The sequence below is a fragment of the Hylobates moloch genome, unplaced genomic scaffold, assembly GCF_009828535.3.
Source record: "Hylobates moloch isolate HMO894 unplaced genomic scaffold, HMol_V3 SCAFFOLD_1, whole genome shotgun sequence".
Lineage (NCBI taxonomy): Eukaryota > Metazoa > Chordata > Mammalia > Primates > Hylobatidae > Hylobates > Hylobates moloch.
This window is the reverse complement of record NW_026652276.1, coordinates 3412614-3555233: the sequence shown is the minus strand read 5'-3', so window position 1 is coordinate 3555233 and position 142620 is coordinate 3412614. Positions and strand designations below refer to the sequence as shown.

The 142620-nt window shown below is 46.7% G+C and overlaps 2 protein-coding genes and 1 non-coding gene across 14 annotated transcripts in view; 2 read left to right on the top strand and 1 right to left on the bottom strand.

The window, feature by feature from the left end:
- PER2 (period circadian regulator 2) overlaps nucleotides 1–15724 on the bottom strand; it is a 45957-nt gene extending 30233 nt beyond the window's left edge. Inside the window, exons 1-4 of one of the 5 annotated variants that reach the window (XM_058436838.1) lie at nucleotides 15617–15724; nucleotides 3498–3746; nucleotides 2920–2982; nucleotides 1717–1871 (exon numbers count right to left, since the gene is read on the bottom strand). In XM_058436838.1, the coding sequence (XP_058292821.1) occupies nucleotides 1717–1871; nucleotides 2920–2982; nucleotides 3498–3727 (448 nt within the window). In that variant the 5' untranslated portion in view covers nucleotides 3728–3746; nucleotides 15617–15724. Of the gene's footprint in view, nucleotides 1–1716; nucleotides 1872–2919; nucleotides 2983–3497; nucleotides 4258–13311; nucleotides 13704–14057; nucleotides 14317–14350; nucleotides 14490–15616 lie in introns of those variants that run through there. The other 4 variants (XM_032753252.2, XM_032753239.2, XM_058436842.1 and 1 more) reach the window with 4 other exon arrangements.
- A 25307-nt stretch (nucleotides 15725–41031) lies between these two features.
- Nucleotides 41032–120637, top strand: TRAF3IP1 (TRAF3 interacting protein 1). Of its 8 annotated transcripts, none has more exons than XM_058436808.1 (18): nucleotides 41045–41293; nucleotides 45807–45875; nucleotides 46310–46471; nucleotides 49166–49309; nucleotides 49402–49818; nucleotides 53287–53358; nucleotides 54419–54494; nucleotides 57219–57320; nucleotides 58803–58898; nucleotides 65269–65331; nucleotides 68192–68212; nucleotides 69843–69927; nucleotides 70400–70483; nucleotides 73763–73886; nucleotides 74100–74136; nucleotides 76922–76998; nucleotides 117383–117603; nucleotides 118479–120633. In XM_058436808.1, exons 1-18 carry the CDS (start codon nucleotides 41171–41173, stop codon nucleotides 118642–118644), a joined length of 2139 nt encoding a protein of 712 aa, XP_058292791.1. In that variant the 5' UTR covers nucleotides 41045–41170; the 3' UTR covers nucleotides 118645–120633. The 8 variants fall into 8 exon arrangements, with proteins under 8 accessions (XP_032609103.1, XP_058292805.1, XP_058292791.1 ...); XM_058436807.1 differs by having other exon boundaries at nucleotides 65230–65331; nucleotides 70403–70483; XM_058436805.1 differs by having other exon boundaries at nucleotides 65230–65331.
- Nucleotides 120638–133153: 12516 nt separating this feature from the next.
- On the top strand, nucleotides 133154–133256 carry LOC116809819 (U6 spliceosomal RNA). Its single transcript, XR_004370002.1, has one exon. It is a non-coding gene; the product is annotated as a U6 spliceosomal RNA (small nuclear RNA).
- The last annotated feature ends 9364 nt before the right edge of the window (nucleotides 133257–142620 follow it).

Genomic DNA, 142620 nt, shown 5'->3' with positions numbered 1-142620 from the left:
CTGACTCCCTGGGTAATGCCATCAGACACCCCCATCCAGGCAGAATTGACTGCTTAAAAAAATAATAGGCACAAGAAACATCTGAAAGAAAGTTTTCAAAATAGAATCTGAAGGGCCACTCCATCTGAGTTCCCACGTCATCCTGGGCGTATCCAGCGGGCTCTGGGGTGACAAGCCTGTCTCTGGGTGTCGGTGCTCATGGCCACAGTGGCCCTCACTCCGGGCAGGAGCAAAGGGGCCAGCTCGAGGCTGCCACTTGCCCTCAGGGCTCAACAGGCCCCGGACACATGAAACCTGAGGCTGCGTTAGGAGTCTGACCCAGGATTCTGCCACGCATGTGCTTCCCGCAAGGTGGTGAGAAGACCTTTGGACCCACAGCTGGGTCTCAACTGCTTTCAGTTTTGCCACCTTCAGTAATTTCAGAAACAGGCACATTTCTGAGTATGCTCTGAAATCAAGATATAAACTGCTGGGAAGTGTGGAAAATGTCCATGTGGCAGAGCTTCTGAGCTCTGAAGTTACTGCAGAGGCCAACAGGGAAACACCCTAAATGGACATAATCACTTGAGAACAGAGCAGCCCAACTGATCAGAATGAACTTTCCCTTCCAGCTCCTCCTTCCGGAAAAGGGGGCCTCCAAAGGCACGCAGGCCCAGAGCGGTGCCCTCCATGGTGGGGTGCTCATCCCAGGGGCACCAGATTTCCATGCAGTATCTTTAGACCTGACCAGCACTGACGAGTAGCCTAGGCACCTTGTTGTGTGTATATCAACCCTCACAAAATGGACAATGGGATTAGGGAGGAGAAACTCAGAGGACTGCAGAGAAACTCAGAGGACACCCAAAGACAACACCCAAAACTGCAAGGGTCCAAGCTAGCATGTGGCGGAGCAACCCTTCCACACCTGGCTCAAGGGACCCCAGAGACTAGTGCTGATGACCTGCTCACTGCTGATGAAAAATTACCCAAACATTAAAAAATATGAAGACTGCTTGAAATACGAGTTTATACCCACGATTACTAGTGAAGAATTTTGCTCTAACTGTATGCTGTGCTTTGAAACGACTGATAATAGAATACAGCTACTGCTTCACCTTTAAGCCTTTCAGATTTTTCTATTTTTATGCATGTTTTTAATGTACAAGATCTACCAGCCCCTTAGTGCATGTGCACAACGCATGAAAAGGCACAGCTCCACAGAGTCGGGAGGTGCTCACACACCAGCTGGCAGGAGGTATGAAGATGCTCTGCAGGCCACCTTCCTTCCCCACCCTGACTGACACTGATGGTCTCTGCCTGCTCATCACAACAGACCAACACAGCTAAGGAATTCTTCAAAGTTCTGGAGCTGGTAGTTTCCACTCCAAAGAAAAAAGGCCAGGCCAGGCACGGTGGCTCACACCTGTAATCCCAGAACTTTGGGAGGCTGAAGTGGGAGGACTGCTTGGGTCCAGGAGTTTGAGACCAGCCTGGGCAACACAGTGAGACCCCATCTCTACAAAAAATACAAAAATTAGCTGGGCGTGGTGGTACACATCTGTGGTTCCAGCTACTCAGGAGGCTGTGGCAGGAGAATTGCTTAAGCCTGGAAGTCAAGGCTGCAGTGAGCTGCAATGAGCCTCGAGTTTTAGAAAGTCAGCACAATCTAAGCTATAATTTGGGGGGATTTAAAACATATTTCTATAGGTTTGGAGCAGATGGGCGAGGCAGACGTACCTTTCACCTGCTTCACGCTCCTGAGGGCGTACTTCAGGGTGGCCAGCGTACTGGCCTTACCCTTGGCCTTCTTGTCTGCAGGGAGGTGGACCTTCAGCTCCTTTAGTGTTTTTATCAGCTCTTTGTGTGTGTCCACTTTCGAAGACTGGTCGCTACTGCAGGATTCAAGAAAGAGGAAGCCAAATGTTAGCTTCCTAGGTGTCCTTTCCTGAAGAAACGTGCCTCTTGTCCATTTTCTCAGCCTCGGCTCTACAGACGTTTTGGTCTGGGTGGTCCTGTGTGGGGCTCTGCAGGACATTTAGCAGCATCCCTGGCCTCACCCACAATAGACCAGGAAGACCCTAGCCAGGTATGACAATCAGAGCTGTCAACAGACATTGCCAGATGATTCTTGCTGGGAGACAAATTGTTCCTGGTCAAGAGTCACCGCTCTAACCCAAGTGAATGCTGGAGAAGTCCCTCCAACTGTGTTCTTTTCCCTCAAGGGTTAGAGCTAGGCTTTGCTCAGGAAAGGATACTGGTCGACCCACAGTCTGGTGCAGTGCACTGTGCACTGAGCTGGGCCCTTCTTCCCTGCCCCAGGTAAAGAAGGACTGAGTGATGGGATTATAGAGGACAGCAAAGTGACTTCCTGGGACATAAAAGTGAGCCATGAACACAGAGAAAAGGGGATTGTGGAAAAGGGTCTTCAAACATTAATTGAGGATACAGAGATGTTAGAGCGACAGGACAGCGGGGCACTGGCTGATAAAGATGGGCCTGTTTGGAACAGAGGGTACAGAAGGAATGATGGAAATCAAGGTTTCTCAGGCAATGCAAAGTGCCCACATGCCCTGGATAAGGAGCCGGGTTCTGCTCCCGAGGTGACATGAAAATTGACATAGGGTAGGTAAGTTTGCTACAAACACCTACAAAGGGTGAAGAATGTTCCAGATGAAAATGCCCAAGACGCAGGCAAAGTTGGCTTCGAGTAAAGCTGGGAGGAGCTACAGGTACTGGAGCGACATCCTGGGGGCTCTGGATGGTGAGGGGACACAGTCAGTGTCTGAAAGGCCAGAGTGAGGCTGGGTTCATACCCACACAGCCACACAGATGGGCTTTAGCAGAGCTTAAAAAAAGCCACGTCACTCCCAAAAAACTAACCTCCAATAAGTCTTTCAATTTCTCTAAAAACTCTATGTATGAAGTTCTAATTGGCCTTACCTGCAGCCACTTGTAGATGGGTTGTGTTCAGATTTTGCCATCATCAGGCTAAAGGCATCTGGACTATGATAACAAGAAATAAAAGCAAAATTTAGACAACTGTATGCTCCAGACACATCTTCCCCTGCCATCCTACCAGTGATAACAGGCTAGATAATAATACCATGGTAAGACAATTTTTTAAAAATGCAAGGTTAAGATAAAACTGGAACATAAAACCTTCAGACATCAGAAAAACTAAGTACCAGGACATAGAAACACATGACAACAGGAGCCAGTTCCTTTTCTATAAACCGCCCAGTGTTGTATAAGCAGCCGCTGGCTGGGTTACCCACCACTGCTACCTCGCAAGATCTCCTTACACTACCCAGTACCTGTCTGTTGGCAACTGGATCTGCGAAATCGACAGGGCCTCATTATGGGAAGGACAGACACTGGCACATTTTAGTCATTTTCAAAAATCTTGAAAAACTTGGTCATCATGATTTAAAGATTGCAAAAGCAATCAAATCACAGCAGAAATGAGCCACTGAGAAAACAACCTGCCCAGCCTCCATCTGGCCAGAGGCTGAACTCACCTCTGGTGGGCGTCCGGTGGCTCCACTAGCATCCCCAGCTCCTTCCCACTGTCATCACAGTCACTGCCCTGCGAGTCCCGCCCTGTGGAGCAGTTTTCATTGGTCTCGTGTCCGCTGGAGCCACTGCTCATGTCCACATCTTCCTGCAGTGGGACCTGGCTGGGCTGGGGCTCCATGGGCTCCTTGGTGGGGTTACTGGGGCTGGGTGGAAATTCCGCGTATCCATTCATGTTGGGCTCTGGAATGAAGCTGGCAAACAGAGGGATGCTATCACTCATTAACAAGCACATGCACAAGTGGCGCTGCAGCCATCAGGTAGAGCATCCGTTTGACTCTTTCTGTTACTAATGAAACTGCAGTCTCTTTCTTTCTTTTCTCTCTCTCTCTCTTTCTTTTTTGGGGACAGAGTCTGGCTCTGTTGCCCAGGGAATGCAGTGCCTGAGCTCAAGCGATCCTCCCACCTCAGCCTCCAGGGTAGCTGGAACCACAGGCACTCACCACCATGCCTGGCTAATTTTTTGTATTTTTGGTAGAGACAGGGTTTTGCCATGTTGCCCAGACTGGTCTCGAACTCCTGAAGTCAAGCAATCTGCCCGCCTCAGCCTCCCAAAATGTTGAGATTACAGGCCAACCGCACCTAGCCAAAGCTGCCCTTTCATCGGGATCAATCACACGCATATTAGTTCATCACATCACTTATTTGTTCTTATTGACAGAGTTCCTATCTGCCATGGATTAGGAAGATGGTTGAATGAGGCAGCCTCAGCCCGTGACACAGAGCTGCTGAAGGCCTCATCAGAAGGCAGACAAGAGCATTGATAATCACTACCCAGCCTGTGGAGTGCTGGGAAAAACACACAGTCCCTCTGAATAGGTGATCTGCCTTTTATAAATTTCCCCAGATGATGGTGGGGTGGGGGAGCCGGGTTCAGAAATCTTGGCCATTACTGCACGGCACAGTTACAGGAGGAGGAGCCAAGGCTAGCAGGAGACATGGGGACAGACAGGGCTTGCCGGGTAAAGAGGGCAGAGGGGCCTGGCAGGTGTGGAACCCTCCCAGCAGCTCGGGGATCCCAGGCCCCACAGGCATGTACAAGTAGGATGGGGAGGGGCCAGGACAATGTGGCTTCACATTTACTGGGAATGGCTGGGAGCTGCTGACGCACTCTGAGTGCCAGGCCCACGGAACTCAGCTTGCACTTGGACAGGCTTGCACTGCTGCGCTGGACAGAAACTTTACCTCTGCACTTTGGGGTAGGTGGGTGGAGTGGCTCAAATTAGAGACAGTCCAGCGATCATCCTGGACACAAACTGAGGGGGTGAGCAAAGACAGGGAGTAGGGAGGGGTGGGACTGATTAGCAGGTGGGAGGCCAAAATGCCATCCTGGGTCCTCCCTTCTTCACCCAATGATGTCTCCCCATCCCCAGGACAGCGTTTTCAGCAGGGTCCCAGCAGGATGCAGGCACCCACTCAAGCAGGGCACTGGAGAGAGCCAGATGAAGGCCCTGCTTGACACAAGTGGTCATGCTTAATGAACACAGCTGTGAGGCTCTGGGGTGATGCTGCTGACTACAGACGACGCTAAGCACCCAACACACAGCCTTCCCAGCAACTCCGTATCACTGTCTACATGATACACAGGAGATCGTTCTACGGAGGAGCCAACAGGGGTGGGTAGCTCACCCCAGGCCACACAGTAGCAGATGACAGCCCTGGATTCCAGGCCTGCCGGCATCTGAAGACGGAACCCCCACCCTACACCCAGGTTCAGCTGTGTGGGGACCTCCTGCTTCCTGCCACTGCACTGTGCTCGGCCCCAACTCTGGCCCAGTGTGGCACTGCCACTTCTGCATGGCATCCGTTTGGCCCTTCCCAGGGCAGGTGGAACAAAGGGAGAGAAGGGTTTCTGGATTCCAGACCCCAAATCTTGTGAAACATCTTATGCTCCAGTTCCCATCTAGCTCTGGGAGAGCCTCGCCTTCCACCTCCTTCCCACCAGTACCCACGTGAAATGAGCAAGGATCATACAATTGGTCAGGGGGAGGGATCATTTTCAGCAGCCCTAGAAGTCCCGAAGGGTCCCAATCATTTGCCACAAAGTGAAGGTGCGTCCTGCTGCTTGTCGCTCAGATGGAAGGAGCATGAAGAGTGCACTGGAGTCCAAATCCCCCTGAGGAAGTGGCTAGTGCTGAGATCCCTGCTACCCCCGGCCATGGAAGGAGACGGCCCGAGCCACGGCCAAGGCTGGAGAGTCAAGAGCTCTACCACCAGGAAGATGCTTCGTGAGGAAGCTGTGGGAGAAGAACGGACACAGGAACAGAAAGCCTGGGGGAAGGAGAGGTTCTCCTGGAGACGCTTCACCCACTGAACACCCCCAGGTGCCCTCCCCCACAGGGCAACTCTAAGAAAGGGCTCGAAACTAGCCAGCAATACTGAGGGCTACACACACAGGGAGCCGGATTCCAACAGCTGGCCCCAGGAACTGAATGGCTAAGCTCCAACAAGAGCCTTCAGCATCCCCTTCCCCAGGTCGAGTCCATTCGCGGGTGAGCCACTCCAGGACAGCCTGGTGAGAGGCAGGGCTCACGGAGAGTCCACCCACATCAGTGTCTGGAGAACAGCAGGGCCGACTAGACCTTGCCTTGTTCACAAACTAATCAACAGAAGAAAGCCAGCACGGGGCTGTGGAAAACACACACAGCAAAGACAACTGAACACAACCCTTATGCCACAGAAGCAGCAGCAAATTAAGACAGCATCTACTTTTCATCCTAAGAATTCAAGAAATGATGGATTCAATGAAACAAGTAATGAGAGATGAGATAGGGCCACAGACTGAGATGAAAATGCCACATTAGAATGGAAAACTAGAAAGGACAAAGTTCAGAGTCAATAAAAAGAAAACGGCTTCAGTGATAGGGAGGAGATGCATGACACTTTTAAAATGCAAAGGGAGAAGAGAAGAGAGATGGAGGAGAGCCGGGTTTGATCTATGGATTACAGCTCTTCCTGAAAGAGACGGGAACAATCAACAGAAACCATAATGAGCGAGACACATAAAGAGAACCATCCCGAACCACAGACAGATCTGAATCTGCCAATCAAAGGACAAGAGTGCAACGCCTAACTGCATCCAGATGACAAACGGCATCTTCAAGGATAAAGAAAGTCCTACCAACATCCACAGAGAACAAACAAGTTACCCATAAAGGATGAAAAAAATCACACTAGTCTTGGATATCTCTTCAGCAATATTACATTTCCAGAAGACAATGTCTACACTTTTTTTTTTTTGAGAGGGAGTCTCGCTCAGTCACCAGGCTGGAGTGCAGTGGCGCAATCTCGGCTCATGGCAACCTCCGCCTCCTGGGTTCAAGCAATTCTCCTGCCTCAGCCTCCCGAGTAGCTGAGATTACAGGCACTCGCCACCATGCCTAGCTAATTTTTGTATTTTTAGTAGAGACGGGGTTTCACCATGCTGGCCAGGATGGTCTCGATCTCTTGACCTCATGATCCACCCGCCTCGGCCTCCCAAAGTGCTGGGATTACAGGCGTGAGCCATCACGCCCGGCCACCTACATATATTAATAGCTTTGAGAGGAAAAGCTTATGGTCAAAAGGAGGAAATCTCAATTACAAGATACTTGATTGTGGGTTACACAGCTGGTTTTATCAACATCCTGAGTTATATAAAACCCAAAATGCCAGCATCATTCCACTGAAAGTCAGCAACAAAATAAGTAAATCTGTTATTCTAGTCTTTTTTTTTTTTTTTTTTTTTTTTACATTTTATGGCAGTTCTAGCAAATTCAATGAAAGATGAATGGTAATACCTTTTGGGAACAGAGAGACTAAGCACGAAGACTGCCTAGGCCATTCCCACAAAGAGAAACACCAAAGATTTGTGAACCTGTAGAAAGAGGCTCAACCTCATTAACATCAGGAAAATGCAAAGGATGAGGTTATCTTGCCCATTAGGTTGCCAAAAATTAACAGGACTGATCACACACAGCATTGGTCAGGTGGAGAAGGGTGGCTCTTGTGTGTGGTGGTGTAGTAATAGGGTATTTCTGGAGAGAAATTTGAGTTCCCAGCAACATTTATAATCTGCATACTCTTCCCACTTCCAGGAATCCATTGCAGAGAAGTGCTTATTTATGTGCACAGAGATGTGTGAGCATTGAATATAAAAACCTGGAAAGAACCATCAACAGGGAGGCTACGCAGCCTGTCCACGATCATCCTGGCCAACAGCCAGCCTCCAATTCCAAACTGGTCCCCTGCCTCCACCTAGCCTTGCTATGGTTAACCAGCATCTGGAGCGATCCCGGTGAAGGGGCTCAGCTTACGTCCGGCCTGTGCTCAGACCCTTGTTCAGAGCACAACTCTAGTGGGCACGAGGGCCAAAGGCTCTGCAAGTCTAGCTCCTGCAATCTCCTGGGCATGTCCTGTTAACTGCCCACCCCTCAGCCCCAGCCCTGTGTGCTCTGACCACAGGGACTCTGCACTCGCTGCTCCCTCGTACCCACAGCCCTCTTCCTGCAGATGCCCTGGGCAGCCTGCACGAACAGCACCGCCTCCCCACCAGCTCCTTCTCCGTGCCTCCACCCCTGCTCTGTGGGCTTTCCTCGCCAGCACTGAGGGGCTGGGCTGTTTACTGCCTGCCTCCCCTCTGGGACCTAAGCTCCATGGGGACAGGGGTTTGAGGTGGTCACTGCTGGATCCCCAGGGCCTGGCACGTACTGTTGAAGACACAAACCTGCGACATCCATGCTATAAATACTATACACTCACTAAAAGTGTAGAGTCCAGAAAGACTGATGTGGGGAGAGTCTCACACACAGATGAACAAGTCCAAGAACAATAAATAACAACAACTACAAAAAGGGCAGATGGCACTCAGGCAGGGCCCGCCCGGTGCCAGCAGTTTCTCACTGACTGACTTGCCCTGACTCGCTTAGCACTGAGGGCTGGCACTGGGGCAGACAACAGATCGGACATCTTTCTTGCCCTCAGGGAGCTTACATTGGGGGAAACAGACAATAAACAAGAAACTAGAATATACAGTACAACTGGCAACTAGCAAGTGGGAATAGAGGGGCTGGGAGTGACATCTCAGTGAGGGTGGCCCCAGGTGTAGGTGGCATTTGACGAGGACCTTGCGCATGAGCCCTCGTGTGTGAACTGACTCAGAGTCCCTGGGCTTCGCTCTCTCAGGCTTGCAGCCACATGCTCCAGCAGGTCCTTCTGGCTTCACACCTGAGGCTGGCACTGGGCGTCTCTGGCTCTGTCTGCCCTGTGTGGACTCGGACGACGTGCTACACCACTGTGGGGGCCCTTGCTGCCCCTCACTGTCCCAGCTGCTGCCAAAGGGTCTGATGAGGCAGCTGGACAGGAGGGAGAGCTCGCTCGCTGGGCAGGAGGCAAGGAGGAGCTGGCAGAAAATGCCCCCTCCCTCTCTCCCTCAAATGGACCGTTTTGAAGCTGTCTTTCTTTCCTTCCTTCCTTTTTTGGGACAGCCTTTCTGAAGAGGTGCCAAGGGGGTGAGCACCCAGCTGGGTGTCTCTGTAAGGCAGAGCCTCATCTCAGCAGGGTGTCGTCTTGTGTGTGCTTTCCAGACTTTTCTTCCTTACCTCCCTTTTCCTTTTCTACTGCTACCCTGGGACCTGCAATTCCCAGTAAAGTGCTCACCTCAGACTCCATTCTCAAGAGAGCCTGAAGGCAGACCTGAAGAGAGTGGAGAGTGAGCTACCAGAGGAAGAACACTCTAGGCAGGGGGACAGCACACACAAAGGCCCTGCGGCAGGCGAGCACCTGACCTGTCTGAGGAAGGTGCATGAGGCTGGAGCAGAGCGGGCAGGGGTAGGAGGGCGGCAGCAAGGCCGGATCACAGAGTGCCTTGCGGGGGCAGTCAGAACTCCGAAAGGGAACCGTGGAGAGTTCTGTGCAACAAGATCTGACTTACATTTCAATGGAGTTGCAGGGGTGAGGCAAGGTGGAAGCAAGGAGACCTCTCAGGCGGCTCTTGCCATGGTTCAGTGGAGCTGCCAAGGGGCCGTACAGGGTACCAAGGGCATTCTCTCACTCCTGACTCCCCAACACCCTGGACACCACCAGTCTCATCCCCACCGCCCTCCCCCAGATAAGCAGCTGGTTCTTTCTGCTCTGAGTGAGTCATTAAGGTGATCAGAGGCAGCAGCAGAGTGGTTAAGGGCACAGGTCCTGGATGGCCTGGGTTTCAGCTGGGTTCCACCACTTCCTAACTGTGTGATCTCGGACAAGTTCCTTAACCTCCCTGAGCCTTGTGTCCTCATTCGTGAGATGGGGATAACAGTAGTTCCTGCCTCCTACTGGTTGTCAGAAGGATTAAATGACACAACCCATGCAAGGTATCTGGAATGTAATATTAGCTTGTATTATCACTGCTAATCACTACAGAAAAACAGATGGGGGCTCACACCTGTAATCCCAGCACCTTGGGAGGCTGAGGCGGTGGATCACCCGAGGTAAGGAGTTCGCGACAACCCAGACCAATATGGTGAAACCCTGTCTCTACTAAAAATACAAAAATTAGCCAGGCGTTGTGGTGAGAGCATAAAAAAAGAGAGAGAGAGAAAACAAAGAGAAAAAGAAAAACAGACGGGTAACAAAAGTAATTTTGGAAGAGAGAGAGTGAATTGTCATGGTAGCTGTCTCTGGCTTGTATTCTTATATTTAAAGGACTAAGAACTCAGTGCCACCCCCAGCCCAGGCAGTCCTTGGAGGAGCATCAGGTATCTGAAGCCACCGTGCTGTCTGGGCACTGGGCGCTTTGCACGTAGCTCTCCTGGTTTTCACTGTTTTTGCACTTAGCTCCTGGTTTTCACCCCTGAGTCCATCCCCTGTGAGCCTGTCTAAATACGATTCACTGGTGCCCCGACATTACCTTAGGTGGAAGATAAGTATTTTTGCAAAGAGGGCAGAGTAAGCTTGGCAGAAATGTGAAAGCCAAATCATCAGAAACTTCGTCATTCCAGAATATGCGTCTCTCAGCCCCAGCGGCTCTAATAGACCAACCTCATTTTGAAAAGCTGGCAAAACCAACGTCCCTGTCAAAGTGGACTTTGCCTCCTGCCCTCCACAGATGTGTGCCCAGAGCCGGCTGGACCAGCTGTTCCTGGGGAGCTCCTAGGAAACCTGTTTCTACCTCAAGGCGGGTAGGGGGAGGAAGGGTGGGCACGCACTTATGTGCTCAGGGTGCCAAAGCCCAGGAGGGAAAATGACAGCCCGGTTGAAAAGGGGCTGCCAAAAGCCAACATGAGCCTCTGGGCATGAACCTGCCCTTGAGGCCAGCTTTGCATGTCCACCCACTGGCTCTGCCCCTAAGAACAGTCAGACTCAAAGAAAGAGGTTAAGCTCGGACCCCTGACCAGGTCACTTGGCCACATTTTTGGTAGCTGGGTTGCCTCAACTTGACAGAGCACCATTCAGAAAGTGCAGTCTGCCACAAGAACAGAGAGCCTAGGATCAGGAAGAAAAGCAGCTGGTGGGGGTGGGGAAGGAGAGGGGCCAGGAGCAGAAACTACTGGCTGGCGGGGTCGCAGGGGTTTGTTACCCTATCTTCCCCACTTTCAGAGATACTCATACTTTCCATAATAGTGTTTAAAAATTAGGAACAAAAGCAAGCCTGGTACCCAGTTCCAGCCTCCACTGCCACTGCCAAGGACTGGTAAAGTCTTACTGTACTCAATACCTGCACACCTAAGAAAAGCATTTTTTGTGGAAATCAGAAATCAGTGTTCAATCACCAGAGGAGTCCCACCTCATGAGGTCACAGCTTGATGTATATCCACAAATAACATGCCATGTCACGTGTCACCAGAGGCAGGACAGTGCCAGCCCCCCAGAGGCTCCTGGTGGCCCTCCCAGCCACCATCTACCCCGCAGGGACCCACTAGCTTGGCTTCTCACAGCCTAGTGAATTCTGCCTGTTTTTGAACTTTACATAATAGGGATCATACAGCATGTACTGTCTCTGCAAGCCCTGCAGGATTTTACAACCCCGAATATTATAACATGTTTTCTACTTCCTGGTAGGAGCCAACTCCCTGAGGCCAGCCTGCTGTAATCCTGAGAAAATGTTTGTCCTGCTAAATAAACAGCCGTGATCTCCATGGCAACGGTTGGGTAACTGAGGAAAATGTGACCGCAGCCATCCAAATATGGAGGGAAGGAGGTGCACTGGGGAGGCATTGTCTTGGCCTCACTAGGACACCTTCAATGCTCTCAATTCAGACTTTTAAATCCCTACATTTTTAGAACTACAAGACTTTAAAGCAGTAAGAAAGGCAAAAGTGTCAGCCTCCTAGCTCCCCAGTGGTCAGGGACTGAGCTACTCTGAATTGCGGGAAGCTCAGGCATCTGCTCCTCCTGTACCTGGTTTCTTAAAGAGTGGATTCTGATTCCTCTATGTCACCCCAGGAAGAGCACCAGGAACCCTTCGAGGCTGGTGAGGGTTCAGCACAGCAGCTCACTCTGTCTTGGGAACTACCAGTGTCTGAAAACCAAGTGGCCTTGACTCCTGTCATCGGTCACTGCTGTTCATTTACTGCTTCTAATTTGCTCTAGACTTGGAAATATGGTAACAAACTTGTTACAGATGTGTACACGATGAGCATAATGAGTTGAAAGGAGGGCCTGGTTCCTAGGGGGGAGTGCATGGGCTTGGGGAGGGGTCCATCAGAGGCCCCCTCTAGACTGTCTAATTCTACCTTGGTTCCCAAGGTGGGCCAGCTTTCCAGAAGTGTGGGGACAGTCTCTGCCAAGCTTATGGAATTGTATGTTTCTGGCTCACTCTGCCAAACAGAGTAGTTTTCAAAAGGTAAAAGCATACCCAGAGCCTGTATTTCTTCTGACTAAATGCCGAGTGGCCCTGCCAGCTGTTCAATGACCTGACAAGAGCCGTGGTTTGCCGAGTCCTGGTGAAGTTACATCACCGCTTAAAAACAGCAGTGTGACTACCAGTATTTCTCTGAGAAAGTTCAGTGGGTATGAGAAGTAGTGCACAGGAGAGGAATCTTTCCTTGTTCCTTGTAAGCACTGCAGACGTGGCTCACAGGAGAACATTACGTGGCCCAAAGGCAAGAGCACATCAGAAGCCTCTGTCTCCTGCGAGAAACCTGGGAAAAATCATCCGTAGGGTAACAGAAAACCAAAAACCTGGGAATTAAAGTAGACCTCTGAGACTGCCCAATCTGAGCCCCTCCAAACAAACGAGAAAACTGAGGCCCAGACTGGGAGCCAAGGCTCCCAGCAGCAGCCAGCTGGCTGACACAGGGCTCCCCCTTCACACCTGGCACTCCAGTCTCCACAGAAAGCCAGGGCTGCGTTAGTTCTGTACCAATGAATCATACCAAGGCGACAGTGACAGATAACTGCAAACACCCACGGTACCATCCCCGTGCTGGCACACCACACAGCTTCCACTTAAAAAAAACGGAGTCCCTTTCTTCATTATAGTCATATAGCACACAAAAATCAATTCACTTTGTATTTTAAAACTCAATTTCCAAATAAAGCCTTCAGGTAGAGTCCTGTTTTCTTCTCAGGCACACCCAGCCTGGGACCAGAAGCCCCAGGTGGGGGGAGAGGGTGGGCATCTCCCCTCTGAAGCCACGTCTAGCGGTCCTGCTGTGCCATATACAGGTGACAGGTGTCCATGTGGGGCTTTGGCCATGGTGTGGGGTTCTTAACACATTTCCCGGACTTAAGGCCCTTCCTCCCAAATTCCAGCCCACCCAGGATTCAGCACGCAAGTTGAGGGCATCACTGAACCTCTGAAACTCATTCTGCCCCAGTACGATGGGAAGATCCTGCAGAAAGCCTGGGCCTGGGCCTCAGTTTGCTCATCTGTCAGGCTGAGGGGTTACTCTGGGTGATTTTCAGGGTGCCTTCTGGCTCTGTTGTTCTGTATGAATCAGCTTTCCAAACGGGTTCCTTCTGTGTAGGTTACAGAAACCCTGGCAACCAACTCGTCATCCCTTACCCTGGCCTTCCTGAAGGGGGAAGCAGGCCACCTCCCACCCCCTGGTCTATGTCTGGGACTTGGCAGCCAAAGTACATCCCAGAAGGTAGGTGTGACTGCTGCACCAAAGAGTGGACACCCCCATTCCCTTCTATCCAGTCCGGGGAAAGGGAATTAATACAGGGTGGTCCAGGGGAGGCAAAGGGGCGAACATTAGGCAGTCTCCCTGCCCTCAGGTTCCCAGGCCTGGCTTGGCACAGGGACTTCCTTGTCCCTCTGATCACCCATTCCAGGAGACCCGTGGGTGTCCAGAAAAGCTCCTAGATCAGCGCCCCTCCATGGCCCTTCCCCAGCCCAGGACTTGGCCCTGTGGCCTCGGAGGAGGCAGTCAGCTCCCCGAGGGTCCTCCAGATCCCAGGGCCGGCTGCGCTGACCCTTGGTTTCCTTGGCCTTCCCCATGCGAGGGGAGGGAGGGTTCCCAAAAGAGAATCGCCCACGGAACGGCAGCCTGCGCGCAGTCACTCGGTAGCTGGGTGCCCTACACACGCTGCCTCACCTTTCGGACCTTAGGCTCCTGAGCTGCGAAGCGGAGGTTCGAGTCCCCAACCCGCGGTGTCAGCGTAGTTCAAACGAGCGCACCCTGCGCGCGGGTCGACCACCCTCCACCTGGGACAGGGCCAAGGGCACACGCCCCCACGCCGGCGCCGTTTCAAGCCGAGGAGTCCAGCAGCCCAGGGAACTCCCGGCGGCGCCTCCGCGGCCCGAGCCGGCGCTCGGACCCCGACCTGCCCGAGGCCCGCGCCGGCGGCGGTTACATAAGCCGCAGCGGGGCCGCGCCGCGCCACTTACCGCCCGGCTGCGCCCGCGTCAGCCCGTCCGCCGGTTCCTCCGCCGACTCGCAGCTCTGTCCGCCCGGCCCCGCGCCCGCTGCCGCCGCCGCCCACAGCTGCACGTAGCCCCCAGGCGCCGCCGCCTCCGCCGCGGCCGAGTCGCCGCTGTCACATAGTGGAAAACGTGACCGCGCTCGCCGCGCCCGCCCCCGGCGTCCGCCATTGGCCGCGACTCCGTCTCATCTGTATACATGAGGGGCGGGGCCTGCGAGCGCCGCGCGCCCATTGGTGGCGGCGCCCGTCGCTCTTTTTACATAAGACGCACATGGAACTCCATGTTCACCTCGTCGGTTCCTCAATGGAGACCCGGCGCGTTCGTGCTCCCCGTCGTCCTCCCTAGTGGTCTCATCCACTTCCGGCGTCGGCCTCTTCCATTCACGACGTCCTCAAGTCCGCTAGCTCTGGGAGCGCGGAGTGGCGCGTACCATTGCGGGCAGGGGAGCTGGGCGCCGGGCTCTTGCGCACCTCCGGCCGGCCTGACAGACCCGGCGCGCCTAAGCCGGACTAGGGAGATCTCCACCTCCGGCCAGAGGCGCGCCCTCAGCGGCCTGGGCCGCGGGAAAGTCCGCGCGGCATGCTTCATTCACGCATTCACATTCATTCATTTATTCATTCACTCACTCATTCATCGCCGGGCCCCGGAGAAGCCCAAGAGAAGGTGGCAGCACCGCCCTGCAGCAGATCCCGGGGCACGCCCACCCGGGCCTCCGAGGTGCCTGTGGTCGACACTTGTCCCGGCAGCTACCAAGTGACCTTTCTTATTTTTGAGACCACGTGTTGCAATTTTTGGTTCAGGAAATGGAGTCATTGTTACTCTAGGGAGGTACAAAAGAAAGAAATGATGTTGTCCCTGCCCCCAAGCGCATCACTAGGGAGAAAGGACTGTCTCATAAAAAGGAAACTTAATCAAATGCTAAATTGGGCGATGTGGGCTATAAATTAACCAGAGCTATCCCCACAGGCTCCGTGAGAAAGGCAGCACTTCCAGGGCGGGTAGGATGGGCCCTGAGAAAGGGAAGCCTTACAACGGTGCAAGCCGTAGAGACGCAGGAGCCAGGGGTGGGAGGTTGTCCCGGGAGACAGCGCGGGACCCTGCATCACCTTGTCTGAGTGTTTGCTGTTTCCGTAAGCATTGTTTGGGCACGTGGAGCCTCTAAACTTCCATTTAAAGTGTCAGGAGAGAGAGTACAATTTCCCCTGGTCTGGGTAGAAGCCTGAGACTTACAGGACAGGAAGGAGCTTTCAGGCTCCCACGCAGCAGGCTCTGAAAGTGTAGGCTCTCATGGGGAAGGCGAGATTGTCCAGGAAGCTGGAGGCCGCCGTATCTCTCTTTACTCTTCTTGTTCTTCTTTACCTGGACTCACCTGGGGACCAGGGATGGGACAGAAGGAAAAGCTATGAACCCACATCAGGAATTCCTGAGTGTGATAACTCCTTCCCTTCTACTTGACAAGGTGTGTGTGCAACTTCTCAGATGCAAACCAAGGCAAATACCAAGTTCATCGGGGCAGCCCTTCCCACAGAAGCCCTGGGAGGCCTGCAGGCTGTTCACACAGTCAGGTGGCCCCTCCTCCTGTTCCTCTGACACTGACACCTCGACACGCTCCCCGCCCCCTCTAACACATACACACACAAATGCCAAGCAAACCCAGGCCCGGCTGCTGTGCCCTGCACACACCCAAACGCTCTTTTGTTTCTTCCCTCCCACTGACGTCAATGGGGAGCTCCATTGTTCTGGAAACAAGAGTAAACAGACAGCTCATCTATACCTTACCGAGATTCTTCTTCACGCTTTTGCTGGGTCTTGCTCCATATTCAGCCTGCTACCTGATGTCACATTTCCTCCCTAAATGTAGCCTTTTTTATTTCCACCAATAAATCTGGTAGGAAGATATTGAAATCAATTCTTTTAGAAATTATCAAGTGCTTTGGGCTCTAGGACTCTTCAGAATCTCATCTATTTTCAGTGATTCACAGCCAGTTTCTTCTTTCCTATTATTGGAAATTTTTGTACACTCCACAAATACTTGTTGACACCTGAGTATTGAGGGGCATGCAAAAATACATCTCACTGCATCCCTGCTTGTAAGGAGTTGGTGATGTAGAAGGGGGGGAGGAGGCAGACTCAGAGGCAATTTTGTCTAAGATGCGGTGTGTAGGTCCTGAGGGAATAGGACAGCCATGGACAGAAGCCTCCATCCCAGCTCCAACAGAGGAGAGCGCTCAGGGGATGAGCTCCTACAATCAGGCCAAGTGCATGGATGCCATTCTTGCTGAACCAAGATGGTGACAGAGAGAGAGAGAGAAAGAGAGAGTGCAAATTGGGGCAGTCAGATTGGAGAAGGAAGGGGGATGAACCCTTTCCTAGCCAGCCCACACTGGCCAGCTGTCACCTCCAGCACGGAGCTCAGAGCTCTTGGATAGGGGAATTGCCGTTGACACTGTGGGAGGCAGGCTGGCTAGGAGAAAGCTAGTCCTTTAGTTGGGGATGGAGGTGGGGTGGTAAGCCAGGGTCCCCACCTACCTTGGGAATGCTGCCAGTGGGAGGAGCTGGCCTCCCAGCTAAAGGCTGCTTGGCTCCTGCCCCAGCCACTCCCACCAGCCTGTGTCCACCAGTAAGCCTGGCCCAAGTCGGCCTACCCATCTACGTCTGGGCCTGCCTGTAGGGCCTCTCTGCACCCGGGTCTCCATGCCCTTGCCAGTCCACTCACTTGCCCTCTCATTCGCTCATGCACCCAGCCAATTGTTTACTGAGCAACTACTATGTACCAGGCAACTGTGCTGATCACTGCTTCCTCTCATTGTAGGTGGCATGGTTTGTGGGTTGGCTAGCTGGAGGGCCAAAGGACAGGTGGCTAGGAAGAGAATTCCCTCTGCAAATGGAGGAGGTGGTGGCCAGCAAAGTCCTCTCTAAAGAGATGGAGGGGACACTGTCAAGCTTTCTGGCACTCTAGTGCTGGAGCCCCTTTCTTGGGTCTAGGGACATTGGAGACGGTAATGCCCAACCCTTACTCTCCAGCCTCCCTTGAACCCAGCGCTGACCTATGGCTGACCCCAGCTTGGCATGGTGGCAGCTCCTGGCAGTGAGACCCTCAGCCAGCTCACAGAGGTGACCTCAAGGGCGCAGGCACCTGCGTCCAGGGTCTCAGGGTGAGATAAGGACTACTTGCCTCTAGTGACCCGAGGGCAGGTGCCTATCCCTGGACATGAGGTGGTTTGTGGACCAGTATAAAGAAAGTATCTTCCAGCTCTTTGGGAGGCCGAGGTGGGAGGATTTCTTGAACCCAGGAGTTTGAGAACAGCCTGGGCAACATAATGAGACCCTGTCTCTACAAAAAATAAGAAAGCCAGGCATGATGGCATGCTTCTGTGGTCCCAGCCACTTGGGAGGCTGAGGCAGGAGGATCCCTTGAGGCCAGGAGTTCGAGGTTGCAGTGAACTGTGATTGCATCACTGCACTCCAGGCTGGGCAACAGAGCAAGACTGAGACCCTATCTTTTTAAAAAAAGAAGGCATCTTTATCATGCTAGCTACCTACTGAGAAGGCTTTTTGATTTTTAAACTAAATATGGATCCGGGGAGGCTGTTCTTTGTTTGGGGGAGACATGTGGGTGTGATATGCGCACACATGTTCTCATATGTCTTCCCCAAGGAAGTCAGAAGATTGAGCCATCCACGCTGGGTGTGCAGTCCCCATCTTTCTTCGCCTCACCCCGGAGAAGAGCCTGGGGAAAGGAGCTTGCTTGGAGCCTGGAATGTAAGCATCCATGTCCCAATGGCTCCTTTGCAAAGGATGCCCTAGAGATCACAGAGCTGGTGGCACAAGCTAGGACCCGCATTTGATGTGGTATAGAATGGTGAGAGTGGGCATCCTTGCCCCATTCCACCCTGGAGGAGAAAGTGTTCAGTATTTCACCACCAGGTATGATGAGCCTTAGATGTTTGTTTTTTTATAGATGTCCATTGCCATATATTCTAATTCGCTAAGATTTTTGTTTGTTTTTCTTTTTTTTTTCTTTTTTAAGACGGAGTCTCGTTCTTTCGCCCAGACTGGAGTGCAGTGGCATGATCTCGGCTCACTGCAACCTCCGCTTCCTGGGTTCAAGCGATTCTCCTGCCTCAGCCTTCTGAGTAGCTTGGATTACAGGCGCACGTCACCACACCCAACTAATTTTTGTATTTTTAGCAGAGACAGGGTTTCATCATGTTGGTCAGGCTGGTCTCGAACTCCTGACCTCGTGATCCACCTGCCTCGGCCTCCCAAAGTGCTGGGATTACAGGCGTGAGACACCGCTCCCAGCCTTGTTTTGCTTTTTCTTTTTTTCATCATACATAGGTGCAGTGGGCTTTTAATCCATGGCAATAGTTATTACTTCAAGAATACCTCTCCAAAATACATCTAATCTTTTCTTTTTTGCAGATCTGCAAATAATTTGAATTGCCATAGCTTTGTCTCTGCTATACAATACTCTGTATAGACTTGTTTACTTCATTATTGTGTCCTAAGACAAAAAATATAAATGAATAAAATAATTAGTACCTGAAGAGTCTGTCTTTTTAATGTTATACATGTCCTCTTTATTGCTACAGGAATTCAGTGATGAAATGTGTACCCAAGTGACTTCTCTTATTATCAGTTTTGCAAATAAAAGGCATGCTTTTAACCAAAGCCAAGAAACAATTTGCTATCATGTCACTTGAAAAAGGAATAAAACTTCAAACTTTCTGGTCATTAAGGCCATTAAGAAAAACCAAAGATTTGGGAGGCTGAGGCAGGCAGATCACCTGAGGTCAGGAGTTCGAGACCAGCCTGGCCAACATGGTGAAACTCCTTTTCTACTAAAAATACAAAAATTAGCTGGGCGTGGTGGCGCATGTCTATAATCCCAGCTACTCAGGAGGCTGAGGCAGGAGAATTGCTGGAACCCAGGAGGCAGAGGCTGCAGTGAGCCGAGATCATGCCACTGCACTTCAGCCTGGGTGACACAGCAAGACTCTGTCTCAAAAAAAAAAAAAAAAAAAAAAAAAAAGAAAAGAAAAAGAAAAAAGAAAAAAGAAAAACCAAGGATTTAACTGAGATGAAAGCTGTGCCCTTTGGTGGGGAGGGGGTAGCAGTGGGTAGGTGATGCTGTATGGCGCTCCTGGTTTGAGTTGCAGGTCAAGTCTCTGCCTCTGGAACTTGTGGACTAATTTGTAGATCAGGCTTTCTGGTCTCAGGCAGCTTGAGTTTCTTTCCAGTACCCTTCACTGTCCTGAAGGAGCCCAAGGAGAGGCAACTTGCCAAAAATGCCTGCCCTGTCTGAGCTGATCCCCCCCACACCCAAGGTGATGCCCCCTGTCTGAGATGATACCCGTGTTCAAGGTGATCCTCCACGTCCGAGGCGTCTCTTCCTTCCCAGGTGGAGGGCCTCTCATCGGTCAGGGTGTCATCCTGCTGGCCTTCTGGGCCATGGACCTTGCCCCGGCAGGCCCCCGCAGCAGCCTCCCTGGCTCTGTTCCTCTCTGTCTAGTGTGCGTCCTGCAGGGCTGTTGCCTCAGTGTGGTTCTGCCAGCATTCCTGGGGGTGTCACTGAGGGGTAGCTGACACCTCCAACCATGGACATCTTGGAGTCAGGAACGAGGGGGCCTTGCATGCTCTGGGGACCAACAAGGCCTGCTGTCATTAGGGTCCCTGATCCTGGGTGACACTAAGAAGAATGCAGGAGCCTGAGTTTGGGGCTTCGCATTCATACATGAGTATGGCCCTCGGGCCCCCCCCATGGCCTGTAAACCAGCTGTGATGGAGCACGTGCTTGTTGTGTTTAGCCATCACGCTTGGCGCTTGGCACACATTCTCTTCTTTCATCCTCACCACTCTGTAAGACATGTACCTGGGTTCCACTGCCGCTTTGCAAAAGACGTTCTCGACACCACGACGCCAAAGGAATCCTGTGTGTCTGTGTTTTATGTCATCAAGGAGAAACCACCTTTGTCTGCAGAAAGATCTCATGGCCACCCTCACCACCCTGCCCCTGTGAAGCCTGAGAACCAGCTGGCTCAGCAGGCAAGGCTGCAAAGTCAGGAGCGACCAAAGTCCAAGCTCCAACGTGCCTCTCGTTCTCCAAACATTCTCCCCACCCAAAAGCTCCTCTGTGACTTGGCGAATGCAGATGCTCCCTGCATTCTATTGATATAACTCCCCTCTGAGTTCATAAGTGCTCACAGGTGGGGATGGCTGGGATGCAGGTCCGTCTTGGGGATCACCAGCCCACCAGCGATGCCAGCTCACAGTGTCCTCTTTGGGAGGGTGAAGGCTCAGGCCTGTGCACCTGCCTTGCCCTCTGCCTGCAGCAAGCACTGCTTCTGTGGCTCACAGAGTGTTTCCTTTGGTGTTTGGGTGTTTGTTCTCTCCTGCTGGCTTCTCCCTGGTGCCCAACATGGGAAAAACATCGCTTGTCCCTAAACGGAGTCTTGTTGGTTGGAAGCAACAAAGTTGTTGTTGTTTCTCTTCTCCTTCTCCTTCTCCTTCTCCTCCTTCTTCTTCTCCTTCTTCTTCTTTTAGAGAAGAGGTCTTGCTGGAGTGCATTGGTGCGATCATAGCTCAGTGAAGCCTCAAATCCCTGGCCTCAAATGGTCCCCCTGCCTCATCCAAAGCTCTGGGATTACAGGTATGAGACAGGCAAAGGGGTCTGATTGGGTTACCTCAGGGTGGAGGCATCCCCTCGAGCGGTGGGTGATGGCTTTCCTGGCTGAGGGCAGAGGCAGGAGCCCAAGTGACTTAGACCTGTGACAGCAGTGATCGTGGGACCTGATCTGTGGTGGTTCCATTGTGAAAAGCAGCTGGGAGCGAAGACTTCCCGTGTACTCATCTTCTCACTCCTCCTCAACAGATGGAGGGAAATTGGGAGGCACCCTACCACTCCCCAGGCCGCCACTGAAGCTGGGGAGCTTTGTTACAGGGAGGAAGCCATGTGTAGGTGGACTGTTGGGGTGCACAGAGGAAAAAAGGGCTCCCTCTGGCCACCCACACCCGGGGAACTCCTTGAAACTCTTTGAAAGCACGGATGGTTTGTTTGCATGATGAGGGGTGACACGTGCTGCTGAATGAAGCAAATGGTGGGTCGGGGGATCCACACGGAACCCCTGCTGCAGAGTCCGTCGTGTGCCCTGTGACCATGGACACCGGCAGACATTCCCGGGCACTTCTCGCAGTGGGTCCTTGATGACCACGGCGTGGCGGCCCCGGGGGGGTTCCCTGAGACCTTGAGCATAAACCCAGGCATCCCCACCGAGGCTGCAGCCCCTCTGGAAGAGCTTGCTGGGCTCATGTGGTTGATGAGAATGCAGAGAGACTCCCTGCCAGCACCACACTCTGGACTCAGAAAGTGCTGAATGGTTCATGGCAGGCAGGGCCCTCCTCGTGGGGGACATCTTCAGCTTGATTCCTCTGGGCACTGCCGGGCGGGAGCAGTTTTTCCAGGCTGGTGTGTGACTGGCCCCAAAGGAAGAGTCAGAAATAACCCCCAAAAGTGGTTCAGATCTCTACTTGAGACAGGAACGAGGAGCAAAGAACAGGGAGGACCTGAGGCTGCACTGCCAATGCAGACCTCCCACCACATCCACCCCACACATCCACCCCCACGCTCTGCGGCCAGCCAAACCCTAAACCAAGGAAGGCGAGAGGACCAGGAGAAATGACAAAGGAAAGGGGCTCTCGGTAGGAAAGGCACTGCATGGAGAAGGTGCTGGAAGAATAGTGTGAAAACTGGAGAAGCTATCAAGAGGAGGAGCACAGGCAGGAGCCTAGGGCCAGGAATCCCCCAGGCAGGGAGCTTTGACACCAGAGCCTTGCATTGTCACCGCCTGGTCCACCCCGCAGGGCCTCTGAATCCTCTGAGAAGGGACTCGGGGTGAGTGAAGACACGATTGAAATGGGATTCCTAAAGAGCACTCTTGTAACGCTAGGGTCCACCCTGTGAGGTTCGCCTTGATCTGGGCTTCCCTACACCCTGTTTGAGTCTTCCAAACCACAGGAAGATGAGGAATGGGACCCTGTTCCCCGAGCTCCCTGCAGGGTGGTGGCAGACTGTGTGCCCCAGACCACAGATGCTGGAAACAGAAGGGGGCCCAGATAGTCCTGGGCTTGCTAGACACGGTAGCCTGGGTGGCTGTCACTGCTGGCCCAAGAAAGGCCACTGCCATAGGTGCTGCCAGGGCTCTGCCAAAAACCTTTCAGTGGGAGGCAGGAGAGAGCCAGGGGATAATACCTTACCCTTTGCCCTCTGTTGGGCCAAAATCCAAGGCATGGTTTTCCACTGGGCCAGGGCATTGGCGTTCACAAGCTGCATGAGGACATGCTGAGTGTCTGGCTTGCCTCGTGTGGCTCATCAGGAAGCAGCAGCCAGCATGGGGATGCCTCACCTTGCCTTTTCTTCCTTTTTTCTCCACTCTCCCTGCCCTGGGATTGTACCTCCCAATAAAGCTTTTGTTCTTTTGTTTTTTTTTTTGATGCGGAGTCTGGCTCTGTCGCCCAGGCTGGAGTGCAGTGGCATGATCTCGGCTCACTGCAAGCTCCGCCTCCTGGGTTCACCCCATTCTCCTGCCTCAGCCTCCCGAGTAGCTGGGACTACAGGTGCCCACCACCACACCTGGCTAATTTTTTGTATTTTTAGTAGAAACGGGGTTTCACCATGTTAGCCAGGACGGTCTCGATCTCCTGACCTCGTGATCCGCCTGCCTTGTCCCCCTAGAGTGCTGGGATTACAGGCGTGAGCCATTGTGCCCAGCCAGAGCTTTTGTTCTTAAGCCTGTTCCCTGGCTCTGTTTTCTAGGGAACCTAAACTAAGACACTGGATACTGAAAATGGTTTGACAAAGCAGACCCTCACTCAAGGCTTCATGTTGGAATCTATCTTCCCACCTGTTTCAGAGTCACAGGGTCTCCATACCTCTGGTAAGTGGGATTGTAATGACCAGGAGTCAGCAAACTATGGCCTGTTCTTCCATGGCTTGTGGGCTAAAGCGAAAGGGAGGGGGAAAAGTCAGACAATATGCTGCAGATATCACACAAGGCCCACAAGGCCTGAATTACTTACTATCTGTCCTTTTACAGAAAAAGTTTGCTGACCGCTGGTGACCGTTCATCACACAGTGGCATTATGATTACTGGAGTTTTCACCTGTAGTCAGTTATGATGGGTGCAGCCAGAGAGCAAGGCATTGGGTGGTGCTTCCTGAGTGGGAGACAATGATAACGATCATGATTATGCAGAAGGGTGGTGCCTTCTTATGTTGGAGCTGAACGCTCAGAAGAAAGGAAACGGTGGGCTCGGGAGAGTTCATTGCCAACCTAAGACAAACTTTGAACGCCCAAGGGCCTCATTGGCAGCTCAGGAGATTTACATCTGGGTAGGAGAAATCACTGTTGCAAATCGGCCAGGCACAGTGGCTCACGCCTGTAATCCCAGCATTTTGGGAGGCCGATGGGGGCAGATCACTTGAGGTCAGGAGTCAGAGAACAGCCTGACTAACATGAGCAAAATCCCTCTCTCTACTAAAAATACAAAAGCTAGCCAGGCGTGGTAGTGCGTGCTTGTAATCCCAGCTACTCGGGACGCTGAGGCAGGAGAATCGCTTGAACCCAGGAAGGAGGCAGACGTTGCAGTGAGTCGAGATCACGCCACTGCACTCCAGCCTGGGCAACAAAGTGAGACTCCATCTCCAAAAAAAAAAGAAAAGAAGACCTCAAATTTGCTAAGGGTTGAAAGCTACAAAGGAGACTAAAGTCATAGCTTTGACAGGTCTGCTACATCAGTCAGGAGCCAGATAGTGAATGGTCCTGGGACCACGACTTTGGACTACTGAGTAGATAAGCTGAGAATCTCAAACCCCCAAATTCTCAGAAGCCTCCAAGCCACCAGAAGCAATTACTTCCTCCCTGCCAGAGAACAGGTCGTTCTTACGGAATACCTTACCTGTGGTAGGTGTCCTGCGAGGTGTTTGTTCTCAAGACCTGCCCTCACCACTGCTCCTTGATGCCAACATCCAGGGGCAGGCTTCACCATAGCTAGAGCAGAGAGGCATATGCTCAGGTCTGGTCAGAACTGTCCTATTCTCCAAAGGAATTGCAAAGCTAATGTGTGCCAGCAGGAGCTGAAGGAACACAGGTGACGCTGGTTCTTCCCAGTGTGGTGGCGGAGGAGCGTAACGCCAGATGGGTGGCTGGAGAAGAATCCATTGGCACAGGGGCAGTCATCTGTGATTTAAAACATGATACTTTGGCAAGGACACCAGGAACTGATTCCAATCATTTGTTGGGCTGACTCCAGTGGTGTGCTAGTTAATGTTTAACAATTGGCTCTCTGGAAAAATTAAAAAAAGAAAGAAAAAATACGTAGCATTTATCTATTTCTGTGACACAGATATGCCCATATGGCCAATTTCAAGCTACCACCATGACCCCCTGTGAAAGTGATGATGCATCTAAGGCCACGTGCATGGAAAGAAGAAGCCCACCCTGCTTGCCCTGGGTTCAGGCCAACACGGCCAACCTAAGTGATTCCTTAGAAAATAGATTTTTGATCTGCCCAGTTACAAGGAGAAATGGAGCTCCCAAAGTTCGACATCTAGAAGACTATTCTTCTAAACTCTTTGTTAGAAGATTTTAAAAGGGGCTGTTCTTACCAAATCTCAATAAAGTGTCCATTGTAAGATATTTCTCAAGGTTATTAAGACCTATGGCTTCTTATAAACTCCTTTTGCTGTAAGTCAGTTCATGTTGGAAGCCAGCCACAAAAATGATAATTTTGGATGTGTAATCATTGCTATTGAGACATTGTTTGTGATAGGGACTGGCCTTTCTGTGTTAAGCCACTCCTCCTCTTCGTGGCCTTAAAATCTACCATCAATACAAAGGAGGCTGTTGTCTGCTGAGTGAGGGCCTGGGTGGGGCAGCGTAACTCTCCCACATATTGATGTAAATCATTAAGGTTCCAGTGGAAGATGCAGGTTCTGTCTGAGTGAGGAGAGCCAGAAGTCCAGGCTGACCTCAGCATTTTAGTCCCCAACTTATTCCAACTCTTGGGGTCAAAGGCCAAGAGGAGGTCCCAGGAAATCTGGGAATGGTTTGCACTGTTCCCGATTGTTTCCTGGATGCAGGAAGGGTGAGCGTTGTCAGCCATGGACTTGCTGGGCGTTGAGACCCTGCTGATCTTTGTGCCGCATGTTGGCCTGAGAAACCAAGATTTGCAATTTGGTTTGAAAAATATGAACTTACGGACCGGGCACAGTGGCTCACGCCTGTAATCCCAGCACTTTGAGAAGCTGAGGTGGGCAGATCACCTGGGGTCAGGAGTTCGAGACCAGCCTGGCTAACATGATGAAACCCCATGTCTACTAAAAATACAAAAAAATTAGCTGGGTGTGGTGGTGCGCACCTGTAATCCCAGCTACTTGGGAGGCTGAGGCAGGAGAATTACTTGACCTTGGGAGGCAGAGGTTGCAGTGAGCCAAGGTCGTGCCATTGCACTGCAGCTTGGGCAATAACAGCGAAACTCAGTCTCAAAAAAAAAAATGAACTTACCTTATACAGGAGGTGCATGAGTTAACAGATAGGTTTTTAGGGGTGTGCCTTCATGTCAGTGTATACCTGGAAGAAAAACGTGAAGGAATGCCCACACTTTCATAGTGCTTTCCTCTGGGTGGTAGAATATGGGTGACATTAGTTTTCCTCTTTATATATTTCAGTATGTTTCATATATTCTATAATAAGCATTTACAATAATTTACATAAATTATAAATTATATGTAATAGACTTTTATATATGATAAACATTTTATAATTAGAAAGCATAAATATGGAAATGCTATAGACTGTTAAATATAAAATAAGAAATTTATTTTGAGCAGGGTATTCGGCTTAAAATGGCTTTGCTTTGTTAATAGAGATGGAGAATCTGTACCGTAAACAGCAAAAGCATTAAATTGTTTGTATTGTGAGTTATTTTTATTTGAGTCTATTCATTTCCAGTCTTTGTCTTCAGTAATTAGATATGAGTTTCATGCTATTTTGAACGACTGTTGCTGGAGGTTTACCAGGCTTATGTTTATCATCCGAACCTCTGTAGAGATTGTAAACAAATAAAGTAGTCTATAGAGCAAAATTCAGATGGTGAAGACAAATAAACCACAGAAAGCAATTCAACAGATACAGACCAGGCATGACTGTGAGGGCAACAAATAGCTAACATAGGAGCCGTGAGCACTTAGATGGGATTGAAGATATTCAATATTTGAGGGCTTTTCAGTCAAATCCGCACAAAAATGCTACAGAAAGGTAAAACATAAAATAACGGGCATGGGTATATCTGTGAAGCAAAAGAAGGCAGAGGTGGCAATATTGCTAAAAGACAAAGCAAAACATGTGCTTTCTCGGCCAATACCCTATTCTGACAGCCATAGAAAAGAAGGTGCCAATGGAAAGCCCCGGAAGGGGAAATGTGAAGTGTCTATTTCCGCTGGGGTGGAAGGAGGAATGTGTCTTCCTGGCTTGTTTTCTCAGCTCTCCACATGGTCTTCCTGCTGTGCTCAGGTGGACTCCCGTGCTCTTTCTTACTTGGATTAAAAACAATAACAACAACTTTTTTTTTTTTTTTTTGAGACGGAGTCTCGCTCTGCTGCCAGGTTGGAGTGCAGTGGCATGATCTCGGTTTACTGCAACCTCTGCCTCCCAGGTTCAAGTGATTCTCCTGCCTCAGCCTCTCGAATAGCTGGGACTACAGGTGCGTGCCACCACATCCAGCTAATTTTTGTAGTTTTAGTAGAGATGGGGTTTCACTATGTTGGCCAGGATGGTCTCAATCTCTTGACCTTGTTATCCGCCCGCCTCGGCCTCTCTTGACCTCGTTATCCGCCCGCCTCGGCCTTCCGTAGTGCTGGGGTTACAGGCGTGAGCCACTGCACCCAGTCACAACAACTCCCTAGGAGTGTCTGCTTAAAGGCCGTGTATCTCTGAGACGTGGCAGTGAGGCTCTTCCCAGAACCGCTGGGGCAGTGTGGAGGGGGCCCTGCTCCTGCTCAGGACTCTGGATGTCGCCCCCAGCCAGGTCATTGTGCCCTCTGGGGCAAGTGCTTGTTCAGGTGGTTTAGGCCCTTCCTCCTTTGATGCCCAGAGGCACCCAGGTTTGAATGTGGGGCTGCCCCACCAGAGCTCATGGTTTCCTATTGATGAAGATGAGGCTGGGCCCTGTGTGTCACCCAGTGCAGACACTAAGTCCTGCCACCAGGACATCCATCTGTGCTGGACTTATTAGCATCCTGGCCCTCATGGGATGAGAAACGACTTCCCCTGTCCCCAGCATTCACTTCCTGAGTCCCCAGCATTCACTTCCTGCGTCCCCAGTGTTCACTTCCTGCGTCCCCAGTGTTCACTTCCTGCTAGTGCCTGAGATCAGCGACTTGGGTCTCATGGTGCCTCCCACTCCGGTTTTCCAACTCCCATTCTTCTTTGTCATCTCCATGCGCCTGCTCAGGACTCCTGAGTTCTCAAAAACTCAAAACTCATCACACAACTGTCCCTCCCAGGCAACTTTTGATGGCATCCCATGACAGGGATAGTGGAGGCTTTTTTATTTCTAGGAATTAAGTTCTTGTCATCTTGGGCTACAGGTTTAGGGCTTCTCCCCATGGCAGTTCAGAACTCACTCGAAGTAAGAATCATTTCCCCCTTCTCCCAAGGATGCACTTCACCTGATCCTGTCCAAGGCTTGTTACGGTTGTTTTTACTCTTTTCTCCCCATTTCTCCTCCCTCTCCCCAATATTCAGGATATAAAGGTTTCAGGCCATATTTATCTAACTCCAGAGATGACTTTCCTTAGGACATCTTATGTCGGCCAACAGAGTGCTGTGGCATTTGCTGCCTCACCTTGGGAGGGCTCCCTGCAGACCTGTGGGTGGAGCTTCTCCTACTGGGAATTGCCCCTCCAGGGCACTGGACAGGGTGCCAAGGCCTGTGACACCCAGAAAAGCTGTTTCTAGCCCTGGCAGCTCTGTACCAACAGCTGCATGGCCCAGTGTGGAGTGTGTGTGTGTGTGTGTGCTATCAGCAGGGACCAGCATCTTTCACTGGCATCAAAAGACTGACCCATTTTCAGCAACAATATTTTTGCAGCCGACGGAGCCTTTGTTGGGTTTGTATAGGCGACCAGTTGAGCCGGGTTTGTGTTTTAGTGAAGTGGCGAAGTCTTAGCAGGTGGGAAAGAAGCTTGGCCATGGCTCTCCAGTGAACTCCCCCGTCCTTTCTTCCTGGAAAATTTCCAGGACCCCATCTGAAGCGTCCCCTCCCAGGACTGATTCTGGTTTGTCTCTTTGCTGGGTTAGGTAAGGTTAGGTGAGGAAGGCTAGTGGGATGACCATAGCTGATTTTTGTCATCTACCGCTCGGTCTGGATTCCCCACTTCCTCTGCTAGCACCGCTACTGCACTTGGCCACCCACCTGGCAGGAGGACACAGACCCTCATCCCAGCCACTACACCCTCTTCAGGCTGCAACTTCTGTGCTTGTCCATTTCCCACCAAAATTGGGCAGGAGCGTGCCAAGTGATGCCCCAGAAGCCAACTGTGTGCCAGGGTGATTCTCCTCCACCCCAGTTCCAGCAGCCCCTCCTGCTCTTGAACATCAGAGCCAGTCACCCCTGCTGGGACACCGACTCCTTTCCTTGCTTGCTGGTCTTTTGGCACAGAGCCTGAAGTGACCAGTGACAGCCATAGCTTATTGTCCACTGGGTCCCCTGGTGGCAGTGTTCCCCCTCTGGGGAACAGGCCTCTAGAGCTGCAAAGCACAACATGGAGGGGACGAGAAGTTCAATTTCGCCAACTGGATCCCTGGAGGTCATGGTTAGGGGGCTGTTACTACTTCTGCTCCTGGATTCCCAGACCCATGCATTGTATCAGCTGGGGATAGCAATTTATGATGGTCACTGATTTAGGGTATATTTTGTGTCTTAAAGGATGGAATCCCATCCTCAAAGGGTATTTTCTCCTCAGCAGGCTAACAAGAGGACCACTCCATCACTCACCCAGATTGGCAGTATCTGAATGGCATGGTAAGGAATGGGCCCAGTGGAGCCCACGGTCATGTACCCAACACCATAGCTCCTTTGCTGTAAAGTGAGTCTTTTTGGTCTAAAGCAATGTTATGTGGTATTTCTACATCCATCGATCAAACATTCTCTAAACCTCCAGATAGTGTTCGTAAGGGCAGGAAAGACAAATCCACACTTGGGATATGTCTCAGGTCAGTCAAAATGAATCACTGCCTCACCTTTAGGGCAATATAATTGAGTTTAAGTCCAATGTAATCAACCTTCCACCTAGTGGCCAGTCGAGTTCGTCCCGGTGGCACTCTGCTGGGAGCTCAGCTTTGGTGTCTTGCTGTTAAGCTGGATGTTCGGCAGTTGCTGGAACTAACTCAGCCTTGGTGAGTTGGAGGCCATACTGTCGGGCCCACACCATCCTACCTCCCTGCCACCACTGCTACTCACTGAATGGCCAATGACAGAGGCAGGCTGACTCCAAATGGTCAAAGCATCTTCCTACATGGCTGCTGGGTGCCTTTTCCGTGGTAGTGCTCTCTGGTGGCTGTTAGCAGGGATACAGAGACCTTCACACGCATGTCCACTCCCATGGTCCTAGCTGCATGCATGACCCTTCCACTAAACTCCTGGTCCCCAACCTTTGAATTTTCCAGGCCCAGAGCAGCAACAGCCGAGTCTTTTGCCGCTGTCCATGGGTCTAAACATATTCCTATGCCAAGCCACTTCTCTTTCTACACAAAATGGAGAGCTACGTGTACTGCCTAAGCATGGTGGGCAGAACGGTGGGCCCCCAAACATGCCCATGTCTGGAACCTGTACGTCTGTTTTGGTACAGGGTAAAAGGGACTTTGCAGATGTCATTACATTGAGGATCTTGAGATGGGAACATTATCCTGGATTATCTGGGTGGCCCAATGTCATCATAAATGTCCTTATAAGTGAAAGAGGGAGGCCGGGTGTGGTGGCTCACGCCTGTAATCCCAGCACTTTCAGAGGCTGAGGCGGGTGGATCACCTGAGGTCAGGAGTTCGAGACCAGCCTGAACAACATAGTGAAACCCTGTCTCTACTAAAAATACAAAAAAAATTTGCTGGGCGTGTTGGTGGGCACCTGTAATCCCAGCTGCTTGGGAGGTTGAGGCAGGAGAATCACTTGAACCCGGGAGGTGGAGGTTGCAGTGAGCCAAGATCGCACCATTGCACTCCAGCCTGGGCAACAGAGTGGGGTTCCATCTCAAAAAAAAAAAAAAAAAAAATGTGAAAGAGGGATCCAGGAGGGCCAAAGTCCGAGAAGGAGGTGTGGCCATAGAAACAGACGTTAAAATGATGCCGTTTCTGGAAAGGGTGCGTGAGCCAGAGAATGCAGGTAGCTTCCAGAAGCTGAAAAAGGAAAGGAAATGGATTCTGCCCCAGAGCCTCCGGAAGGAATACAGCCCTGACAACACCTTGACTTCAGCCCAGTAAGATCCAGTTTCAGCTCTGACCTCCAGAATTGTAAGAGATTAGATTTGTGTTGTTTTAAACTCACAAGTTTTTGGAAATTGGTTACAGCAGCAACAGTGAACTAACACACCAAGTTTCTGTCCATGGGGAGATTGGGAGAGGCAGTCTCTCAGCACTGCCTTTCAGGGAGGCTCCTGAGTGAGGCTGCAGTGCAGCAGCTATCTATTTTTAGGCATTTTTTGCATCCCACACTGAGCCAACCCATGCATGGACCAAGCTCGGCCTATTTCTTCCTCCATTAGGTGGTCATAAGTGACACCACCACCCAACACAGCAGTGATGAAGGTGAGGGACCTCCAGTGGTGCAACAGAGGCAGATGATAGGAGGGTCTTGTGCAGTTTATCTGTGGCTCTGGCTCTGCATAAGCCCAGTGCTGGATGTGCCCTTTCATCTTATCACAGATTTCTGTCGAGCACGCCTGACCCATGCCCTGGAGGCCCTGGCAGACCCCGGCTCAAGGCAGGCGGCTCTAGTGGTGTGATCACCGCTTGGTGTCTCCCGCTCTGCTAGGGTGCAGAGGCATACCAGCATCTGTCTTCCTTTGCTGCAGATAGCGTGGCCTTGCTCCAGAACCCCCAGGATCCAGGTTGTGATTCTCCCACTGGGGCTTTGCCATGAAGTTATCACAAACTCAGAGGTTTAAAGCGACAAGGCATCTTTTCCACCATAGGTATCTCTAGAACCATAGAATCTCCCAGATCATTTGGCCTAATTTGCTGGGCTGCTAGCACCATAGCCTGTGCCCGCTGCAGAGTTCTTCCCCACGCTGGCAGCCTTTCACACCACCTGGTAAATGTGACCACGCAGTATTCCCAAGTGTGGCACGTGCTGCCTCCAGAACCCACAGAGGCAACCAGTCATCGTGGTCCTTCTTAGTGGTGGGAAGTACACAGTGTAGTCCTTCCTTCACTGTGGAGATGCCCGTTATGCTCCAACCACTGGGCCCCTAAAAACTTCACCGATGCAGCAGACCCCTGGATCTTCACAGGGTTTCTCTCCCACCCTCTGCAGCACACGCACCTTACTAGGGCCTCTGAGGTTTCCCCTCGTCAATCTGGTCTTCCAGTTTAATTAATATGATATCAGTACACTGAACCAATGCAGCAGTGTACAGAGTGTCTGGTCCATCCAGACTATATTAGGAAAGAGGGAAAAGAGTTAATATGGCCCTGGGATGAGACAATCAGTGTGTATTCTTCTTTTGTTTTGTTTTTTTTTTAAGACGGAGTCTCAATCTGTTGCACAGGCTGGAGTGCAGTGGTGCTATCTCAGCTCACTGCAACCTCTGCCTCCCAGGTTCAAGCGATTCTCCTGCCTTGGCCTCCTGAGTAGCTGGGATTACGAGCGCCCACCACGCCCGGCTAATTTTTTGTATTTTTAGTAGAGACGGGGTTTCACCATGTTGGCTGGGCTGGTCTCAAACTCATGACCTCAGGTGATCTGATGATCTGCCCACCTCAGATCCAAAGTGCTGGGATTATAGGTGTGAGCCACCGCACCTGGCCAGTGTGTATTCTCATCCATCCTAAATGAATGCAAGCGGCTTCTGGTTCTCCTCTTAAGTAGGGATGGAAATGAATGTATTGGCTTCCTACCATGGACTTGAGACTGTGTTGACCTGCTCTAGCAAAGATACCATAATTGGGGCTCCTATTTGTTTGGGTTTGCAGTATTCCACTGTCAATCCCCAGGATCCATCTGGTTTTTGCAGGTGTTTGACTAATTAAATGACTCTATAATGGGGAGAAAGTATACCTGCATCCTTCAGGTTTTAAGGGTGGAATATATTCGTCCCTTATAATTACTGTAACTCTCTTCAGCGTGCAATATTGGTTTTTATTTACTGTCTTGATTGGGGGAGGGGCAGTGTCAGGGATTCCCACTCAGCTTCCCACATCTATAGCTCTTATTCCACAATCCCAAGTATCTGGCCAACATGGGGGTTACCCCATATGCCGAGTGTGTCCACTTCAATCATTGCACTTGAGGGCTTGGGAAATGACCACCAGGTGGCTCCATGGACCCTGTGGACCTACCAAAATCCAAAGCTGGGCCAGGGCTCTATCACCTGACCCCATATGCCCTCCCTTTAGCAGGAGTCAAGACGATGCGCCATGTCCCCAGGATTCTGTGTGCAATAGTCCTTGAAATGTTTCTGTATTCCCCCTCCGTGTATATAGTTACTTGAATGAGTGGCCTTACGTTTCTTTGGGGAAGGACCGTGGGGGCAGATTTTGGCTCCCTGCACCGGCAGTGATGTTGGGAACCTGGCCTTTCAATGAATTCTAGGTCCGAAACCAGGCAAGGGGTTGTAGCAGGGGACTCGGGCAGCCACTCTCAGCCTCCTGCTCATCCATGTTTGTTTATTTTAGTTTCGAAAGCTCGGCCACACCCTTGCTGACTGCCCATCCCCCTGGTCCCTAGGAAAGAAAGAGACAAATATTGCATGATCTCAACTCATATGTGGAATCCAAAGTTGAACTCATAGAAGCAGAGAGTAGAATGGTGGTTGTCAGGGACTGGGGAGTGTGTGTGTGTGTGAAATGCGGATATGGTGGTTAAAGGGTACAATGTTTCAGTTGGACAGGCTGAGTAAATCCTGGGGGTTAATGTATAGCCTGGTAACTGTAGTTAGTGAGAACGTATTCATTATCTGCTTGACAATTCCCGAGGGAGATCTTACATGGCCTCACTGCACAAAGAGATGACAGGAAATGGATATATTAACTTGCTTATTTTAATCATTTCACAATAGATACCTAAATCAAAACATCATTTTGTACACTGTAAATATATACAATTTTTATTTGCCAATTATACCTTTGTACACCTGCAGGGAAGGGGAAGGAAAAATAAATAACATGGCAAAAATATAAAACTAAATTACAAAAATAATAAAATGTGCTCTGTGTAACTTAATCAGAGTGGAGAGTATCTGCCAGGAGTATAAGTAGGGGCTCCCTTGAGACACCTGAAATCTTCTTACCCATGGTGGTCTCTCTTCTTAGGTGTGGTTGGGGCCTGTGGCATGCAGGATTCCCCAGCTCCACCCTCCTGATGTCATCTTCGCATTGACTGGGCCAAAGGAAGGATGTCCTGGGCTGCCTGGGGAGGCAGAATCTTACACCCCTCACCCAGGAGTGGCTACTTACCAGCAGAGCTTAAGATTGTTGGGAAATTGGCATGGGTGGCTCAGAGGCCTTTGGTGCATGATGGGACCCAGGCCCCCGCCCCTTCAAAGTCATGGGACCCTCCTGGAGGGGCCTGAGGGCCTGTGAGAGGGAGGGTAGTGAATCTTTCCCTCGGAATGCCCATGGGGGAGAGATCCAAGTATTATGGTCTGCTCGCTATGTATTGCACCCCCATACTCTTTGTGGGACCCAGAGGGCCGTCCAGCTTGCACAAGGCAGACATAAAGATTCAGTGATGGGGGGTGAGAATATCTGAGCTGGATTTCAGAAAGGTGGGGGACCTTCTTTTGTACCCCAAGCTGGGGAAGCAGATGCGGCAGTCACAGCAGACTTCCTGCTTGTGATGGAAATCCGTTTCTGCTGGGCCTCTTGGGCCTAGTTCCCCTCTCTCTGGCCAGTGGACATGCATTTGCTCCGTAGTGACCCCCCACCCCACTCCCTTGTGGATCCAGGGCTGGTGAGCCCATCCGCAGCTCTGCACTTCTCTGACCTGGTATCTGCTCCCCAGCCCTTCCCAAAGCCTGACCCACATCTTGGGCCCTTGGTAGAAATGGAGTTCAGGGTGGGGCCAAGTCAGCCTCCCCAGGCCTTTGTCTCTGGGAATGTCTGCCTCCTGGTGAGGGGAGGCAGGGCCTGGAAGACACATTGGAAGCTTTGTGGCTTCTCTCTCCTGGAGCGAGTCAGGGCCGTGGTTATCATTCATTCAGAAACTGTTTATTTCAAAAGCATCTCCTGCCAGCCTTTTATGTTTCCAACACTTTCTTTGCTGTGATTTTCTATAGTTGTTTAATCAATTATCTTTTTTTTTTTTTTTTATGAATGACTCTTTTTTATGTTCTCTGCCTTTCCCTCTGATGCTTTTAGGACTCTGAGAAGCTTAGGGGTAATTTAGGGTACATCGTCCCTCCTACCTGGTACCTGGCCTGGAGCCTTCAGAACTGGAGGCTTCAGGCTGCCCTCTGCACCCTCCTGCCCTGGGAGGCCCTGGTTGCAGGTCTCTTTCTTGGAGTCAGGAATCCTTAGCTGCCTCTTCTTAGGCCTGCTTTCCAAGCACCCCATGCCCATCCACCCTCCCCCTCTGTGCCGAGGGTGAGGACTCACCTCGAGGCAGTGTTGGGGCCTCGGGAGACACAGTGGGTGGCATGGAAGACAGTCCATGCTCCTCCAGCACTGCACTGTCCAGGGACGCATGTCCACTCCCTGGCCACCTCCCCCCGCTCCGTAAGGATCTCGGTGGGACTGGGTGACTCTGCTCCCTTGTCCCAGATCTTCTCAGAGCTCCTGATACCCAGGTGGGCAGGAGGATCTCCGATGGCTCACAGTTCCAAACAGCCAGGCCCTGTGTCTTCAAGGCCTCCACAAGGCCTTGGCCCACATGGCTCCTGCTCTCCGTAGGCTGGGGGAGAGATAGGAACCAGCTTCCCCTTTGGGCAGCACTGGCTCAGGGTCCTTGGCAGAACCTCAGGGGCCCAAGGGTTCTCCAGGCCACGCCTACCTCTCCCACCACTCAGGCTGGCCACTGTCAGACAAGCAGGTTTCTGGCCATCAGGCCCAGAGAAGGATACTGCCCCGATGGGACTTTCTGGGGTGGGGCTGGGGAGCTCTGCTCTTGGGAACATCGCTCAGAAGGCAGGGCGCTTGTGGTCTGAGTGCTCCTTCCACCACTGCTCAGGCTGACGCCAGCCAGCTCAAAGCTCAGAGAGGGATGGGCCCTTGCAGGAGCCTCTTGGCTCCCAGCTTGGCCATGGTGGGCAGATCAGGGAAGGCAGCCCAGCCGGGCTTCCTCCAGTTTGGGAAGACACTCCCGCTTTCAGCCACCACAGCATCACCTGCATCTGGTAAAGCACCCCTGAGGGCCTCCCTGTCGTCCTGTGAAGATGACCGCCCTCTCTCTAACACCTGGGAGCAGGAGGCTGCTGCAGCCTTGTCTAAGGGCTTCATCATTTCAGAGCTTTAGGCCAGCCTCTGCGAAATGAGGGCCCAGCCACGAAAAAGTACACATTCTCACCATGCTCCTCCCCTATTAAAACTTTCAGGGAGGCCTGAGAAGGGGTTGGGTGGTGGGCAGGAAAGGTGGAATGAAGGAATGAAGGGAGCTAACAGCATTCTCCATGTTCATGGGAAGTGTTAGTTTCACTGGGTGGGGGATGTTGGCAAATGACAGGGCAGTATGGAAACTGTTTTGTTTTTCTTTATGGGGCTTGATGAACTGTTTAATTAATGCTTGTTCTTGGGAAGGAGGTATGTGTGTGATAAGGACACATGTGGATAATCAGGAGAAGAACGGGAATTTGGGAGCCCTAGAAGGAGTGTGATTCCATGATTCAGTGTCCACCGTCATCCTGGACTGTTCCAAGGGACTGCAGTGCCAAATGTCACAGTGGACTGTCCTGCTGAGGTCCTTCGGATGGTGTGAGTCTGGACCGGACACCATATACTCTGGGAAGTGTAGTGCTGAGAGAAACGAGATGGATGGAAGATCACAAAAGCTTCTGTGGGTTGGGAGTGGAGTTTCCAGAGTCAGGAAGATTTCATGAGGCAGGAGTCAGAGGCTGGTGGTGCTCTGGCCAAGGAGCAGGGTTATAAATGGAGAGCAGCCAAGATGGAATCCCTCTGAGGGTGCGACTCTTTGGGGGATTGTTTTCCCCACGGAGCATGGGATGATTCTATATGGTGAGTGTCGTTAAATTCCCTCTATCATGGGCTGTCTCTCTCTTAGGTGTCTCTCAGCCTCTGGCTGAGTCTCACACAGCCAGCCCACCTACAAGGTGCAGTATGGGAGGAAGCAAGGCCGACAGTTAGAAGGAGATGAGCCCTGGCCCCTTTCATCTGGTCTCTGTCTAGGTGACCAAAGCTCACTTGGTCCTGGATATAGTTAGCAGCATGAGGAGTGATGTTCCTAGGACCAGTGGACAGCATGGATGGTGCCTTCTAGAAGGTCTTAACTCCCCATTAAATTCCCAGCACTCAGACAGTAATCCATACATAGCAGTGATTCAGTAAATGCTTGAATGATACTTGATGTGGTATCTTCACTAGAGATATATGAATATTTAGCAAGGGCAGGGAAATACGCTCAAAATCACTAATCACTACAGAAATGTAAATAGGAACCATAACAAGACACAATTCCACACCCATAGAAAGATGAATGTTAAAAAAGACTGACAGGGGCCAGGCGCGGTGGCTCACGCCTGTAATCCCAGCACTTTGGGAGGCTGAGGTGGGCAGATCACGAGGTCAGGAGATTGAGACCATCCTGGCCAACACGGTGAAACTCTGTCTCTACTAAAAAATACAAAAAATTATCTGGGTGTGGTGGCAGGCACCTGTAGTCCCAGCTACTCAGGAGGCTGAGGCAGGAGAATGGCATGAACATGGGAGGCGGAGCTTGCAGTGAGCCCGGATGGTGCCACTGCACTCCAGCCTGGGCGACAGAGCAAGACTCTGTCTGCGGGGTGGGGCAGGGGTGCAGGTGGGAAGACTGACAGGCTGGGTGCAATGGCTCACACCTGTAATCCCAGCACTTTGGGAGGCCAAGGCAGGCAGATCACCTAAGGTCAGGAGTTTGAGACCAGCCTGGCCAACATGGTGAAACCCCGTCTCTACTGACAATACAAAAATTAGCTGGGTGTGGTGGTGGGTGCTTGTAATCCCAGTTACTCAGGAGGTTGAAGCAAGAGAATCACTTGAACCCAGGAAATGGAGGTTGCAGTAAGCTGAGATCATGCCACTGCACTCCAGCCTGGGCAACAGAGCAACACTCCATCTCAAAAAAAAAAAAAAGAAGAAAAACAAAAACAAAAAGACTAACAACACCAGATGTTGGCAGGGATATGGAGTAACTTGGGATTCAATATATTGCTGGTGGGAATGAATGATGATGCAGCCACTTTAAAAACAGCATGGTAGTATTTGCAGAGTTAAACATATTCTTACCATACAACCCAACAATTCCAGTACAAGAGAAATGAAAACTTTCACAAAGATTTGTAAGTGAATGGTCATAGCAGCTTTTTTTTTTTTTTTTTTTGAGACAGAGTCTCACTCTGTCACACAAGCTGGAGTTCAGTAACACAATCTCAGCTCACTGCAACCTCCGCCTCCCAGATTCAAACATGTCTTGTGACTCAGCCTCCTGAGTAGCTGGAATTACAGATGCACACCACCACGACTGGCTAATTTTTGTATTTTTAGTAGAGACGGGGTTTCACCATGTTGGCCAGGCTGGTCCTGAATCCCTGACCTCAAGTGATCTGCCCACCTTGGCCTCCTGAAGTGCTGGGATTATAGGAGTGAGCCACCATGCCTGGCCAGCAGCATTATTCATAAAAAATAAAAAACTGAAAGCAACCCAAATGTCCATCAACTGATGAATAAACAAATTGTACTATGGAATACCATTCAGCCACAAAAAGGAATGGCATATTAATATACGTGTAACAATATGAATGAATCTCAAAAATATTATAAGAGAAATAATGAAATACAAAAGACTATGTACTGTATGATTCCATTTATATGAAACTCTAGAAGAGGCAAAATTATAATGACAGAAACCAGATTAGTAGCTGCCTGGGGCTGGGGTGGGGAAGGAGATGGGCTGCAAATAAGCAGCAAGAAATGTTTTAGGGTGCAGGGACTGTTCTATATTTTGATCGTGGTGGTGGTAACATAATTGTATATAATTACCAAAATGTATCTACCTGCACACTTAAAATGTGTGAATTTTATTGTATATAAATTATAAAATATAAATTTTAAGTAAAAGAGACCCCCACATCTAGATACACCATGTGCAAACTTCTGGCAAACCAATAATAAAAATAAAATCTTGAAGGCAGCCAGAAACAATAGACAGAAGAACAAAGAATTACAGAAGGCTTTTATTCAGAAACTATGCAAGCCAGAAGTCAATGGAGTAACATCCTTAAAGTACTGAAAAACAAAAACAAAAAGTCAGTCTAGAATGCTACACTTTTCTTTTTGTTTGTTTGTTTTTGTTTTTCAAAGACAGAGTCTTGCTCTGTTGCCCAGGCAGGAGTGCAGTGGTGCCATCTTGGCTCACTGCAACCTCCGACCCCTGGGTTCAAGTGATTCTTGTGCCTCAGCCTTCCAAGTAGCTGGGGTTACAGGCACACACCACTACACCCAGCTAATTTTTATATTTTTAGTAGAGACAGGGTTTCACCATGTTGGCCAGGCTGGTCTCGAACTCCTGACCTTAAGTGATCTGCCTGCCTCAGCCTCCTAAAGTGCTGGGATTACAGGCATGAGCCACTGTACCCCTAGAATTCTTTTTTTTTTTTTTTTTGAGATGGAGTCTCACTCTGTTGCCCAGGCTGGATTGCAGTGGCACGATCTCAGCTCACTGCAAGTTTTGTCTCCAGGGTTCAAGTGATTCTCCTGCCTCAGCCTCCCTAGTAGCTGGGATTACAGGCGCCCGCCTCCACACCTGGCTAATATTTTGTATTTTAAGTAGAGACGGGGTTTCACCATGTTGGTTAGGCTGGTGTCGAACTCCTGACCTCCCAACCCTAGAATTCTATACTTCTATGCTTAATAAATATTTGTGGCTGAATTTATTGGAGGTGGTTATAGGGGAACATGGAAGGAAAACTATAAAAATGCAATTTAGTATTTGTTGATAAACCATACAGCCTGGCTAGCATTGAAATTGGTTGTCTATATAACTTTTCCATTACCAACTGAACTGTGCTAGAAGAAATATTAAAGGAAGTTCTTCAGACAGGAGGGGTATGACACCAGATGGCCATTTAGATCTCCACAAAAAATGAGGAGCCCTGAAAATGGTAACAATGAAGGTCAATTTAGAAGTTATAATGGGGGCGGGCGCGCACGCCTGTAATACCAGCACTTTGGGAGGCCGATGCAGACGGATTGCCTGAGGTCAGGAGTTCCAGACCAGCCTGGCCAACATGGTGAAACCCCATCTCTACTAATAATACAAAAGCGAGGCTGGTGTGGTATCGGGGGCCTGAAGTCCCAGCTACTCATGAGGCTGAGGCAGGAGAATCACTTGAATCTGGGAGGTGGAGGTTGCAGTGAGCTAAGATCGTGCCACTGCACTCCAGCCTGGGCGACACAGTCAGACTTCGTCTCAAAAAAAAAGTTATAACGGCGTGTTCATTAGAACTACAGACCCCAGACCCCAGAGCTCTCAGATCGCTGGAAGGATTTCTGCGGTGGGCCTGCTGTGTGCATGATAGACAGAGGACAGGTGGGAAAGAATCACAGACACCTAGTAGGACAACGGGGCATGGCTTTGTCTCGGTTTCAGAGCACCGACACAGCATTTAGTCACCATTTACCTTCCTGGGAGGTGGGTTAGGCAGCGGGCACACTAGCCCTGCTTTGTGGGAACAGAAGCGGAGTCTCAGAGAAGACAAGTGACTTGCCCAAGAAGCCTTATTAAGTACCAGCCAGGGCAGCGTATTTTCTATTCCGCGTGTTGTGGGATAACTTAGTGCCGTCCCCTCCGATGAACCAGTGCCTGCGAAAGCCCTTGAGATTTGGGAAGCGGGCGGCACAGATCTTGGAGGTTACCTTGTTCTTAATCAGTCCTCAGGCAGTAGCCTCTATCGCGAGCGAACACCCGCTTCCCGAGGCCGTCGGTCGGCAGAGGAGGGGCCAGGCGCCCGATCCCAGATCCCCTTCCCCCGCCCCGCCGGGCCCCGCCTGCGCGGGCACAGCCGTCCTCCCGCAAATCCCTCCCGCGGAACCCCGAGTCCTGCCTGCGCGGAGGCGGTACCGCGGGCAGGGGCGGGGCGCCGCGGCGCGTCCGTTGCTAAGGCCGCGCAGCCTTAGTGACCGAACGCCCTGCGGCGGCCGCGCAGGCGCTGTGGTGGGCTCCGGTGCACTGTGGGATGGAAACCGGAGCGGCGCGTCCTGGCGGGACCGGGCGGCGGCGGGGCCGGCGGCGGCCAGGGACCCGGGCTTAGGCTCGGCCGAGCCGGCTGAGGGGCGCGGGCGGCCAGCGGGCAGCGAACGCCGTCATGAACGCGGCGGTGGTGAGGCGGACGCAGGAGGCGCTGGGGAAGGTGATTCGGAGGCCGCCGCTGACAGAGAAGCTGCTGAGCAAGCCCCCGTTCCGCTACCTGCACGACATCATCACGGAGGTGGGCGCCGGGGGCCGGGCCCGGCCAGGTGCGGGTTGGGATTCCGGTGGGCGCCGAGGTCAGGGCCCGGGCCGGGTGGCGCCGGGTGCGAGCCGGGCTCGGGCTTAGCTGCGGGTCGGGGGCCGGGGCTGGGCCGGAGTCAGGGCCAGGGCCGGGTGTGAACCGGGTGTGGGCCGGGCTCGGGGTGCAGGTCGGGGACCGGTTCAGGGCCGGGTGTGGGCCGGGCGCAGGGTGCGGGTCGGAGGCCGGGGTCAGTTCCGGGGTCGGGGCGAGAGCTCTGTGCCGCCCCTGCCCGGGAGCCCGGCCTGTAGGCCAATTCCGCGGCGCTCTCCTTGAGGAGGTCCTGCCCCTCCCCCGGCTCCGGGCCTCAGCTTACAGGAAGGCTGCGGGCCCTCGGGGATCATTCTTACTTCTTCTCTGCCTGCCCGTGTATCTCCTTAGAGTGCATCTTCCATTATTCCTGGCAGAGCTGCTTCTGTGACTCCTGCCTCGTCTAACCCTGCAGAACCCCTCTCGCTTGCCCTGAAGCACGTAGCACGTGGAAGGCACTCCCTAAATCCTGGGAGAATGGAAATAATATTTTTTATACAACCCTTCTGCCCCAAAGTTTCCCTCCATACCACATTTTGGGTGCTTAATAAATGCCTGTGGGTGAATTTAGTGGAGGTGGTTGTAGGGAGACTTGGCAGGAAAAACTGTAACAGAGCTGCACACCCTGCCCTAAATTGAGATTGGTGGTCTCTGTAGCTTTTCCCCACTTGCGAATGGTGTGCTCCTCAGTGACGGAGACCTGGCTTGCTTATTAGCATGGCTCTGGTGATCTGCACTGGGTAAGGTACGTAGAAATTGCACAACAAACATCCCCTATTGAGTGGGACCTGTCAAGCTCGTGGTAACTCCCTGGTAACTCTCAGTAGCGTCACTGAAGCGGGCGCAGCACCCATTTCCATGATGGACCCAAGGGCACGTGGGAACTCAGAGGTGTGTTTTGGGATTTAGGATTCAGGTTGGACTTGCAGACTTCCAGGGCCTCATGACCTCACCTGGTGATGGTTCTCAAGCTCTGTTTCTCACTCTTTTCAACAGGTTGGGTGCCTTATTCTTGCACAGACTTTGCTTTACTGGTTCTGCCCTCCTACCTTAGCTTATAACGTGTGGTCTCCTGGAGCGTGTGCCTCTGTGTTAAAACAGTGCCTAAAAATGCTGTCGAATCCACCCACATCCCAAGGCACCGCCAGCCCTGGTCATGTCCTCCCAGCTGGTGCAGCACTTACAGCCTGTCCTGGACAGTGTGTGGGGAGGGGACCTGATGTGTGGATAGCCCGGTGGGAGCGGGACAGTGTGCCGCATCACCACCGTCCCGTGAAGTAAGCAGATGCCCGTCCTCTGACCCAGAGGGAACAAGAGCCAGTGTAAGCACAGCCCAGCTGTGGCTGCCAAAGCCTTTATTCTCCCAGTCATGTCTGCCCCACTGAAATGCAGAGCCCTAGGGGGTAGGCGCAGGGAGTGTGCCTTATCCTTGTGGGGCAGTGGTGGCGCTCAGCTCACGGTGGCTGTCCAGTCACTACCGCATAGTTGGTCAGAGGCATCCTAATGGGAGAGGAGAAGGAACATGGGCTGGGTGCTGTGGCCCACGGCTGTAATCCCAGCACTCTGGGAGGCCAAGGCGGGCAGATCACTTGAGCCCAGGTGTTCAAGACCAGCCTGGCCAACATGGTAAAACTCCATCTCTACTGAAAATACAAAAATTAGCTGAGTGTGGTGGTGCACCTGTAATCCCAGCTACTCAGGAGGCCGAGTAGGGAAGATTGCTTGAGCTGGGAAGGTTGAGGATGCAGTGAGCCGTGATTGTACCACTGCACTCCAGCCTGGGTGACAGAGTAAGACCCTGTCTCAAAAAAAAAAAAAAAAAAAAAGGATTGCCTTCCTGGCCAGGTAGATAGGGCGTGTGGAACGAGTTGCGTGTTCCCAATTAGGAACGACTGGTCTGCTCTTCTCCCATAGACTTCCTCATCTGATGCCAAAGTTGATTTCTCTCCCTGTGTAAAGATAAATAAATGATCACCTACTTGATAAAGATGTTAGAATGACTGACATATTGGAAAGGATTTTCAGATAATAGGTGGAGCACCTCTTATGAAAATGCTTTACTGTCCTGAATATTATACATACATCACTATATTAGTATTTTAGCTGTAGCTAAACTAAACACCCCGTTTCATTAAGCTAAGTGTGGATCCTGTGACGTTAGTGTCTCTTGTCACTTACAGTTATTGCTCACAATTTTTTTTTTTTTTTTAGAGGGAGTCTTGCTCTGTCACCCAGGCTGGAGTGCAGTGGCACAATCTCCACTCACTGCAACTTACGCCTCCCGGGTTCAAGCAATTCTCCTGTTTCAGCCTCCTGAGTAGCTGGGACTACAGGCACATGCCACCATGCCCAGCTAATTTTTGTATTTTTAGTAGAGATGGGGTTTCGCCATGTTGGCCGGGCTAATCTCGAACTCCTGACCTCAGGTGATCTGCCTGCCTCGGCCTCCCAAAGTGCCGGGATTACAGGTGTGAGCTACTGCACCCAGCCTGTTGCTCACGATTTTAACTGCCAGCATCCTGGGAAAACCTCAACAGGGACAAAATGAAAATGTTCCAGGAATGTTAAATGCAGGATGCTCTTAATATTCTACCTGTCATCTCAAGAAAAACAGTAGCACACCTCTTACATAGTGTGGTGTGGAATGAAAACTCCTAGATTCATTAATACCTAACTTGATGCAAATTAAGGAGTTGTGGCTTGATTTCAGAGGAGGCTGGCATTAGGGTGGGACTGTCTTGTTTTTAAAACACGTCTCCCCATAATAAATATGCTTTATTAGCTGACCTAGAACATGTGGCTATGGGCATACCTGTCCTTACCACATACCATGCAGCTTGCTGGTAAGGGTCCCGGCTGTTCAAAATGCTTGTTGCTACAAATTGTATTGATTTTACAGTAACCTACCACTGAGACAACCCAGGACCCTGGCTGGGTGTGGGGGTTGAGAGGAACAGAACAAATAATTGCCCTAAAAGCTGGTTTTAGGGCTACTTAGGAGATACAGGTTACCTGAGGGAAGGGATGATTGGGGAGTGAACCAAAGCAATGAGGTGTGGAGCCTGCCACCATCTTAAGAAGTGAGTAATGACACGTGGTGAGGAGAAAGACCCTTGTAGAACTTCTAGTCTTAGAAAACTAGGCTGAGAAATTCCTTTTTTCTTCTCTTTCTTTCTTTTTTTTTTTTTTTTTTTGAGACAGAGTCTCACTCTGTTGCCCAGGCTGGAGTCCTGTGGTGCGATTCCAACTCACTCCAACCTCCGCCTCCCGGATTCAAGCAATTCTGTTGCCTCAGCCTCCTGAGTAGCTGGGATTACAGGTGCCCACCACCACACTTGGCTAATTTTTGTATTTTTAGTAGAGACAGGATTTCACCATGTTGGCCAGGCTGGTCTTGAACGCCTGACCTCAAGTGATCCACCTGCCTCGGCCTCCCAAAGTGCTGGGATTACAGGTGTAAGCCACTGTGCCCAACCAAAGTTCCTTTTCTTTTTGGAATCTATTCCCTCCGTTGCACCTGAAGGACTCTTGTAAAATGCTGTTCCAGGTCCTCCTCGTGGTCCTTCGGCTCGGTTCATGTCCCTGAGTGGCTTCACAGGGCCTCTGCACCAGGCCCCGAGTGTCTCTCTGGCCTCAGGCTCCTGCCGTCCTACATTTCTTTTGATCTCTTGCACAGGACTCTGTGGGTCCTGGACCTTGTGTGGACTTTTTTTTTTTTTTCTTTTTTTTGAGATGGAGTCTGGCTCTGTTGCCAGGCTGGAGTGCAGTGGTACGAACTCAGCTCCCTGCAGTCTCTTCTTCCCGCTTCAAGTGATTCTCCTGCCTCAGCCTCCCGAGTAGTTGGGACTATAGGCGTGCGCCACCACACCCAGCTAATTTTTGTATTTTTAGTGGAGACGGGGTTTCACCATGTTGGCCAGGATGGTCTCGATCTCCTGACCTCACGATCTGTCCACCTCAGCCTCCCAAAGTGCTGGGATTACAGGTGTGAGCCACCACGCCCAGCCGTGTTGGACTTTTTTATGTCTGGCATGTGCATCCGAAATGTCCCCTTGCCCAACTCTTCTGTAAGCCTGGTCCCCATCTAGGTATGATTCCTCCAGGAGGGGTTCCCTGCCACTCCTGCCCCCTCCTGGATTGTGGATTAGGTAGAAGCCTGAGTGCTTCCTTAGTACCTGCATGGTGTCATCTTTACCCGTCTGTCCACACAGCCAGACGAAGTTCTGAGAGGACTGGCTGGCTTCTGCCCTGCACAGCACATGTAGTAGACATCAAATATTTCTTGAGTAAGTGGATGATTCAAATCTGGGCTGCTAGTCAATTCTGACATCTCCCAAGTGTGGAGTTGAGTGGATGAGGCTGATGAGGCTGTCTGTGAGGCTGTCTGTGAGGTGACATGGTGGCCTTTCTTTCTCTCTTGAAGGTGATTAGAATGACTGGTTTCATGAAGGGCCTCTACACAGACGCCGAGATGAAGTCTGATAATGTGAAGGTGGGTTTGAGTTGGGCTTCTCCTGTTGACTCCTCGCCTTAACGGATGGAATTTTTTGTAGGCCTGGTAGTGTGGCGTGTGTCATTTCTCTGTTGCATGTGGTTGGAATACAAGGTCAGTGAATTCATAAATTGATATATCTACCCTTTCTCATTTCATTTTCTCATTGTGGCAACTGGATGTCATGCTAGTTTTATTCACTGAAAAATGGGATTAGTATTTCAAAGGTTAATGCTAGCCCATTAACTAAATTAACGGCTTTAATGAATTGTTTTTGTTTTGTCAGTAAAAGGTCAGTATTTCTAGATTTGTTATATATCTAAAAACAGCTTTGTATGTAAACAGAAACTATCCTATGCCTGTTGAACATACTGAAGATAATGCACACTCTTCAAAGTATTGTAATATTTGTATTTTCAACGGAAATGTTTCAGGATAAAGATGCAAAAATTAGCTTCCTACAAAAGGCCATAGACGTGGTTGTAATGGTGTCGGGAGAGCCACTGTTGGCCAAACCAGCCCGAATCGTGGCGGGGCATGAGCCTGAAAGAACAAATGAGCTGCTCCAGATAATTGGAAAATGCTGTCTCAACAAGGTACTACTGCCGTCCTGGCATTTTGAACTTACTTAGTACTTGAGTAAAAAGTAGTCGGGGGTGAGGGACTCACACGTGCGGGCAGTTTAGGGAAGGAGTTTCAGTGGCGTCTGTCAAACACTGTGCTTTGAATCTGATCCCACCCCTTCTGGAGCCCCAGAGACACAGGAGGAGTAATTTAATACTGAATGATAAAACAAATAAGGTATGTAATATGCAAGTTCTGCAAGCTTTCAGTAGAAAATCGAGAACCCCGCAGGCACACTGTGCCCAGCTGGAGGCTGGAGGCTGGAGGCTGCAGGCCCAGGCTTCCATGCCCTCTGGCTTTCTCCTTTCTGAGGCTCCCTTGAGGACAGGTGGCTGCTTCCAGCCAGGGCTGCAGTGGCTGTAGGAGCTGCTTTTCTTCTTCGCTGGGTCTTATGGGAGTCTGTTCTCTTCCTGCATCTCCAGCTGCTGGTGTCTGCTTGCCTGTCACCCTTTCTCTCTCTCTCGGTTGCTGTTTCAGTTGTACGGGGAGTAGATTTTTTCCTTCTTGAGCTTTTCACTGTGGGCTAGAAACTTGGGTGTCAGGCCTCAGGCTTCTCTGGTTAGGTCCAGCCTGGGCCATGTTTGCCCAAATGTTGGAGAAGGTCTTTCCCCAGGGTCTTCCTTCTTTTGAAGGCTGAGTAGTCCTCCGTGGAGGAGCAGGTTGGACTTGTATTGAGAGTATAATTCATACAGTTTTTCACATACCTAGTGGGTGGTTGGCTGGAGGCTAACCTTAAATGTGACCCAAATGGGAGCAGGTAGGTTTCACCCCCCTCAACACAGTGGGTCGTGGAGGTGCATAGTGGTATCAGGCCGACTCCTAGGAGGCCCCCTCAGTGCAGGTCCAGCATGCAAACATAGAGACTTGGAAGCAGACCTTGCCAGCACACTGCCCTCTGTCCCTAGGCTCCCCAGCTCCCCTTCCCGGGTCCTTTATGTTTCTCATCTTTCTAAAAAGCACATCTGGCTCCTGTCTCCTCTGCTGAATCTTCTCCGGCTTCCAGTAGCCTCGGGGCTGGGCCAGCTCCATGGCACAGCTTGTGAGGCTCCTGGAGACCTGCTGCTACTTCTCTGCCTTCAGATGCTTCTCTCGTTTCCCATACCTTAGCCCTCCATTCCAGTCGCCGCGCACCCCTGCATTCGGCCCTGGCCCGCTGTCTCCCGTCGGCCTCTTGCCCTGGTGCCTGCTGGCTTCTTGGTGCCTGAGCTGCCTTCCTCCTCCAGCCTCACCCGGCAGCAATGTGGCGTCTGTGAGCGCTTCCTTGAGCCTGGGCCTCTCCTCCCTCCCAGGCTGACTTAGGTGCCCCTGTAGGCTTCCTATAGGCTGTTGTTTAATTGTTGTGTTTATCTGTGTCCCCAGTACATGCTGTGTCTTTGGCCTAAATGGAGCCTAGCACGCGGCAGTCACTGAGCGTGTGCTTGTGAAATGAGTGAGTGAGTGAGTGGGACTCCTGACTGAGTTGTCCTACACTCTGGATGGCTGTCAGGGATGCTGGAGAAGGAATTTTTGCATTTGATGGGGCTTGAATCAGATCAGTGGTTTTTTCCCCATAATTTTATTATTGTGTTAAAGTCCATATAAGATAAAATTTGCCATCTTAACCATGTTGAAGTGTACACTTCAGTGCTGGTAAATTCATTCATGTGCAGCCATCACCACCTTCCATCTCCAGGACTCTTCTTCTTGCAAAACAGACTCTGTCTCCATGAAACACTAACTTCCTCTTCTCCCGTACCCTGGCCCCTGGCATCCTCCATTCTACTTTCTGTCTCTATGAATCTGACTACTGTAGGGACCTCGGATAAGTGGGGTCATAGAGTGTTTGTCCTTTTTTTGACTGGCTTATTTCACTTAGTACAATGTTCTCAAGGTTTATCCATGTTGTGGCATGTATCAGAATTTCATCCCTTTTAGGGCTGAATAATATTCTGTTGTAATGGATATACCATATTTTGTTTATCCACTCAACTGTCAATGGTACAGTTTGCTCCCACATTTTAGCTATTATGAATAATACTGCTATGAACATGGGTATACAAATATCTCTTCAAGACCCTGTTTTCCATTTTTTTGGATAAATACCCAGAAGGGGAATTATTGAGTCATATGGTAAATCTGTGCCTAATTTTTTGAGGAACTGTTATACTGTTTTCCATAATGACTGCATCATTTTACATTTCCATCAACAGTGCATGAGAGTTTTAATTTCTCCTTATCCTTGCCAATGCTTGTTGTTTTGTTTTTTTTTTTAGGAGCAGCCATCCTAATGGGTGTGAGGTGGTTAGATAAAATCTTAAGGCACTTATGGCTGGGATTGTGTGATCCCATTAGAAGTGTAACGTATTTGTAGTAGAGTTGCATGGGTCAGCTTTATTGACCTTGAACACACACATTCACATTTGACAGCTTGGGTAGACTTGAACCAGGATTCATTTAGCTTGGGTGGACGCTACTGTTAGTGACCAAAGTGCTGAAAGTAATAGTTATCAAGATATGCTGTGCTTTGTATGTGATAATAACATGTTCAAAAAATATTTTATCCTTTGAATTTCACTGTAGACAGAGAATCTGTCTCATAAGCTATCTTTGAATGGCGATGTTCTATTTGTTACGTGTGCGGATCTCATTTCACCTAACACCTCATTTCCTTCCATTTGGACGACAAGCTCTCTAGTGACGATGCGGTGCGGAGGGTTTTAGCTGGAGAGAAGGGAGAAGTGAAAGGCCGGGCCTCACTGACCTCAAGATCTCAGGAACTGGATAATAAGAATGTGCAAGAAGAAGAGTCCAGAGTTCACAAAAATACAGAGGTGAATTCCAAGTTGCACATCTTCGAAAATGAAATAGTCTTTTTGTAGTTTAGGTAAAAACATTCATAAATGACTTTATTTTTATTTCGTAGGATAGAGGAGACTCTGCAATAAAAGAGAGAAGTACAAGCAGAGATCAAAAACAGAAGGAAGAATTGAAAGAAGACAGCAAGCCAAGAGAAAAGGACAAGGACAAGGAGAAGGCCAAGGAGAATGGTGGAAACAGACACAGAGAAGGGGAGAGAGAGAGAGCTAAAGCCCGGGCCAGGCCAGACAGCGAGCGACAGAAAGACAGAGGCAACAGGGAGCGGGACAGAGACTCCAAGCGCGAGAAGGAAACAGAGAGAAAGAGTGAGGGGGGGAAAGAGAAGGAGAGACTGAGAGACAGGGACCGAGAGCGCGACCGGGACAAAGGGAGGGACAGGGACAGATGGAGAGTGAAAAACGGGGAGCACTCCCGGGACCCGGACAGGGAGAAGAACAGAGAGCATGACAAACCCGAGAAAAAGGTAAAGTCTTGCTGAAAACCTCGTCTTTTGCTTAGCAAGAGTTTGTGCTGGTCTCAAACATGATTTTTATCTTTCTTACAATATGACTAGGAAACTGGTTCTCTTTTATGCCTATTTAAAATGATGACAATCTTGGATTCTCAGTAGAAACCCAAAGAGATACTTATTTGTTGTCAGTTGTGTTTTGGGTTTTTTTGTTCATCCCCTAATAGAAGTTTATTGTTCAGCCGATCATTTATTAAGGCATTATTCTGTGAGTTTTTAACCATTTCCTACTTCATGTCCAGGGAGAATTCTGCTGGATTATAAGCTCCCTAAGACCAAAAGCCAGAGATTTCACTCATGTTCACTGTTGGATGCCCGGTTTGGTAGAGTGTCTGACACATAGCAGCTTTGCAGTAAATATTTGGTGGTGGAATGGATTGAGCATCCAGGCAAGGGGTGATGGGCTTTTCTGATCATGAAACACTGGATGGAATTGATCAATTGATAGTGGTTCCTGAGGTCTCCCTTTATGGAATTTTGATGTGGGAGTGGTGGAAGATAATTTGAAGGGGAAGTCAGGAAAATATTAAATGCTTGCTCTTTTTAGGGTTTAATGATTCCCCACCAGGCATGTAGAGAAATCAACATTTTTCAGAGTTTGAGCTGATTTGCCAAGTTGCTCTTGTCCTTGTCTCGCAGGTGTTTTAAGATGTGTTGCTTCTCCTGTGCATGTCGTTTGTGTCACTCTCAGTATTGCTCTGAAGGCTTTGGAGCAGCCTCCACCTTAGCGTTGCAAGCAGTGTTTATGCGCAGTCTGAGTTGTGCATGTGGTGTCTTTAGGAGCATGGACGTTGCTCAGTTATTAAGGATTAGGGCTGCTTTCAAGGGCTTTTAGGCATTAGCAGATAAGTACAATAAGACCTGAGTTTACTGTAATTATTGTTTAATTAAGTTTTCAGGTAAATTTAGGGTTTGCCAGAAAATCCTATTGGTTTCAAACTGTTTTCTAAATGTGTCAATTGTTTCTGGACCCACCATGTGTATTGGGGACGTTTTCCCAGACACCCATTCTTTGGGGGATGTCAAATTGTAAAGCATCCTGCGAAGCTGTTGGAAATCATCTTGTCTCCAGCTGCTAGGAAGGAGGACACTGAGGTCGGGAAGGGATCCAGATCTGCCCAGTTGATCCAGCCGGGCAGTGAGGGGCAGGGCCTGAGCTGGTGCCATGGCCTCTTCCTCCTGGGATAGCCATCTTGTCTTGTGGCACTGCGTCTCAGGGTGTACCTGCCCAGGGGAGGGGGGTGGGCACCACAGGACTGACCCTGAGGGAATCCTGTAAACCAGGCTTTCCTGTGGGGGTCAGTACAAGCTCGTTTTGCGATCTGTGGGTCACAATGGGATGGGGGTGCCTATCGGGCAAGATTGTGGTTTTGTTAGTAATTGAACGTAGTGTTCTACAGGCACTTTGGAGTTTCACTATTTAAAATGTCACTCTTTCCCCCTCCACTGCACATCCTGGAGTAATGTACCCTATGATATGTGTCATAACCTGGCTTTCCTTATGAGTCTTAGAAATTACAAAGACATTCTCCATCTCTTGCTCCTTTTTAGAGGTGTAAGAAAAAGTATTTTTCATGGACCTGATTTTTCTGACGCACCAGTGTATTCGGGTGTATTTTGCTATGCAGGCAGCCTAGGAAGGGGCTAACCTTCCTCAGCTCTCAAGGCCTTCGGATTGAGGGTCCCCACGTTATGTTCCCTAAAACTGCTAATGAGGTGACTGGCTTTTTAAGTAGAGAGAAACCATTCCAAAGAATTTCTTAGAGGCTCGGCCGGGCATGGTGGCTCACACTTGTAATCCCAGCACTTTGGGAGGCTGAGGCAGGTGGATCACGAGGTCAAGAGATCGAGACCATCCTGGCCAACACGGTGATGAAAACCTGTCTCTACTAAAAAAAAAAAAAAAAAAATACAAAAATTAGCTGGGTGTGGTGGTGCGTGCCTGTAGTCCCAGCTACTCAGGAGGCTGAGGCAGGAGAATTGTTTGAACTCGGGAAGCGGAGGTTGCAGTGAGCTGACATCACTCACGCCACTGCACTCCAGCTTGCGTGACAGAGTGAGACTCCATCTCAAACAACAATAACAACAACAATAAAAAGAAATTCTTATAGGCTGATATTTGGGAACATATCAGAGCCAAGTATAATGGTGGTTTTGTTTAAAAGCGTCTGAGACCATGGTGAAGTGAGTTTTTCCTACTCGAGGCTGGTGCTTACTTGGCTGCCGTGAGATTTGCGTGGATCTCGTGTGGTGGTTTTGCTTGCCAGGCTCTTCTGTGGACAATCGGGGGCTTCTTCATTGAGCTGCATAGGTCTGGGAGGCAGCTGCATCCTTTCCTCTGGTAAAAAGTGCCAGGCAGGTGTGAGCTGCTGTGAGGCGCCTCCCAAGGAACCCCTGTTCCCAGGTACCTTAGTCACGTCTACGCTGGGGAGGCAAGAGACTCAAGTTCTAACCCCGGTTCTGCCTCAGTCATTCTTTATCCTCTTCCCTGTTTTATTTCTGTCTAGTAGAGAGGCTGATGAGATCCCAGGCTACCTCATGGGCTTTTGCGAAGAAGAGGTGAAATAGTAGATATGAAAACACTTGGAAAATTAAGAGTGCAGTTGAGAGAGGCCAGGTGCTAGGTTAGACTGGCCATGTGGGGGTCCTGGGCCCCCCCTTAGCTGCCTCTTTTATGGGTAGCACGTGTGCAGTGCCCAGCTTGCAGTCATGGGTAATTACTGCTGATACAATCTGATACCTTCATAATTAACTTATGAGGACATTGAATTGTTGAAATATTGAACAGGCATTCTTTGCTTTTCAGTCTTCCTGGAAGAAAATCTCAATGAAGATAATTGTTCTACTCCTTCTACTCTGAAATATGTCTTCTAGAGAAGTGATTTAAGGTGTGAGATGAGATGGTGTTTACAGTTTTCATGTAGTTTATGTTATGAGAGTGCTTTCCTCACTTAAAGTCTGAAGCCTTTGCTTAAAAAGAATTGCCCCATTCTATTAATAAAGTTAGCCTGTGATCAGCAGAGGTGGCTAGGAGCAGTTTCTCCATGGGTATTGGAGGTTTATATTGTTCATTCCCTCCCTCACTTCCAGATCCCCGGGTTTCACTGCGATGTGTTTCCAGAAAGTTCGGTGTGGCATAGGGATTCGTGTTCCGTGTAGCTTCCTGAGAGGCAGGAGTATTTGAAGTCCTTGCCCACCTACTCTGCTCTTATGGGAAGAGATCTCCCTGCCATTGGCTTGGAAGACTCTTGGGGAATGCAGGCAGCAGTAACAATTGTGGCAATCAGAGCTGGACTGGCGATGTGGTGTTCTCATGGGAAGAATGATTTCACTGTTGGTCAGTGTTATAGAAAATATCTTGGCATATTTTTAGATATTACGGATTGGAATAATTCTAAAAGTTTGAATTTTTTTTTTTAATAGTCAGCAAGCTCAGGGGAGATGTCTAAAGAGTTGTCAGATGGAACTTTTAAAGACTCCAAGGCTGAAACAGAGGTAAACTTTAAAAAATAACTTTAAGAGATGTCAACTTGTAGCTGTGTTGAAATAGTGAATGCTGTGTGCTCCCCTGGTCCACTGAGGCATGGAAGGAGCACATGGTCTGGGACTATCTGTAATAGGTCCATTTTATTTGGTTGTAAAAGTAATGAGTTAAATACTTTACCTCCTGGTAAAATAGATGGGTATGTGTATTCTCTGATTTTCTGTGGGGCACTCCTGGGTTTACTTATGCCTTTATATGACAAGTGTGATGTGTGGTGTGATAGGGTTGTCGTTTTGGGGAGAAGGGGGAGGTGGCACTCAGGATGAGTCTGGAAGCGGCGTAAGTCACCAGGCAGACGGGGCCAGTGGGAGGGACCCCTCCAACCTCTGGTTGGCCTGTTCAGGACTCCACGATGCATTTTCTGGGGCTGGGTATGGTAGAAGCTCATCGTCTCCACGTGGGCCATCTTGTGGAGGTTACACTCATCCCAAGCAGTAGGGGCCACTGAGAGGTTGAAGCCAACTTTTGTAATCCAATTCGCATTTCAAGAGGTATTCAGGAGGCTGCACGGGAGATGGGTTAGGCATAGAGTAGAGGCTGGGAGGCCAGTTAGGGGAGAGAGGTGGTGAGACTGGAACTGTGCCAGTGGAGGGAGGAATAGGATGTGCTGTTTCCTTTGATTTGTGTTCTGTTTAAATACATGTAAATTTTTACCTTCAGAGTTGCTTACAAGTGCATGTAAGCAATTAAGTATATAGCAACAGAAGTGGTGTCCTCATGAGCACATCTGATAAGACAGTGTTTCTCAAAGTGTGGTGAGCAGATTGTTGACCTTTTTAGGGCTGTACAGAACGATGGAATTCTAAATATAGCGTGAAAAGGGTTTTGGCCTCCGTGTAATTCACAGTCTCAGGTTTTGAGTCCTTAGTGGTATTGAGTTTTTAAAGCATATGGGCACTATTGCTGGATTTCATACTTGTTCTTCCTCAAGAAGAGCTTGAAAAGTAAGCCTGCTTATGATATTGCTGTGTAATGCATCAATTAATTTCTTTTCATTCTTTTTTCTTTAAGACTGAGATTTCCACTAGAACATCCAAGTCATTGACAACAAAAACATCAAAACGGCGATCCAAAAATTCAGTGGAAGGTACTGCAAAACTTATATATGTAGCTGAAAATATGGATATTAGTGGGGTTTTTTTTTTTTGTCTTAATCCCGATGTCTAGTAGGAAAGAACTCCTATGTCTGGAAAACAGACTTGCTGTGTCTGGGAATGAACAGTGTGTGGAAATAATGAAGATTTGTGGCTGCTACACATGCATGTGTGCACAAGTGTGTGAGCTGATGACATCAGGGCAGAGTAGCCCCTCTTTGCTGGAGATCTGTGTTGTGATCAAATTTTCATTTTCCAGAAATACTTATCAGCCATCTTCATTTCAGTAGTTCTGTCCTTTGCGTTGGTAGTCTGCATTTAATCCTCATGCAGGTTGGACATAGAGCATGTAGGCAGATAATGTTTATGTGTTTAAAAACCGCAGAAATTGTGATTGGAAGTCATGCTAAAAGCCGAACGTACAGGCCTGGCCTGCGGTCCGCTGAAGGATAGTACCTCATCATCTTGCCTAACACAAGAGTGTCAGGCAAATGCAGGGAAGCCCTGTTGGAGGCCACTGGCGTTGGAGGCTTATTTTTCATTGAAGTATGAAGTTACTTTGAATGAGCAGTGCTGGTTTCTGAAAAATCATCCTTTTCCTAAATTGTGTAAGTTAAAGAAGGGTGGCAAGATGTAGTAGTGGGAGTTTTCCCATTAGAAAGGAGGCTTAGATGGTAGGTTCCACGTGTGCACAATAATTAGTAATGCATTTGTGACCAGCTTAGTGCCAGAAGCCTTTGCTGTCTTTTGGTTGACCACTGTGGAGTGGGTTTCCAGAAGCGCAGTGGCTGGCACAAAGGGTGTGGCATTATGGCTACTGCGTGCCCTTAATGGCCCTTCACCCCACACCTTCTCCAGTGTTGTAAAGGCCTGCTGATTTTGATGGACGAAAAACAAAAACGTTGATTACCAGTGAAATGGTACTTGTCGTCGTGTGTGAGTGTTTTGGGCTTCTCTGACCTGCCTGTTCTTTGGTTTCCCTGGGTTCTTCTTGCTTCTGGAGTCTGCGTTCTTACTGATTTGCTTGTGCGTGCTGTATGTTAAGGACATCTGCCAATTTGCCAACTTTTGCATGAGTGTTTCTTTTTCAGTTTGTTCTACTAATTATATTTGGTTTGGTTTCTGATTTGCCTAAGTGTTAAATTGTTATGTGCTTGAGGCCTCTAATCTTTTTTTTTGGTAATCTGTCCAGAGATTTGAGAGGTGATTTGCGTTTTATCATACATTTTTTTTTACTTAATTTCTTATGTTATCTCTTACTTTAATTTGTGGTATAAGGTGAGGCTCTGAATCTATTTTGTCAGAATAATTCATCTGTGGTTCCAGGATCACTTATTCATTGAACGCTTCTCTCCTGCTCTGTGATGCCTTTTGTAGTCTGGGTTATGGGCTTTTTTGTGTGTGGTGTTTTTTACTTCCACATTTTTATTTTTACTATTAGTTTCCTATCATTGTTCTTTTCTGAAAAGTTTTAAGCCATCTTATTTGCTTATTCTTCTGGATGAATTTTAAAAGCACTTCATGACTCAAGAATTCCACTCTTGCAAAATAAACTAACGTCTCAGAATTTAATTGGACTTGTGTTAAATATATGCTTTCATTAGTTTAGGAAGATTAGGCACCTCCAACTTCAGCTTAGTAAAGGTGTCCCCCTCTTCCGAGAACACGTTGCATGTACTTGGGTGTGTCTGTTGGTCACAGTGGTTGCTCGCTGGTTTATTTTATTTTATTTTATTTTATTTATTTATTTAATTTATTTATTTATTTATTTATTTTGAGACGGAGTCTCACTCTCGCCAGACTGGAGTGCAGTGGCGCAATCTTGGCTCACTGCAGCCTCCGCCTCCCAGGTTCAAGTGATTCTCCTGCCTCAGCCTCCTGAGTAGCTGGGATTACATGTGTGCGCCACCACGCCCAGCTATTTTTTTTGTATTTTTGGTACAGACAGGGTTTCACCATGTTGGCCAGGCTGGTCTTGAACTCCTGACCTCAAGTGATCCGCCTGCCTCAGCCTCCCAAAGTGCTGGGATTACAGCCGTAAGCCACCACACCTGGCCTGTTGTTGCCTCTTAATCCAGTAGTTCTTCTGTTGATTCTTTTGGCTTTCCTAAGCAGACAGTTGTATCATCTGCTCTTCTTTTCTAATTGCTTCTGATATGTGCATCTGTGTTTACTGGTGAGCTTGTGCTCTAGGGTTCTTTTGTATGATCTTAAGAGATTTTATTACCAGACATTTATGGGCTTTTTGACACTGAGCTTCCCTGAGCTATCAACAGCTCAGTGGACTCTTGTCTTCTCCTCCTGCTAGCCGGGCACTGACCTCCCCGTGGGTTCCCCAGCAAAGCTGGCACTCTGCCTGAACATTCTGCCTCGCTTAAGTAGGTTCTCATTTGGGCAAATGCCCAGTACCCGAGGTGTGTGAGACACTGGACCTCTTGTGTCCTGCTCAAGGAGATGAATGAGCCTTTACTACAGGGTGTGAGGGTATCACATTGTTAAACATATTTAGACTCTTAAAGTCATTCTGGAATCCCTGCAGAATCCAGAAAGCATTCTGCCTGAGAATATTATAATTTTTGCATATTTCTAAGTAGTGCGTACAGAGCTGATCACTTTGACTTAATGAGTACATTTTAATTTCGTTTGTTTGTTAACTGCTTTACATTACATTACAGATTAAGTTTAATATATATTTTCATTGTGCAATTTTATGTTAGGAAGAAGGGACCCTAAAACCAGTGAAAATAGTCTTTCCCCTGAAAAAGAACATAACTCTTCCTACTGTAAAGCTAAGAAGGAACATAGCAGGAAACAGCTCGGTAAGCTAAGTGAACCATAGTGGAGGCTGTGAGTGAATGTTGAGAGTTGAAAGCTTTACTGCCTGGTCCTGTGCTTCTGCTTGGTCATCGAACATGTGGAAATCTGTGGGGGTGGTTGGCATAGTTGTGGCCCTGCTTGACCTGGGGCCTGAGCTCTAGAACACTGCCTTCTGGCCAGAGTGGAGAGGGGGCAGAGGGACATGTTGGCCCCATGCAGGGCTGCCCCTGGCCAGGTGAGGATTTCCTACCCTGAGTCAGTCACAGGCTTAAATTGTCCATTTGAGCTTTCCTTCACTGATTCTGCAGACATTTATGATAATAAAGAGAACACAGGGGTGCATATGTGCGTGTTTGTGATGAATCTTCAAGGAAAATGAAGCCAAGAGGAACAGGGATGAGGGGTATGAGCAGGGAGGGCCTCTCCGAGGGAGGACATCTGGACAGAGAGCTGACTTGGGTGAAGGAGGACATGCAGGTGTGTGAGTGGTGAGGCAGGTGGAGAGGGGAACAGTGATAGGGGAAAGGGCTGGGCCAGGAAGCAGGGCCTGGAGCTACTGGTCCCGGTCCACAGCAGCTGTGTGGTTTACAGTGAGTGCACACAGAAGTCCTTGAAGAGTTTTAAGCAGCACAGAGGCAAGATTTGACTTAGGTTTTAGAAGGCCTCCTTTTAAAACTGTGGAGTGGCAGGAGTAAAGGCTGCAGCGCAGTGAGGAGGGGGCCGTGGCATCTGGATGAGAGGAGGTGATGGTTTGGACCAGCATGCCAGTGGTGAGAACAGGCAGGGTTTACTGTGCTGATGGGTTGGATGCCACTTGTTTGAATGGAAAGGAATCAAAGATGAGATTCATTCTGGGAGGGGTCTGGGCTCCTAGGGGTGGCCTTTATTGACATAGACGGTTCTGGGAGACACTGGTTGGTGGAATGGGTGGCAGTGTTAGGAATTCTGTGTTGCACAACAAATTTGAGATGGCTATGGACCAACCAAGTAGAAACATCTAGTTGACAGCTGGATATATTGACTTGGAGATCAGGAGAGAGCTGGAGAAACCGAAGGGAAAAACAAAAAATGGAGAGTTCTAGCATACAAGTGATGTTTACGGACATGGACCTTTGTGCAGTCATTAGTCCTGGGGCGTGTGTAGGTAGGAAAGGGTGTGGTGGACCCCAGAGCTTGCTGTGGTCCCCCAGGTCGGAAGAGGAAGAGGAGGAGGAGGAAGAGGAGGAGGGAGGATCATCCTTGCAAAGGAAACAGAAGGCCAACAAGTTGTAGGAAAACTTGGAGAGGAAGAAAGTGTTAGGGAAGGAGAGGGGTCTTTTTGTCAAGCTCTAAGAGGGGAGTCATGTGGAGGCTGAGAATTGACCATTTAGTTGACAAGACAGTTTGCTGGTGACCTTGGTGTAACCCTTATAAATCCCAGCTAAAACAACCAAACACAAAATCTTTTATAATATTTTAATCTGTTGTTAACTATTTTATGTCAGGAAGGAAGGAGGATAATATTTCAGCTAAAATTTTAGACTCCATAGTGTCTGGAATAAATAATGAGCCAAATCAGGAAACGACAACTTCAGAAATAGGTAAGAAAAATATATTCTTTAGTTTAAATTCCTCACCACTTTAATGTGAATGGTTATATCTCAATGTAGTTATACATTGTTAAAAAATTATTCTAACTACTTTAATGTTCATGAGACTTTTTCATGATGTATTGAAGACTGGACATAACTTGAGGTTTTATTTGCTTTAATATGCTAAGTTATGTAACTTTATTAACTCAGCTTTAAGTTAATTATATGCCTTTTTATACATAGATTATTTTTGCATTTCATTGAAAATGCTTTCTTAATCTTGCTGTTGGGATCTCACAGTGGTGTGGCTGATGACATAGAGAAAAGGTTTTAATGTCTTCATCCCGCTCTGCTTTATTCTACTCAGAAAATGCTTGCCGTAGAGATGTTGAAAGTGCTAGTTAGGCACGTTGGGGAAGTTGGCCTATCACAGCCAATCACATTCAGGCCAGCCATGTGGCGGGTGTGCCCAGCCCTCGTCCTGCTGCTTCAGAGGGGGTGGTCCTTGGTTCAGTATCAGTAACTACTGTCATCTGTGACTTCAGACGGAATTCTTCAAAATATTAGAATTCTTCAGTTGCACTTAAGGTAAAAGTAGTGTAAAATTAGACTTTAGGGGAAGAGGAAATTTTTGCTGGGCCCAACTTGCCTTGTATCTGTCTGACTTTTACACATTCTGAAGCGTAGCTTGAATACCGATGAGCACATCCTTCTCTCTCTGTGTGTGTTCCCCTCAGAGCTGGCATTTCCAGGAGTGGGCGCGCTTGGTACAGCAGCCGCAGTGTGAAAGATGATCTGTGGTTATTTTATTCCAAGTAGGGTGACTATATGGGAGTTGTCTGGGTCTTCAGTAGCATGGGATGGTGGAGTAAAAGGTGACTGAGCTGGAGCAGGGTGTTTCCACTGAAGAGAGCCCCTGCCATACGGGCATGCATGTTACCGTTCAACCACATCTTGGTGATGTATGTTTTCTTTTTGTGGGAGCTTTCCTCATCCCCAGGTGCCTGAGGGGAAACACCCAGGCACACTGCAATCTCGCACTGCAGGAGAGGGCAGCAGGCAGTGGCGACAGCCTGAGGGGTGGACTCCTGGTAGCCCCCACCCAGCTAGCTAGGACCTCATCTCTGAGGCCACAGGGATGACTCCCCACCTCCTGCTTACCTGCCTCATGGCCTTGAGCCAGCCACGTGAGTGGGTTCTCGGAGCCAGTTTCCTTGTCATAAATGGGCGTAAAGATACCTGTCTTGAGGGTGAACGAGGTGTCCATAAAGTGGTGGCTTGCCCCAGGCACGCTGCAGTCTAACCCGCTTTATCACGGATTACCTCTGCTGAACTGCCAGCCCTGGATCAGGGCGAGACAGCGCTCATCCTAAGATGGGCAATGGATTTAGAACAAATTGAAATCATTCTCCAGACACGTAGTGAGGACTGTATAGGTACTATCGACAAGTGTGAAGATAACACAAGCCCAGGCAGTAAGAAGCACAAGCTGCAAACGTGGTTTCTGGGTTGCGCTTTTTACAGAGATTGGGATGGAGCCTGATGCCACCTGCTGGGGAGCAGAGTCTCCCGCTGTCCTTGGGTGGCAGTGTGGGGTGGGTGGCGGTGCGAGGTGTTGGGAACAGTGGCCAGGAGCAGAGCCTGGGCTCTGGAGAGACTCCCGGTCCGTTGTCTTTCTCTTCCCTCCCCACCCTGGCCCTGCTCCCCTGGGGTCCTGCCACAGCACGGGCTTGGGGTCTCTGTCCTTGCAGTTGCAGGTGTTACCTTGCACTGGTCATGGTTTAACATTTGGAATTCAGAGTTTGCTGGCAGTTGTTACAGTTCCTTAATTTCTTCATTGAGGGTGCACTGCCATTGGGTCTGGTTAATGAGCCGGTCCTCACAGTAGCTTTCCTTCTTAGTGCTTCAAAGAAAAGTCTATGTTGTCAAAGCCGGCCTTTGTGGCACTGACTGACCCAGCCCTCGCGAGCCCTGTGCCCATAGCCTGGGTCATCATCAGAGAATTTGTGGGTCTTATTGTTACCATTTTGATTTTTGGGTGGATTAAAGAGTTCAACAAGGAATTTATCCATTTCTTTTTCAAAACATGAACAATTTCTTCCTGTACTCCAGTTGTTATGCAAGCTGTAAGGCATGCTTTGTTCGCTTTACAATTGTGTAACAGTTCCAAGTTTTTCTGGAACGTTAAGTCAGGTCTTTATTTTGCTTCATTTCCCTCATTTCATTTTTGCTTACTTCTCTAACTGTTTCTATTGTGAAAAATACGGAAAAGTAGAAAGAATAGTACAACTAATGCCCATATACCTCTCACCCAGATTCACTAGTTTTACATGTCTGCCATTTTGCTTAATGTACAGTTATGCATGTGTGTGTATATATATATATATTTTTGAGACGGAGTCTCACTCTGTTGCCCAGGCTGGGGTACAGTGGCGTGATCTCAGCTCACTGCAACCTCCACCTCCCGGGTTCAAGTGATTCTTCTGCCTCAGCCTCCTGAGTAGCTGGGACTACAGTGTGTGCCACGATACCCGGCTTCTTATGTGCACTTTTGAGACAGGGCTTTGCTCTGTCACTCAGCCTGGAGTGCAGTGGTATGATCATAACTCACTGCAGTCTTGAACTCCTTGGCTCAAGTGATCCTCCTGCCTCAGCCTCTTGACTAGCTAGGACTACAGGCATGTGTCACCATGCCCAGCTAATTTTTGTTGTTGTTGTTGTTGTAGAGAGAGCATCTCACTTTGTTGCCTAGGCTGGTTTGAACTCCTGGGCTCAAGTGATCCTTTCACCTCAAACTCCCAAAGTGCTGGGATTACAGGCATAGGCCAGCAGACCCAGCATATAGTTACGTATTTTAATGAACTGTTTCAAAGTATGTTAAAAAACATCCTAACACTTTATCTCTAAATACTTCGACATGCAACTTTAAAAAAGTACATTTTCCTACACAGCCAGAAAAGTATTGTCAAACTGAACTCAGTTATTGCTTCCTGATAGCATCTAAAACCCAAGCTATATTCTGATTGTCCCAGAAATGTTTTTCTATTCTTTTTTTAAAAAAAAACAAAACAAAACACTGGCTATTTGATGACACTTAGTGTAGCTAAAATTTGCGCAGAACACTGGCAGAATGATGGACCTCTTTCAATTGTATTTATGGGCCGTACGTCTGATTAGTTTCAATAACAGTGACTGATAGGGACCAGCCCCTCCCAGCCGGGCACAGTGCTCCTTGTTCTATGCACAAGATCTCATTTGACTCAGGATGGCTCTGTGAGGCGGGGCAAACTGGGCAAACTGAGCAAACTGCGGCTCAGGAAGGCTGAGGGACCTGACCAAAGCGTAGCCCGTGGAGAGAGGAAGTGCCAGTGTTCCACCCTAGGGCGTCTTGAACCAGGGGTCACATTCTCACCTACAAGGTTCATTGGTTACCAGGTAGCTCTAGACAACAGATTGTGCTTATGCTGTGACTCTTTTTTTTTTTTTGCCAATTCATAGTCATTTTTATTTTATTTTATTTCTTTTTTGAGATGGAGTCTCACTCTGTTGCCAGGTTGGAGTGCAGTAGCGCGGATCTTGGCTCACTGCAACCTCCTCCTCCTGGGTTCAAGGGATTCTCATGCCTCAGCCTCCTGAGTAGCTGGGATTACAGGCGTGTACCACTAGGTCCAGCTAATTTTTGTGTTTTCAGTAGAGATGGGGTTTCACCATGTTGGCCAGGCTGGTCTCAAACTCCTGAGCTCAGGTGATCCACCTGTCTGGGCCTCTCAAAGTGCTGGGATTACAGGTGTGAGCCACCGCTCCCGGCCGTCATTTTCATTTTATAAGTGCATTATTTATTTGTTTAAAGGTATTATTTGACAAATTGGTTAGTCCCTTCTCCGTGATTATGAATTGATTCTACAGTGTGGTATAATTAGTGAGCGTATAGTCTGTTTTCATGTTCTTTCTCTCAGTGTGAACTTGGGGTTTAGTAAAGCTTACATAAGAATACCACTAGAACTTTGAAAAGGTAAAATTGTGAAAGAGTCATTGGTCTCTGAACTACAGAATGAAGATAATGCATTTATAATTTGCTTATTGCGATGGTGAGTATGGTAGAGTATGGAAAATATTTGACACTTTGAAATCAAGTACACTACTTAAAATGATTAGAGTGTTTTCTTCTAAAGTTGAGCATCTACAACCACCAAGCTTATGTTTATTTTTAGATTTTTTTTAAGAACTTAATATTTCATGTTTATTCTCTGGTTACCCTGAATAAAATATAAATAACTATTTGAATCAGACTATTTAAGTCAAGATCATTTTCACAGATTGATAAAAATGTCTTTGCAAAATTATATGTCATCTATTTTATGTAGTTCTATTACATTATAAATAAAACAGTTATATGATAGTTAATGTCAGGTTGATTCTGATGTAAGCTGTTTTGAATAGTTTTAAGAATTATAAGATTGTGTTTCAGGAAAGGGAACATTCTTCCAATTTTATTTTTGTCTCTCAGTTTCTTTTTAGAGTGGAAGGTCCTTTGACTGAGGCTAGTTTTCCAGCTCTGGGTCCTGCTGTAATATAGAACCTATTCCTCTAGCCCCTCATCTGGGCCCCCCATCTTTTTTTTTTTTTTTTTTTTTTGAGACAGAGTCTGACTCTATCACCAGGCTGGAGTGCAGTGGCACGATCTCGCTCACTGCAACCTCCCCTTCCCGGGTCCAAGAGATTCTCCTGCCTTAGTCTCCCGAGTAGCTGGGACTACAGGCATGTGCCACCACACCCGGCTAATTTTTCTATTTTTAGTAGAGATGGGGTTTCACCATGTTGGCCAGGATGGTCTCGCTCTCTTGAGCTCGTGATCCACAGGCCTCAGCCTCCCAAAGTGCTGGGATTACAGGCGTGAGCCACCACACCTGGCTCCTACCCTTTTTTTTTCAGACAGGCTCTCGCTCTTACACGCAGGCTGGAGAGCAGTGGCATGATCATGGCTCACTGCAGCCTCGACCTCCTGGGCTCACGTGATTCTCCTGCCTCAGCCTCCTGGGTAGGTGGGACTACAGGCACCTGCCACCATGCCTAGCTAATTTTTGTAGATACGAGTTTTCGCCAGGTTTCCCAGGCTGGTGCCTGCCTTGGCCTCCCAAAGTGTTGAGACTACAGGCATGAGCCACTGCGCTTGGCCTTTTTTTTTTTTTTTTTCTGAGATAGGGTCTTACTGTTTTCCCTGGGCTGGAGTGCAGTGGTGTGATCATAGCTTATTGCAGCTTCGAACTCCTGGACTCAAGTGATCCTCCCATCTCAGCCTCCTGAGTAGCTGGGACTACAGGTGTGTGTAACCATGCCTGGCTAGTTTTTTAAATTTTACATTTTTTGTGTACACGATTTCTCTCTCTATTACCTAGGTTGTCTTTACTCCTGGGTTCAAGTGATCCTCCCACCTAGGCCTCCCAAATTGCGGGGATTATAGGTGTTAGCCACTGTGCCTAGCCTGTTTTTTTTTTTTTTCACAGCAAAAATATTTTCTGAGGTATTTGATATTTTTTCTATCTTCATAAACTTTGGAACATCAGTCAGTAATTAGTAGACAATATGTGGAAGTTTTCAATATGGCCAGGACTGTGCACTGTGTCCAAAATATTTTTCTTTTTTTCCTGCATTCCTGAAACAGCTGCCTACTTGCAGCCTTTCAGCTGCTGGGTCTGGCTCTAGTGGGGAGGTGAGTGGAGACTGGCAGTGTCAGGTAGCTCCAGAAATGGGGGGCGGGGGCAGTCTGCTCCTCCTGGCCTGAGTAGACCCAGGATCCACTCACAGTCTGGGGTATCCTTTCCCTTTCACCCCAGAGCCACCCATGGGGGAGGAGCATTCTAGATGCATGTTTTCTTTTTTTTTTTCTTTTTGAGATGGAGTCTCACTCTGTTGCCCAGGCTAGAGTGCAGTGGTGCGATCTGTGCTCACTGCAACCTCCGCCTCCCAGGTTCAAGCGATTCTCCTGCCTCAGCCTCCCGAGTAGCTGGGACTACAGGCGCCTACCACCGCGCCTGGCTAATTTTTTATTTTTAGTAGAGACGAGGTTTCACCATCTTGGCCAGGCTGGTCTCAAACTCCTGACCTCAAATGATCCACCCACCTCGGCCTCCCAAAGTGCTGGGATTACAGGCATGAGCCACCGCGCCCAGCCTCTAGATGCATGTTTTCTAAAAGCTGCCTTTGGTCAGTCCTTTGTTAGTCCAAACTTGCAGTGTGGGAAAACATAGATAAGTAAGTGTGCTCTATGTTAATGAAGCCGCTGATCACCGGCTCTTTGGTGTATAGTCTTAATGACTAATTTTAAACTGTTTTATGTCAGGAACAAAAGAAGCTAATATTAACTCAACTAGTATTTCAGATGATAATTCAGCTAGTCTGCAGTGTGAGAATATTGAGCCTGACCCCACAGAGAAGCAGAAAGGTAAGAATGGTCCCATTTTGCCCTTTCCTGGCGAGAGCAGAGTGAGCCCTCCAGAACCTTCTTCCCAAAGGGCCGCAGCCTAGAGCCCGAGGTTTTCCCCTTGGGTCTGAACGTGGCAAGTAATTCACTTCTGCCTTTTTGCATAAACTAGAATCAAACATGGTGGTTTCTTGATAGCATGGGACCCACTCGTGTGCTCCCCCGTGCTTTGTGAGTGAGAGGAGGTGGTATGTTTCATCACTTGGGGGTGTCATGAGTTGTCCCTGAAAAGTTTCGGGGTCACTACTTGGAGAGCCCCACCAGTCAAGAGGTGTACCCCCCCAGACTTCATGGTTACAGTGCTGTGGCCACCATGATTTTTCTGTCTGTCATTTTCTTTGAGTGTTGAATTATACCTCAGTGAGATTTTACTTTCACCATAAATTTTCTTAGCCTTAAAAAAAACTTTGGTAAAATAGCCATTCAATGTTTGTGTTTTGAGGCCTTGGAGCTCTTAACAGGCCTGCAAGGGTGCCAGTGCCCAGGTAACCAAGGCTTGTGCAGGTGGCAGCGGCAGGGTGGGGTGTGGCCAGGGGAGGGCTGATGTTTGTTGATTCGTTCAAACAGAAAATTATCTGTTGAAGGCCTACTGCATGTCAGCCCTGAGGCTGGGAGTGCATGAGCCAGTGAAGTCAGGCTGGCCTTCTGCCTTCCTGGTGCAGATGAGGCTCGAAGATCAACCGAAACCGTTTGATGGGGTGGCAGTCTGGGACGGGAGGGGCCTTGGTTGGTGAGGGTGGCCCAGAAAGCCTGCAGGGCAGAAGGGACTGTGTAAACCAAGATTCCAGCTGGGATGTGACTGCAGCAGGGCTGGCTCAGCTCAGAGGAGGGGCCAGAGCCAGGTCCCTGTGCCAGCTTACGGAGTTTAGCCTTTATTGGAAGAGCAGCAGGAGGCTAATTATATCTTTAGGAGGAGCAGTATAATGATATTTAGATTTTAAAGAGTGGCCATGTTAATTAGGGAGGGTTAAAGATTGTCCAGAGAAGAGAGAGAGGCCTGGACTGTGGAGGCGCCCTGGGAAGGGAGAAGTGGTGGGATTCCAGGGCTGCTGGCACATGTTGGGGGGAGCTGGCCTGGAGCATAGAGGGAAGGCCCAGGCTAGAGAGGAGCTGTGAGAGTTGCTGGCGCCGGGTGATGGCGGGAGCCTGGGTGGGGACTAGGTCACCTGGGACAAGATTGTGAGTCCAGGAGCTGGCAGAGTGCTGGCGCCGTGGAAGCACAGGCTTCGGGGAGGATGGTGTGGGCCATGTGGCAGGTGCCTTGGGTTCTGGGTAATGGGGACTGGAAGTATCCATTGAAAGGTAGAGAGTTCACTGTGCTGACTTTCCTTCTGGGTATCGGCCTTGTGGTTGAATAACTGCACCTCTCAGGCACCTTTCTGAGTGCTGTGTTAATCCAGGGTCTGTCCCCAACACCCTGGTGTTTTGAAGAAAGATCCAGGGGTTTGAAACTGTGTCTGCCGCCTGCCCCCAGGTCGCACGAGGACTCTCAGTGCTGGTTTCTGCTAAGCACACGCTCCAGGCCGCACAGCCATGAGGAGAAAATCTTCTGCCCCCTGCTCTTGGTCCCCAGCAGTCCCATCCCAGGGTTGAGCTGAGTCCTCCACCCCCATTGGCCCAAAGTGCTGGGGTCTCTCTCTGAAACTGCCCTTCTGGTGGCACTATCTGGAACCACATTCTCCAGGCCCCTGCTAACCACTGTGCCCTCCAGTCCCCTAGGCCCTGGCGGGTGCCAGGCTGCCCCCTGTGCTGTGTGGCACTTTGTGGGGTGTGACCTCTGGAGGCTCCCAGGCCCATACTAATAGGGTCCTCTAGAGCCTCCCAGTTCCCCTTGATCCACAAGCTTGGCCCCCTCTCTCCCTGCCAGAGCCACCCTCTTAGGGCAGCATTTATGAGCTCGTGGCTGTTATGCTCACAGAAAGTCCTCCTGTGAATAAACGAGCTAGAGGTGTCTGTGGAGTGCTCCTCACTCTGCTCGGTGTGGACTCTCACAATAACCCAGGCTGATTTCTTGAGGCTGCATGAGCTGTTCCTGTCTGAGGCGGGGCCGTGTTAAACGAGGGGCTGCATCAGGCCCTGCTGCCTCCTCTCTGCCCGTATAGAGTCCTGGGCTGTCATGTGAATCCATGCGCTTTCCGCTCTTCTGCAAATGCATTCGTGCATCTTAAGAGTGTGAAACAGAGATTTCCCACCTGTGGTTTTGAATCTACCCCACCCCTGTGGTGCCACTGCTCATTTACTTTGACTGTTTAGGTCACATTTGTCCCCAAGACACAGCACTTGAAGAAAAAGGATCCTGGGTGAAGGTGCAGAGGTGGGCCTGTGTTGAGCTGGAAGATTTTCTTCTGCTTTCAGGAGCGATGGAAAAATACTTGCCAATCATGTCTATAAGATGGGCTGTTGTTGGCTGTCTCCCAGTCTTTGGAACGGCCCGGGATTTGGTTGGCCGGGTTCAGACTGTTGCGTCGTTCCCTCACATTTGGATGCGCTTTTTCTGTGGCGCTGGCTTTGTCGATTCTTGTCTCATGAACTTGTTTACTTCCTCTCTCTGATGTGCTTTCTCCACATCCCTGTGTCCTGTTTCTATTTAGTACCATTTTATGATGCACAGTTTGTTTGCTGTTTGTTTTTCTATCTTTGAAAATAAAACAAAATGGCAATAGGGACATTAGAAAAGCGGCTATGAGGAAATGATCTTTTTTTCTTAACAGACATCCAAAATTATGTACAATGTGTTTTTTCTCTAATTCTGTTCTCATCATTTAATATATTGAAGTTGACTTACACAAAAGCTAATTTTCTGATGTGCCTTTTTTTTTAGGTGACTCCACCAGTGATGCAGGTGAGGAATGGCCTTAGATACCTGTGTGTCATATCAATTGTATGCATGTGTGTGAATGTAAATGTGGACTCTCAGATTCATGCTTTATAAAGTGCATTAGTGAAAGTAACTTATTTTATGGAAAAAGATCATAACTACCCTAATTTATTTATTTATTTATTTATTTATTTATTTATTTATTTATTTTTTGAGATGGAGTTTCACTCTTGTTGCCCAGGCTAGAGTGCAATGGCACAATCTCGGTTCACCGCAACCTCCACCTCCCGGGTTCAAGCAATTCTCCTGCCTTAGCCTCCCGAGTAGCTGGGATTACAGGCGTGCACCACCACGCCCGGCTAATTTTGTATTTTTAGTAGAGACGGGGTTTCTCCACGTTGGTCAAGCTGGTCTTGAACTCCTGTCCTCGGGTGATCCATCCACCTCGGCCTCCCAAAGTGCTGGGATTACAGGTGTGAGCCACCACGCCTGGCCAACTACCCTAATTTAATTTGAGATTTAATTTATATGTTTTAAGTTTGTGAAGAATACATTTCAGGATTTTTTTCCAGAATATAAAGTATATTTCTAATATTCAAATTCTGACTATTTTCTGAAGTGTTAATTCCTTTTACTTTAAATAGTGGAGTAAACTTGTCTTAATAGTTTAGGCCTCGTTATTTACTGATTAATTCTTTTTATCAAAATGAAGAAAACTTTGTTCAGATTATAAACATAATATGGTACATACCAATGTAGGAAAATTAAAAAATGCAAAAAAAACAAGAACAAAAATTAAAAGCACTGGTAATTCTACTGCTTATAACTTAAATGAATATTCTTTTAGAACCCTGTATATATATATATATTATATATATATGCATATGTATATAATTGTTAGATATATTACTGTACTGGATTGTTTCACACAAAATGGGGCTAGCATGTGACTGTACCATAATTTACTTAGTTACTGATTGATTGTCAGTTTTACCAGTGACGATGGGTGAACATCTTGACATGTGTCCATTTCTCCTCTTGTGTTGTATTTCCTTTAAGTGCTGAGTTGATCGGCCTGCCTTTTGAATTTTATTTCTGAAGTAGTTGAACCAGTTTGTATTCCCTGGGTTTGAGTGTGCCCATTTTCCCAAATGTTCACCGAGTTTAGATCTCAGACATCAGTTTTCTCTTCATCAACGTGATTGATGGAAAAATTGCTCATTTGTATTTGCATTACAAATGCATTTCATTGCAAATAACTGCAAATACAGATGCAAATAGTATTTTCTTTTTTTTTTTTTTTTTTTCGAGACGAAGTCTCGCTCTGTCGCCCAGGCTGGAGTGTAGTGGCGCAATCTCGGCTCACTGCAAGCTCCACCTCCCGGGTTCATGCCATTCTCCTGCCTCAGCCACTCCGAGTAGCTGGGACCACAGGCGCCCGCCATCACGCCCGGCTAATTTTTTTGTATTTTTAGTAGAGATGGGGTTTCACCGTGGTCTCGATCTCCTGACCTCATGATCTGCCCGCCTCGGCCTCCCAAAGTGCTGGGATTACAAGCGTGAGCCACCGCGCCCGGCCAGCAAATAGTATTTTCAAATAGTTATTGGTGTGTTTTTTCCTTTGTGAATTGCTAATTGATTGTCATTTGTTTAGAAGGAGATGTTGGACCTGCTGGCCAAGATAAGTCTGAGGTGCCAGAGACTCCAGAAATTCCTAATGAGCTTTCATCCAACATCAGGTCTGCGTGCTTTGAATCCCTTTCCCTCAGCAGAGTGATCACACCTAGGACACTGCTGTGCTTCTCTTTCTGCTTGTTGCTGTTTATTTAGTGCTTGAGCTAACTTATGAGGAATTACTTATACAAAGAATACAAGAAGTATATCAGTTTTCTGTACTGGAGTTATATCACTATATACAGAATATTTTGGAGATTTAGGGGAATTCAAAATTATAGCTGAATTATGTGATGTTTTGATTAGTGATAGTTGTTGGTATTTTGAAATTACTGAAAATACAAGTGGAAAGATGGAGAGTTTCTGGTTGGTCGGGTTACTGGGACGTTCCGCCTCTTCTGCAGAGTAGCGCGTCCTAACTAGCACATTGATTATGGCCTGGAGATGAGAGTTAACATTCACCTGGGCTTTCTTTTCCAGTTTGAAATGTATAAGCCTTTCATACTCCTTTTTTGGTTTTCCAATATTTGGGTTTAGAAGAATTCCTCAGCCTGGGAGTGCAAGACCAGCCCCTCCCCGGGTCAAACGGCAAGACAGCACGGAGGCGCTACCAATGGATAGGTAAGGCTGGCTCAGCAGGGCAGTTCCAGCCACACAGTGTGTTCTCCAGTGGGCATGGTGCCTCCGCTAAGAGATGGGGGAGGGAAGCAGCACATGGTGCTGGAAACATGCTATTGAGGAACAAAAAGTGAGGGTAGGCCCTCGCCTCACACCGTAGGCCAACAGACATGTCAGATGGATGAAAGAGAAAAACCATGCATACATGTAAAATTAAATCTTCACATCTACGGGAAAATGTTGGACTGCATTTCTCTGACCCCTAGATTGAAGACTTTCTAAGCGTGAAAACAATAGGGGAATTAGGAAAAAATAGGGGAAAAAAATTAAGGGCTTAATTGCACAAAAATTAAAAATAGAAGATGATCAAAATGTTACAAGCAGGCTGGGCCTGGTGGCTCACGCCTGTAATCCCAACATTTTGGGAGGCCGAGGCGGGCGGATCGCTTGAGGTTAGGAGTTTGAGACCAGCCTGGCCATTGTGGTGAAACCCTCGTCTCTACTAAAAATGCAGGTTAGCCGGGCGTGGTGGCATGTGCCTGTAGTCTCAGCTACTCAGGAGGCTGAGGCAGAAGAATCGCTTGAACCTGGGAGATGGAGGTTATAATGAGCTGAGATTGCACTGCTGTACTCCAACCTGGGTGACAGAGTATTTTTCTAGGAGTTTTGCCACAAAGAGAAGTGAAGGAATAAGACTAGAAAGTGGGAAAGGTGGTGTCAAGGGGAGTTATTATTTTTCTGATGATGGGAATGATCCAGTGGAGAGGGGAAATTGATGACGTAGGCGACGTGGGACAGGGGTTTGGTGAAGCAGAGTCCTCGTGTGGGTGTGGGAACGGGCGCGGAGGTGGAGTCGGCACATGGTGTGATGCAGATTCTTAAGGTGATTTTCTGGTACTTATTTTTCTCATGAGCCGTAAGAGGGTCTGGGGGAAGAGGAGTGTCAGAGGAGAGAGGGGCTGGGTGAAGTCGCTGTGCACGAGGGTGGGCTAGTGAAGAGACTGGAGCAGAGGTTTTCCTCTAGGGGTGACCCTCCTTTGGGGACACTGGGCCATGATCTGAAGACATTTTCTGGTGTTCTGATGAAGGGGAGGGGTTAGGGCAGGGCAGTTGCTGAACCTCCTGCAATGCACAGGACAGTCTCCACCACAAAGGAGGATGGGCTGCCTGTCCATAGTGCGTGGGCGGAGGTCGTGGCTGACAGCTGACTTCGGGGCAGCATCTGGCGGACTTGGGCGTAAAGAGACAGGAGATGGTGTGGCGGGGCCTGTTCTGCAGCCGCAGTTGGCTCCACCTACAGGCATGGGGGCATAGGCTATATTAAACAGGGCTCGGCTGTGCCAAGCAAGTGCACCGGGAGAGAAGGGAAGGAGTAGGAGTATGTGGAAGCGCCACGGTCATGACCAATGTGGGATTTATACCAGTGAGTGAGGGAGGAGCCCTTGGGGTGAAGGTCAGGAGGAGGCATTAGGATTGAGAGGCTGAAGGTGCTGGACGGGTAGAAGGATTGTTGGAGTCAGGTCCTAGGGCCGTGAGCTGGGAAGATAGATAGTGGTGGTAAAGGAGTGGGGCGCTTGGATTTGAGATTGGGGCTTGCTGTTAGTGGTAGTGACGGGTGCCTCTGGGAGTGGGTGTCAAGTGTGGGAGGTGGGATCATCCCAGCAGGGTTCAGGGACCCAAGGCCAGGATTTGGGAAGGATCATTTCTCAATACTTGAAATCACAAGTTAAGACAGGAGCAGAGTGGCGGGTCCAGGAGGACCAGGTGGGACCACGGGTTGGCAGCTGATGGCAGCAATGATGGGGTCGAGGGTGACAAGATTTAAAGTTGGCAGTTTTTAGGGAGAATGATCTGGAAGCTGAAGCAAGCATAAGGAAATTATTGACCTTTCTTCTGGACCTGTGACAAGAGGCCGGTGGGAGGAGCAGCAGCTGCAGCCGAGGGCTGTGGGGAAGCTGTGTCCTGGAGAGCAAGGCAGGACAGAGAGGGACTGCCCATCAGGGCAGGCATGGGGGCGCAGGTGTTGGGGAGGTGGGACGTGGGCCACAGTGAGGGTGTGCTGGGAGCGCGAGAGACGAGGGACGGGAGCCTGGACTTCCTGGTACTGACAGAGCAGCGGGTACGAAGTGAGGTTGGTCCTGGCGGAGCCACACAGGTGGTTGTTGAGTGTCTCAAGGACCCAGTTGAGGAAGTTGAGGATGTTGGGGCAGTGGGTGTTATTTTAAGAGCTCGTTCCCAAGTGTCTAGATTCCCTCTGGACCTTGTGCATGGTACTGAAGCAAGAGAGGGTTTTGGGGTGTGTGTGTGTGTGCATGCGTGTGTGTGTGTGTGTGTGTGTGCATGCGTGTGTGTGCTTGTGTCTATGCGTGTGTGTGTGTGTATGCATGTGCACGCATGCAGCACTGTGATAACGGGGCAGGGAGTTAGGTGATTGCTTAAAGCATGGGTGTGTAGGGAAGAAACAAAGGCAGGAGGGGCCATCAAAGAGCCCATAGAGTGTTTGGGTCTGGGGCTCACATTTGTACAGAGTGAGCTGAGAGTGGCCTGAGTGAGGAGGAGTGGGGCAGCTGTAGGTGGGGCAGTTCTAGTAGGTGGCCCTGGAGAGCATGAGAGAGCCCTTGGGTGAAGGCTGTCACCAAGGAGGACAAGGTCTGGGGCTGGAGGGCCAGGCTGTTGGACGCTGACTTGCCCAGAATGATGAGGGAACTGGGTGGAGCAGTGTGTACGTGGTGCTGAGTGGGACATAGGGCAGCCACCATGACTAGGAGTTGAATGAGGGGCCTCCAGCTGGCTGTGTGAAGAGAGGTCTGGGGTCAGCCCTGGCCAGTGGGACCCCAATGTGGCCCCTGCCCTGAGGTTTGTGACCCGGGGCAATAAGTGCCTCCAGGTAGAAAGCAGCAGGTGAAGGGCTGGTGTCACTGAGAGCGCGGTGAGGGGAGAGGCGGAGGCCCTGAGGGTCTTTGTCCAGTAGAGGGCATGGCGAGGCTGTGGGGGCGGGAGGCCAGGTGTGGACCAGGAGGCCTGGGCAGCACAGGGACGTGGGGAAGCTGGATGGGGGTGGAGGGTGAGGCTCACAGGGACTCAGTCCTGGAGGGCTTGCAGAGGACACTGTTTGCAGACAGTCCATCTTAGCTTCACGGGTAGCTTGAGATGCTGTTCTAGAGATGGTTGGTGATTAGATTCCTCTCTGCCGACCTGTGACACAGTTTCAGATGCTTGGGATTGATGAAAACGTGTAACTGATAGAGCATTTCTAATTTAATCTAATTTCTTTTTATTTAGGTCAGGGAGTGGTAAAACCGTCTCAAATGTGATTGTAGAGTCACACAATTCTGACAATGAAGAGGATGATCAATTTGTGGTGGAAGCTGCCCCTCAGCTCTCTGAAATGTCAGAAATTGAAATGGTTCGTTAAGGTGTTTTTTAATAATAATGTTTTACCTACATTGAGATTAATATTCTAGCTTTTAGATTTACGTAGACAAAAATGTCCTGTAATTTTTCAGTTAGTTTTCTACCTTCGTTAATTTTGTTGTTCTTTTTTTGAGATCCACAGAAGCATGATTTTTAGAATTCAACAAGCCTGAATCTTCTTTTTCCCCCTTCCTTTCCGGCTCAGGTAACAGCAGTGGAACTAGAAGAAGAGGAGAAGCATGGTGAGTCCTGGGCACGAGTGTGCATGCGTGTCCATGTGTGTGTGCTCACACACCTTCTCCACGTGTGCCTGGAAAGGATCCAGTGCAAGGGACTGTTGTGTGCCAGGTTCTGGTCTGGGTCACACTGGCGGGATCACACTGGTGGTACATAGGACCCTGTGGGCATGGATTCCTCTAAGGCGATGGCTGCTGTTCCCCATCCTTAGAGGAGGGGGAGGGCACTGTTGGAAGCTGGAGACTCATTGGCAACTGTCCTGCAGATGATGTCTTGTCTCATCCGTACGCTTAGATTGTGGAAGTAGATGATCTCTGAGGCCCTTTGCAAGTCTAGTTCTTGAATATTATTGTGGGTTTTCTAGCTGGACAACTCAGTAGTGCAAACCCCATTCCCCGCACCAGGGTTTGAGTATCCTGGAGCACAGTTTCTGCGGAAGAGGCGGGCTGAGTACTTTCCCTTATAGATCTGTTCTCACAGTATGACTTTGTTTCCTGGCACCTATCACAGGTGAGTAATAAGGGCTTGTTGGTTTTGGGGTTTTTTTTTGGTATCTATATGAAGCCATCCTTTTTTTATTTTTATTTTTATTTTTTTTTGAGGCAGAGCCTTGCTCTGTCACCCAGGCTGGAGTTCAGTGGTGTAATCTCAACTTACTGCAACCTCTGCCTCCCGGGTTGAAGCGATTCTCATGCCTCAGCCTCACAAGTAGCTGGGACTACAGGCGTGCACCACTATGCCTGGCCAATTTTTGTATTTTTAGTAGAGACAGGGTTTCGCTACGTTGGCCAGGCCGGTCTCCAATTCTTAACCTCCAGTGATCCACTGGCCTTGGCCTCCCAAAGTGCTGGGATTACAGGCGTGGGCCACTGTGCCCGGCCCAGTCACGGGTTTTTAACACGGTGGATGTGTTTCATGTCAGCCCATCTTAGTTTTTCTTATTAATGTTCAGATTGCCCGGTATTTGACCAGGGGAGCCTATTGGAGTTATTTTCTGGGGACCTTTAGACACATCCCAGTACACTCTTTAGCTTCCTTGTTTGCTGATACGACAAGGCGTTTCCAGCTTATTTTGTGTACTTCTTGCCCCATAACTGCCTCATTTCTCCAAGGCACCCAGCTGCTTACTGCTCTGGGTTGCTTCTTGTTTCCAGGCATTTTCACTGCAAAAGCAGGGATATACTTTTTTAAATTAAGAAAGTATATTCTGACTTCATGATGATATTTCCAATTCCGATTTAGGATTGTAGGGTTTTGCCTGCATTCTTTGGTTTTATATATGCATCTCTTCCATCTCATGCCAAAAAGCCTTGCTCCCAGCAACAGCACCTGTCCCCATGCTTTATGATCCTTCATATGCTCACACAGCAATTTTAGAACACCACCACCGGTTTTTAACAACAATAGGATTACTGGAAACGCTGAAGGATTTTATTTTATTTTTTCATTTTCATTTATTTATTTATTTTTGAGACGGAGTCTCACCCTGTCGCCCAGGCTGGATTGCAGTGGTGCGATCTTGGATCACTGCACCCTCTGCCTTCCGGGGTCAAAGGATTCTCCTGCCTCAGCCTCCCAAGTAAGTGGGATTACAGGCACCCGTCACCACACCCAGTTATTTTTTTGTGTTTTTAGTAGAGATGGGGTTTCACCATGTTGGCCAGGCTGGTCTCAAACTCCTGACTTTGTGATCCGCCCACTTGGCCTCCCAAAGTGCTGGGATTACAGGTGTGAGCCACCAAGCCCAGCTCAAGGATTTTTTTTTTTTTTTTGGTAGGTGTATCTGCCTCTTTGTTGGGTTTACCCTATTAGGGATGTACAGTCAGTTACCCTGTTTTAAAGTTGTGAAACAATTCTTCTCTAGTGGCACGTGCTTGCCAATTGGATATCACTAAGTTTATTTCATTTTGCATTGAACCTTTAGGCATTAGTGCTTACCTTTTTAATGTAAGATAATTCACATGATTTTAAGGTCAGATGTACAAAACCAGGTATAATCAGAAATGTGGGGCTTTGACCCCTGTCTCCTCTACCCTCTACTCTCCCTGTCTCCTCTACCTTCTGCTCTCCGTTTCCCTGTAGGTAACAGTAAAATAGGGCTTATACTTACATTTGAAAAACAAACAAATAAATAAATGCATATGCATGTGCATGTGTATTTACTGATACCTACACTTATTTCCATCTTGCTCTTCTTTTTAATTTGACAGTAGATGCAGGCTTTCATTCTGCAGCAATGCAGAGAAACCATCCTCATTTCTCTTCACAGCCACATTGTCCTCCACTGTGTGGACATACCCTCGTTTATTCAGTCAGCCTCGGGTTGATGTATGCTTGGGTGAAACACTATTCCAAAAAACTTCACATGATATTTATCCCATGAGTAAATTCTGAAAGAAATGGAATAGTCTTGCCCCAGTGTAAAAGAAGTATCCGTACTTAGAAGCATTTCTTGTTATTTCTGTTTGTAATAGATGGCTATATTTTTGGATGTCAATCTACATTCCTTCTTAATTTTTGAAAATAGAAAATCTATTTTATTTCTAAAGCTTTTTACTTTTCAAAGGAGCTGATTTCCCTGAAACACTTTGAAATGTGATAATTTCCACTACCAGCTGTCTATCACTCTTGTGTACTATCTCCTTAACAAATAAAGATTATTTGAAACTGTTTCAGCATAACAAGAGATAGGATTAAAACTTAGTGTTTTTCCCACCATCCCATCCATTTAGAGTAGGTTTTTAGGGTAGAGAATAAACTTTTAACATAAAATCACTGATTTTTCAACAGGTGGACTTGTGAAAAAAATTTTGGAGACGAAGAAAGATTATGAGAAATTGCAGCAGTCACCCAAACCTGGGGAGAAGGTAATGGAATGATTTCCGTAAACACTGGCATTTTAGCAGTCTGTTTCATGCATTTACAGACTTTTACAAGTTGGAGCATCTTTCAAATATTACCATTATCAGTGATGTCTGTTTGCATATTTAAATGCCATTCCTGGCCAAGTGTGGTGGCTCACGCCTGCAATCCCAGCACTTTGGGAGGCCAGCGCAGACAGATTACCTGAGCCCAGGAGTTTGAGACCAGCCTGGGCAACATGGCAAAACCCTGTCTTTACAAAAAATACAAAAATTAGCTGGGTGTGATGGCGCATGCCTGTAGTCCCAGCTACTTGGGGGGCTGAGGCAGGAGAATCACTTGAACCTGGGAGGTGGAGGTTGTAGTGGATCGAGATTGTGCCACGGCACCCCAGCCTGGGCGACGGAGTGAGACCCTGCCTCAGAAAGAAAAAAAAAAAAAAATGCCATTCCTCCCTCCTCCCAGTTGGGAGGATATAAAGCATGGGACTTTCTCTGTGGGGCTGCTTCCCTGGCCTGGTATCCAGCCCCGTCTTGGGAGGGGGCAGCGGCTTGCTTGGGGAGCTCAGGAGCCAAGAGCCAAAGGCCTGTTGGGTTTTGACTTCCTGACTCTCCCCTCCTGGCCTTGCCCATCCCTTCTCCCAGGTCCTGTTTGCAGACTGGGAGGCTGGCTGCCTGACCCTGGCTGATTGCAAAGTAAGAGGCTGGGAATTTTTTTTTTTTTTTTTTTTGAGATGGAGTCTTGCTGTGTCTCCCAGGCTGGAGTACAGTGGTGCGATCTCCACTCACTGCAAGCTCCGCCTCCCAGGTTCACGCCATTCTCCTGCCTCAGCCTCCCGAGTAGCTGGGACTACAGGCACCCGCCACCACGCCTGGCTAATTTTTTGTATTTTTAGTAGAGATGGGGTTTCACTGTGTTAGCCAGGATGGTTTCGATCTCCTGACCTCGTGATCCATCCACCTTGGCCTCCCAAAGTGCTGGGATTACAGGCGTGAGCCACTGCGCCCGGCCGGGAATGTTTTTCAGTCTTTTTAAAAAATATGTGTTCTATTGTACCTGGCTCCCTGCAGTCCCCCTCACACATGTGTGATGTGCTTTTGTTGGGACCTACGGCCTCTTGCCAGCCACTACCCTTTCCTTGGGCACATGACCACTGGGGCGGGCACCTGTGGGCCAACAGGGTGTGTTTCAAATGCCATAGCCAGGTTTCTCTTACAGTCACTTTAAAGAGGAAGAAGAATTTTTCTTTTAAACAGAAGTTTCTTGGATAGTTAGCCTAATAACTCAACAATTTAAGAAAGTTTTATATATAGAGGTGTGTGCACACACGTACACACACATGCACACTTATATGTATTTTTCCCCAGCTGAATTAATGGTTGTTTTAGATAATTCTGCTTAACATGTCCTAGTTTGTCATGAAGCTAGGGCCTGAAATAGTCAATGAGAACTGTACAATTGAGACTAGCAGTAGAGGGAGCCCTTTTAACAATAATAACTGGAGAATGTTGTTGGCGGAGGCTTTGCTGACAGCACCACTATTTGCCTTGCTGAAAGGAGAAATGCCTTCTGCAGTTTGTTTTTTCATTGATGGAATGTTAATACATTATAGTCCTGTCTGTATGCATGAGGAGTTGTCCTGGTGTCCCTGGTGGTATTTCTGAGACCCAGTCGAAAACCCTGAATGTGTCCCTCCTGGCTCCTAGTGGAGGTCACCTTTGAAGCTTCCATTGGTTTAAATTTTATAGCTATGATTTTTACACACAGCGTATTAGGATTGTGTTTCAAAGTATCCTCAGAACAGTAAATTATTTCAGATTGGTAAATCTTTTGGCTTCAGAAGATAAAAGGAAAAGTGTCCTTTTTTGGTGAACATCTGCTGCTTTGAAAAAGAGTGGTTAGTGAGAACTTCAAAGTCAGGGGTGATGTATGTTACAGTTAGGGGAAAATCAGCAAGTGTCTGTATGATTTTCTTTAGGGTATTGATAAACATAGACTTAAATTTAACTTGTTGGTCTTCTTAAAACATTTTTGTTACTTTTTTTTTTTTGAGTCGGAATCTCGCTCTGTTGCCCAGGCTGGAGTGCAGTGGCGCGATCTCGGCTCACTGCAAGCTCCGCCTCCCGGGTTCACGCCATTCTCCTGCTACATTTTGTTTTTAAATAAATAAAAATGTGGCCAGGCGCAGTGACTTACACCTGTAATCCCAGCACTTTAGGAAGCCAAGGTGGGTGGATTGCTTGAGGTCATGAATTTGAGATCAGCCTGGCCAACATGGCCAATCCCCTCTCTACTAAGAATACAAAAATTAGCTGGGCATGGTGGCACACACTTGTAGTCCCAGCTACTCAGGAGGCTGAAGCACAAGAATCGCTTGAGCCCAGGAAGCAGAAGTTGCAGTGAGCTGTGATTGCACCGCTGTACTCCAGCCTGGATGACAGAGCAAGACTGTCTAAAAAAAAAAAAAAAAAAACACGTAGGAAGAGCCAAAGTCCTTTTTCCCCCTGCCCCAGTCCCATTCCCCCAGGGCAGTCCCCAGGATGAACTTGGTGTGTATCTCTACTTTGCATGTGCCTGGTGTTGTTTTGTGAGTTTCTAATGTCACCTTAGTGTTGATCTGTTATGCAGGTTGCTTTCTTCATGTAGCATGTTTCTCTCTCTCATGTTTTGCTACATGTAGATGTAGTTTATTCATTTTAATTGAAGCCTTATAGTCCATTATTTGCTTATTAATTACTCTATTGATGGTCATTTAGGTTTTTCAGCCATTTCCTTTCATAAACAGTGCTTCCATGGCTCCTCTCCATGCCTCCTAGCATTCAAGAGCCAGTGTCTCTTCCAGCAAGAATCAGGCCACTTTCTGTAAAGGGCCAGATAAAAATACTTCAGGCTTTTTGAGCCAGATGGTCTCTTGCAACTATTGAATTCTGCCGATGTTGCATGAATGCAGCCACAGCATTAGACCATGTAAATGAGCATGTGTGGCTGTATTCAATAAAACGTACTTTACAAAAACAAGGTCCAGGCTGTGGGCTATAGTTTACTGATTTCAGCTTTGGGGGCTATGCCCAGGCTTAGAAGTGTGGTGCCAGGAAGTACACAGATCATTAGTTTCACCAGATAGGCCACTTTCCTCCTCAAAGTGGCTGTACCAATTTATTCTCCCAGTAGAATGAACATCTGTTTCCAAACATCCATGCCAACGACAGTCAAGATAGTGAACACACTCATCACCCTCCACAGTGTCGTGCTCTTGGTGAGCCCATCCTCTAGCCCATCTCCGTGTTCCCCTTTCCCCACGCCCCACCCCCAGCAGCCACCCCTCTGCTCTGGTTCACTGTGCTTTAGTTTGCATTTCCTAGAATTGTGTTTAAATGGAATCATGTGATGTGTACTCTTTTGAGGTTTTTTTTCAGTCTGGCCGTTTTTACTCAGCATAATTATTCTGAGATTTATCCATGTTGTTGCAGCATGTATCCATAGTTTATTCATTTTTATTGCTGAGTAGTATTCCATTGTATGGATATACCACAGTGTGTTCATCCATGTATCAGTTGATGAACATTTGAGTTGCTTCTAGTTTGGACTATTATAAATAAAGCTGCTGTGAACATTCATGTTCAAGTCTTTGTTTTGACAGTTGCTTTCATTATGTTGTGTCAATACAGTAGAACCCCTCTTATTTGCAGGGGATATGTTCCATGACCCCTAGTGGATGCCTGAGACTGTGGATAGTACCAAACCCTGTATATACCATGTTTTTTCATGATATGTTCCGATGATAAAGTTTACTTTATGAATTAGGTTCAGTAAGAGATGGACAATAACTGATATTAAACAGAGCAATTTTAACAATATGTCAGCACCACTCTCTTGTACTTAGGGGCCATTGTTAAATAAAATAAGGGTTACTTTAACACAAGCACTGGGATACTGCCACAGTCTAGATTATCTGATAACTGAGAGGGCTACTAAGTGACTAACAGGTGGATGGTGTGTACAGTGTGTGTATATACTGGACAGAGGGATGATTTATGTCCTCGGCAGAACTGTGCAAGATTTGATCACACTACTCAGAATGGCATGCAAATGAAAACTTATGAATGAATTGTTTATTTCTGGAATTTTCCATTTAATATTTTCAGACTGCAGGCAACTGAAACTGCAGAAAGTGAAACTATGGGTGGGGATAGGACTGTTGTACCTAGAAGTGGGACTGCTGAGTCATACGGTAAGTGTGTGCTTAACTTTTTAAGAAACTGCCAGACTATAGGGCTGGATGCTGTGGCTCACACCTGTAATCCCAGCCCTCTGGGAGGCCGAAGTGAGAGGATCACTTGAAGCCAGGATTTTAAGACCAGCCTGTGCAACATAGGGAGACCCTATCTCTACAAAAAAACAAAAACAGAGATTGCCAAACTGTGTTGCAAAGTGGTTGTATCATTTTGCATTCCTACCAGCAGTGTATAAGAGTTTCAGTTCCTTAATATCCTCGTCAGCACTAGGTACGGTCAAACTTTAAAATTTTTCAGCCGGGTGTGGTGGTTCACACCTGTAATCCCAGCACTTTGGGAGGCCGAGGAGGGCAGATCACGAGGTCAGGAGATTGAGACCATCCTGGCTAACATGGTGAAACTTTTGTCTCTACTAAAAATACAAAAAATTAGCTGGGCATAGTGGCACATGGCTGTAGTCCCAGCACTCAGGAGGCTGAGGCAGGAGAATCGCTTGAACCTGGGAGGCGGAGGTTGCAGTGAGCCGAGATTGTGCCACTGCACTCCAGCCTGGGGAACAGAGTGAGATTCCATCTCAAAAAAATTTTTTTTTTCATAGTTGTAATTTGCATTTCCTTAACGGTTAATGATGTTGAATATCTATCCCATGGTTGTATATATAATATATAATGACACCCTTGTGTCTCATGTTGTAAATATTTTTCCAGTCTATCACTTGTCTGACTTTGCCTTTTTATTTAAAAAACTTTTTTTTGAAACAGTCTGGCTCTGTTGCCCAGGCTGGAGTGCAGTGGTCTGAATCTCAGCTCACTGCAACCTCTGCCTCCCAGGCTCAAGTGATCCTCCCACCTCAGTCTCCTGAGTAGCTGGGACTATAGGCACACGCTACCACACCTGGCTAATTTTTATATTTTTTATAGGGTTGTTTTGCTATGTTAGCCAGGCTGGTCTTGATCTCCTAGGCTCAAGCGATACTTCTGCCTTGGCCTCCCAAAGTGAGCCACTGCACCTGGCCAAACTTTTCTATTTTGATGTAAAATTTAAACAGCCTTTTTCTTTATACATTATTTATTTATTTTTCTTTTTGTTTTGGCCAAGAGTTAAGGTGCAGTTATCCTTTATTTTTGATTTGGTCTGAAAAAGCTATCCTGTCCTGGTTGTAAAGGTAGTCTCTAGTTTAGTTTTCTTTTTCACGTCTAGGTCTCTGCGTGGCCTGGAAGTGTGATTTTCTGCTGTGTGGTAGCCAGCCTAGGCTTCCTTAACCCCGCCTTTGTACCCCCACCTCTCTAGGGAGCCCAGGCGCCACATGTTTCCGGGCTCTGCTGTATCTCTCATTGTTTCAGCACTATGGTTTTACCTCTGGGAAAGCCTCTTTAAAGGTTCCTCCACTCCTCCCGCACTCTCCAGGTTGTCTTGATTGTGCGTAAGTCTTTATGGCTTTATATAACTGTGGGATCAGTTTGTGTGGTTCCATGAAAGACCCTGTTGTGATTTTGACTGGAATCGTATTGATCTTCTCTTGACTTGACTTTCTCCACTAACTTCCACTCCATTGCCTTGCCTGTCTTTGTAGCAAAACGCCTTAAAATAATCGCTTATCTTTTGCTGTCTACAATCTACCTCTTCCCCTTCTCTCCTAACCCCCTTGCAGGGAGGCCGCTGGCTCTCCACCTTAGTCCGAGTTGCCTGAGTTGCCCTCAGCAGGGTCATCTGACCTCTCAGTTGTTATATCTGCTGGTTATGTCTGTGTCCTGCGACAGCATTTGATGCTGTTGGCCACTCCCTCCCTCCTTGGTGTGGCCTCCAGGACAGCACTCTCCTCTGGCGCCCCTCCTGCCAGGCCAGTCCCCCTTCTCTCTGTCCTTTGCTAGTTCCTCCTCTTTTCATTCTTTTCTTAGTGTCACCATCTTAATATTATTAGCTGTCCTTTCAAACTATTTTTTTCTTTTTTTACTAAGTCAGCTTCCTTAGTGGTTATATTCCATTTTTCTGCTTTTTCTTACTTATTTTGGTAATTAATGTTTGAATCCTTTAGGTTTAGATTTACCTGCAAGTGAAAGACAGCTAAAACATTAGTGGCTTAAATGAGGTATAAAGTGTTTCATCTCATGGGTCAGTCTAGAGGTAGCCATCCAGGTGGCAGTGACCCCGACGCCTTCTGCCTCATTCCTCCACAGCATGATGTGACCTCCCTTCCTCAGCGTGCCTCACGGGCCAGCATAGCTTCAGCTTCCAGCCAGCAAGAGGGAGAAAAGGGAGGAAGGAGAAGGCCTGCCCTCCTCCTTCAGGATATTTACTGGAAGTTGTGCAGCACTTCTGCTTACATTATGTTGGCTAGAACTTAGTCACAAAGGAGACCATGAAGTGAAATCTCTATTTTAGGCATCCATTTGCATAGCCAGAAATCAGGAATTCCATTATTACAAACTAGAACGTGTCAAATTTTCTCAGTGCCTGCCATGCTCAGAAAATGGTAGTGCTTGCAAGGCACATGGATAAGTGGAAGAGGCTGCCTCCCTGGCTAGAGGCCGAGGGTTCCTGGACCCAGCACACGTCTCACATGTGGGCCGCACACAGTGGTGGGAAGCTTTGCCAAAGCGGAGATCAGAAACAGGGTCGACCAGCTGTCTCTTCCACAGTGTTTCTCTAGGAAATTGTTTATTTCATTCATGTCTTACCGTCATGGCATAAAGATGTTTGAAGTAGCCTTTATGATTTTAAAATATCTTATCTATACTTAGTTTTTCTTTTCTTCCCAAAATTTTGTGTCTTTTTATTTCTTGGTGAGACTTTGAAAAAACTATTAAAATAAACACTCTCTAGCAAAGAATCTACTTTCAGTTTTATAGATATTCACTTTTATTTGATTAATTTCTTCTCTGTCTTTCCTTTTAATTTCTTTGGGCATTGATGTTTCCTAGTCTCTTGAATAAAACACACAGCTCCTTTATTTTGAGCCTTTGTCATTTCAAACCTACATATATTTAAGATCGCACAGCTCCTTTTAAGCATGGTTTATCCTTGACTTCTAAATTCCTTGAATATTGAATTTGATATTGAATATTAAAAATTTCTTGAATTTTAATATGAAGGACTTTGTTACAATTTTAACATATGGGCAGTTGGGATTCTTTTTTTAGTTTTTTACACATAAAGATTTTTAAAAGTCTTTTTAATGATAATATCTAATGTAATGAAATTGATTATTTGGAATTGATGAGACTTTTAATGTGGCCTATTTGGTGGTCAGTTTTGTATTTCAAAGTGCTTGCAAAGCTGCTTACTTCTAGACATACTTCAGGTCCAGGCTTCCACATACCCTTGTTGATTTCACAGAGAGGCAAATGTAAGAATATATCCTCAGGCCAGGTGTGATGGCTCACACCTGTAATCCCAGCACTTTGAGAGGCTGAGGTGGGTGGATCACGAGGTCAGGAGTTCAAGACTAGCCTGGCCAACATAGTAAAACCCCGTCTCTACTAAAAATACAGAAATTAGCCGGACATGGTGGTGTGTGCCTGTAGTTTCAGGTACTCAGGAGGCTGAGGCAAGATAATTGTTCGAACCCAGGAGGTGGAAGTTGCAGTGAGCCGAGACCGCACCACTGCATTCCAGCCTGGGCAACAGAGCGAGACTCTGTCTCAAAATAAATAAATAAATAAAAATAAAAATATATCCTCAAAGCATGTATGCTGAATCTATCATCATTATCGATTTATACATATTATCATAGTAATTGCTTATTTTCTGTCTCATTAAAAAAATACAAAACAGGTGTTTTCTCTGCTTTTCACATAAATTGTGGTGTGCCCTTCCTTAGTCTTGATAATAAATTGTGGCGTGCCCTTCCTTAGTCTTGATACTTTTTATTTTTTTGGAGGATTTTTTCAATGCTAAAGAAATGCATATTTGTAATCTGGGCCTCTCTCCAGCCTGTCTTTGAAGTTGCATTGGAAGTAAAGCCATTTCTTATTGTACTAATGGACTTGAATAATACATTATAGGATAAATATGTGAATCAGATTGCTTTAAGCATTTTCTTCATTATCCTGACTTTTTTGCTCTCTTTTCAAGAAGAAATATAAACTTTGTTAATAGTAAGATATTAGCTCCTGCCAGCATTTTTTTTTTCTTTCTTCAGGTTTATGAAGAAGTTTTTGAAAAACCATCAAAAGAACCATTTTATTACAGTGTTTCTTACACTTTCTAAAGGTTTATATATGAAGATGCTTTAGGCTAATGGCCAACAATTTCAAAGACTGTTCACTCACTTTAAAGTATTTAAGTATTTCTCACTCCTAATTTTTCAGTCTCCTTTTACATGATCTTCCCTTTGTTTCTCTTTTTCATCTTATATCTAATTATTAATAAATATGATTTTTAGATGCTTTTTCTTTTAAATTTTTTATTTTGAAATAGCTATTGGAGTACTTCTTTTTGTAGATTTCCTTCTCTCTTCATTTTAAGGTTTTGTGACTGCTCTCTTCTCTACTTTCTTGATCATGTAAACAGTGCCTTGTTCTGGGACTGCCAGAGGTCACACCCATATCTTGTCCTGGTGAGAGCACGTGGGCATGTATTGAATTTGACCTGCGTATATGTTTTTTGTTGCCATTCTGAAAGAAAGTTGTAATAAGCAAGCAAATATTGCTAGAATGACTAGCATGGATGACTGTCTTAAAGAGGCATTTATTTGGGAATATAAGAACTTCTTGTATCTTTAAATGCCTCTTGATGGATACAGTGACCTTGTTGTGGACAAGTTATGTTTTAATTAAAGTCAGTGGCATATAACAAATAGTATTTAGCTAAATTGTTGATGAAAGTCAGGGATTTGAGTCTTAAATTATTTCACTTTGGTGATGGGAATAGATCCTCAAATTTCTTTTTTTGGTAGGTAGGTGGTGCAATTTCATCACAAATACTATAACTCTTTCAGAAAAATGCTATTCAGAATCTCTCCTTACCTGAAATTCTACACCTGACAACAGTATTTTTAGTTTGGATATTTTTGGTCCTAGTAGTATTGGATTTTTCCTTTGCTAGGAATATTGTTTCCATTGAAATTGTTGTTAAAGAAATAAAAATGGGCCAGGCATGGTGGCCCACATCTGTAATCCTAGCACTTGGGAGGCCAAGTCAAGCAGATCACTTGAGCGTAGGAGTTAGAGACCAACCTGGGCAACATAGCGAGACACCATCTCTAAAAAAATTAAAAACAATCAGACGTAGTGGTGCATACCTGTGTTTCCAGCCACTCGGGAGGCTGAGGCAGAAGGATGGCTTGAGCCCACAAGTTTGAGGCTGCAGTGAGCCAAGCTCATGCCACTGCACTCCAGACTGGGTGATAGTGTGAGACCTGTCTCAAAAAAATAAAATAAAAATGAAAATAAATAAATAAATAAAAATAAAAAGAGACATACTCTGTTGGTAAGACTTAAATAGTTACATTGGGAACTACTGAAATTGATTCTAATCATGAAGGGTTATATGGTGGGGTTTTTTGTTTGTTTCTTAGAGGTTTTGTTTTTGTTTTTAAAGAAATAAGGTGATAGTTTTATGTTCCCAAGTAAAATCTCTGAATGCAGTATCTTACAATATGGAGGCTGGAGATTTTAAGTTTTGGATATAAAGTTTGTTACCACGCCATTATCTTATAAAAAATCAGGCACCGGCTGGGCGCGGTGGCTCACGCCTGTAATCCTAGCACTTTGGGAGGCCAAGGCGGGCAGACCACAAGGTCAGGAGATCGAGACCATCCTGGCTAATACGGTGAAATCCCATCTCTACCAGAAATACAAAGTGATGGCGGGCGCCTGTAGTCCCAGCTACTCGGGAGGCTGAGGCAGGAGAATGGCGTGAACCTGGGAGGCGGAGCTTGCAGTGAGCAGAGATCGCGCCACTGCACTCCAGCCTGGGCGACAAAGCAAGGCTCCATCTCAAAAAAAGAAAAATCAGGCACCAGCTATATCATTTAAAATATTTATAAACCTATGCCATGGATGTATTACAGACCACAAAAATGGTTTGGAAGCCATTAAAATATTACATGTAGATGAACTTTATAAAGATAATTAGGAGGAGATAGGCCTTTTCTCTATAGACAAATAAAGTTCATGATAAGGATAAAATATGAGTTCTTTTCCTGAAAAAAAAAAGATACACATATAAATGGCCTAAGAAAATTGTATTATAAAAATGTGTTTAGCTGTATTGTCACAAACATTTCCAAATTGATATGCCCATTATCTTCTGGTTCATGATTACTCAGCGAATGATAATCAATAAAGATTTTATTTTTACTGAAAATGTCACTGAAATTCATATTATGTTCTCGGTTTTTTAGATTTTAGTCAGTCAGTGGCCTGATAGGTTATTTCTGGTCTTAATTTCGCCAGTACCCTTTTCTGTGCTTTGCATAAAAAAAACTTCAGTTCGATTGGTTTTGACAGCCTGTCTTGGATGTCAATTCAGTTTCTAAGTAGTGTAGACCCTGGTGTTTAAATACACTCACTGTGACACATTAATGGATATATGAGGGAATGATGTTATGTTAGCCCCAGGATGAAAATTAGTGGAGGCTGGGTGTGGTGGCTCACACCTGGAATCTCAGCACTTTGGGAGGCCGAGGTGGGCAGATCACGAGGTCAGGAGATCGAGACCATCCTGGCTAACAAGGTGAAACCCCATCTCTACTAAATATACACAAAAATTAGCTGGGCGTGGTGGCACGTGCCTGTAATCCCAGCTACTCAGGAGGCTGAGGCAGGAGAATCGCTTGAACCCGGGAGGCAGAAGTTGCAGTGAGCCGAGATTGCACTACTGCACTCCAGCCTTGGCGACAAAGCAAGACTGTGTCAAAAAAAAAAAAAAAAAGAAGAAAAGAAAAGAAAGTAGTAGCTAAGGATTAGTATTAAATAGAATTTAGTCAAATTGACTACTAAACAATGCCCCAGCTCAGTGGAGAGAAGTGTAGGAGGTATCTGGAGAGCAGTAAGTAGAGAAATCAAAGGGGATGTGGCACAAGTTCCGGAAGCCTCAGCGCCCTGCAACAGAAGACTGAAGATGTGGATCTCACTAGTTTGAAGAGGTGTGAAGACTTTAGAAGCTACCCAGTGAGACATCATGAAATTGTTAAAATCTGTTAGTCATTAGGCCTTGAAAGGAATGGTTTGGAAATGACCTAGCTGAGCAAGTGGGCTTGGGCCTTTGGTGCGCTCTTGGCATGGGCTGGGGTCCCCTTAGCATGTGGCGGTGGCTGTGACAGCTCTTGCTCCTCGTGGGACTGAGCTTTCTCAGAGAGCCTGCGCCACCGAGCCCTCTCTGTGCAGGGCTTCCCATGCATGGCCTCCTGCACCTGCACCACAACTCACTGCTGAGGAAATTCAGGCTTAGGAGAGTCAGAGTCCCCCGCCCAAGGCCTTGCACTCCAGAGCCTGGATCCAAACTCTTATCTAGCCCCAAAGCACAGGTTCTGACCACAGGAGGGAGCAGCATGCGCGGCTCCAGCACGCCCCAGGCACGGGGCGTGTGCCTCCCTGTCTCAGTGCGGGATGTGCATGTTGAGCTTCTTTTTTTGGAGCGACTTATTTTGAGGATTATTTTAATCCTTAAATTCCATATTTCTTCAGCTTCCCTTTGGAAAAAAAGGGAAATTTGTGTTTTTAAAAAGTCTTAGTATTTTTGTCCTTTCCAAAACATATTCACTTGTGCTTATTGTTGTGAGACACACATGTATTTTTCTAGTTCCCATCTATTATTCCTTACTGTCTGTTTCTGACCTGAAAAGCAGCTTCCAGTGAAGAGCTGTCACTAGAGGAACAGGACTTGGCTGAATGAATTAGGTTTTATTGAGTTTTTAATTTAATGTGGGTAAAGCAGGCTCAGGAGGGCTGAAATGGACGAAACAATGGCACAACTTTATTACTTTTCTCCAGGGTATGGATTATAGGGGATATTTTAGAGTAAAGAAAAACTAAAATTCTTGGCATTAAAATGCTTCGATTTCCTATTTATAGCAGTGATGCATATATAATTTTTCATATTGGAATATTATTAAGGTTTTTCTGATTGAAATCTCCGTATGGTTTCTTCTGGCCAGTAGACTTCCTCCATCCCCAGATGTGACCCCTTTTAGACTAATAAAGCCTCTTGATAATACTTATAATACTTGTCACAGAGGGCAGGACTGACATTCACTTAGTGAAGGGCTTGTATTATACCAGGCTTTGCGCTATGTAAGTTTTATATTTTCAGGAATATTCTTAAATCCCTTAAAGAAAAAAATGAAAATAAAGTAGAAATACATTTATTTTAGATACTGTTATTAATAATTTTTTTTTGAGACGGAGTTTCACTCTTGTTGCCCAGGCTGGAGTGCAGTGGCGTGATCTTGGCTCACTGCACCCTCCGCCTCCCAGGTTCAAGCGATTTTCCTGCCTCAGCCTCCCTAGTAGCTGAGATTACAGGCACCTGCCACCATGTCCAGCTAATTTTTTTTTATTTTTAGTAGAGACAGAGTTTCACCATGTTGGCCCGGTTGGTCTCGAACTCCTGACCTCAGGTGATCCACCCGCCTTGGCTTCCCAAAGTGCTGGGATTACAAGTGTGAGCCACTGCGCCTGGACATTAATAAATACTTTGTAAATAAAATACACTGTATCTATACTCTTACGTTAGTTTATGTTAGTTTTTAAAACTTGGGAGTAATTTCTGTATATTAGTATTTTGGGTTCTGACTAGGTTTCTAGGTAGCTTAACAAAGCTTTTATTGTACTACAAGTAGAGTTCATTTACAGTAAAAAATGATAGAAAATAATGCTGTTATCTTAATAGTAATAACCAGACCAAGCAATTAAAGTAAATATATATTTTTAATAATTTTAAAATTAGCTTTTTAAGAAAAGCGGGTTTCGAAGCAGGCAAAACATTCACTTGTGAAAGACACTTTGGGAACTTCAGATCCTTCAGAGATTAATGATAGTGATATTAAAAGTGGAGTGCGTTCCACTGTCTTCCATGCGGGAGCTTTCTGGCTCTGCTGCTTTTTGTTGCAGAAGCATCCAGTCCAGAATGAGTTAGGTGTTTTGTAAGTTTCTTTCAGTATCAAACAGTCTGTGCTCTTCCCTTGATTTGGCCTTGACAGTTTTGAACAGTACAGCTATTTTCCTGACTGGCCCTCGGTTTGGATTTGTGTGGTGTTTCCTTGTGATTAGAGTCAGACTTTGCACCCTGGGCCGAAACCTTCCAGAAACAAGGCTGTGCTGCCTTTGCCGCGTCCTGCTGAGTGGTTCAAGGTTTCAAATTGTTCCTGCCTGCAGACACTCTCTGTGGCCTCTCGATGAGGATGCTGCCGCCAGCTTCTCTGCAGTCAAGCCGCTCCTTTTCTCTTTGTAATTACTAGCATTTTGGAGGAAGTACTTTGTACAATCGAAGTACCCTGTGCTTCACTAAGTTTAATCATTCATTTGTATCATTATGGGCTTGTGCCTTCCAGTTGGACTCTGTGGGCTATAATCTCTTACTGTCATGATTTTCATGAGTAGATGGCCTCAGATTTGGCTCTGGAGAGCTCCTTCAAGTTGGCTTTGTGTCCTTTCAGCCTGCGCCCAGCATTCTTTGAGCTGTTCCTTGCTTTCAGGCTCATCCTGTTCTTTGCCTGCTCCAGCCCCAGAATCAGCCATTTCCCCAGGAGACCTGGGTCCTTTGATTGGAGAATGGAGTGTTTGCCACTTTTGGAGGTTCAGCTCTCAGGTCATCTCAGTGAACAGAGCTAGAGGGGGAAAATGTACATGTCTGTGTTTGTGTATATATGCGTGTGTGCGTGTCTGTGTGTGTATATATGTGAATGTGTATGTGTGTCTGTGTAAGTGTGCATGTGTATACATGTGTATGTGTGCATGTCTATATATGTGAATGTCTATGTAGGTGTGTGCATGTGTATGTTTATGTCTGTATTGTGCATGTCTGCGTATGCGTATGTGTGCATGTCTATACATGTGTATGTGTGCATGTCTATGCATGCATGTGTACATGTGCATATATGCATGGCTATGTCTGTGATATATGCGTATGTGCATGACTATGTATGTGTGTATACATGTGTATGTGCAAATGTCTATGCCCTCCTGACCTGGTCTCCCTGGCCCTGTGGGTGCCCTCTTCCTCCTGTGCTGGGCTGCTGCCTCCGTTCTCCCTAACCCAGGCTCTCCCACCCCCAGCCTAGTGCACATGCTTCCCTGGCATTGCCCACTTCATGGCTTCAGGACCAAATGACTCAGGAGGGAAGATCAGTTACTGACTTTCCCCTGGAATGGGCATCTCATAAGGTGAAGACCAGTGCCTCTCATCTCCCTCTCGTGGTTAGCATAGCAGTGGACGTTGAGTGCATGTCATCAACTGTTGAAGAGATGAATTTCATCGCCAGTTGAACAGAAGTTAGAAGAGAAAGGGGGAAGTGGAAGGGAATGAATGATAAAATGTGGGGAAGCACTTGCCAGAAGTGAAAAACGAAGCTATGTGCATTTAGGGGAATTACGGACATTTTTCATGCTGTGGCCTCTGGTGAGCCCCATGCTAACACCAGGGGGTGCTTTAAGCCCATCATGAGGCCTCTGAGTGCTAGGGAACGGGCATGGTTCTCTTGTAATGTGGTTTTCTGTCACAATTTGGACATTTGTCGTTTGGACAGTAATATAGATTTCTAAGTAAAATGTGATAAGAATGAAGTTTACTAGCTTTCTTATCTCAGTTAATGCGACATTGAAAGTGTGTTTTTTTTTTTTTTTTTTTTTTTTTTCAACATTCTTTTTTTTATATTATTATTATACTTTAGGTTTTAGGGTACATGTGCACAATGTGCAGGTTTGTTACATATGTATCCATGTGCCATGTTGTTTTGCTGCACCCATTAACTCGTCATTTAGCATTAGGTATATCTCCTAATGCTGTCCCTCCCCCCTCCCCCCACCCCACATCACACAAGGAGTGTGATGTTCCCCTTCCTGTGTCCATGAGTTCTCATTGTTCAATTCCCACCTATGAGTGAGAACATGCGGTGTTTGGTTTTTTGTCCTTGCGATAGTTTACTGAGAATGATGTTTTCCAGTTTCATCCATGTCCCTACAAAGGACATGAACTCATCATTTTTTATGGCTGCATAGTATTCCATGGTGTATATGTGCCACATTTTCTTAATCCAGTCTATCGTTGTTGGACATTTGGGTTGGTTCCAACTCTTTGCTATTGTGAATAGTGCCGCAATAAACATACGTGTGCATGTGTCTTTATAGCAGCATGATTTATAATCCTTTGGGTATATACCCAGTAATGGGATGGCTGGGTCAAATGGTATTTCTAGTTCTAGATCCCTGAGGAATCGCCACACTGACTTCCACAATGGTTGAACTAGTTTACAGTCCCACCAACAGTATAAAAGTGTTCCTATTTCTCCACATCCTCTCCAGCACCTGTTGTTTCCTGATTTTTTAATGATGGCCATTCTAACTGGTGTGAGATGGTATCTCACTGTGGTTTTGATTTGCATTTCTCTGATGGCCAGTGATGATGAGCATTTTTTCGTGTGTTTTTTGGCTGCATAAATGTCTTCTTTTGAGAAGTGTCTGTTCATGTCCTCTGCCCACTTTTTGATGGGGTTGTTTGTTTTTTTCTTGTAAATTTGTTTGAGTTCATTGTAGATTCTGGATATTAGCCCTTTGTCAGATGAGTAGGTTGCAAAAATTTTCTCCCATTCTGTAGGTTGCCTGTTCACTCTGATGGTAGTTTCTTTTGCTGTGCAGAAGCTCTTTAGTTTAATTAGATCCCATTTGTCAATTTTGGCTTTTGTTGCCATTAGGTGCTTTGTATTTTTCCTAAAGAGCGTGAAGCTTGACCTTGTATGAGTCCGCACTTGAAAAGGGCTTTCATCTGCCAGGTAAAAAGGGAACTCACAATATTGGCAGTATTGTTGAGATCAGGTGGTTTTTTTTTTTTTTTTTGGCGGGGGGGAACAACCAAAAACAATCCTACAAGTATATTGTACATCAAGAAAAAATAGGTTCTTTTGAAAAGAACCAAAGTCAGATTTGTTGTAGACTTCTCTATGGCCCTAAATGCCAGAAGAAGAAGGAACAGTTGCTTCAGCATTTGGAGAGAAAGAAACTGACCCAAAATTCTTACTATTTAGCTAGATTGTCATTTCATACCTAAAAACAGTGGAAGACACATCCAGATAATGCAAGAGCTCAAAAAAAGATTGTTCTTGTATTCTTCTTGGGGAAAAAATTGCTTAGAAAATCGAGATATCTAGATAACTAAGAAATTGACAAGCAAACATCAAAATGAAGCCCCAAACCTAAGCCTAAGGAAAGCCTGAGTGTGGGCCTGGGGTGACCAGCACAGTGGCCACTCGCCCATGTGGTAGGGGTACTGGAAAACTGACGAATCCCAACTGAAATATATTCTAAGTATAAAACACACACCAGATTTCAAATATGATGTTGGAAAAGAAGAATATAAACTATCTCATTAGAAATTTTTATATTGATTACATGTTGAAATGATTTTGTATGTATCACATTAAATAAAATTTATTGAAACTAATTTCACTTGTTTCTTTTTACTTTTAAAGTGAAACTAGTAGAAGATATTACACATATGGCTTGCATATTTCTATTGGGCAGCATTGGTATAGGTGAAATGAATTAAAATTGATTATTGAAACTGATTAAGCATATAGAATTGAGTATAACTACAGAATTGAATGCAAAATCCCTAAACTAGTTCTTGAAAAAATAGTTTTGTGGAAGAATAACATAATAATAATAGATGATAGGGTTGAGGGAGTCAAGGGAAGTAAAATCACATTAAAATAACATTCATTTAAAAGTTTTTTCTCCACTTTCTTTTTCATTTTTATTATACTTTAAGTTCTAGGGTACATGTGCACAACGTGCAGGTTTGTTACATAGGTATACATGTGCCATGTTGGTGTGCTGCACCCATCAACTCGTCATTTATATTAGGTATTTCTTCTAATGCTATCCCTCCCCCAGCCCCCTACCTGCTGACAGGCCCTGGTGTGTGATGTTCCCCGCCCTGTGTCCATGTGTTCTCATTGTACAACTCCCACTTATGAGTGAGAACATGTGGTGTTTGGTTTTCTGTCCTCGTGATAGTTTGCTTAGAATGATGATTTCCAGCTTCATCCATGTCCCTGCAAAGGACATGAACTCATCCCTTTTTTATGGCTGCATAGTATTCCATGGTGTATATGTGCCACATTTTCTTTATCCAGTCTATCATTGATGGGTATTTGGGTTGTTTCCAAGTCTTTGCTATTGTGAGTAGTGCCATAATAAACGTACGTGTCCATGTGTCTTTATAGCAGAATGACTTATAATCCTTTGGGTATATACCCAGTAATGGGATTGCAGGGTCAAATGGTAATTCTAGTTCCAGATCCTTGAGGAATTGCCACACTGTCTTCCACAATGGCTGAACTAATTTACATTCCCACCAACAGTGTAAAAGCATTCCTATTTCTACACATCCTCTCCAGCATCTGTTGTTTCCTGACTTTTTAATTATTGCCATTCTAATTGGCATGACATGGTATCTCATGGTGGTTTTGATTTGCATTTCTCTGATGACCAGTGATGATAAGCATTTTTTCACGTGTCTGTTGGCTGCATAGATGTCTTCTTTTGAGAAGTGTCTGTTCATATCCTTTGCCTCCTTTTTGATGGGGTTGTTTTTTTCTTGTAAATTTGTTTGAGTTCTTTGTAGATTATGGATATTAGCCGTTTGTCAGATGGGTACGTTGTAAAAATTTTCTCCCATTCTGTAGGTTGCCTGTTCACTCTGATGTAGTTTCTTTTGCTGTGCAGAAGCTCTTTCGTTTAATTAGATCCCGTTTGTCTATTTTGGCTTTTGTTGCCATTGCTTTTGGTGTTTTAGTCATTAAGGCTTTGCCCATGCCTAGGTCCTGAATGGTATTGCCTAGGTTTTCTTCTAGGGTTTTTATGGTTTTAGGTCTAACATTTAAGTCTTCAGTCCATCTTGAATTAATTTTTGTGTATGGTATAAGGAAGGGATCCAGTTTCAGCGTTCTACATATGGCTAGCCAGTCTTCCCAGCACCATTTATTAAATAGTGAATCCTTTCCCCATTTCTTGTTTTTGTGAGGTTTGTCAAAGATCAGATGGTTGTAGATGTGTGGTGTTATTTCTGAGGACTCTGTTCTGTTCCATTGGTCTACATCTCTGTTTTGGTACCAGTACCATGCTGTTTTGGTTACTGTAGCCTTGTAGTATAGTTTGAAGTCAGGTAGTGTGATGCCTCCAGCTTTGTTCTTTTTGCTTAGGATTGTCTTGGCGATGTGGGCTCTTTTTTGGTTCCATATGAACTTTAGAGTAGTTTTTTCCAATTCTGTGAAGAAAGTCATTGGTAGCTTGATGGGGATGGCATTGAATCTATAAATTACTTTGGGCAGTATGGCCATTTTCACCATACTGATTCTTCCTATCCATGAGCGTGGAATATTCTTCCATTTGTTTGTGTCTTCTTTTATTTAGTTGAGCAGTGGTTTGTAGTTCTCCTTGAAGAGGTCCTTCACATCCTTTGTAAGGTGGATTCCTAGGTATTGTATTCTCTTTGTAGCAATTGTGAATGGGAGTTCACTCATGATTTGGCTCTCTGTTTGTCTATTAATGATGTATAGGAATTCTTCTGATTTTTGCACATTGATTTTGTATCCTGAGACTTTGCTGAAATTGCTTATCAGCTTAAGGATATTTTGGGCTGAGACGATGGGGTTTTCTAAATATACCATCATGTCATCTGCAAACAGGGACAATTTGACTTCCTCATTTCCTAATTGAATACCCTTTCTTTCTTTCTCTTGCCTGATTACCCTGGCCAGAACTTCCAACACTATGTTGAATAGGAGAGGTGAGAGAGGGCGTCCTTGTCTTGTGCTGGTTTTCAAAGGGAATGCTTCCAGTTTTTGCCCATTCAGTATGATATTGGCTGTGGGTTTGTCATAAATAGCTCTAATTATTTTGAGATACGTTCCATCAATACCTAGTTTATTGAGAGTTTTTAGCATGAAGGGCTGTTGAATTTAGTCGAAGGCCTTTTCTGCATCTATTGAGATAATCATGTGGTTTTTGTCGTTGGTTCTGTTTATGTGATGGATTACGTTTATTGATTTGTGTATGTTGAACTAACCTTGCATCCCAGGGATGAAGCCGACTTGACTGTGGTGGATAAGCTTTTTGATGTGCTGCTGGATTTGGTTTGCCAGTATTTTACTGAGGATTTTCACGTCAATGTTCATCACGGATATTGGTCTAAAACTCTCTTTTTTTGTTGTGTCTCTACCAGACTTTGGTATCAGGATGATGTTGGCCTCATAAAATGAGTGACGGAGGATTCCCTCTTTTTCTATTGATTGGAATAGTTTCAGAAGGAACGGTACCAGCTCCTCTTTGTACCTCTGGTGGAATTTGGCTGTGAATCCGTCTGGTCCTGGACTTCTTTTGGTTGGTAGGCTATTAATTATTGCCTAAATTTCAGAGCCTGTTATTGGTCTATTCATAGATTCAGCTTCTTTCTGGTTTAGTCTTGGGAGGGTGTATGTGTCCAGGAATTTATCTATTTTTTTCTAGATGTTCTAGTTTATTTGCATAGAGGTGTTTGTAGTATTCTCTGATGGTAGTTTGTATTTCTGTGGGATGGGTGGTGATATCTCCTTTATCATTTTTTATCGCATCTATTTGATTCTTCTCTCTTTTCTTCTTTATTAGTCTTGCTAGCGGTCTATCAATTTTGTTGATCTTTTAAAAAAAACCAGCTCCTGGATTCATTGATTTTTTGAAGGTTTTTTTGTGTCTCTATCTCCTTCAGTTCTGCCCTGGTCTTAGTTATTTCTTGCCTCCTTCTAGCTTTTGAATTTGTTTGTTCTTGCTTCTCTCGTTCTTTTAATTGTGATGTTAGGGTGTTGATTTTAGATCTGTCCTGCTTTCTCTTTTGGTCATTTAGTGCTATAAATTTCCCTCTACACACTGCTTTGAATGTGTCCCAGAGATTCTGGTACGTTGTGTCTTTGTTCTCATTGGTTTCAAAGAACATCTTTATTTCTGCCTTTATTTCGTTATGTACCCGGTAGTCATTCAGGAGCAGGTTGTTCAGTTTCCATGTAGTTGTTCGGTTTTGAGTGAGTTTTTTAATCCTGAGTTCTAATTTGATTGCACTGTGGTCTGAGAGACAGCTTGTTGTGATTTCTGCTCTTTTACATTTGCTGAGGAGTGTTTTACTACCAATTATGTGGTCAATTTTATAATAAGTGCGATGTAGTGCTGAGAAGAATGTGTATCTGTTGATCTGTGGTGTAGAATTCTGTGGATGTCTATTAGTTCCGCTTGGTCCAGAGCTGAGTTCATCTTCACTTTCTTTATGGTGTCTTTCAATGACATGTTAAAGACATTGTTAATTTTAATCAAACTTCTGAATCTTTTCTCTTATGGTTAATGCTTTTTGTGAGTCAGTTAAGAAATCTTTCTGTATTCTAAGGTCAGAAAGATATTTACTCTTTTTAAAAAAGTAAAGCTTTGTTTTGACATGTACATGCTTAATCCACCTGGAGTTGATTTTCCTGTGTAGTTTTTTTCTCTCCTCATATGGATAACCAATTTTTCCTCCTTTCCCCATTGATCTGCAATGCTGTCTCTGCTGAATATGAAAGTTCCATATGCGTGGAGCTCTTTCTGTGTTCTCTGCCTCAGAGGTTAGCAAACTTTTTCTGTAAAAGGTCAGGTAGTAAATATTTTCAGCCGTGAGAACCATGTAATCTCTTTTGCCACTACTCAACTTTGTTATTGTAGTGTAAAAAGCAACCACAGACAATATATAAATGAATGAGCGTGGCTGGTTTCCAGTAGGGCTTTATTTATTTATGGACACTGAAACGTGAATTTTGTGTAACTTTCATATGCTGCAAAATATTATCCTTTAACTGGGGTTTTCAACTATTTATAAATATAAAAATCATTCTTAGCTCATGGGCTATAGAGAAATCCAGGTGGTGGGCCGGCCCTCAGGCTGTAGTTTTTGCTGCTCCACTGGCCCGCACTGATACCACCCTGTTGTAATGACTGTAGCTTCATAACAAGGCCTTGTGTCTGGTAGCAAGGTCCCTGCCGCCTTATTCGTCTTCTTCAACTATGTTTTGGCAATTATTGGTCCTGTCCACTTCCATCTACATCTTATAACCTGCTTATTGAGTGCCGTGAAAAACCCTCTTGGGATTTCAGTTGGAGTGTTTATGAACAAAACTATCTCTCCATTTATTTAGACTTGCTTTAAAGTCTTTTAGTGAATGTTTATAATTTGATTTGTTAAGGTTGTTCATATCTTTTGTTAGATTTATATGTGGGTATTTATAGTTTATCTGCTATTATAAATACTGTATATTTATTTAAAATTGTTTTCTAGTTGTTGGTTGCTGGTAGATAGTAGTGCTGTTGACTTATAACCAGCTTCATTTGAAACCGTTTGCTTTAAACGTGTCTGTTGAGTCTTTTGTGTTTTCTTTGCTGTAATAGCAGCAAACACCTAATAGCACACGGTGTGCGGGCTCTGTTCTAAGATAGCTAATGACATAGGTCATAGTGAGATTCAGGCACTGTTGTTACCCATTTTGAAACTGGGGCATCCGGAGGTTAAGGAACGTGTCTGGGGCTGTATGAGTGGTGAGTGTCAGAGGAGGGATTCAAGCCCCGGCAGTTGCACCCAGAGTCCATGCCTTTAGCCCAAGCTCCGCACCATTGTCTGTGTCATCTGAAAGTCCTGATGGCTTCATTTCCTTCTTTCCAGTCTTAGGCATTTAATTCCCTCTTACTGTTGCATTTCTGTGGCTAGGCCCTCTGCTAGAGTAGGAATAGTAATGGCGATTGTGGGTAACCTCATTTCTTTCCTTCCTGATTTTTGTTTTTTTTTGAGACAGGGCCTCCCTGTCACCCAGGCTGGAGTGCAGTGGTGCAATCATGGCTCACTGCAGCCTTGCCTTCCTAGGCTCAGGTGATCCTTCCACCTCCCAAGTAGCTGGGACTACAGGCGAGTGCCACTCTGCCTGGCTAAGTTTTTGTAGATTTTCCCCCCACTGTGGGGCTTGGTTATTAATGCGTGTTAAATTTTACTAAATGCTTTTTCTGGGTCGATTGAGATGATTCTATTATATTCCTTAATTCACTATATGACACTTTTAGCTTTTCTAATATGAAACAGTCCTTCCATTCCTGAGATCAATTCAACATTGTTATGGTATATTATCATTATTTTTAATCCACTGTTAAGAGTCTTGTTGCTAATTAGTATTTTTCCATTTATATTCATGAATGAAATGGACCCATAATTTTGTTTTTCTTGTGTGATCCTTATTTTTTTTAGTACCAAGGTCAAGAATGAATTGAGGATATTCTTTGTTTTTATCTGTTCTGGAAGAGATTGTATATGATTGGAATATATTTCTTGACAATTTGACAGCTTCACATGTAAAACCACCTGACCTTGGTGTTTCTTTGTGGGAAATACTTAAACCATTGTTTTCATTTTCGTATTAATTATGAGAGTATTCAGGCTTTTTAAAATGTGTTTTCGAGTCTATTTTGACTGTCAGTTTTTTGAAAATTTTCAAGCTTATTGGAAAAAAGCTCTTGTTAGAACTGTTTAATATTTGCTCTGGATGTAGTTTAGTTTAGTTTAGCTTTTTGTTTTTTTGTTTTGTTTTGTTTTGTTTTTTTACCAATATTACTTACTTAGGCATTTTTCTTTTTTTAAATATATTTTTCCAGAAATTTGTCTGTCTGTCTAAACCACTGGCTTTTGGCTTTGTTGTTCTTTTTTTAATCTTTGTTTTTCTTTTAATTGATATCACCAGTTTTATTTAAATTTTCTTCCTTCTCTACTATTTTTCTTTTTAAATTTATTAAGTTGGACACCTAAGTTACTAGTTTTTATTTAGCCTTTTAAGAATCTAATGGAAACTTGTTTTATGACTATAAATTATCATGTTTTAAAAGTTAGCATTCATTCATTCATTCACCAGCCATCTGGCACCTGCCATATGCTGGGCATCGTTCTCGGCATTCAGTCAGAAACGAATGACAAGGTTAACAACTGTCTTTTTGGCAGCTGTTGAGATGTTCCTATATTAATAGACTTCCTAATGTTGAACAGTTCTTACACTCATCAAGTAACCTTTGCCTGGCCATCATCTATTATTTACCCAATATAAAACTATATTTAATTTGCTGACGTTTAAAAATAGAACTTCATCTCTATATTAAAGTGGAATTGGCCTGGAGTTTTAGAGAGAGAGAGAGAGAGTGTTTAGGTTTTAGAATCAAGGTTATGTCCATTTTATAAAATTAATTTGGGACCCTGTATTTTTTCCTGGGCCGTAGAACAGTTTAAGTCTGATGGGCGATCTGGGTTAAGGGAACTTTGAGGCTGGGCACTTTTTCCCCAGTTTGGTCCAAAGTCGGGACCCCCGCTGGCCCCAGGCTGCTGGATCAGAAGGCTCTTACTCACCATCAACTTGCAAACCCAATACCATGAGGCACTCAGGCGGTTTTGCGGTCGGTCATTGTTGACTAGTACCAGGTTGCTTCTGCTCTTGCCTTCAGGGGAGGTGGGTCAGGAGTAGAAAGGCCCCGGAGGGTCCAGTCCTTCTTTGGTGCTCTCCATGTGACTCAGCGTTCGGTCCCCACCTCAGGCAGCCTGGCACTGATGCTGATGCAACCGCCCTGTGTCAGGTGCTCAGCGGAACCCCAGACTTGTTCTCCTTGTTTCATGTCGACTCACTCTTTGGTCGTCCATGCGTCACTGGGGGCCTGTTTTCTTGCAGTCCAAGGTTACCTGGAGGCTGCTCGTCTCTCGGGCCGGGCAGCCCCCACCCCATTCAAGTTCCTGCCCACGAGTCTCCTCTTCAGAGAGGCCTTTCCTGTCCACCTAGCTACGTGGGGCCTCAGCCGCACACTCACCATCTCTGACCCCGGCTCTGCTATCCTCACAGCATTGGTCACTGACTGAGACGGTGCGACTGACTGAGACCATGCAGCTGGCTGTCAGGATGCTGGTGGAGGGAAGAGTGAGGAGTGCCAGCTTCAGCAGAACTCCTCATTCTGTCTGCCTTGGCAGCCACAGACACCTGCTTGTGTGAAGGCGGCAGCGTGATGCCATCGCTTGGGTATTTGGAACTTGACCATCCTGTGTGTGAATTTTCCTTTGCTCATCCAGTCCTTAGACTCACTTCTTCTATTCATAATTAATTCTGTGACACGTGTTTTCTGCCAAGGACTTCTGACCTCATGGCCACTTCCTGCTGCAGGTTTAGACGGTGGTTTCCTCCCCTGCCCACATGCCAGCCATTCAGTTGAATGGGTCTCATGTTGCCCAGTAACTGTCTTTTATAGCTGGTGTTTTTGGAGCGATTAAATATGTTAAGAATTTAGAAGGCAAAATATATAATAATAACACTGGAGCCAGAATGATAAGGAAATACTGTAGCAATAGGCTCAGTAGAAAATGATTAATATTTTAGTAAGACATTTAAAATAGCAAATCCAATTAGTTAGTACAGAGATGGAAATAAAAAACAAAATAATTGAATAATCCCCTCACTGGCCGTTTCCAGCATTGATGGAGAAAGACAATTTTAAAGTCCATTTTAAAACTTAGATTCTTTTGCTGCTGCTGCCTATGAGATGGAAAGGGATTCTAAAATGTAGAGAAAGTGAACTTTACAACCGTATGTCCTTTGAAATTTGCTTAGAGGTTCATCTGCTCAGAGACATCTACGTTTTAGAACCATCCACAGAGTGTTTCTGAAATGCTGGTGCCCAGGCCCCTCCCATCTCAGTTAGGGTCAGTCTCTGGGCAGGTGCTGGCGCTGGGTGTAAAATTGCTCCCAGGTGACTTCATGTGCAGCTGGATCCCTACGGTGCCTTCCAGCTTCTCAGAGGGCCTCTCCGAGCCCTGCAGGAACCAGGTGGAGAAGCTGCTTATCTGGGCCCTTTGATTCCTGTGCACAACGACTGATCCTGTTAAACCCAGAAAATATGGTGTCTTCGTGCACAGGAAGGGAAGGGCCTCTCCCCCTGGGTCCCTGAGTGGTGGGAGTGTCCTCTTGGATTTGGCTAATTTGAACAGGAAGCTCTGCAGTCAAGGCAGATCTTGCAGTATCCCCCTAACCAATAGGAAACACGCACTGCTGCCCGGCCCAGTGGCCCAGCCCGGCCACTCACAGCATCTTCTTCTCCAGCGTGTGGATGGACTTGGAGGCTTGTTTCCAGGCTATTGTGGAAGAAGCAGATTCTGCTCTTCATGAGCTCAGCCTCACCCTGAGCAGCCTCAGTTACCTGTGATTCACCCCCGGCCCCAAGGTGAGATGATCCCAACAATATTTTAAAGGAAATGCCTGTATCACACCTTTTCGTCTTTGAACTCCTGAAAAATCAAAATAACAGAAACACTGTTGTAAAGTGATTAGAAGAATGCAAGAAAATGAGGTAAGAGCATGTTAGCAACCTTCGTTTTCATGAAGGTGTGTGAGTCAATGTTTAAATGTGAGTGCTGTAGCCATAAAACAAGGGTGGAGAGCAAGGACCCTTCCTGGAAATATCTTCCATAGAGACTTAAGTTCTTTTGAGTGCTTGAAACCAGTTTTCCCAGATCTGTATTGAGTCTGACTCATTTGTTTTGGTTTCCTGAGGATACTCTCAAAAGGCTTCATCTGTCCTATTTACAGAATAGCAACTATTTTTCTTGCCACAATGACGGGATTTGGGTAGGATGCTTGGGTTTTTTTTTAAATTATTTATTTATTTATTTATTTATTTTTTCAGAATTCTGTTTCCCTGGAACTCCTGGGTCACCTAGGGTAGCTTGAACCCAAGTTATCTTCCCCCTCTCAGAATCCCAGTGAAATGAATGGAACATAAAAATGGGGCAAAACCAGTGAGGGTTGTACCCCCACATTACAGAAACTTTAAAAAAGTTTCTTTGGGACTTGCAGATGGGGCTGGATTCGAGGAAGGCCTGTAGGGCCCAATGAACCCCACTGACACCCTTGGAAGGGGCCATAGGCATGGGTGGTGGGTGGGGTGCTCTTTGATTCTTGTTCCCTGCCGTGGCTCAGTGGCATTTGGAAGTGGGCCCTGAGGAGCTCCCAGGTTCAGGCAGGCTTGCTACCACGCTGGAAGCCGGGAAGGTGGGGGCCAGTCCTGTGCCTGCAAGCAGCACTGTGTGGAAGGATGCTGGCCAGGGGTTCCTGCAGTCACTGAAGAGAGATGGACCGAAGTTCCCTTGTAGATACCACCCTGGTGGGCCACTGCCCTGCACTTGTCCCTGATGGGATCCTCAAAAATGGGTATAAACATTCATTTGCACCACTGTTCCAGGTAGTGAGCAGAGAGAGGGTTCATGAAGCACCCTACGTGAGCAGAACTGATGGGGACCTTTGAGGAAAGCTCCTCGTGGGTGTGGGGTGTGATACTTCTGTAAATATGTTCATCATGCTCTACGAATTTAAAAAATGCCAATGATTAAGCAAAAAGCAAAAAAATGACATGAAGACAGGCTGAGGAGGAAAGGGGCTGGCGGGTAGGAAGCCACTGATGGGGAAGAGGAGCGCGCTGAGTCAAGGAGGGACTGTTATGGAGGCACACGGATGTGATCATAGGAACAAAATATTTACCTGAAGCCGTAAAGAAGCAGAATCGACACAACAGAATAACCAACCAGTGATGTTTGGGGCAAACTTGAGAAGCGTTCCCAGAATATGGAGGAAACACCAAAGCCATGGGGACATGTGAGAGAGAAGATGACAGAAAGGGGACAGAGAGCTTGGGTGTGATGGTTGGCATTCATAAGGAGGATACGAAAACAGGTGAAACAGATGCTACGATGGTTCTCCTGCATGGAAGACCTGAGTATGCAGACAGGAAGGCGCTCCCTGAGTGTCAGCTAAAAAGTACCAGTATGATACTGAGGCACATCCTGGTGGAATCGTTGACTGTCAAGGATAAGAAAAGAGCGCTACAAAGGACTCAGCCAAAAAAGCTGATAAAAGGACAAAAATCAGATTGGCCACAAACTTTTGCAACATTAAATGTTGAAAGAATCCAGAAAAATTTCATGATTGTAAAGGAAACATTGCAACACAAGAACTTTATATAACAACCTAAGTTGTCATTTGCATCTGGAGGCGGTGAAACGGTGTGTTCAGATCAGCAGGTCGGGGAGGATGAGGGGGGATGGAGGACATGTGGATGTCTGCTTCCAGGCAGGCCTTTTCCTGGGAGCTGCACGTCTTCCCTTGGCACCCCATAGATGTCTGAGGCTCAGCAGCTTACAGTCAAGTGTCACCAGCTTCCTCCCAGACCGACCTCCTTTGCTGGCTCAGCATAGGGCGTCACTGTCCCCCAGTTGCTCAAGAGAGTCCCACCCCTCCCTCCCTGCCCCTCCACCTCTTATAAAGCAAGAAGCCCGCATGCTTCTCTCCAGTCTTGCTGCCACCCTCTCCTGCCTCCATCGGTTCCCTGGATGGTTGGTCACAAGAGCCTCCTTGCCTCCTCTCTCTCTCCCCCAAGTTGGAAGCCAAGTGTTTTTACTAAAACTTTGATCTTATGAGGTTTCTGTGCTGCTGAAATCCCTTCGTTGGCTTTTTATTGCCCATAGGATCAAGTCCGAAATCCTCACCACTCTCGGGCTCCAGCCACCTCCCTGCCTGTCTCTGCACACTGCCCTCCAGCCTGCAGCCTTCCCTTGGCTTCCGGAACCTGCTGGTGGTTTTCACCTCCAAGGAAGTCTGCACCCAGCTCTGCCCTTTGTCTGGAATACTCACCCACTATAGGCCCACCTGCTGTAGGCTGCCCTCCAGGCAGTCTCCTACCACCCAGACCGTGTGGGGTTCCTCTTCCATTCCCCCATCTCCTTGGTATCTCGTTGGCAACTTGAATCAAACTTGTGGGTCTCTTTTCTGACTAGATTGTGAGAGTCCCAAGGGCAGTGGACCTGGGCCCCGGCACACAGTAGGTGCTTAGTAAGTACTGTGAGTATGTGGCTGCACATAATGGTGCTGTCCTGCATAGGCCTTTGGAAACTACCTATTAATGAACAATCTGCATTGAGTCTGTCAGTCACCATCCAACAGGTGAGTGCTCACTGTCCCCCTGCACAGATACACCGTGGCGTTTCCCTAGGTCCCTGCTGACTTCGGTGCTGGTGTGAGTACAGGCTTTTGCTATAATTAGAAATGCTGAGATGAAAAATCTTGCCCATGTATTTTTTGGCACCTCTCTAACATTTCCTAAGGGTAAATCTCAGAAGTAGAATCTTGGGTTGTCTAGATTGTCAACATCTTTCTGTCCCATACCTGAATGTGTTCATTTCCTCATTCTAGCAAACACTGGACATCTTAATTGATTTTGGATTCCTTGCTGGGAGCTAAACCCGTTTTATTACTTTTCATGTTGCAAATTGAGGTGAATAGCTTTTGTTTGTGCTAGTTGCATCTCTCTTTTTGTGAATTCCTGTTGTTATTCTTTGCATGGTGTTCTAATTTCGTCTGTTTACATTTAGTGCAGTTGTTGATATAGGGAGGCTTAAGTCTCTCATCTTGCTCTTTGTTTCACATATCTCCCCTTATGATTTTTGTTCCTCTTTTGCTCATTTCCTGCCATCTTTGGGGTTGACTGTTTGTTAGTTTTCTACTACATTTTGTCCACTGTGTTTCCTATTAGATAAATATATTTGTGTCTAGTTCCCTTAGTAGTTTCTCCAGTATTTTTTCCTTCTTCATGTAGCCATGGCCAGGGAAGAGTCAGTCATTTCAGTTTAAGAAATTCAAGTCAGTTGTAGCTTTTTATTTTTCTTTCTTTTTTTATTATTATTTTTTTTGAGATGGACTCTCGCTCTGTTACCCAGGCTAGAGTGCAGTGGTGCGATCTCGGCTCACTGCAATCTCCGCCTCCTGGGTTCATGCTATTCTCCTGCCTCAGCCTCCCGAGTATCTGGGACTGCAGGTGGCTGCCACCACACCCGGCTAATTTTTTGTATTTTTGGTAGAGACGGGGGCTTCACCGTGTTAGCCAGGATGGTCTCAATCTCCTGACCTCATGATCCACCCGCCTCGGCCTCCCAAAGTGCTGGGGTTACAGGTGTGAGCCACCGCACCTGGCCTGTAGCGTCTTTTAAGTGTTGACTACTTACCTTACATTTAACCAAGAGATTATTCCTGAACCGGATAAAATCACTAGTCAGTGTACTTTCTCTTAAAAATAGATGACTCATGTAAAATTCAATATCCATTATACTGAAAACCTGTAGTGAACTAGGAATAGAAAAATACTTCTTTTTCATGAGAGGGAGAAAACACCTGTGTCAACAGTCAACATCGTATGTAATAGTGAGTGGCTGGAGATATTTCTACTACAGCCAGGAACAAGGGTGAGTACCACGACCCTATTTAGATACTCTACAACAGTGGTCCCCAACCTTTTTGCTACCGGGGACCGGTTTCGTGAAAGCCAGTTTTTCCGTGGACTGCTAAGTCTGTTTGTACAGAATTCTTTTGGCCTCAAACCCACCTCTGGTGATGAGAATGTTTCTTTCCTTTTGGTGCAAGGAGGGCATCTGCTACATGGGAGTTTCATTGGCTGCTTCTAAGAAGAAAGGGGGAAGTCAGACTGGCCTTCTTGCACCGCTGTTTTATAAGTGCTTTTAGCTCAAAATAATGCTCCTGCCAAAGTAGCATATTTTTGGGTGAGATAGTCTGCCACCCTTCAGTGAACAGGTGATTTTAATAAATATTTCCCTTGTCGAAGTCAAATAAAATATAGAGACAAATCTTGAAATTTAAAACATTTTATTTGGGAAGCAAGAATTACAATTTGGGGTATACACGCAGACCAGATGGTCTTTGGCATGTCTGAAGAACAGAGCAGGTTGGGAGTTTTATCAGAAAGAGAAAGGTTACGTATTGTCTTGGAAGAAAACTCATTGGCACTAGAAAAGTTTTGGAGAGCTGGCAAGCTGGGATTGGTGAGTGACAGTGGTAGGCAAAGCTGGTCTTAGAGTCACAGAGGGTTGTTTCAGTGGCTTCTAGGTAAAACTGGTCTTAGGGTTACAGCAGGCTGTTTCAGCAACTGGGCTTCTGAAACATTTAACTCTTAAACATTTTTGTGTGTGTGTGTGTGTGTGAGACAGAGTCTCACTCTGTCGCCCAGGCTAGCGTGCAGTGGTGCGATTTTGGCTCACTGCAACCTCCGCCTCCCAGGTTCAAGCGATTCTCCTGCCTCAGCCTCCCAAGTAGCTGGGACTACAGGTATGTGCCACCACGCCTGACTAATTTTTGTATTTTTAGTAGAGACAGGGTTTCAACATGTTGGCCAGGCTGGTCTTGAACTCCTGACCTCAGGTGATCTGCCCGCCTGGGCCTCCTAAAGTGCTGGGATTACAGGCGTGAGCCACCGAGCCTGGCCAAAATTTAACTCTTGAAGCAGGTGCCCTGAGTGCTTTTTCCCCTCAACCCTATCTCTGGTTTAGTTGGGTGTGACAAGAATAACCCAACTAATAAAATCAACTTTCAGACCATTTTAAGGTCCATCAGAAAGGCCAGTCTGAAGATTTCTTTGTTTTGTGCTCTGATCTTTTGCCTTGACCACAGTGACCCATTGGGGCTCATGCCAAGCTCACTCACCCTGGCTTAACACATAATTCTAAGAGGATTTCTCATTCATCTTCCAAGGACATTCATGTTTATCTGTAAAAGTAGCTAACATTTAATGATATTTTGCTCTGTATGCATTTTTTCTCCTATAGACATTTACCATTAATAATTATTCATTATAGACAATATAATGATTTGAACAGCTAACATTTATAGAGCACTTACCATGACTAAGGAATTGCATGTTTTATTTAATACGGTCTCCTACAGATGAGATAGGCGTTATACCCATTTCCTAGGTTAGGAAAATGAGGCACAAAAGTTACCTTGTCCAAGATGATATAGACGGTAAGTCTCAGAGGTAGGAGCTACCCCAGATCTGTTGGGCCCCAGTCTGGGCAGTTAGCCCTCATCCTGTCCAGCTTCTCATACATCCATGCTAAAAGCTTACCACCCATGTGTAAGTAGTTGTAAGTAGTTTGTCTAATGAGCAACCGTCTGTCATTTGGAAGGCTCCTTTTAACAGCCTGTTCCTGACTTGGAGTAGCAGTTTTCTAGCTGCTGCCAGATAACAGTTTGGTAGTTATTACCTTCAGTTGTCAGATTGTAGAAATAGCATGAGAGTAGAGCTAAAGCTTCCTTTATATGCCTAGAAATGAGATACTGATTAATGAAAAATAGTTGATGTAAATTTCTAAAACTATATGAAAACGGTTTGACATAATATCACAAAGTTGAGAACACACATGCCCTTTGACCCAGTAATGCCACTTCTTGTTGCATACCCGAGACAGTCATGTGCTTATCTCTATTGGGACATATATAAGATTATTTAGAGTTGTATTTTTTTGTAATAGCCCTAGACAAAAAAAAAAAAAAAACCCCAAATGTTGTCCATCAGTGGCAGAATGGATGAATAGTGGTATTTCATTCATATAATAAAACACTATTCAGAAACGCAAATGAACAAAATACATGTAACATGGTTGATTCTTAAACATAATTTTGAGGCTGGGCATGATGGCTCATGCCTATAATCCCAATGCCTTGAGATCTAAAGAGGAGGATCACTTGAGGCCAGGAGTTCAAGACCAGCCTGGGCAACATAGCAAGACCTTGTTTCTGCAAAAGTAAAAAATTAAAAAAATTAGCCAGGCATGGTGATGCACACCTATATCCCAGCTACTTGGGAGGCTGAGATGGAAGGATTATTAAGCTTAGAAGTCCAAGGCTGCAGTGAGCTATGATTGCACCACTGCATTCCAGCCTGGGTGACAGAACAAGACTCTGTCTCAAAAAATTGGTTGGGTCCGGTGGCTCATGCCTGTTATCCCAACACTTTGTGGGGGCCGAGGTGGGTGGATCACTTGAGGTCAGGAGTTCAAGACTAGCCTGGCCAACATGGTGAAACGACGTCTCTACAAAAAATACAAAAATTAGCCTGATGTGATGACACGTGCCTATAATCCCAGCTACTCGGGAGGCTGAGGCAGGAGAATCACTTGAACTGGGGATGCGGAAGTTGCAGTGAGCTGAGATCGCGCCACTGCACTCCAGCCTGGGCACTCCAGCCTGAGGGACAGAGGGAGACTCTGTCTCAAAAAAAAAAAAGTCTGTGTTTGCAGGCTGTTTTGCTTGTACGTTCAAGGGATCCAACTTGACCTGCATTCGAGATGAACATATGGTTTATGAAGAAGTTTGGTGATGGAATATTTCTGGATGAAGAGGACACTTAGAATAATTATTCAGTCAATCTGTGCTTTTCTTTTATAAATTGAATGCAGATATTCCTCCGTTTATGAAGAACACAACCTTTTTTTTTTTTTTTTTTTTTTTTTTTTTTGAGACAGAGTCCTGCTGTGTTGCCCAGGCTGGAGTGCAGTGGCATGATCTCAGCTCACTACATCCTCGACCTCCTGGGCTCAAGGACATCATCTTGGCTCACTGTAACCTCTGCATCCCAGGCTCAAGCACTCTTCCCACCTCAGCCTCCTAGGTAGCCAGGACCACAAACATGCACCACTATGCCTGGATAATTTTTTGTAGAGATGGAGTTTCACCACATTGCCCAGGCTGGTTTCAAACTCCTGGGCTCAAGCCATCTGCCCACCTTGGCCTTCCAAAGTGCCGGCATTACAGCGTGAGCCACTGCGCCCAGCCTAGAAAACAAACTTTTGACAGGTTGCATGTAAATCAATTCCTGAGGTCATGAGAGAGTATGTTATCTGAAGCAAATACGTACTCTTTTGATTTATTGCCCACCTCCCCACCCTACAATTAATCAGGCTTTTGTTTATTGGGTTTGCTTAATGTCGGGTAGAGCTCTGCTCAGGAGTGTGGCTAAGCAGTCACATCCAGCAGCAAGGCAGGGCAGGGGTTGGAGGCCTCCACCCCCATGTGCCCTGGATCCTGCTTCCGAGAGGGACTTCTGGCAGCATTAAAGACCAGACTTTTAAGACATTTTTTTTTTACATTTTATTTTATTTTAGATTTGGGGGTACATGGGCATGCTTGTTAATGGGTAGGGATTTGGCTTCTGGTGTACCCATCACCCAGTAGCGAATGTTGCACCCAGTGGATAATTTTTCAACCCTCCCCCTCCCAACCCTGCCGCATTTTGGAGTACTCAGTTCTGTTATTTCCATCTTCATTTTTTAAATTTTATTTTAAGATATTTTAAAAATAATACTTTTGGCTGGGTGCAGTGGCTCACATCTATAATCCCAGCACTTTGGGAGGCCAAGGTGGGTGGATCACTTGAGGTCAGGAGTTCAAGACCAACATGGTGAAACCCCATCTCTACTAAAAATACAGAAATTAGCCAGATGTGGTAGCGGGCACCTGTTGGGAGGCTGAGGCAGAAGAATCTCTTGAACCTGGGAGATGGAGGTTGCAATGAGCTGAGATTGCACCACTGTACTTCAGCCTGGGTGACAGAGTGAGACTCCATCTCAAATAATAATAATAATAATAATAATAATAATAATAATAATAATAGTAATAATTCTCTTGAAGGATTCCAGTTGAAATTCAAATAAATCTCTAAGGTCAATAATTCGTATTTATATGACTTATAATCAATAACTATAAATTTAAAAATCACTAGAAGTGCAAATGCCCATGTTTCTGGGGACAAGTGTGTGTGTGGTAAAATGTAAATAAAATAGTCCCAGAAGTAACTATTCGCCTTAGAAATCTTGGAAGCATTTTCTGAAAAGTGTGTGCGCACGTGAGCACATGAAGTGGCCCAACGCTGAGATGCCTTGCCAGAGGCCTTCCTGCCAGAAGGCAGCTGAGTAAACAGTCTTCAGCCCACAGGAAAAGGGAGGCCGGCCAGGTAGGAGGCAGGAGGGGACAAGAGGGGGTGACTTTGTGTCCCCTTGAAACACAGGTGGGCTGCCACCTCTCTGTTTGCCTAACTTGGAGAAACTGCCTTTAGACACTGGATCCATGGTGAGGGTGCCACAAAAAGGTGCCGTGGGTGGTTCTGCGGTGTTCACAGCAGACTTCCTCTGAGTTCAGGATCACCAATCTTTCAGTGGAGAAAAGAGCTTTGAGATGAATTTCATAGCTGTGAGTTATTTATATTCTTAAAATGGAGATGGAGAAGGAAGTGTGTTGATGAGGAACGTAAATTACATTTTAATGAAAGAACTTGCCTGGACATGACAGCTTGTTAGGTGGTGCTGGTAATATCTATAAATACTTTTTTTATTGTGCACTAAAGTATTCCAAACATGCCTGGCTAAGAATCTTTCGTAGCCAACAAGTTGACAGGAGGTAAAATAACTGTATCAGTGCACAGGAAAAAGCACCCATGCTTCGTCCTGGGGGGACTTGCAACTTGCTTCTTTCTGAGGAATAAATTTACGATAATGGTTAACATCTATTTGAGGGTTTACTATGTGTGAGGCACTGAACTGCTTACTTTATATTATCCCATTTAATCTTACCTGAAGAATAAATATTATTATTTCCATTTTATTGTGAGGAAGCTGAGGTACAGAGAGGTCATTCCAAGGTCATAAAGTTAGGAGGTGGTGAGGCTGGGTTGGCACCAGGCCTTGGAACCACAAGGCACTGACTGCGGGTCCTGTTGGCCCTGAGTCCTCCTATGGTCTAGGTGGTTTTAGGTCATATTTTGTGTAATGACAGATTTCTTTTCCTTTTCTTTTCTTTTTTCTTTTTTGAGAAAAAAGAGTTTCGCTCTGTTGCCCAGGCTGGAGTACAGTGGCACAGTCTTGGCTCACTGCAACCTCCTCCTCCTGGGCTCAGGCAATCCTCCCTGCTTAGCCTCCTGAGGAGCTGGGACTACAGGTGTGCGCCACCATGCCTGGGTAATTTTTGTATTTTTTTTTTGTAGAGGCAGGGTTTCACCATGTTGGCCAGGCTGGTCTCAAATTTCTGGCCTCAAGTGATCTGCCCACCTCAGCCTCCCAAAGTGCTGGGATTACCAGCATGAGCCAACACACCCAGCCATGACAGATTTTCAATAATTTTTTCTCTCTGTTTCCAAAAATTAATCATATTGTGTATGACTAATTCCTGTGTGGGGGTAGTAGATCCTCAAACTACTATTGGATTAAAAGTCTTTAAAAACAAGGTTGTTTTTATCTGGAAAATTGTTGATATATCTACATGAGCAACATATAACTCGAGGTCTGTCATCAGAGAGGTGTGCTTTTTAAAGCAAATAATCACTGCTTGATGCATTTACCCTGCCCCTGCTGTGTTAAATGAAAGCTTAAAAATTGCCAGGGTTTTGGTGTTTTGCAGCAATGTATTCCAATGCCTTTATGATAATAATAAAAGTCTGTCCTGACTATCACAATCCCAGCCCAAGTGTATTTATTTTAAAGTCTTAATCTCTTAAAAATAAAATTATAAGCTTTAAGATTAGTGTTCCAAATTCTGCTTGGTCCTGTGCAATAGAAATAGGAGGAGTTTGGCCAGATTACCTCTTAGTGTCTTTTTCTACATTGTAACTCTCCAATTTTGTAAGCTATTTGTTCATATTAGTCTCCTACCCTAAGGTCTATGCCCTAAACATTTTTATATTAGAGTTAACATGATGCCAAATGCACAGGAATTGCTTAATAGTCATTATGAATGGGTTTTAATAGAAGTTTAAATTTCTTAACTAAGTCAATGAGACATTTACTAATTTGTGTATAATAAAGAATATCTTTTTCTCTTGGAAGGTAGTTTATTTTATTGAATTCATTTCAGTCATTTAGCATCTTAATTTAAAGGCATTTTATATAGCCTTTTAAAAATTAAACCTTTTGATATAACCATAGATTCATATGTAGTTATAAGAAATAATAGACGCTCAGGTGTGGTGGCACATGCCTGTAGCCCCAGCTATTTTGGGAGGCTGAGGCAGGAGAATCGCTTGAGCCCAGGAGTTTGCGTTCAGCCTGGGCAACACAGTGAAACCCTGTAAAGAAAAAATAGTAGAAAAAGAAATAATAGAGATATACTGTATGCCTTTTGCCCACTTTCCCCCAGTGATAGCATCTTACAGAACTATAGTACATTGTCAGCCAGGATATTGACAATGAAACAGGATCCAGAACATTTTTATCACCTCAAAGATCCCTCTTGTTGCCTTTTAATAGCCACACCCTCTTCCCCCACCTCGAACTCTTCCTTCACCCCCAGCTACCACCATCAGTTCTCCATTTCTGTAACTTTGTCTTTCAAGAATCTTGTGTAAAAGGAATCCTACAGCATGTAACCTCTTGGGATTCACTTTTCTCATTCATAATCCTCTGAGGGCCATCCAGGTTGTCCCATGGATTAGCAGTCTGTTCCTTTTTTTTTTTTTTCTTGAGACGGAGTTTTGCTCTTGTTGCCCAGGCTGGAGTGCAATGGCATGATCTCGGCTCACTGCAACCTCCGCCCCCACCACCCGGGTTCAAGGGATTCTCCTGCCTCAGCTGAGATTACAAGCATGCACCACCACGTGCAGCTAACTTTGTATTTTTAGTATAGATGGAGTTTTGCCATGTTGGTCAGGCTGGTCTCGAACTCCTGATCTCAGGTGATCCGCCTGCCTCAGCCTCCCAAAGTGCTGGGATTACAGGTGTGAGCCACCGTGCCTGGCCAGTCTGTTCCTTTTTATTGGTAGATAGTTTTCCCTGGTGTGGATGCACCACAGTTTAGTTAACCAATTACCTGTTGAAGGACACGGGGGTTGTTTCCAGTTTGTGGCTACTTTGATTAAAGCATCCATATGCGTTTGTGTACAGGTTTTTCTATGAACATGAATTTTCATTTGTTTGGATAAGTGCCCAGGAGTACAACTGTTGGTTGATACTGTAGTTGCATGTTTAGTTTTATAGGAAACTGCCAAACTGTTTTCCAGAGTGCCCATATCTTTTTACATTCCCGTCAGCAATGAGTGATCCAGTTTTCCCTAACCAGCATTTGGTGGTGTCACTATTTTTTATTTTAGCCATTCTGATTGTTGTATGGGATGGCTCATTGTGGTTTGAATTCACATTTCCCTAATACCTAATGATTTCAAACATATTTTCATGTGTGTGTTGGCCTAATGATTTCAAACATATTTTCATGTGTGTGTTGGCCATCCTTATATCTTCTTCAGTGAAATGTCTGTGTCTTTTGCCCATTTTCTAATTGAATTGTTTACTTTCTTGCTGTTGTGTTTTAAGAGTTCTTTGCATATTCTAGCTATCAGTCCTTTATTGGATGTGTGATTTGCAGTTGTTTTTGCTCATTCTGTGACTTACCTTTGCAGCTTCTTCCCAGGGTCTTTCGCAGAGCAAACATTTGAAATTTTTGTCATGCTTTTAGTGTCAAGTCTTTGAACTCTTTGCCTAGTCCTAGATCCCAAAGACTTGTTCCTCCTGTGTTTTTTATCTTAAAGTTTTATAGATTACATTTAAATCCATAGTCCATTTCGAGTTAATTTTTTTTAAGATATGAGATTAGGTCAATGTTTTGTTTGTTTGTTTGTTTTTTGGCTTATGGATGTCCACTTACCCCAGTGCCAAATAGTGCAAAGCTCTCTCTGCCACTAAATTGCTTTTGTACCTTTGTCAAAGATTGCTTGGCCATATGGACATATTCGTATGGATCTACTTTTGGATTCTCTGTTCTGTTCATTTGATCTACGTCCCTCTGTCAGTACTGCACTGTCTTGATTACTGTAATTGTATAAAAAGACTTGAAGCCTACGCGGTGGCTCACGCCTGTAATCCCAGCACTTTGGGAGGCCGAGATGGGAGGATCACCTGAGGTCAGGAGTTCGACACCAACCTGGCCAACATGGTGAAATTCCATGTCTACTAAAACAAAAATTAGCTGGGCGTGCTGGTGTGCGCCTGTGATCCCAGCTACTCGGGAGGCCGAGGCAGGAGAATCGCTTGAATCTGGGAGGCAGAGGTTGCAGTGAGCCAAGATCACACAACTGCACTCCAGCCTGGGCGACAGAGTGAGACTCCATTTCAAAAAAAAGCCTTGAAATTGGGTAGACTGGTTATTTCTGTCTTTATTCTTTTTCTGAAAATGTTTTAGCTATTGTAGTTCCTTTGCCTTTCCGTATAAATTTTAGGATAATCTTGTCTATACAAAAAAATTGGCTACAAGTTTGGTAGGATTTGCATTAAACATGCATATCGGTTTGGGGAAAATGGATGTCTTCACTATGTCGAGTCTTCCAATCCATGGACACAGTGTGTCTTCTCATTTATTTAGATTTCCTTTGATTTCTTTCATCTGCATTGTTTCGTTTTCCATTTCCAAGTCCTATACATGTTTTGTTAGATTTACAACTAAGCATAGTCTTCTATTGAACAATTGTCAATGGCATTGTATTTTTAATTGCAGCGTCCATGTTTTCATTGCTCGTATATAGAAATATAGTTAATTTTCATATGCTCATCTTGTGTACTACAACCTTGCTGAACTCACTTATTAGTTGTATGAGTTTTACGTTTTACTTAAAGTCCCAATTATTTAACACTTTCTATGTTCCAGGCATTATGCTAAAGCTTTCTTGTACTTGTCCAAGCCAGTAAATGGTGGAACTAGGATCTTGATATATAACTCATTTATCCACTTCATTAGTTCATTTCACAAATTCTTAAGCAGAGCTTATTTGAACCACAATGAATCTAGACAAAAGGTCCTGCCCTCCTGAGCCTACAGTCTGAAACTAGCAGAAGTAATGCAAGTGATTATGTAGCTATGATACGTTCAAATTAAATAAGTTGATTTGTTACAACTGAGTGCATTTACTAGCTCATTCTGTAAGTGGGTGAGGCAAGGAAGGGCACCTTACCCTTCTGGAGTCTGGAGTGGGGTAGGGGTGTCCAGGGAGGGCTTCCTAAAGAAACAACGTTGCAGGGCATGATGGCTCACACCTGTAATGCCAGCGCTTTGGGAGGCCAAGGCAGGAGGATCACTTGAGCCCAGGAGTTTGAGAGCAGCCTGGGCAACATAGTGAGACCCTGGCTGTAAAGAGAGAGAGAGAAGAAAGAAAGGAAAGAAGGAGAAAGAACTCATGTTAATTTTCCCAAGCTTACTGATTCTTATCAACTCACATCAGTTTCTGATTCAGAGATGTCTGTGATCAAAGCTCATATGAAGAGAATTCTAAATGTTGCATGCTAAAGAACCCAGGAACTCCTGGCCCAAACCGCATGCAGCTCCCCCCTCGTCTCTGCGTCCTCCTCACCTCCTTTACCTGCTGCTGTCTCAACCTGACCCCTTCCATCTGGCCCCTGACCCCTGGACTCTGTGGCCTCCCTGAGTGGCCAGCACAATCATGTCTAAGTTGACCTGACCTTCTGCTTGCTGGGTGCTGCTGGGTGCTGCTGGGTGCTGCTGGGTGCTGCTGGCGCTGGCTCCCCTGCACATTCTCCATGCCTTCCTTTCCGTGGCACCAGTTTCTGCCTCTTCTTTGGGTTTCTTTCCCCTTGCCCCTTGGCAAGCTGGGTTTTGGAGTCATTTGGGATGGAAGGTGGGCCATTTGAGGAGCTGTAGGGTCAGGCCCCCTCTCTGCCAGTCTATTTGGGAAAAATCTTCCATGTCACTAAGTTCTTGTAACAGTAGCTACAAAAGTTGCTTGTTAGTTGGGAACTGCAATCTGCCTGTATAGAGATTTGCCCTTAGATGGATTTCCAGGTAAAGACAGACCCCTGTCCCCATTGAGCAGGGAAGGAGTAGCCCCTCCCTGGCAGTGCTGTGTCCTCTGATGGCATGCAGCACTTCAGAGTTACTCTGTTAGGCAGCATGGCTCTCCCTTTGCATGGGAGTGAGTGTCCCACAGCCAGCACTGTCCCCACCTGCGCCTTTCCTCCCAGCCCCATGGCCGTGTGCTGAGTGCACCAGCCCTGTTCTGCCTTTGGACTGAGGAGGCGTGTTCCTCTTCCAATGTCTCCCTGACTGTAGGAGCGATCTCTCTTTGAGTCGGCATGGAAGAAGGAGAAGGACATCGTTTCCAAGGAGATAGAGAAGCTCCACGCGTCCATCCAGACCCTGTGCAAGTGTGCACTTCCCCTGGGGAAGATCATGGACTACATCCAGGAAGACGTGGATGCCATGCAGAATGAGCTGCAGCTGTGGCACAGCGAGAACAGGCAGCATGCTGAGGCCTTGCAGCAGGAGCAGAGGTGGGGGGTAACAGGGGGTTAGTAATGGGGAGGGGGCCCTGCAGCAGGAGGAGAGGTGAGGGGTAGTAATGAGGGGTGCCCTGCAGCAGGAGGAGAGGTGAGGGGTAGTAATGAGGGGTGCCCTGCAGCAGGAGCAGAGGTGGGGGGTAGCAGGGGGATAATGGGGAGGAGGCCCTGCAGCAGGAGCAGAGGTGGGGGCTAGCAGGAGGGTAATGGGGAGAGGGCCCTGCAGCAGGAGCAGAGGTGGGGGGTAGTAATGAGAGGGTGCCCTGCAGCAGGAGCAGAGGTGGGGGGTAGCAGGAGGGTAATAGGGAGGGGGCCCTGCAGCAGGAGCAGAGGTTGGGGGTAGCAGAGGCAGGGAGTAATGGGGAGGGGCCCCTGCAGCAGGAGCACAGGTAGGGGATAGTGGAGTTGGGGGAGTAATGGAGGAGGAGTCCCTGCAGCAGGAACAGGTTGGGGGGTAGCAGGAGGGTAATGAGGAGGGGGCCCTGCCGCAGGAGCAGAGGTGGGGGGTAGTGGAGTGGGGGAGTAATGGGGAGGAGGCCCTGCAGCAGGAACCCAGGTGGGGGGTAGTGGAGGGGGTGTCCCAAAAGTCAATGGGGACTTTGCTGCATACCCCCTTGTCCCAGAGGCTGTTCTGTATATAATTTAAGGACTTCAAGATTATCATTGAAGAAATATTAACTGCTGCTTTTATAAATCTCATGTTTGACTTCACTTTTGGTTGTGGCAGGGGTTGTGAAAATAAGAAATAAATATCCTTTTCTTTGGATGAAATGAATAATTTACTTCTGTTGTCTTTCAATGTCTTAATTAAGAAGCCAACACACAATGAGATGAGAGAGTGATGAGCCGCTGGTTTTGTTCTCCCTCAGTATCACAGACTGTGCTGTGGAGCCCTTAAAGGCTGAGCTCGCGGAGCTGGAGCAGCTGATCAAAGACCAGCAAGACAAGATCTGCTCTGTGAAGGCCAACATCCTCAGGAATGAAGAAAAAATCCAGAAAATGGTATATAGTATCAATTTGACTTCGAGAAGGTGAACACTCAAAAGTTTCAGAGATGAAAAGTCACCTCAGTTTAAAAGCAAAAAGGAAGATAGAAAATCATTACTCTTTTAAGTTCCAGTTTGCTAAGAAAATGAACAGTTTACAATGTTATTATCCAGCTAATTTTCAGAGCTTTAAAACTGTAAGCATGTTAAGTGTATTAAAAAACCATGTTTTCTTACCTCCTTCCAGATGGAATACTGGCTAGTTATAAATAGCGCTTCCAAACACCTCTGTGAAAAATTTTTTTGAAAGCCTGTTCTTTGTGTTTCTGCTGTAACCTGTTTAGTTCTGTACTAGAACTCTCTAGCAGGTAAGTGGTGTGGACATACCAAGGGAATAGTAGTCCTTTATTTTGGTTTAGTGGAAAGACTTTCAGAGCTCCGTGCCGAATGAAGGATGACTGTATACTTTTTGATAGGCACTTGATAAGTAGAATGAGGCCTGAAAATGAATACATTATATTTTTAGTTAATTTCCATTTGAAAGGGCTAATCTCAGCCTGTCTGCATATAAGGTACCTATCAACTGGATTGTTTTCGTTTTTGTTTTTTGACCTCTTTGTAATTGCATGTACCTCTCTATGTAATTTTCTTCTTGATCTCTACTATCTTTTGCTTGTGTTTCTAGTCCTTAAAGTTCATCAATTGAAAAAGGAGATTTCAGGATGGCCTTTATGGACATTGTCTGGACATACATCCTCACTGTCTTCAGCATTTTACCCTGGTTTTCCTCAGACAGAGGCTAGCGCAGCCCCCCGGAGTCCTTGTTCTCCTTAAGAGGGTCTCGCTCTGCAAGGCATTGGTGTCATGCCTTTTCCTTTGCGTGGGTGTGCACACCTGAGAGACAGGTAGCTTAGGAAAAACAACATAAGGAAGACTTAAAAGGATGCACTGATTTATGACGTTTTTTGATGTTAGCCATTTTTTTGGAAATTGTTTTTTAAAGCAAAAGTTTTTTAAAAAACATAGTTTATAGTTTTTCACTTACATATACGATTGTAAATACTTAGCAGAGTCTGAAGTTACTGTATAAAACATTTCATTGTGTTTGAAGACATACTTATGGGTCTTAAGGTCTGGGTCCTAATACTTTTAAATAGTGTATTTATTATGTAAACTAAGGAGTGCCATTTAAAGTGTGAGGATTGCCTGAAAAGGTTTTGTTTCTTCTTCTTTTTTTTTTTTTTTTGAGATGGAGTCTTACTCTGTCGCCCAGGCTGGAGTGCAGTGGCACAATCTCGGCTCACTGCAACCACCACCTCCTGAGTTCAAGAGATTCTCCCGCCTCAGCCTCCTGAGTAACTGTGACTATAGGCGCACGCCACCACGCCCGGCTAATTTTTGTATTTTTAGTAGAGATAGGGTTTCACCATATTGACCAGGATGGTCTCCACCTCCTGACCTCGTGATCTGCCTGCCTCGGTCTCCCAAAGTGCTGGGATTACAGGCATGAGCCACCGCGCCCGGCTGGGTTTTGTTTCTTTAAGGATTAGCACAAATGGCACCGTTGGGTTTTTCTTCATACAATTTCCAGAATAAATTCTGTACTAAGGTTGTTATATGATTTTCTGAGCTGTGTAAGTTCAGGAGCAGATTATTAAGATCTGCCATTCTGAAACGTTGGTCTTTTTCTCCTTCCTATACTGCACCATAAAATTCTGTTTGATCAGATTATATTAAATACATTTTGGGGGAGTGGAGGGACATGAGTTAAGTAGCCCTTCATGTATTTATAATCTCTTTTCTACTGAATCAAATGACTTAGCCATGACCCTGAATGGATCTTGTTTTACTTCAAGTTAAGATGTCTGCCTTTTATGAATTTGTATATGTGAATAGAATTTGGGGGTTGCAAAAATTGCATACATTGTATGTAAGTAAAATTTTTTATGAAGTAGTCTGTCAAATTGTATCATAAAGTTTATTTTTCTTTTATACGTAAATCATTAAAAATAATCACATATTTTTCCATAAGTGTATGGATTGTGCAGTTCAATTCACACATGGAAAAATCATAAGCATTTGGATTTTTTATTTTCAAATGTGTGTATTTTGTTTTTCTCGTGAGGAAAGCTCAGGGAAATACATCTTTTCATTCATATTGTGACACATCTCTTTTCAGTATGAATTGAAGTTTTATAAGATAGGTAAGCATTTATCAGAAATTGTAAGACCATTTGTGAAGTTTTAGAAGGTCTCTACACGTGATTGTTACTGTATCTTAATACACACTAGATCCTGATCTTATTTAATTTGAGAAATTTCATTTTTCTCTTATTTTGAGATAATACACAAGTGGGATTATTAAGTATTTTTCTATACTTTGGTTTATAAGTTTTCAGGGAGTACTGGAGTCATACTTCAGGAATTTGAATTTAAAAGTTGAGCTGATGATAATTTATATTCAAAGGAAATGCATAATAAACCTTTGGAAGAAATAGTTCACAACTAAAATGCAGCTTTCTACTTTGATATTCATCCTTATTTTTCTTTTTAATAATCAACTTTTAAAAACTGAAATCTATGAAGAAAAATGATGTCACTTGGTGACATGAAGTGCTACTTAGGATTTGCGTGATATGGAATTCTAGCCAGTGTATTAACGAGTACCCCTGAACTATTCCAGTGCTACTTTTCTGAGCTGCCCTGGACTGACAGGGTTTATCTTCTGTTGGTTGATGTGCACAGTGTAACGGCACACGAATAAGAGAAAAGATGGCCAGGGGCTTTGAGCAGCTTTGGGATCAGTAGCCAGTGTGAGCCAGCAGCAAGCAGGATGAGCAGCCTGTTTGAGCTTCCACAGGAACCTGCTTCAGAAGGAGGCCACGCCCAAGCAGGATCAAGGCTCAGCATGTCACCATCAGGAAAGACACAAAACACTCAGACCTGGACTTGGCTCCCCCCCAGACTCTTCTTTCCACACCCAAAAGTGCAGAGAGTAAATAACCTTGTTCATGGCACCTCTACGTAGACCACTGTGGGCTCCTCTGAGGGGATGTCCAGCAAAGACTAACGTAGCAAAGCAGAAGTAAGAAAAATTCTAAGTCAAGCATGAGCCAGCTAAGTCGGAGGGGAAGGAATAGCTGTTCTCAGCGATTCTCAAATGTAACTACTTGCTACATTTGGGCTCTGAGTTTAACTCTATCCTAGGATACAGTTTATTAATAAAAACGTTTTATATTTTTCTAAAAGGTGTTTCAATAAGTATGGTTTATGCAAGCTTTACATTGGGGCATTAGTGAAGCCCCCTAGTCAGAACCCCTTTTTGATTATGTGTATTTTCATAAAGGGAGCTTGGGAGGGACTTTAGTTTCTTTTAAATTCAGCAAGAGAAATTTAAATGTCTTTTAAAGCTGCAGAACTTGACCGGGTGTGGTGGCTCACGCCTGTAATCCCAGCACTTTGGGAGGACAAGGCAGGCAGATCACCTGAGGTCAGGAGTTCGAGACCAGCCTGGCCAACATGGTGAAACCCTGTCTCTACTAAAAATAAAAAACAATTAGCCAGGCGTGGTGGCAGGTGCCTGTAATCCCAGCTACTTGGGAGGCTGAGGAAGAATAATTGCTTGAACCAGGGAGGCGGAGGTTGCAGTGAGCCGAGATTGCAGTGAGCCGAGATTGTGCCACTGTACTCCAGTCTGTGTGAAAGAGTGAGACTCTGTCTCAAAAAAAAAAAAAAAAAAAACTATAAAACTTGTTTTGGCCAGCCGTGGTGGCTCATGCCTGTAATCCCAGTATTTTAGGAGACCGAGACGTGAGACTCACTTGAACCAAGGGGTTCGTGACCAGCCCTGGCAACACAGTGAGACCCCATCAAAACAAAAAAGCCGGGCCTGGTGGTGTGTGCCTGTAGTTCTGGTTACTCAGGAGGCTGAGATGGGAGGATCACTTGAGCCTAGGAGGTTGAGGCTGCAGTGAGTCATAATCATGCCACTGCATGCCAGGCTGGGTGACAGAGCAAGACCCACTCTAAAATAATAATAATAATACATAAAACTTGTTTTTAAATCCATATATAGAGCTGAATTCCAAATTGGTTATCAGTTCCTTAAACCAAGCAAATTGGTCTTTCTGGTAAGAAAATGGAGTTCAAAAGAAAGTTAAAGTACACATATTACAAGAAGGTTGTGCTCTGGTCAGCCACAGCAGAATCACATCCTTGTAAATGAATGCAGTCAAATGTGTGTGTCCAGATTGGCGGGCGTGCGGTATTGGCGAAAGCACCATAGAAACCTCTGGGTGTCTTCTGACGAAGCTGGGCACCCAGAGCCGTGTGATTCCAGGAGATGCTTGTGGAACGAGGCTGGGCTGGCCCTGCCCCACTGTGCACAGGGATGGTAGGGTCTGATTTATGTTCTCCAGAAGCCAGGCATGACACCCTGCAGATAGTGCCATGTGTAAGTTTTTAAAGAAAATTATTCTTACTGTCAATCATGTATCAGTATCACCCTTAGTCGTGCCACGTATTCATGTTGGCATAACTAATTCATATTCCTAAAGTATTCATTTCTTCTTATTTAAAGGGCTTTTAATGGAAGAGGTAATATATTAGCATGGATCCACAATCACGGTTAGCTGAAAGAGTCCTCAGTGAGAGGTCCCCTCCCGCGGTCCCTGTCTGCCTTGCTTCTCCTTGCCCTGTAGGCAGCCATTTGCATTAGACTCTTGTACAAGCAGATAAGAATATTTACTTTTATACCCACGCAACGTACAGTTTCACAAAAGGTCATAGTCTAGATACCCTGTTCTGAACCTTGGCTTTTCGGGTTTATGCAGTCTGTGGGGACCTCGGATTGTCCACCCTAGACACCGTCCTCACTTCTCTCCAGGCTGCATAGATCTCCCTGTGCGGCTGCCTGGCTTCTCCTGCTGGCTCCCTGGCGCTCAGTCACGTGGTTTCTAGTCTTCCGCCATTAAAAGCAATGCCGCCGCGAATAGCATTGTTCTCCCGGCATTTCTTATGTGTGGAGAGATACCCAGAAGTGAGACTGCAGGGTCAAAGCACAGTGCGTCGCCATATAGGTGGGTGTTGCCAGATCCTGTTTTTGGGATGGTTCCATGTTCCTGCACCAGAAAATATCTGGAAGTGCCTTTTCCCTGCAGCCTTCCAGCAGCGGATGGCCACACGTAGAGATTTCTACCACTCAGGCGAGAAAGAGGATCTCAGCGTGTTATTTGCACTTTCGCATTTTGACTGAGTTGTAGCCTCTCTTGAGGTGTTTAAGGATCATTTGCTTGTTTGCTTTTCTGTTCTGTGAGCTGACGGTTCAGCTCATTTGCCCTTTATTCTGTTGGACTCTTGGTTTTCCCTCCTGGATTTCTAGAAGCACTTCGTGTTTTGAGTTCATACTATTCCCAGATTGCCTTTTGACTGTGCTATAGCTTCCTTCCCCCAGTGCGATGCTGGACAAATACGAAGGACAGTCCTTGTGATTTTATAATTGGTCCGATGCTTCCAGGAACGATGGCGACGGCTGTTTTCTCGTGTTAAAAACAGACTCTTCTGATCCTGGTTACAGAGAACCTCTAGCAGGAATGGATGTTGAATTGTTCTTGCCTGTTCTCACCTGTTAAGGTGATCGCATTTTCTCTCCTTTGGCTTAGTAGTGTGCTGTCCTCGATTACCCAACATGAAAATATCCTGCGTTCATAGATGAAGTCCTGTGTGCTCAGGCGGGCTGTTCCTCCATCGTTCTGAGTAGTTCTGCACACATGCGTGAGTCCACTGTTTCTTGCTGCCCAGGGCTTGTCAGCCGTCAGGCGGGTTGGGGGCATTACTCTGTTGCTTGATTAACCCCAGTCTTAGGTGGACACCGTGTCCCTGGGTCTTGGCTATAGCTCTGGAACCAGCTTGCATTCCTGCCCCTCCCCCAGGAGTCAAGGTCTCCTATTCCTTCCCAGCTACAGGGGCTCCCCCAGTGCCCTAAGGCTGACAGGCTTCTCACCTGCCCCTGCACCGTATTTTCTGTCCCAAAGGGAGAAGATTCCAGCAGGAGTTCTGTGCCCTCCAGCAATGACTACTGTTGGAACCTTCTCCCCTATGGGACAGAAGACACCGTTCAGGGGCATGTCAGAAGCCTGACAGTCTTAGGGAATGGGGAAACCCGCTGGAGCTGGGAAGGGAGTAGGAGACAGGGCCCATAGGGAAGAAGGGTCTTTCTCAGGTGTGCACAGCAAGGGACACTTCAAACTTTCTCCAGTCTTTCCTGAGAGGTTTTGTGGAAACAGCCTTGGGGAGGCAGCTGACCCCTGTTGAGGCCCCGGGGACTTTGCATTCTCTCTCCTGGAGTACACTTGTCCTGCAGCCGCCCCACTGAGCTTTGCTCCCCAGGCTGGCCTGCACTCTCCCGCCTCCTCTGGCAGCTGGCTGTCTGTCCTTAGGTTTGTCCAGCTGTTTTTCATCTGAAGAAATTCCAGCCAGGCACGGTGGCTCACACCTGTAATCCCAGCACTTTGGGAGGCTGAGGTGGGTGGGTCACCTGAGATCAGGAGTTCGAGACCAGCCTGGCCAACATGGTATAACCCCGTCTCTACTAAAAATACAAAAATTAGCCAGGTATGGTGGCACGCACCTGTAATCCCAGCTGCTTGGGAGGCTGAGGAAGGAGAATCGCTTGAACCCAGGAGGCGGAGGTTGCAGTGAGCCAAGATCATGACACTGCACTCCAGCCTGGGTGACAGAGTGAGACTCTGTCTCAAAAAAAAAAAAAAAAAAAAAAATCCAGAGTTTAAATTCTGAAGTCGCTGCTTACTACTTCCGAAGGTGTTTCCTAGGTCTTAACCCAAACTAGGTTGAGAGGCCCTTGACACAGATTGACTTTGAAAGTCTGGCCCAAAGTGGTGCCTCGCTTTTCACCCCTGGCCTCTGTATCTTGTTCACGGGTCATGCCGCATTGTTTCTGAAGCACAAACAAGGTTTATTATCAACAGTAAGTGGCAGATCTGCGTGGGGTTCAAGCTTGAACAGGAAGTAGCTGAGGCAAGAACCACAGTGTGTGTGCCCCGCGGAGCCCACAGCATAGGCCCTGACAGCCAGGCCTCCCGTCCCACCACCGGCCTTCTGGGGGTGGTGGCTAGACCCCTCCTCCCCTGCCCAGTTTTGTGGGTGGTGGGCGTAGCTTCAGGCCTTCTTTCACCTTTTGGGCTTCATTCCTCTCCCCTGCCAAACCGCACCCCTGCAGGGTAAATTTTGCCCCTTCTTGAGGTGGTGTGGAAGAACACGGAGTGTGGGCTCAGGACACCCTTCCTGTCAGGTGTGGATGTGTGATTTGGGGTGCTGCTTTCTGTCTCTCCTTTGAGCCTCAGTTGTCCACTGACAGGTCATCTTAGCCATGGGGAGCACACGTGGCTCATGGGTGCCTGGTGATTGTTGGTGTGCGGTGCGCTGGCAGTGTGTGCTGTGCTGTCCCTCACCTCGGTGGTTGGCTGGCGGGGCCTGGGGGCTCCTGCTCAGCTCCGACCCTCCAGGACCAGCTGCCTGTGGCCCCGTCTTGGTGGACGGTCTCAAATCTCATCTCCTAGGCAGAGAAGTTGATGGCTGAAGTGTGCCATAAAGACACAGTGACGTTTGATGGCTGAAATGTGCCATAAAGACACAGTGACGTTCAGAAATCCTCCGCCATGTTTGGATAGCTTGCTATTAGCATGTTCCTGTGAGGGACAGAAACAGCAGCCTAAGCTGAGGACTCACAAGGAAAGGAGAGCCCAGGCCCCACCTCTGAGGATGGACGAACCTCAGGGATGGGCAAGTTTGCCTCGGCCTCGGCCTCTGGTGGGGTGGGGGGCTCAGGCCTGTGGGTTGGGGGCTTGGCCTCTTGGGAGGGGGGTTGGGCCTCCTAGGTAGTGGCATTGGGATGAGAGAAGTGCCTGCTAGAGATTTGTGGTTTCAAAGCCGGGCATGTGACCCTTTAGAGCTAATGGGCCCTGACAGTTCTGGGAAGCATTTGTTTTATTTTCATAAAGTGCATAAAATCCTTCTGACTTGAGCAGCAAGAAATTGGCGGTGCTGCTGCAGATGCTTCCCCAGGCTGCCCACTGTCTGCCAGACCAACCGGTGAGGACAGGTGGGGCCGATGGCTGTGGGGAGAGGGCATCTAGGGCCAGCTTCCCCTGCACCTTGGGCCGAGGGACAGCCCGAGGAGGAGGGAGAGGCTTCAGGTGAGGCAGTGAGGGACCCTCAACAGGACTAGACTCCCAAGAGGACTGGGTGGTGTCTGTGTCCAATTCTGATGTGGGGACGCACAGTAGTGAAACCTCCCAGGCCCTTCTGTCTCCCTGTCCAGGGGACCTGGGGTGAGAGGGACCCTGCCTTCCTGCAGCCCAGCCTAGGATGCTAGTGCTAAATACTTTTTGGGCTGAAGAACTTTCTTAAAAAGACACAATTTCCAGAAGCCACAGATGAAAAAAAAAAATGGACACTTTGCTCCATTAAAAAGTGAAACTTTCTGTATTCCAAGCAAAAGTAAAAAACACATTGGGATAAACTTGCAATGTATTTTAAACTCTGTTTAAAGACAGACTTTTTAATAAGAGAAACAGCCCAATTGAACGATAGAAGAAAGGAATAAATAGGCAATCAAATAATCACAAAGCATGAGAAACCAACTTTGCTGTCGAGAGAGAAGGTGGCAGAGATTTGGGAATCCAGACTGGAAGAGGAGTTACCTGGCTTCCCAGCGGCACAGGCACTGCCACGCCCTTGGCCTTGGCTGTTGGCTTACGCAGGTGGCCTGACTCTGGCCTCCCTCTCCCACCTGCTTGGTTGGATTCAAGAGTGCTGGCCTCACCTTGTCATCAGAGCATACGCGCAGCACCAGGTGGAAAGTGCGAAGGGCAGCCCTCAGCACACAGCACATGGCGTGCTCCAGGCGGACCCTGGCTCTGGTTTGTGATCTGTGTAATGTAGGTTAATATCACAGTTGCACGCATCTTTCGATTGCCAAAAATTTAAAAATTGATACTATTTGGAGTGGTTGAAGATGTGGGGGTGTAAATGGTGTGAGACTTCTGGAGGAGATTTTGGAAGTACTTCTCAAATTTAGAAATATTTTGCTGGTACAAGAAAAAGCTGGAGCAGGGACATGGCCCCCTATCTTGAAATAACAGGTCTGGGGTGGAGGGAGGGTTGAGCCTGTTCTGTGTGGCGCCGGAACCTATGGGTGGGAGACAAAGGGAGACTGACTTTGGTTCTGTGTATGGAGGGAGCCTCCGTTCCAACAGGGTTCAAAGATGATGGGACAGCCCCTCATCAGGTAGATGGTGAGCTCCTCGTCACAGGAGGCGTGCAAGCAGGCCAGATCTCCACGCCCCCATTGCACTTTCTACCAACTGCATCAACACGTCAGCACCCACGTAGGCTTCAGGCCTTGGCAGATGTGACCTTCAGGAGCCCCCAGGCAGATGGAGCCTGGGCTGCAGTTCCTGCCTGCCCCTATCCCCCACCCCCTGGAAGGCCCCTGAAGTCTCCAGTCCCTCCTCATTGCTCAATGTTTGCCCAGGGAGTCCTGTTCGGCCCCCAACTTGTCCTTCAAGCTGGGGAATGAATCTCTTCATTCCCTTTTGAATAGAAACCACCTTTTGGGGAGGTTCCCCATGGTGCAAGGACACGAGACCACCTTGCAGGCAGCCTTCAGTGGCCTGCACCTCTGAGAACAGACTGCATTTGCCAGTTTTCCTACTTCACTTTCAAGGAGCCTGTGTAAGACCCCTTCAGAATTGGGGATCTTCCAAAAATTTTATTCAAACCCTGGGCAAAGTTACCCTCTGTGACTGTGTGCCTGACACTGGCCGCCTGTGTTGGCTGCAGCTGCCCTGCAGTGTTCCAGGGCTTGGCACCTCAGGACTTGAAATTCCCTCTGTCGGGGAAGTCCCTCTGCTGTTTTGTTGGAGCCACAGGGAAGAAAGAAAAGCCTCCTGGTGTGCGGTTGTTGAGGAAGACCTTTGGCGCCTACTTTCTCAAGTGAGCCTCCCCGGGGCTGGGAGTCGGGCCATAGCCAACCCACAGATGAGGAAACCGAAGCTCAGAGAGCAAGGTACAGTCCCTGCCAGCTCTCGGTCCCTGGCACGATGTCCTTTGGGATTTAGGGGCCTGGCTGCGTTGGCTGAGCACGTGGCTGGCCCAGGGCCCCAGGGAGCAGTTCAGGAGAGCATGGCCTGCCCGTCCCTGGGATTTTTCTGCTTGAGAGTTCTGTCATCTGCATGAGCACACAGCTGAGAAAGGGCAGGTTGCTGAGTTGAGATTAGCGTGACCACTTTTTCGGCTGATGTGTGAGTGAGTGAGGACAATTGAGAGGGCAGAATCAGACAGGCGTTCCTGCTCTAAACAATTCCACTGGGCTGCATGGCCACCGACCGCCCCAAACCATGCACCTGAACCAAGACCTTGCTACTTGGCCCATCCTGCCCCGAGGCTGCAGCCACTTAGTGTGGGAGTGTCCGCAGGGTGCCCAGACCCATTAAGCCCAGCAGGCGTGGCGCCAGCACCCACGGCACTTTCCAGAGCCCTCGAAAGTGTTTTCATTTCTTTCATAATCAGAAGAATAAAATGAACTTCTAGGTCAAAGTAAATGTTTTAATATACAATATTAATATATTCATCTTTACATTAATGCTACCATAAAATAGAATTTTTAATATTTTTTATGGAGGAAGGGCTCCTGAAAGTCATAATGCAGCCCCGAGCCTTGGCCGGTCGCTTGGACTCGCAGCCATCCCCCGTGTGGCTTGGACCCACCGCGAAGCTGACCTCATTCTACTCTCCAGCCCAGTGTGCGCCCAGGGAGAGGAGCAAGCTCTCATTCTCCTGGTGGGTTTTCCATTTCCAGGGATTATGGCTCTAAAGAAAAGCATCTTTGGGACAGTTTCAATACAAACACCAGGATGCTTTTAAAAATAGAACTTTCAAATAAAATCTCTTTAACCATGGATTTTAAGCATTAATCTCGTTCGATAGTTGCAAAATCAAAACCTTCCGTCAGCACGTCGACCTGGATCTTGCAGCCCGTGGTGCTGTGCAGGGAAGCTGTCTTCTCAGACGCCTCTTGAGCTGTGGTTGCTTCTCAGCCCCAGTTCAGAGCATAGTCATATGGGCGAGGCTTGTGAGCTTGTGAGCCAGGCCTTTATTTCTCCACGAGGGCTCTCTCCCATTGCCTGTAAAACTGCACAATCATTTATTTCTATATTTTCCCTATTTTTACACCTGCCAAAACATCCATTTGTGGTGGTAAAATACTTGGACTCCCTAGCAGTGAAATGAAAAAGGTTGTGATTTATATAAAGAGCAGAGTGGCCTCTGGGGTGAGTTGGGCTGAGTTAAGGTCCCTGTAACCTCCAAGATGAGCCTGGCAGGACGCAGCTAGTGGGGCACGTCCACAGCTGCATGGTGGCCTCCAGGCCATGCTTACCCACTCTCTTCTCCAACCCCCAAAGCCTTCTGCTACTGGCTGGCGTGGTGAGGGCCTGGGCACCAGGAACAGGGCACAAGGGGCACTCGTGGGCTGGGGCTGGCTGTACAGTGAGAGTTAGACATTCAGGAATGTTATGAGCCATTACATTAAAACACAAAGGTAAGGAATAGGGAAAACTAATTTTTTACATTTTCCTTGTGTCCATGCCCTGAGGTGATTTATATCTTGGACCTCGGGGAAATCCTGGGGTGTATGTACGATTGTGTGTCTCTTCTAACTCCAAGTTGGGTGAAATCATATTCGCTGAAGGCGAGAGTATTTACACCATGGAAATTGACAGATGCTACAAGTCAGGGCTTGACTTGTTTTGTTGTTTATCTAATTTTAAGAAAGTGATAGCGTGAAAGTCAGTGGAAGGAATGCCTGTAAACATGAAGCAAATGTCAAAGCCAGCCGGGCGCGGTGGCTCACACCTGTAATCCCAGCACTTTGGGAGGCCAAGGCGGGCAGATCACCTGAGGTCAGGAGTTCAAGACCAGCCTGGCCAACATGGTGAAACCCCATCTCTACTAAAAATACCAAAAAATTAGCTGGGCGTAGTGGCGGGCAATCCCAGCTACTCAGGAGGCCGACGCAGGAGAATCGCTTGAACCCGGGAGGCAGAGGGTGCAGTAAGCCAAGATCACTCCACTGCACTCCAGCCTGGTGACAGAGCAAGACTCCGTCTCAAAAAGAATAAATAAATAAAACCAAATGTCACAGCCATGTTCACAGCCATTCCATTGTGACGAACACAAAGCAAATGGAGGAAAATTCTTCCAATATTCAGAAACTTATCCAGTTCAACAAAGAAGTCCCTCGGGTCATTGCAAAACAAGTGCAGTTCCTATGTAAGTCTTTGTTGTTTCACTTTACTCTTACTTGTTAAAAGAAATGAAAATAACCAGCATTCGTGTCCGAACTAAACTTGTCAATTGGAACCATAGGTTGGCTATGAATACAAGCGTTCAGCAAAAATCAAAAGCATTCTGTGAGAATCAATTAGCTATATGGAATTTGTAATAAAGAGTATTGTATATTTTGTCACAATCATGTGGCACACAATTCCGTGAACAAGGGACAGCATATAGGGTGGTCCCCTTAAGGCCACAAAGGAGCAAATCTAGAGACCTGATACATTGCAGTTGATATGGGCATTGCAGATCAAGTAGGGGAAATGGTTGATATTCAGTAATGGTGCTGGGACATTTGGTTTTCCATATGAAAAAATGTATACACAAATAAGAATATATGTACCACCTAGGTTTCTGTAAGTACGTGCTGGTGAAATTATTTCTAGGCTGGGCGTGGTGGCTCACACCTGTAATCTCAGCACTTTGGGAGGCCAAGGTGGGTGGATCAAGAGGTCAGGAGTTCGAGACCAGCCTGGCCAATATGATGAAACTCCATCTCTACTAAAAAAAAAATACAAAAATTAGCTGGGCGTGGTGGCGCATGCCTGTAGTCCCAGCTACTTGGGATGCTGAGGCAAGAGAATCGCTGGAAGCTGGGAGGCAGAGGTTGCAGTGAGCCAAAATCGCGTCTCTGCACTCCAGCCTGGGCGACAGAGCAAGACTGTAAAAAAAAAAAATATATATATATATATATGTATATATATATGTGTGTGTGTGTGTGTGTGTGTGTGTATATATATATATATATGGTTCTCCTCCTCCTAGGAGGGGAGGACACTGCCTCTGGTTTTGGTCCTCCCCTACTGGAGAGCTGGGACAGGTGCCATTGAAAGCTCTAGCCCTCACCCCTGTGGGGCGGGTGGGCAGTCAAGGAATTCAGGCCCCTGGAAAAGTGAGACCTTCTTCAGCTCCAGAGCAGCCCCTGAAAATCCTCTGGGTCGCTGGGGATTTGCCCTCCTTTCCAAGATCATCTTCTAACAACAGGTTCTTCAAGTTACATTTCTCCCTGAGTCCCCAAGCCCGTGTAAAGAGCCGGTTCCCTGGATCTGGGAAGGCTGGGCTGGGGGTGTGGATGGAAGGTATGTTGGTTGCTTTCCAAATGACTACACCTGTCCTGCTTCCCCATCAAACAGCCTCTGAGTTTACAGCTCCTTCAGGCGCTGTTTTTGTGAACAGGCACATTTAGGGGCTTTGGATATGGCCTTCCTCCCCTCGGTTCAGCGGGCTCCAGGGAACTGGGTATTGAGGTATTCTCAGCGGTCCAATACCTTCAACTGGGGGCTCCAGAACCAGCGAAGAGCCTGAGAACAGGGGCGGGGGATAGGGGAAGGAGAGTGAGAGGCATTGCAGACAGATCAGAACTGGCCTTGGCGAATCTAGGTACAGAACCCAGGCTGCCCCTACCCAGGGTCCTGCCGGGTGGCATCCCTCACCTGGGAAGGCAGGATTGGGAGGGTCTCTGGTGTCTTTCCCTGGGCACCCAGTGTCCTGTGGTTTATTGTGTTTGTGTGATGGGCGTCAGTCCTGCAGCAGCACTGGGAGGACAAGAGGTGGGCCCTGGGGGCTTGTGTTTCCCAAGCCTTTGCTGCTGTTATTTTAGTTACCTTTATTGTTTTCCTTTCTGATAACCGAATTCATATTAATTCATCTAGAAAACCATACGAAGAAGTAAATAAGCATCACTTGTAAATCCCACCTTCCAAAATTGACCACAATTTATAATGCTAGTTGCTGGTATGTATTCATTTTCTCATCGTGTGTGTGTGTCTGTGTGTTTTACAATCTTGTCTATTACAGTCTATTGTCCGTATAACAAACACAGAAGCACCTGCTTATACCATTGGGACTACGCTGCTTACGATGTTACGTAATGTTAACTTCTTTTTATTTTCTGTAAACAATTTTACTACATTTCTTCCCTGTCACTAACTGATGTTCTCTTAACCATGATTTTAAGTTTCATTGAAGGGGCACCTTATTTTAGTTCAGTTGCGTATATTTTCTCATTTCTATAATAATTTCTTCTTTAGTGCATTATGAAATACATGCTTCTGTTTTTTTTCTCCTGGGTTATCTTTTTATTATTGATTTCTGATTTCCATATATTTTTTTCACAACTTAATTACTTTATTGGGCTTAATGAATAGCACTTCCTGCTCACTGTACTAAAATTGGAATGATACAGAGAAGGTTAGCATGGCCCCTGGGCAAGGATAGCACAAAATTTTTGAAGCATTCCATATAATTAAAAAACAATATTTTGACATATCATTATATTTTTTACTGTAAAATACACATAACAAAAATAACCTTTTTTTTGAGACAGAGTCTCACTCTGTTGCCCAGGCTGGAGTGCAGTGGCACGATCTTGGCTCACTGTAACCTCCACCTCCCAGGTTCAAGCGATTCTTATGCCTCAGCCTCCTGAGTAGCTGGGCCTACAGGCATGCACCACCACACCTGGTTAATTTTTTTGTATTTTTAGTAGAGACAGGGTTTTGTCATGTTGGCCAGGCTGGTCTCAAACTCCTAACCTCAGGTGATCCACCCACCTCAGCCTCCCAAAGTGCTGAGATTACAGGTGTGAGCCACCCTGCCCGGCCTACCGTCTTAACCATTTTTTAAGTGTATAGGTCAATGGCATTAAGTACATTCATACTGTTGTACAGCTGATCCCTAGAACTTTTTCACCTTCCAAAACTAAAGCTCTGTATCCACTAAACAGTAACTTCCCATTTCCCCTACCCCCAGCCCCTGGCACCCACCATTCTACTTTCTGTGTTTATGAATCTAACTGCTCTAGGAACCTCTTATGAATAGAATCATACAGTATTTATCTTTTTTGTGACTAGCTTGTTTTACTAAGCATAATGTCCTCAAGGTTCATCATGTTGTAGCATGGGTCAGCATTTCCTTCCGTTTTAAGGCAGAGAATAATATCCCATTGTATGTATATACCACATTTTATGTACCCATTCATCCATCAGTAAATGCTTGGGTTGTTTCTACCTTTCAGCTATTTGAATAATGCTGCTATGAATATGGATATGCAAATATCTCTTTGAGATCCTGTTTTCAATTCTTCTGGGTGTACGCTCAGAAGCAGAATTGCTGGATTGCTTGGTAATTTTAGATTTAATCTTTTCAGGAACTGGTATACTGTTTTCCATAGTGGCTCTACTACTTTGCACTCCCACTAGCAATGTACAAAAGTTGCAGTTTCTCCATATCCTCACTAACGTGTGCTATTTTCATGGTCCCTATAATTTTGAAAAGGACCTGTACCTTCACATGGTCGGGCACAGTGTTATATCTATATATGCCCATTCTGTCGAGCTTGTAACTGTTTTGTTCAAATCGATATGCTAATAGATGTTTTTTCTATTGGATTCACCATTTAATGAGAGAGGTGTTTTAAAGTTTCCCGAGTACTACGATGAACAATTTATTTCTCCTCGTAGTTTTTTCTGGCTTATATATTTTTCCATCCTTTAAATCTTTCTGAATTCTTATATTTTAACTGTGTGTTTTATAAACATTGAGTCAGGGCCAGGTGTGGTGACTCACGCCTGTAATCTCAGCACTTTGGGAGGCTGAGGCAGGCAGATTGCTTGATCTCAGGAGTTTGAGATGAGCTTGGGCAACATGGCAACACCCCATCGCTACTAAAAATATACACACACAACACACACACACAGACACACACACACACACACACACAATACAATAGCTAGGGTGGTGGTACATGCCTGTGTGGTCCCAGCTATTCTGGAGGCTGAGGTGGGAGGATTGCTTGAGCCCAAAGGGGGAGTAGGTATGGGAGGGGGCCAGGGGTGCAGAGGTTGCAATGAGCTGAGATCGTGCCACTGCACTCCAGCATGGGTGACAGAGAGAGACCTTGTCTCAAAAAAAAAAAAAAAGAAAAATTGAGTCAGTAGTCTCTGTTTTTACCTGGAGAGTTTATCACATTTGGATTTATTATACTATCTTATTAAGTGCTATTTTTCCCACTTTTTGTTTTTCCTCAACCTCATTTTTTCTGGACTTCTTTGGGAGACAAAAAGGTTTTATCCTCTTATTTTTCCTAGATCTGTCTAGTTTGGAGTTTGTACATTATATGACTGTTATTTTAATAGTTACAGTAGCTACTTTAACACTGGTAGTTTACAAAGTCTAAGCTTAATTTCTTTAGCTTTCTTCAAATAATACAAGGACAATCCCAATTTATATGCTATATTGTCCAGTGTTTCCATTTTATCCTGTTTTTAAATTCACAAATTAAACATTCTATTGTTTAGGCAGCCAAGGTTTGTCAGAATTTATCTACCTACTTACCAATATCTGCTCATCATTTCTTTTAATTTTTATGGGTATATAATAGGTACATATATTTATGGGGTACATTCATCATTCCTTCTTGCATCAAATACCCTCCATCTGGGATCCTTTTCCATCTTTCTAAAGTTGATCCTTTAGAATTTCCTTTAAGAGATACAGGATATGACAAGCAGAATTGTCTGGAACTAGCCCTAGAAGCTCACTCAGGGTGGCCTGGATAAAGAATCGGTTAAAACCACTGCTGCCCCCACTCAGCCTGCCTTCTTTCAGTGGGGGGGAGTGATGCAAGCTTGACATCCTGTGGGGCTCAGGTGTGGGGCAGCTGGCTTTCTCAGGCAGCAATGAAAACAGCTGGCGCCCAAGTCCCAACTGCTGCTGCCTCAGCAAGTCATCCCCCTCCTAATAGGTCACTTCCTGTTTGCCTTAGAAGGGTAGCAACATGGGCCGGTGCTTCTCCTTGAAAGGTGAGCTGTCTCTGTGTGAGCAGAACAAGGTAAGGTTGGGGTTGCAGGCTCCCTGCCTTTGTGTCTTTTGCTGCCACTTGCCCATGTAAGCTTCTGATGCAGGATTTTTCTTGGCTGCTTTGCCAGCTGGAGACCTCTGGTCAGCCACACCTCTGCCTGGGCCTTGCTCGGCCCCAGGTTTGCCACAAGAGGCACCCTACCCACTCAGTCCACCAGGCCGCACCTGGCTTGCACACCAGGCAGACCCTGTGGCCACCATGACTGAGTGCTCAGCCCCCGGCTAGAGGGTGTGTGTGGGTGAGTGAGTGTGGGGTCCAGCACTGGCACAGGAGTGGGCTCTGTGTGGGGCTTGTGGCTGGACCAGGCATGTTGCAAGCTCCCGCAGTGAACTCTAGTGTACAGATGAGGAGAATGCGGTCACATCAAAACAGGGAGGGCCGCAACCTTGAAGCCCCAGAGGCCGTGCTACATGTGCTAACAGGTCTTTTAGGCCTGCCGCAGCCCGACAAACAGGGGTGTATTAACATCTCTGTCAGTCTTGTTGCCCTGCTCCAGCCCATGGCTCTGGGGCTCACCCAGCCCTGCTGCTGCTTCCTGTTGGTGTGGTGCGGCCGCTAGGCATTGATCATGGGTGGAGAGGGTAGAGGGCTACAGTGTTACTGCCGTCTTTGTACCCGAGTTCAGCGAGGTCCCGAGTGCTTGTCCCATATTCAAGAAGAATGAGATTACACTGACAATTGAAGGGTGAGAAGGGTGCAGAAGAGTTTTACTGAGTGATGAAACAGCTCTCAGCAGAGATGGGATTCAAGGATGGTCTCCCACCAGAAGTCGTGTGGTCTCTCTGTCAGTGTGGCTGGGTTTGGGGCTTTTATGGGCTCAGAATCGGGGTGTGTTATTGATTGGTTTGTGAGTATGCAAAAAAGGCTAAAACAAAGGCACAATTCAAAGGTGGGCATGACAGTGTAAAAAACCAATTAGGGAAGGGTAGGTATATGTAAAATAGGTGAAGGGTGGGGATCAATCAGAGGAAAGTGTGCCAAATGGGAAGAGAGGTTCTCAATTCGGTCTGTGGACTTATCCAAGACTGGTAGCTTGGCTTTCGGGCTTTAAACTGTCTTTGGTTTGAAGGTGGGGTTTCACTAGGGACCTGCCCCCAGTCTGCCTAAGGATTTGTCTACCTCCTTCTGCTATCACTTCCCTGATAAAGCTTATTCCTTAATCTATCCTGTGTTTTGTTGGGAAATCATCTAAGATCTGCTTCCTGGCAGGTGGTGACCACCAAGAGACCCACCTTTTAGACAGTGCCTTTTAGTGATAAACTTTGTCTATTTTGTCATCATACCTGAAAGGTAGTTTCACTGAGTGTAGAATTCTAGGATGACAATTGATCTCTTAAAGCACATTGAAGATGTCATTCTAGTGCGTTCTGGCATCCACTGGTGCTGTTGAGAAGTTGGCTTTCAGTTACATTTGTTTCCTATGTGATCTCTCTTCTTTCTCTGGCTGCTTTTTAAATCTTTTTCCTTGGTGTACTGTAGCCTCAAGACTTCAACATGCATTGAAGTGTGCTTTTATTTAAATCTTGCTAGGGATTTACTGAGATACCTGGATTTCTAACTCTGGAAAAATTTCATTCCCATCTCCTTTAATATTGCTTCCTCTCTTCTCTGTTGTCTCCCTTCTTGAACTCCAGAGCAGATGCTCCTTAGACCCTCCTACCCCAGCCACCACGTCCTTCACTTCTTGTCTATATTTTTCTATCTCTGTCTCTTGGTTCTATAGTTGGGATGATTTTTTAAAATTTTTTAGATTTCATTTATTTTTTAGAGATGGGGTCTCACTCTGTCACCCATGCCAGACAGAGTACAATAGTGGGACCGTAGCTCACTGCAGCCTCAACCTCCTGGGCTCAAGTGATCCTCCCTCCTCAACCTCCTGAGTAGCTAGGACTACAGGCACATGCCACCATGCCTGGCTAGTTGTTTTTTTATTTTTCTTTTTGTAGAGATGGGGTCTCATTCTGCTTCCCAGGCTGATCTTGAACTCCTGGCCTCAAGCAGTCCTCCCACCTCAGCCTCTTGAGTCTCTGGGATTACAGGTGTGAGCCACCTTGCCTGGCTAGGATGATTTCTTGAGCAACGTCTTTAAGTCCACAACCAATTGCCTCTTTAAACATATCTAATATACTTTTCACTGCAACCATTTAGTATGTTTTTTTCGACCACTGTGTTTTTAATTTCATTTTAGAAGTTCTGTTTAATTTTTTTTTCAAATATACTGGTACTTTCTGTGAAGTCTCTTGGCCCTTGTTCACATTTTCTTTTTTTTTTTTATGATCTTATTGCATACCAACTTTGTTCACATTTTCAGGCTTCTCTTTACTACTTAAACATTAAAGTTGAAATTGACACCTTCCCCAGCCTGGCACTCCCTGCGCCCTTCTCCTGTGTGTGTCTCCCCAGCCTGGCACTCCCTGCGCCCTTATCCTGTGTCTCCCCAGCCTGGCACTCCCTGCGCCCTTCTCCTGTGTGTGTCTCCCCAGCCTGGCACCCCCTGCGCCCTTATCCTGTGTCTCCCCAGCCTGGCACTCCCTGCGCCCTTCTCCTGTGTGTGTCTCCCCAGCCTGACACTCCCTGCGCCCTTCTCCTATGTGTCTCTCCCTAGCCTGGCACTCCCTGCGCCCTTCTCCTGTGTTGTCTCCCCAGCCTGGCACTCCCTGTGCCTTTCTCCTGTGTGTGTCTCCAGACACAGGTGTGTCAACTCCATGGCGGCTGGGACTTTTGTCTCTCTCACTTTTGTCTGTTTATCTCACTTTTGTGTCCACTGAACAGGGCTCAGTAAGCCAGCACTGGTTGGATAGATAGTAGCTTCGTATTCAGTGTCTCGTCAGTGTCTGAAGCCTGTGAAGGACCCTTTTGCTGACTCTCCCTCCATGTGCACTTTGCTATTTTTGCCCCAATGAGAGGTTATTTTTCTTGGAACTTGATCTGTGGAAATTCTTTGAAGCCCAGGTTGAAGTGGGCTCTAGAAAGGAACTATATTTGCTTCTGCCAGTTGCTTGGGGCACTATCAACCTAGAACTGCTGTCACTTAGCTTCTTTGCTTGAGAGTTTTCAGAACACCAACTGTGAATTTCGGTGGGGTTTTTGACCTAAACTTCATGTCAGGCCCAGCCTGGGCTAAGGTTGAGATGAGCAGGCTTTTTTGCTGAGCCAGTATTTTAGTTCTTGTTACTTCTACCTCCACCTCCTCCTCAATGTTATCTTTAAAATTTTTTTTGTGATAAAATACATGTAATATATAATTTACCATCTTAACCACGTTGGAGTGTACATTTCAGTAGTGTCAAGTGTGTTCACATTGTTGGGCAACTGATCTCTAGAATGTTTTCATCTTAAAAATGGAAACTCTATACCCATTAAACACTAGCTCCCCATTTCCCCTCCCCCAACCCTGGCTGAATTGCCATTCTTTGTCTTTATGAATTTGACTACTCTAGATACCTCATGAGTGAAATCATATAGCGTCTGCCCTTTTGTGTCTGGATTATTTTGCATAGCATAGATGTCTTCAGGATTCACCCAGATTGTAGCATGTAACAGGATTTCCTTCCTTTGGAAGGCTGAAGAATATTCTATTATATGGACATACCACATTTTGGTGATCCATTCATCCACTCACAGACGCTTGGGTTGCTTCCACCTTTTGGCTGTTGTGAATAATGCTGCTATAAATAGATATGGGTGTACAAATGTCTAAGTCCCTGCTTTCAGTTCTTTTGGATATACTCAGAAGTGGAATTGCTGGGTCATGTGGTAATTCTGTTTAATTTTTGAGGAACCACCATACCGTTTTCCATAGTGCCTGTACCTTTTTTTTTTTTTTTTTTTTTTTGAGACAGAGTCTTGCTCTGTCACCCAGGCTGGAGTGCAGTGGTGTGATCTTGGCTCACTGCAAGCTCCGCCTCCCAGGTTCATGCCATTCTCCTGCCTCAGCCTCCCGAGTAGCTGGGACTACAGGTGCCCGCCACCATGCCCAGCTAATTTTTTGTATTTTTAGTAGAGACGGGGTTTCACCATGTTAGCTAGGATGGTCTTGATCTCCTGACCTCGTGATCCACCTGCCTTGGCCTCCCGAAGTGCTGGGATTACAGGCGTGAGCCACCGTGCCCAGCCAGTGCCTGTACCATTTTAAGTTCCTACCAATAGTGCACAGGGGTTCCAATTTCTCCATATCTTTGCCAACACTTGTGATTTTCTATTTTTTTCTTAAATAGTAGCCATCCTAATGGATGCAAAATGCTATTGCATTATGGTTTTGATTTATATGTCTGTAAAGATTAAAGGCGTTGAGTATCTTTCCAAATGCTTATTGGTATTGGTGTATCTTCTTTGGACAAATTTCTATTCAAGTCTTTTGCCTATTTTTTTCTCTTTTGGTAGAGTCAGGGTCTTGCTGGGATGCCCAGGCTGGTTGCAAACTCCTGAGCTCAAGCAATTCTCTCCCCTTGGCCTCCCAAAACACTGGGATTACAGGCATGAGCCACTGTGTCCAGCCATTTTGCCTGTTTTTAAAATGAGGTTATTTGTATTTTTTTTGTTGTTGTTCTTATTCTCATTACTTTTTACACTGAGGGCGGGACTCTATGGGTGGCAGTTCTATGCAAGCATTTCATATGAGACTCCTGCTCTAAACTGGTTTCTGCACCCCATGCAGTCATCCAGGTAGAAGTTCAAGCCCTCAGCACAGAGTCTGAGATGAGTGCTGGCTCAGGCCCCACTAAGCTGTCAAGGTTTCTGCCTTCTCTTTGCATCTGGCTGCTATGGCAGCCTGAGGAGGCCTCTAACAAGATGAGTTTTACATTTTCTTCAGCATTTTAGCTGTTTGCATCAGGAGGGCCGTCAGGCATCTAGTCGCCCACGCTATAGAAACCGTAGCTCCTGGACACTGATTTTCTTACCACGTCTTGACTTTCTCTCTGCCGTCAGAAGTATTTGCTTGTGTCTCAGAGAGCCCGAGGAGTTCCATATAGATAAATGCATCATTAGGTTCACGACAGAAAGGAAAGTGGGGAGTAAATGTGTGTCTACACCGTGATTTTGTAATTTTATATGCCTGTGAATAAGGACATGAAGTTTACGCAGAGAAAGGAAAAGATGTCATTTCTTAGATTGGTGTAATGGGGACAACTTACTCTCCTTTTAAAAATGCACTCCTCCCTTCATCAGCCACGCAGTCAGTCAGTCAGTCGAGAGTGAGTCCTTGGCTCCAGCCCTGTCCTGGAAGCAGGAGACCCAGAGACTGAAGAGATTAGACAGTGCCCGGTCCTGAGTCCTTGTGCTTGTGATGCTGGTTATGTACACAGTGAGCAGTGGCCTGCCAACGAAGGTAGGTGATGCAGTAATGGTATGGGGGTTAAACGCCTTAACACTGGAAGGGCAACCTAAGAAAAAATCCCAACAGTTTGGGAGAGAACGCCTAGTTCTCAAACAGATGTTTTCGAGGAACAGGAACCACTGGAAAAGAGTTTGAAGTTGTGACTTTCCTTAGAGCGGTGAAAACAGGATTCCATTTTCAAAAATGTCCTTTTCACACCACTAAGAAATGCCAGCCATAGAGGGGATCTCAGCTGGGGGAGGGGCAGAGAAAAGCCCAGCCCTCTTTGGGCTTCCAAGCGCAATTCAGAATTCTATGTGGAAAAGGGGAGAGGGGCAAGTTCCCAGAGAGACGAAGGGCAGAGCAGCCTGGAGACTTCCTCTCTGCCGGGACACTGCCTGCTCTGGCTGTCGGCAGCCTTCTTCAGGTCCCCTGCCTTTGTAAAAAGTGCTGCTCAAAGCTGGGACTTAAACTAAACAGATTTCCTAGAGGAAACACACACACACCATCACACTCTGCTAAAGTTGCTTTTATGGACATTTCCCTGAGAAATATTTCTCTCTGGAAAAATAAATTCACAGGATGTAATTAAAACCATGATGTGTGTATGTTGGCCAGGACTCTTCTTAAGTGCTTCACCAAATGGGCCACCAAATAAAGCGATGAAGGCCGGCTTTGTTCACGTCGATTAACAATGCTATTTATTAATTGTAACACAGGGTATTCTCTTAAGCCTTGCGGTTGGGGTATTACTTTATGGTTTCAGAAACAGCCTTGCGGTTGGCCCTTGCCCAAGAAAGCCTCAGTTCTGACCCCAGTGTGACCTCTGCAGGGAGACACCGCGAGGGCTCCTCAGTGGCACTGGATGAGGCAACAGGCTCAGCTCCACCGACGCGCCCATTCGGGCGTGTGTTTTCTGCTGATAACCTAGGGGAAAATACATTCCAAACATGAAAAAGTTCCTGAAAAAGAAACTGTTAGCAAGGCAGTGCTTTTGAGTAACAGGGCTAAGGGGAGTTAGATATTCTTACCCTCGGTGTGGCTCCCGGAGAGGCCTTCCCGCTCTCAGCCCCGGCCTCTCCTACTGGGTCCTCGCCTCAGGGAGCGACTGTAATTCCAGTTTCCTTACTGGATGTATGAGCCCTGAAGCTTCGCAAACAGTTCACCACAGACCCGTCTGAAGCCCAGGTGTGGGCAGAGCTGCGCTCCCCCCACCCCCACGTTCTAGGGGAGGGTCCTTCTTGCCTCTGCCAGCGTCTGGGGGCCCCAGGTGTTCCTTGGCTTGTGGCCACATCGCTGCACTCTCCATCCCGTCTTCACACCGTCTTCTCTCTCTCCAATCCGCCTTTGCCTTTCTCTTGTAAAGGCAGCCACTATTGGATTAGGGCCTGCCCTAAGTCCAGGACGATCTCATCTTGAGATCCTTAATCGCA

Excerpts from the sequence above, each read along its gene's own strand:
- TRAF3IP1 (XM_058436805.1), top strand. The coding sequence starts at position 41,171 with ATGAACGCGGCGGTGGTGAGGCGGACGCAGGAGGCGCTGGGGAAGGTG. Across the intron at positions 49,819-53,286 it reads ATGACAAACCCGAGAAAAAG|TCAGCAAGCTCAGGGGAGAT; the intron begins GTAAAGTCTTGC and ends TTTTTTTAATAG. Across the intron at positions 69,928-70,399 it reads GAGCTTTCATCCAACATCAG|AAGAATTCCTCAGCCTGGGA; the intron begins GTCTGCGTGCTT and ends ATTTGGGTTTAG.